At 33.6% G+C, this 103555-nt stretch overlaps 11 protein-coding genes, 1 long non-coding RNA gene and 2 pseudogenes across 15 annotated transcripts; 6 read left to right on the top strand and 8 right to left on the bottom strand.

Annotated features, from left to right (window-relative positions):
* Nucleotides 1-15145: 15145 nt before the first annotated feature.
* Nucleotides 15146-19479, bottom strand: LOC140826754 (uncharacterized). Of its 2 annotated transcripts, XR_012116866.1 has the most exons (5): nucleotides 18864-19479; nucleotides 16179-16418; nucleotides 15767-15943; nucleotides 15402-15670; nucleotides 15146-15280 (listed from the first exon to the last, which is right to left on the bottom strand). It is a non-coding gene; the product is annotated as an uncharacterized lncRNA (long non-coding RNA). The 2 variants fall into 2 exon arrangements; XR_012116865.1 differs by having other exon boundaries at nucleotides 15767-16418.
* LOC140826753 (cytokinin dehydrogenase 9-like) lies at nucleotides 15278-17627 on the top strand. Its single transcript, XM_073189251.1, has 5 exons — nucleotides 15278-15959; nucleotides 16135-16262; nucleotides 16352-16612; nucleotides 16743-17005; nucleotides 17097-17627. The coding sequence occupies exons 1-5, from the start codon at nucleotides 15356-15358 to the stop codon at nucleotides 17416-17418; spliced, it is 1578 nt and encodes a 525-aa protein (XP_073045352.1). The 5' UTR covers nucleotides 15278-15355; the 3' UTR covers nucleotides 17419-17627.
* Nucleotides 19480-21553: 2074 nt separating the features above from the next.
* Nucleotides 21554-24571, bottom strand: LOC140826752 (probable calcium-transporting ATPase 6, plasma membrane-type; annotated as a pseudogene).
* A 1862-nt stretch (nucleotides 24572-26433) lies between these two features.
* Nucleotides 26434-30579, bottom strand: LOC140826751 (zinc finger CCCH domain-containing protein 23-like; annotated as a pseudogene).
* A 10257-nt stretch (nucleotides 30580-40836) lies between these two features.
* Nucleotides 40837-41912, top strand: LOC140826848 (uncharacterized). Its single transcript, XM_073189365.1, has 2 exons — nucleotides 40837-41046; nucleotides 41214-41912. The coding sequence occupies exons 1-2, from the start codon at nucleotides 40837-40839 to the stop codon at nucleotides 41910-41912; spliced, it is 909 nt and encodes a 302-aa protein (XP_073045466.1).
* A 3596-nt stretch (nucleotides 41913-45508) lies between these two features.
* Nucleotides 45509-47322, bottom strand: LOC140826749 (serine/threonine-protein kinase-like protein At3g51990). The gene has a single exon (XM_073189248.1). The coding sequence runs from the start codon at nucleotides 47164-47166 to the stop codon at nucleotides 45823-45825; it is 1344 nt and encodes a 447-aa protein (XP_073045349.1). The 5' UTR covers nucleotides 47167-47322; the 3' UTR covers nucleotides 45509-45822.
* Nucleotides 47323-54983: 7661 nt separating this feature from the next.
* On the top strand, nucleotides 54984-61817 carry LOC140826745 (agamous-like MADS-box protein AGL15). 2 transcript variants are annotated; one of them, XM_073189243.1, is made up of 8 exons: nucleotides 54986-55423; nucleotides 59089-59164; nucleotides 59500-59564; nucleotides 59651-59750; nucleotides 60000-60041; nucleotides 60334-60375; nucleotides 60489-60661; nucleotides 61550-61817. In XM_073189243.1, the coding sequence occupies exons 1-8, from the start codon at nucleotides 55242-55244 to the stop codon at nucleotides 61614-61616; spliced, it is 747 nt and encodes a 248-aa protein (XP_073045344.1). In that variant the 5' UTR covers nucleotides 54986-55241; the 3' UTR covers nucleotides 61617-61817. The 2 variants fall into 2 exon arrangements, with proteins under 2 accessions (XP_073045345.1, XP_073045344.1); XM_073189244.1 differs by lacking the exon at nucleotides 60000-60041 and having other exon boundaries at nucleotides 54984-55423.
* Nucleotides 61818-65290: 3473 nt separating this feature from the next.
* On the top strand, nucleotides 65291-67182 carry LOC140826744 (N-terminal acetyltransferase A complex catalytic subunit NAA10-like). The gene is made up of 2 exons (XM_073189242.1): nucleotides 65291-65679; nucleotides 66736-67182. The coding sequence occupies exons 1-2, from the start codon at nucleotides 65380-65382 to the stop codon at nucleotides 67009-67011; spliced, it is 576 nt and encodes a 191-aa protein (XP_073045343.1). The 5' UTR covers nucleotides 65291-65379; the 3' UTR covers nucleotides 67012-67182.
* A 1048-nt stretch (nucleotides 67183-68230) lies between these two features.
* On the top strand, nucleotides 68231-76725 carry LOC140826743 (glutamine--fructose-6-phosphate aminotransferase [isomerizing] 1-like). Its single transcript, XM_073189241.1, has 11 exons — nucleotides 68231-68602; nucleotides 69473-69645; nucleotides 70564-70672; nucleotides 71347-71492; nucleotides 71753-71917; nucleotides 73915-74275; nucleotides 74654-74904; nucleotides 75071-75185; nucleotides 75267-75522; nucleotides 75598-75766; nucleotides 76163-76725. The coding sequence occupies exons 1-11, from the start codon at nucleotides 68392-68394 to the stop codon at nucleotides 76244-76246; spliced, it is 2040 nt and encodes a 679-aa protein (XP_073045342.1). The 5' UTR covers nucleotides 68231-68391; the 3' UTR covers nucleotides 76247-76725.
* Nucleotides 76726-77140: 415 nt separating this feature from the next.
* Nucleotides 77141-81048, bottom strand: LOC140826741 (protein RETICULATA-RELATED 4, chloroplastic-like). The gene is made up of 8 exons (XM_073189239.1): nucleotides 80373-81048; nucleotides 79706-79774; nucleotides 79299-79430; nucleotides 79169-79222; nucleotides 79026-79070; nucleotides 77961-78100; nucleotides 77739-77864; nucleotides 77141-77651 (listed from the first exon to the last, which is right to left on the bottom strand). Exons 1-8 carry the CDS (start codon nucleotides 80862-80864, stop codon nucleotides 77603-77605), a joined length of 1107 nt encoding a protein of 368 aa, XP_073045340.1. The 5' UTR covers nucleotides 80865-81048; the 3' UTR covers nucleotides 77141-77602.
* A 1226-nt stretch (nucleotides 81049-82274) lies between these two features.
* On the bottom strand, nucleotides 82275-82586 carry LOC140826845 (uncharacterized). Its single transcript, XM_073189363.1, has one exon. The coding sequence runs from the start codon at nucleotides 82584-82586 to the stop codon at nucleotides 82275-82277; it is 312 nt and encodes a 103-aa protein (XP_073045464.1).
* A 941-nt stretch (nucleotides 82587-83527) lies between these two features.
* LOC140826740 (phenylacetaldehyde reductase-like) lies at nucleotides 83528-92655 on the top strand. Of its 2 annotated transcripts, XM_073189236.1 has the most exons (7): nucleotides 83528-83556; nucleotides 85883-86010; nucleotides 86081-86250; nucleotides 86400-86591; nucleotides 86727-86889; nucleotides 92016-92202; nucleotides 92301-92653. In XM_073189236.1, exons 2-7 carry the CDS (start codon nucleotides 85893-85895, stop codon nucleotides 92452-92454), a joined length of 984 nt encoding a protein of 327 aa, XP_073045337.1. In that variant the 5' UTR covers nucleotides 83528-83556; nucleotides 85883-85892; the 3' UTR covers nucleotides 92455-92653. The 2 variants fall into 2 exon arrangements, with proteins under 2 accessions (XP_073045337.1, XP_073045339.1); XM_073189238.1 differs by lacking the exon at nucleotides 86400-86591 and having other exon boundaries at nucleotides 92301-92655.
* A 392-nt stretch (nucleotides 92656-93047) lies between these two features.
* LOC140828306 (mitogen-activated protein kinase kinase kinase 20-like) lies at nucleotides 93048-94357 on the bottom strand. The gene has a single exon (XM_073191294.1). It carries the CDS (start codon nucleotides 94299-94301, stop codon nucleotides 93300-93302), a length of 1002 nt encoding a protein of 333 aa, XP_073047395.1. The 5' UTR covers nucleotides 94302-94357; the 3' UTR covers nucleotides 93048-93299.
* A 2458-nt stretch (nucleotides 94358-96815) lies between these two features.
* On the bottom strand, nucleotides 96816-99224 carry LOC140826736 (protein TEEBE-like). Its single transcript, XM_073189233.1, has 3 exons — nucleotides 99064-99224; nucleotides 97985-98482; nucleotides 96816-97533 (listed from the first exon to the last, which is right to left on the bottom strand). Exons 1-3 carry the CDS (start codon nucleotides 99140-99142, stop codon nucleotides 97007-97009), a joined length of 1104 nt encoding a protein of 367 aa, XP_073045334.1. The 5' UTR covers nucleotides 99143-99224; the 3' UTR covers nucleotides 96816-97006.
* Nucleotides 99225-103555: the final 4331 nt, after the last annotated feature.

The following is a 103555-nucleotide window of genomic DNA, read 5'->3' as shown; positions in this document are numbered from 1 at the left end:
AAAAACTGAATGATTGTCATATTATTTATGAGTGAGTCTTGCGTAAAATCGTCTCACAGATCTTAATCTGTGAGACGAGTCAATCCTACCCATATTCACAATAAAAAGTAGAGTGACTCTCATGTGAAACCGTCTCACGGATCATAATATGTGAGACGGGTCAACCCTATTCATATTCACAATAAAAGTAAGACAATAAGTTGTGTGAGACGGTCTCACGGGTCGTATTTGTGAGACGAATCTCTTATTTGGGTCACTCATGTAAAAGTATTACTTTTTATGCTAAGGCTATGTTTGGTGTGAGTGATAAGTGTAGGATAGATTGTTAATCTCATGTTTGTCTCATTTTTTATAAGCCCAATTAATCAAGAAGTCCAAGATAAAAAAAACCCTATTTGATGGAAAAGAAACCCCACAGTTTTGAAAGGATTGACAATCTGATGCTTAAAATATCATATAAATTATTATTTTACCCAAAATTTGAAGAAAAATTTGTCGTTTATATATATATATATATATATATATATATATATATATATATATATATATATATATATTTGGTTTGTGGAGGTGAATCGATTTCGTCATCATTAATTTTTATAATAACACTAGAATTAATATAGAAAACTACAAATATCATTTTATATATTAAATTGTTATCAATGTTAGTTTAAGGGTATTTTTGTCTCAACAACAAAAAATATAAAATTTATCATACTCATTAAAATCTTACCAAACAAAACATAGTTTAACACAACACATTACATATCCTTACCTTGAGTTTTGTCATCAATCCAATTATTTATCGTGTCCTATACACCAAACATAGCCTAAGAATATTACTTTTTATTGTGAATATGGGTAGGGTTGACTCGTCTCACAGATTATGATATGTGAGACAGTCTCACATGAGACTCACTCTAAAAGTAATACTCTTAGCATAAAAAGTAATATTTTTCATGGGTGACCCAAATAAGAAATTTGTCTCACAAATATAATCCGTGAGACCATCTCACACAATTTTTTGACTAAAATTAATAATCTTAACATAAAAAATAATATTTTTTCGTGGATGACCCAAATAAGAGATCCGTCTCACAAATAAGACCTGTGAGACCGTCTCACACAAGTTTTTGTCATTATTTATAATAGGTTTTTTGTGAGACGGGTTAACTCTACTCATATTTATAATAAAAAGTAATACTTTTGACATAAAAAATAATCTTTTTTAATATATGAATCATATAAAATATTCATCTCACAAAATGACTTATATGAAAATTTCATATAAATTTTTGTAATTCTTTCATGTGTCGCTTTTTTTAAAAAATTTATCCGCTGTGACGGAGTTAGGTTAGGCATTTTCTGGAGCCTCAGTCCAATCATACGAAAACAAATTTGGTTTGCTCTACGAAATCTTTCTTTTATTTTTGAAATAAAACGGTCCAAAGGAAATTTATATATATAGGACAATATGGCGTGACAACTATTGGTCACACCTAAGTCACTTTCTTTCTTTTAAGTTCTTTAAGTGAATTTATGATAAACATAATATCTCTGTTTATAGTTATGGATTTTAGAAAAAATTGCATTTTGATTGTATATATTTACTTAAATATGATTTGATATTTTTATATTGTTAATTTTTAATTTTAATACGTTATTTTTGTTTTTTATTTTAATTATTTTTTGACGTTGAGGCGATGTGACCTTAATGTGGGGTAAACAAGGTTTCGACGTGTGCAGTGTCACATCTCACTTCTAATAAAAAAAAACAAAAATTTGTGTGAGACGGTCTCACGGGTCGTATTTTGTGAGACATATCTTTTATTTGGGTCATCCATGAAAAATATTACTCTTTATTGTGAATATCAGTAGGACTGATCCGTCTCATAGATAAAGATTCGTGAGACCGTCTCACAAGAGACCTACTCAACAAAAGTTATGAAAAAATAAAAGATAAAGTCTTAAGAGTGAAATTTGACAATATATATAAATGACTAAAATCGCCATTTCTCCTTAATTTATGGAGTATGTCTCTTGTGAGACGGTCTCACGAATCTTTATCTGTGAGACGGGTCAACCCTATCGATATTTACAATAAAAAGTAATATTCTTGACATTAAAAGTAATATTTTTTCATGGATGACCCAAATAAGAGATATGTCTCATAATATATGACTCGTGAGACCGTCTCACACAAATTTTTATCTAATTTATGAGTAAAAAGCTTTTTAGGAACTTAGATGCCATAAAGTTTGAGCCCAAAAATGAAAAGGAAAAAACTTCCTTGTAATCTCTGTGGATTATATATGGAAGAAATTTGAAACAATCGACCATCATCGAAAATAATCAAGTGTGACTTGTTCGGATTTCTTAAATCCAGGCGAGTTTCAATTCCAATTCCAATACATCAAATATAGACCTCGTTTGAAATTCACTTATCAAATCTTTTAAATAAAATTGCTTATCAAAATCAAATCATTTCATTCAAACGCTACCTTAATCATATAACCCGTATTAAAAAAGCCCCATGTTACCGATGTGGGTATATGTCGTTTAGTCATTTGTCGGGCTGCGGCTTGTTTGGTTAGCAGCATGTGCAAATGCTGTGGGATCGTGTAGCAAGGAGTTTACACTGGACCCTTTAATTTTGTTCCTTCTCCACTTTTAGGTGGGTCATTTTTACAGATCACGGATCTGCTTTCTCATGGTATAATCTCTTCTTCTTCTCTTTCCCCTTGTCATCTTTTGCCTAGCTTGACTAAAACATTTTGCAAAGAAATGAGGTTCATGTGATTCTCATACCTAACCTATGAATTTGATATACTTTGTATGATTTCAATTAAGGCATAGTTTAGTACATGTGATAAGGGAGGGATTGATAAATAATCCTCTTTATCTAATGTTTGGTACCTTTTTTTAAAAGCTCATGATAATATCATGACCCCTTGATAAATAATTTTTTAGAAGGATAAAATGTCCTTCTTTTAGGTGTGATAATTTGAATTTAATGATAAAATACACTATAAATGACTTCATTACTCTCAATTTATAAATGATTTTTATAAATCTATGCTAGTAAGTAAAAATTAAAAATCAAATAAATATTTTTATTTCCTTTTATATATTATATAAATGAATTCGAGATAATTATATAAATACTTTTTATAAATCTCAATAAAATTATTAATATCATTCAATTAATCTTAAAATTTGATATTTGACTTGACTCACAAAATCAAAGGCTCAATTATCATATTATATAATATATAAAATTAGGCTCAATTATCACATTATCGGCGCATGAATATATAAAAAATATGAACTCAATCAACAACTTTAAAATTATAAATTTATTATGATAATGTTAATTTTGTCATTACAATCTAATATATAAATTTAATCACTCTTATTAAAATCATACCAAATATTAAATATAATATCATACATCTTATTTATCCTGAACGTATCCTTATATTATATATCACATATTTATCCTATCAAGTGTACCAAACTGTGTCTAAATGTACTAAAACAATCATATTTGCTGATAAATAGATATATTCGCAGATTTTGAGCCAATTTTGGGATGAATGATCCCTGATAAGTTTTTTAGGGTACGTATGAGTGAAGTTATATGCACGCTGGAAATATTCGTCTTGATAAATTAAATCTGGGACGTTATACGTAAACTAAGTTAATATAGATAGTCTTCTTCAATTTCTTGCATAATGTTCTTTTGTTTATAATAATAAATTATTTAGGTGTATCCGAGTTGCTGAAAGTGAGTAAAATAATATGAAACGGCATAAAAATGTGGGCACGATACTTTTATACCGTTGCGGTGAATTTGATATACTTTGTATGATTTTAATTAAGGCAAAAACTTGTGTGAGACGGTCTCACGAGTCGTATTTGTGAGACGAATCTCTTATTTAGGTCACTCATGAAAAATTATTACTTTTTATGGTGAATATGTGTAGAGTTGACCCGTCTCACAGATTATGATCCGTGAGACGGTCTCATATGAAACTCACTCTTTAACAGGGGTGGATCTAGGATTTCGACACTGGGGGCCGCTTACAGGGCCGACTCTAGGGGTAGGCGCCCTAGGCAGCCGCCTAGGGCCTCTCTTTTTGTTAGGACCTCTAATATAATTAGGGCTTTAGTTTTGGGCTTTTAATTATCAGTTTTTATGTGATATTTGTATATTTAATTTTAAAAAAAATTATATAAAACATTCACCTAAAAAAATAGCCTAAGGCCTCCAAATTTCTGAAGACGGCCCTGGCCGCTTAGTTTATTTTGTGACGGTTTTCTCAACAACCGTCGCTATATGGCGACGGTTATAAGAAACCGTCGCGGATTTTGCGACGGTTTCCGTCACAACCGTCGCTAAGCCAAAAAAAAAAAGAGGGATCATGTTTCGAAATCGGGTGGAGCAAACGTTATAATTGGCTTTAGCCACTGAGATACATGGACGTATCATTCATTTTGGGGGGCCATGTATATATATCTGTTTATATATTTAGTTTAAAAAAAATTAATATATACTAAAAATTTTTTTAAAATTTTTTGGGGGGGCCGTGGCCCCCGTTTGCCCTACTCTAAATCCGCCCCTGCTCTTTAATTAAATGTATTAAAACAGTCATATTTGCTGATAAATAGATATATTCGCAGATTTTGAGCCAATTTTGGGATAAATGATCCTTGATAAGTTTTTTTAGGATACGTATGAGTGAAGTTAATAGTTATAAGCACACTGAAAAGATTCGTCTTGATACATTAGTACAATCGTTGAATTTGAGACAGTATACGTAAACTAAGTTAATATATAGTTTTTTGTATTTCGTGCATAAATGTTCTTTTGTTTATAATAATAAATTATTTAGGTGTATCCGAGTTGCTAAAAGTGAGTAAAATAATATGAAACGGCATAAAAATGTGGACACGATACATTTATACCGTTGCGGTGTTTTAGTTTTTTAGTTCCAATCGCTTTGAAATTTCATTTCAAATTTTTTTTCCCGTCGAAAAAGTATCACTATTTTTAAATATTATACGTGGCTAGCCAAAAACTGCTGATGCAGCAAAGTTTTCACTTCCAAAATGCCAAGCGTTTGTGTATCATTATTTTTAAAGATTATATTTGAAAATGACATAATTCATTTTTATTTTTTACTAGTAAAATTTATATTTATAATTACAAATTTTCTAGTACGTAAGTTTGAAGTATAGAATATACTTGCTTGTAAGGGGACGTGGTTAATAAACAATGAAGGCGTTCTCTTCGTCATGAATCACGCGCGTCCATATTTGTATAAATACTATTTAAAAAGGGTATGATTATATGATATGTGAATAGAGACTAATCATCGGTTTGTTCGATGCATTCTAATGGTATTTGTGTCGATGACAGTTTGTTAATTGTTACGTGCATTGAATCACATGAAAAAATAATGCGATTTTCGTTATAGTTTTAAGATATCCCAAGGATTAAATCTTACTAACCTTAATCGTCTTTGTGTCAATTATGAATTTTACGCCCCAAAAAAAAAAACGTGTACATTAAAAATGAGGTTCGTCTTTTTTATTATTAAAAGAAAAAAATGAGCATTTATAAAATACCATCATAAAAGACTCGGTGGTGTTCATAAATGTGTTGGGCGGAGCCCACCTCCTAACCTGTCCGGTTTGGCCCAATATCACAAAACCTTTTGAGAAGAATAAACAACAAAACAAACAAATATATATACTAACTATTTATTAATTAAAGTTAAACCATTTGATGGTGTTTTGACGAAGTTTCTTTTTCAAATTTCATTAATACACTTATATAGGAAACGAAAAGGGTTGTAAATCAATCAAGCCTTCAAATAAAAAAACATATTTAAAATTAGAGTAGTGTCTTGTGAGACGGTCTCACGAATCTTTTATCTGTGAGATTGGTCAACCCTGCCGACATTCATAATAAAAAATAATACTCTTAGTATAAAAAATAATAATTTTTCATTGATGATTCAAATAAGAGATTCGAGCATGTGAAATTGATCCATGAGACCGTCTCATAAGAGTTTTTGTTTTGAAATTATTCCAAGATTCTCCACCGTTTTTCGAATCATAAATAGAATGCTTAATAATTGGAATTAGACTAAAATGAACTTTAAGAAACATTTGGTTTCTATGATTATAGACTAGCGTTAAAATAAATGGAATTAATATGGCCCAAAAAGTTGATTTCTAATTTGGTAATCGACATAAGCCCAAGTCCACGTAACGTTATTTTTTGTTTCTTCTAAATTTCAAACAAAAACCTAAAATGACATCCGGACTAACACACTAATCTGAAAATCATGTTAGTTCGATAAATCGGACTAGACAAGTCATGTGTAACAAACTCGTTCGAGAAAGTGTTGGTAGAGATCATCAACTCCAACCATTGGTCAAAATTTCACTTGTTTCAACAACTCGGACACCATTTTGAAAACAAATTAGGCGTATTTTAGTAATACATGTGCAAAAAATCATCAACAGGAATAAGATGTCCAATATCTGAAATATCTAAGTAACCATCACGATTATTATGGGCCATTGAGCCAGATTGTAATTATCACATGTGATTAGTTAAAATCTTCAATCTTAGTGATGTTAAGCTCAACGGAATATATATTAATTAAGGAAGAACTTTGATGGATTAAGATCAATTAAAAATATCTAATCTCTAACTAGTTATTTATGTAATGCTTCTTAGTTCTTACGTTACAAATTTAAATAAAATGTTTTATTTATTTCAACTATTCCTAAACTGATAATCCAACCCTAACATAAGTCTTAATCGTATAAAATTATACACGTGATTTCAAATAATTAGCCATGTTAGTAGTTTTAAATATGAGTAGGTCTCTTATCAGACGGTTTCACGAATTTTTATCTGTGAGACGGGTCGGGTCAATCTTGCTGATATTCACAATAAAAAGTAATATTTTCTCATGGATGACCCAAATAAGACCTGTGAGACCATTTTATACAAGTTTTTACCTTTAAATATGATAAAAAAAGTACTCAAATTTTCAGCTTTCTTGCAAAATCAAAGGTTTCGAAAGCAAATTATATAATCTTTACTTTTATTTTAAATGCTCGTCACATCTAAGAACATTTTATTTTAAATTATATATAAACATTGTTTCGACACTTACTAAAATATTTGTCGAAATTAAAGTCTAAATCTTGGACAAGATTACGTCTCAATTTGTAATTTAATAAGTTGATTTAGGTGCTTATGGCGCCGATTAGGCACGCAACTTTATTATTGCACATTTCTAAAATGCCGTCAACGGTACTGAAATAGACAAATCAAAACTCTCACGACTATTATTTATTTCATTTTTATATATTATTATGATAGATGAGATATTCATTTTTTAATACATTAAATATTTATGATTTTACGTAGGTTATATATGTCTAAATACATATATAAATTCTAAATATATATATAGCTCCAATATGAAACGCCGGGATTGTGTTTATTCACGCATCTTAGTTTGTTATTGAATAAAGGGGCGTACACCAAAAAAGTTAGTTCATGTGATTTTTTGAGCAAGTCTCTTGTGAGACGGTCTCACGAATCTTTATCTGTAATACTTTTTCGTAGATGACCCAAATAAGATCATATATGTCTCAAAAAAATACGACTCGTGAGACATTCTCACACAAATTTTTGCCTGATTTTTTGTTGTTACGTATTAATTTAAATTTATATATCATGCACTTAGTTAAATAATGAATATATGATTATTCAAGAAAACTTGATTCTTTAAATTAAAATAATAACTCATTGGACAAGGGTGTAACAAGTTTGATGAAAAAACTTAATGTAACCTTTGAATTGAAGATTTTGAATTTAAGGAAGTATTAGAAAGAAAGATTTGAAATGATTTCATGTTAATATGCATTTGAAATTTACTCTCGATAACTCAAAAGATAACTATTTTGGATTTGAAATTTGTTGGCACGTGCATTTTTCCAAAAAAAACCCATTGGATTTGGTATTACGGATTTGAAATTCTTGCTTTTAAATTCATCCATCCAAATACAACCTAAAAAAAATATAAGGATTGAAGGATTTGTATTTGAGTGAAAGATTCGAAATCACTTCATATTGTGATGAATTTGAAATTCATAGAGCAATAACTCAAAACATAATTATTTGAGATTTGAAATCTATTGTCAAGTAGATTAATTTGTCCAAACAAAACGTAAGATGTGCTTGTATTGTAAAAGAAAAAGTTCACCTTTAAGAAAATTTTAAAATTATATTTTTATATATATAATCAATTTAATACAAAAAACCAAAATCAAGCGTGCGATTCACTGAGTTGACAATCTCTAATCACAATTGAAATTGGAGCATGATCGAAGTTTAGGTAATCAATAGGTGGTCCATTGTTTGAACACAAAGAATTTTAATTTGCTAAATTATTATAAGCAAAATTATAAAATTTGAAAGGGAAAATTGATTGAGAAATTTTGAATCCAAACATTGATCAATTTACCTAAAAGAGAAAACAATTAGAGGTTCAATCGGTTATTTATTTATTTTTTTTGTGAGTACATGTTTTCAAGAACACACTTTACACCCACTATAAATTTTTACTCAACAAACTCAAATTACATTTTATAAGTTATTTATCTACAAAGTATATAGTAATAACAAGATAAATTATTTTATTTGATTATCGAAAGCGAACATGTCTTTCGACCATATGGATGCATGTAATAATCAAAATGGTAATTTTATTGAATAATACATAAATATAAGCAATCACTGTCTTGCACGTGAATCTTTTCTTAGAATTATACGCAACAAATTTGTCACAAAGTCACACACAAAATCTACAAAATATAATCTTGACAGTGTTATTAATAAGGACAGATCGATGATTGCATGGCCACTTTTACGTGGAGACATTACCAACTCGAGATATCGATCGATTGAAAACAATTTAGTCGTCTTTTGAATAAATATAAATCGAATCTGATTTGATTGTTATTACGTATCGATAGGATTTATCGTGCGATATTAAAAAAAAATTCATGTTTATTTGATCTTATATATTTGTTATTTCTCACAATTTTGGTCATTTATATTTTTAAGTTTCAATCATAGTTCACAATAGATAACGGGTCCTCGAGCTTAAGCCTTAGCTGCCCACATTCACGCACTCCTACATATGTATATACACACACACATACTGATTTATAAAGTTCTTCTACAATATTTTTAAAATTCTCTAAATTAAAATTTTGTGTCACAACTTTGAATTCCAGGCTCGTCAGTCACATATTCTCTAAATTAAATATGAGGACTGTAATTTTACGACCTCGTAAAATGATGAATCTACGTAATCTAATGGTATTAGAGGAGGTTAGCATAATCATGCTTGGGAAGAAAGCATACGTATTTGGGTAGCGTCACCACATGATCTCCAGATTCATTTACGATAAAATGACAGTATGATATTTATTACTTATGATAGCCACTAAGAAATTAAAGCCTCAAACGTGACCCAAAAACATACAAGTTAATGGAAGAGAATGTTCTTGGAATCATGATGATCAATTGAAAGAATCTGGCGATGGACAAACACTAGCTTGACGGCTGATATTCATGAGCCTCTATCCTTGACCACTTTCTAACACAAAAACCACACAGTTACTCAATTGTCTCTCACTTTTGTATCGTCGTATAATATAATATATTATAATATAATATAAATGAGTTTGTTTATATTGTTAGTTGTCACACTTCGGTTGGATAAAATACTTGAAGTTGTATATATATATGGTCTTAGATAATCCTCTCTCCTTGAGCTACCTTTTGGGGTTGATTTAGGTCCAAGTTTCAATCTTAACATATATAACATAAAAAGATGTAGTAGAAAGAAGTCTTCAAATTTTGACCCCCTCACTAATAATTTGTGTATTATTATTACATTATGGTTTTTCATTTCTTAATCTTTTATATATATATATATATATATATATATATATATATATATAAGTGTGTATATATATATATATATATATATATATATATTATATAAGTGTGTATATATATATATATATATTATATAAGTGTGTGTGTGTGAGAACCCGACCATGGTGGCTACACCACAATACTTGTTTTTGGTTGACTTGAGAGTCAAAAACTAATCAAATTTGATCCATCTAGAAGGCCGCGGTAACCTAACAATTTTGTGTCATAATCTATTATTTACACTAAATATTACATGATTTATAATATAATAGTTAATTTATGATATTGGATTTTTATTTATTTATTAATCAATTAATAATAGTAATAATAGATGAGTGAATGCATTGTATTGGGATTTTTTTTTCACTTGAAAAGGCATTTTTGAGTTGGAATGCATTGTACGTGAGAGTCGTGGCACACGAGACCCCCTATAATTAAAAATGAGGAGTATGTCTCAACACGTGTCATTTGTGTGCACGTGTGAATTTCCGCCTCATTTAATTTCTTGTTTGCCAACTAAAAATCATAAAAGATTTTGACATTTTATTGCAATCCATGAATATTTCTTGTCGAGTTATTTTACTAGTACATTATTATAATTCTCGCGATATTTTAATTATTAATAATCTTGTAAATGGTTCGATTTATTAATAAATATGGACCTAACCCTTTTTTATGTAGTGACCATAGGTCCATGATTAAATATGTCAAAATAAATTAATTCCGCTCGTCATATAAATTAAGTTAGTTGAATCGATAATTTCTCAACCTGACAAAATGACGGGCCAACTAACGGTGGTTTGCGCATCTTCCAATACCAACCCCATCAAATTAAACATGAACTTCGCTAAATCTATCGAGCCGGAACATCACATGATTTAAGTAGGTTGAGTTGAAAAAAAAAAACCTATGGTATAATTGTTTGATCCACGACATCCTCAAACCACCACATGAATTAATTAATAATATTAACCCGACTCGCCCATTGTGTCACTCCATAGAACGGTGGTTTTTACTCACAGGCCTTTTGTAAAAGTGAGGCATTTTACATGCCACGCTACATTAATTTATGGGATCTAAAGTTTGAATCTTCTTTAAAACCAATAATACATACATATATTATATATATTTTTTGTTTTTAATTATTTAATATTTTTAAATAGAAAAAATACTACATTTGTTGGTCGAACTCATATTTGATAGAAAGGGATTTCAATGTCTGATCAAATTCAATTAAAATCAGTTGTAAAAGTTTACAAAAAAATAAATAAATATAACAAATCTGCCTAATTGGGGTTCAATTAATCCTCCTGCATTAAATCCCAAAAATGCCTTTAATTATGATTACAATTACTTTGCTTGTGGTATGTCTCCTTTCCAGATAGCATGCAATTAAGATAATTATGTGTTCCCCCACAAATGAGATGGGACTAGGTTTAGTTTACTAGTACTCATCAATATATAATATTTTAAGCCACTCAGGTGCAAAATCTATTCCAAATCATTCCAACTTTTTTGATATTGGAAAGCACAAGTTCATGTAGGATCTATATATCCTTCTCTTCTAATTTTATTTTTAAAAAATTATAGTATTTTAAAAAATATGAATTTTATTTTATAGAATACACAAAATGGCCTACCAAATTTGTATCTATCTACATAAAATTATTCAAAAAATAAAAAATAAAAATCAATTGAGACATCGATGGGAATGTCTATCAAGTCACCATAATCTATTGTCTATTAGAATTGGTTTTTGGTATAGTCTGAAAACACCTGTGATGCTTTTTTTTTTTATTGTGCTTTATATGTGCTAAAAGCTTAAATCAGGAAGATTTTGAATCGTTTGTGATCTTTCATTGGGCGATTTGACGTGAAATATGTATTCGAAACAAGATGATGAGGGTAAGTGCGTGAAATTTAGAGTGGATTGTGTTTATATATTTCTAGATTTGGTTCGTTATTCTAGAGTAAAACATGCTATCTCAAATTGTTCTTCACAAATCTCAGCTGATCAATTATGGAAATTGCATGTCCATAACTTATTTCGATTAGATGTTGTTGCAGAGTTTGATATCAAGCATAATAAATTCAGTGTTGGAATGATAATTAGAGATTCACAGGGTATGACTAAAGTTGCTCATTCTCTTATCATCCGTAATCCGGGTAGTGTCCTTCAATATTCTCAGACTCCAAGAAGGCGGTTTGTGCAGTTCTCAACTCAGATATGGAAGCTTGTTCTTTGGGTGTATTGGCTCTTGAAGCTAATTCTATGTTTCTAGTGAATCATTTTGTGTTGATCAAGCATATGCATCGCTTGACCAATACCGTGACACACTTTCTTGCTTATAGGACATTCAATAGCTACTCAAGTTTATATTGGTTAGATGAAAATATTCCGTCTTGGCTGTCTTGTATTGTGTCCTCGAGATTTACAGATTTGATATAATGAATGTTTAATTTTTTTTTAAAAAAAAAGTATTGCCTTTTGCTTTTTTCTAAATTTGTGGTCCCAAAAAATGTGATTGGTTCCCTTAAAAAAATTATTATAAAAATTAAGGCTGTCACGAATCGGGAGGAGATTTTATAAATGATATAATTTGAGGATACAATTATTTTCCCATAGAAACAAGAGAAAAAAAAAGGGAAAGAAATAGTATAATTGATTATTGTCAACATTTCCACCTGAACTCCACTAGAGGACATGCATGCACAACTTTTCCTAACCAAAATATTACAGCATCATTTTTATTGTTTGTTTCCTTCTTGGATTCTACCAATTTGATTGTTTTTTTAAACTTAAATTGTTGACAACATGATTAACACCACATTAAGCAGTATAATATGTATTATTAAAGTTAAAAAAAATAATAAATCACCCCCGAATTAACAAATAATAAAACCAAATCCAAATTCGAGTCATATTAACAAAAGAATATTGCCCAACACAATAACTTTAGAAGCAAATTGTGGAGTGTATCCCTATTCCCAAAGCAAAATGGAGACAAACTTTGTACGACTAATGAAAGATGGACTATTTTCAAACATTATGTTTATGTTTCCTTTTTACAACACAAGGTTTAATAAGAAACTAATTTAAGGTGTCTAAAGTCTGATATCCATATTGCCCATCTTTTATTGGTCAATTACATGTATGTTAGATATGCAATCTAATTTTCTAAAAATATACCCAATTTGCAATTATATAGAAAGTTCGAAGCCTGGCCAACGGATCGAGGACACGTAGGTTATTTAGCCACCACTACGAATTTTTTAAGGGAACTTAGTATTAGCTTTTTAGGAAAGATGAACATACTTATGATTTTTTTTTTTTGAAGAAATGCTAGTCTAATATTAAACATACTTTTACAAGAGAGGGAACATTTTCATCCAAAGTTCAAAGATTTTGATAAACTTTTATTACTTTCATTAGCTACGTCTTTTCGTCAAAACATGGATGCTCGACTTCATGATAACCGTGGCTAGGGTTGTCGGCGATCTAAATTGAGCTGGGTATGAACTCATTGAGATTAACCGTTTGGTCTACACATCTTTGTTTTATCCGATGTTTGACTCGAATTCTGCCATTATGTTATCTATTTATTCACGTATATATTGATTCATCATCTTTGTATTATAGACTGGTTGATTTGGTTGAGTCTTGTTTGTAAACATCAATGTGACCCAACTGTCTTCATGAAATGAGTAATAATATTATAAAACGTTGCTGACAATTGGGGGTCCAATGTTGCTCTTTCGAGAACAGAATAATATCTCTGATATAATCCCCAACCTCATGAATGAATCCAACTCAACCACTGTCCCAACTTCACAAGATATATTTCTACATGGACAAACAACCCAAGCAAGCAAAACAAAAAAAACAGAGGATTTGTGAGTATGGACAAGATTATTTTAGGGCATACTTAATCGTGGTCCAATTTATGTAATTTCTTTTATAATTGGGAAAGTTGTTGATAACTTGAGTCTCAAACTCAAAACATCAGTCAATTTGTCAGAAAGTTGGTTTCCCTATACCACTCTCATAGGCAACATCTTCTATAACGAGCTTGTCATACATGACTTAGTCCAGTATAATTGACTCAACTAACGTGGTTTGCAAGTATTACGTTAGTCCGAAATTACCCATTACACACTGAACAGTAGCGGTTGCGGGTTCTCAAGTCATAAAAAAAAGGATTAAAAGCATGTGAGTTGTGGGGCAACAATTGAATAGTTCCGCTTCTTTTGATTTGGTTCTATTAACATTTGTTTCGTTTTTTAAATTACTCAAGTGAGACGTTTTTGAAATATTTCAAACCAATATCAACTCAAACTATTTTGTTAAAAAATTAGAAGTGTGTTTTTTAAAATGTCGAGCCAATCTCGATAAAGCTAGAAAAAAATTGAATCTCGAATTTGAAATATAATGATTAGTAAACAATTTATGGACGATATAATATTGTGACTATATAGCAGAGTTGCTTGTTTTCAGCCATAGAACAAACAAAAGAATTATATGCTTATGGTCCATATGTTGCCTTAAACCTTGCCAACATTAATGGAAAGAGCAGAGTTTTCTCAGTTGTCTTTACCTACAATTTTCCTCATTAAGCCAGAGGTCCCAACTCAACATACGGCAACAGCAAATCTCTAGTCCAAGAAAACGAAATGGGCATTTCACCGAACTTCACTTGTCCGTATCGACCCATTGTGAGAGAATCCAGCTATAACAAATACAAGGATGAGCCATCAGTCCCTCTCACAAAATCTCAAGTTTAAGATTTGCTATTATTCTCTTAAAGAGACGAAAACACAACAGTAAGTCAATAAGCCACCATTCAAGCCATAAAATTTTTGACACATTCCACAAATGGCAAAGGTCATCCTTAACATGGTAAATGAGGAATGAGATTATAGATGGTTTTGTCTTTGATCGGGAAAAGGTGAAAATTTGGTGGGAACTGTGTTAAAAAAGTAAAGAAGATCTCTACCAAATCTTCCTTTTTCTGTGATTTTTTATATTCAACTTGGCATGAGTGATTGTGTTTCTTATTTGTACACAAAAGAGCCCAAAAAGAACTAAAAAAGAAACTTGAGAACCATCCATTCGAGTAGGCAGTCTTCATACGGATTCTTCATACTGAAGATAGGTTGACTCTGCATCACGAAATTTCTCTTTAAATTCCCTCTACTCTTCACCCTTTTGTTCGTCTATACTCTACTCTCAACCTCTGCCTTTCCAAGTTCAAAAACACAAAATTTAGAAGTTATTCTTTCTTCCTTTCTTTAGACATCCTGAAGCAAAGAAACATGAAAAAGAATAGCAGTAGTATTTCATTAACTAGAAATCTAGTACCTTTGATAGTATGCTGCTGCATGGCTATCAAACTAAGCCTCTGTTTTTCTAGCCTCGAATCATCATTAAGGGCACTACATATCCAGGGGAGTTTTAGTTTCGATGGGAATGAATTTGCAGCAAAAGATTTTGGAAACCAAATTCATTTCCTTCCTTTTGCTGTTCTTCACCCGAAAAAAGTGTCCGATATCGCCACAACTATACAGCATGTTTGGCAAATGGGTTCGGGTTCTGGGCTTACTGTTGCGGCGAGAGGACATGGCCATTCGCTGCAAGGTCAAGCACAAGCACCACATGGAATCGTAATCAACATGGAATCACTAACTGGGAAAGAAATGACTGTTCATGAAGGAAAATTCACTTACGTCGATGTCTCGGCTGGCGAGCTGTGGATCAATATCTTGCATGAGTGCTTGAAACAAGGGCTAGCACCAAAATCTTGGACAGATTACCTCCATTTAACAGTAGGTGGTACGTTGTCAAATGCGGGAATCAGTGGACAGGCGTTTCGACATGGGCCGCAAATCAGTAATGTCCACCAGCTCGAGGTCGTCACAGGTTTGTGTAATAAAATATATATTATGGCATGATGGTAGATTTCAACATAGAACACGAGTAAAAGTTCAGAAAGAAAATTGCATTGAGAAAATCTCTGCTATATAATAACTTCAAGTTGCTTGTCAAATAATATCTTTCTTTGATCAATTCTCAAACAAAGATTGATTAAATGTAGGAAAAGGAGAAGTGGTAGTTTGTTCGGAAGAGCAGAATGCTGACCTGTTTCACGGAGTTCTGGGCGGCCTAGGCCAGTTTGGCATAATAACTAGAGCAAGAATCGCTCTCGAGCCAGCACCGAAGATGGTAAAAATGCTGTATGCCTGGTCAATAATTATTTTCAATGTTTTTAATGGTCGAACGGTTCACAAGATTTTAATTCAACTTTGCCACAGGTGAAATGGATTAGAGTTCTTTATTCAGACTTCTCCACTTTTGCAAGAGACCAGGAGCACTTAATATCTGCAGAAAACACCTTTGATTATATAGAAGGTCTTGTGATCATAAACAAGACTGGTCTAGTTAATTACTGGAGATCATCTTTCAATCTCCACGACATAACTCAAGCCAATCAGTTCATATCTGATGGAAAGACATTATTTTGTCTGGAATTGACCAAAAATTTTAATCCGCACCAGGCTGATACAATAGACATGGTGAGATTCATGACGAACCAAATAGTTTAGCATTATTTCCGTTTCTAAAAAAATATTGAAATTTCGGAGAGAGAGAGGAATAAATCAAACGTTATTCTAATATCCAAAACCTTTTTTTTGTCTCATGCAGGAAGTTGATTCCTTGTTGTCTCAATTAAACTACATCCCTTCAACACTCTTTATTACAGAAGTTTCATATGTAGAGTTCTTGGACAGGGTGCACACAGCGGAACTGAAACTACGGTCTAAGGGAATATGGGATCTTCCACACCCGTGGCTCAATCTAATTATTCCAAAAAGCCAGATAAGCAGCTTTGCTGACGTTGTCTTCGGCAACATTTTAACGGACACGAATAACGGCCCGGTCCTCGTCTACCCAGTCAATAAATCAATGTAAAGATCTCGCTTAAAAACTCTCAGACAACCAATGTATAAAGCTCTTTCATGTAGTTTCGCCAATAAATCAACGATAATTTATTTTCAGGTGGGACAACAGAACTTCATTTGTACTTCCAGAGGAAGACATTTTCTACCTGGTGGCATTTCTTCCACACGCAGTTCCCTCGTCCACAGAACATGACGGCTTACAATACATCCTAAGTCTAAACAAAAGGATTTTAGATTTCTGTGAGGTTGCCAACTTAGGAGTAAAGCAATATCTGCCTCATTACACTACACGGGAAGAGTGGCAAGCACATTTTGGTCGGCGGTGGGAAATCTTCATGCAGAGGAAGTTAGCCTACGACCCTCTAGCAATACTTGCCCCGGGACAGAGGATTTTTCAGAAGGCCGTGTCCATTTTATGACAGTCAACTTTGGTCATTTGGACAACTGCCTACAGAATGTGCTCAAAGGTTACAATCAATTCACGGCAATCTAATGTGCAGGCCGAGGGGGTTACCAAATTTTAGAAAAGGTCTAGTTTGCTATATTGATAGGATTATGCAAGTTCCATATTTTTTCCCCAATTCTTGGTATTGTATAAAGGTCTCAGACTCAGCCACCAGTTAAATTCTATTGAATTTAAAGAATTATAATCAATAGTTACATACAATGGTATGCTATCATGTTCAATGATAAAAGCATTTACAGTCATCATATTACAGGAAGACAATTCTTTAAGCATCGAATTCAATAACAAGATTGAAGCATTACTAGACAAATTTTAAACTGGTCATCAGTGTTCAAATTCTGAACCAAGTTGATCATTGAAACACTGCGGGCATTGACAGGGAAGTTTGAATCTCAATGAAGTTTACTCAACCCATTGGCTAAAACTGAAACAACCTAATTTAAACTTCATGTGGATACATATGAGGCTGTATAGTATAAAATATACACTAAAAAAAACAACAATTTTCACTTATTTCAGGGAAAAACTAAAAGTACAATGCGACTCTACGTCTAGCACTAGGTAGACCTCATACAATAGCAGTCCTCACTCTGCCATATCTTTCGTTTCATTTCTTCTGCAGCAAACTTTGTTGATATAAAACTAATTGTGACTGCTATGTTTACCAGAGCACTGTATGCTCAATGACCCAAATACATTGTTTAAATATTTGACTTAAATCACCCCTATAAAAATAGCTTCTTCAGGTATCTTTCAATCGATAATAATACATATCTAATAAAATCAGTGCCTACTTTACACTTCCATTATCCTTTTGGCATCAGGTTATTATGTAATCAATTGAAAGTTCATCTTGGACAAAACAAATGAATAGCCAATTTACACAATTCAGGGATATACATGAGATACTGAGCAGCTAGAAATTTCCTTCATTCAACAAACAATGGAAGTGCGTGATAGACCGACCAGTTGAACCACTAAGCAAGTTGTTTGACATGGATCATTCTATTTAATCACAGTACCTTAACATTATATAATGAAACAATCCCCTTCTCAAGATCTATGGTTCAATTTTAATCTGAGCATAACATATGTTCTTAAAATACTTCAATACTTCAAGTGTTTTTAACAAATGCACAAGGTATATACATATATATATGTACACACACGTGCGTACATGAAGTGCTGGCTAAGTTTTGAGTACCGCGAGATCGCTTCATGAGAATATTTGTCATGGAACTTCATAAATAGAAGACTAAAACATGAACTTTTAAAATGAATGCTCGAGAAATCATTTGATGATAGAGAGCACAGAATCTACACCCACCCACAACATGTTATACGATATCATACAGATAGTGGAACATAAAAAGTGAAAAAGGCATAGATTCTTCATACCATTTTTGGATAGTGGAATGTACAGACTTCAGAATTGAAGGTACATCACCAACATTTCTTTTCAACTTCGATTGGAGGATTGTCTATTTCCTGTTGAATAACACTATCCGTTGCTTTTGTGGTGCCAGAATCAAGCATTGTTGGTGAAATGGGCACCAATGCAAATGCCAGAATCTCAAGACCATGCGACTCGACTCATTTTTATTATTGCCAACTTGAAATAGATGTGAGCAAATTGATGGCACTATATCATGCATTGACTGGATTGCTTCAGGGACAGACCCTATGAAGCCTTTTGCCAAAAACCGCACTTGAAAGGCAGGAGGCGTCTACAAGTAGAGTAGGCATGCTTAATGGGCTGTTCAACCCGGAACAGTTCCGGAACAAACCCATTAAGTCCAGTTCAGATCAGAACCTGGCGGCCATAGGGACAGTTAGACAAAGATAGGAATGGCAACAGTTGGAACCGGTCTGGAATTACGAGTTATGACCCGGACCGGATCGGTTCCATGCATAGAAATCGGAACCAGTAGCCCGGTAAGCTCTACTCGACGCATGCTTACCGGGCTACTGGTTACGATGGAACAACAAAGCTGCTATACAAATTGCTGCAAGATAGAATCGTGCAAACGACAACAGAAATTCGAATGTATCCAGTTAATGTGGTCCAAGGTTGAACAAAATCCGATATTCTAATTAAATTGAATTACTTTTTAAAAAACTTGATTTGGATCCGGTCCGATAATGGGATCCGGTCCGCTTCCATCAGTTTCGGAACCGAATTTTTTTTTAAAAAAAAGTATATTTTGTTGTTTAATAATTGTCAATTGTAGTCTTACATATAACAAATAATATATTTAATTTTTAAATGCATTGCATGATAAATGACATGTTTAAATATATGTTGATTGAAGATAAAAACATTGATTTCAATCCTATCTCAACCCATTCCTGTACCTTTCTACTTTGGTCAACAATTCGATTCCCGTTTCGTTTTGACTCAGATGGATTGAATTATATATATACATATATAATTGGGTAAATCCAGAACTATCAATATTGGATTGATTTGATTCCATTATTTTATAATCTGAAACGCTAATTCCGGTCTGATCCAGTAACATGCCTACTATATTGAGCGAGGGATGAAGGTAAATGCAGTATACAGTGGAACCCTAAAAAAGGAAGAAGCATCCATTCCATAATAAGGCAATGGAACGACACGTGTGTGTGGCGATTCCTTTTTTCCTTATGAAAAGTGGGTAATCTTTATATAACATAATTTTATAGATTTTAAATACTAATATATATATATATGAGAAAAGTGTACGTGCGTTGCGCGTGAATGACTAAATTGTTGGAAATATAAGTACGAATTTCGATAATATTTAAATGAATTAAAATATGGCTAATAACATATTGAACGACACGCAGTGTGTGTGGTGATTCCATTTTTCTTGTGAAAAGTGGTAAGCTTTATATAACATAATTTTATAGATTTTAAATACTGATATATATGAAATATTTTATATCATAACTCATTCTGTGAGGACTTGCTACTACTTTTACATTGCGTGAGGAATTCAAAAAATTTAAAATATGGTTAATTTAGTTATAACAGAATATGTACAAAAAAATAATAATTTTATTTTCGAATAATGGGAGTGAAAATCCGAATCACACGTCATTTAAAATACGCAGCATAATATATATTGGTGGATGATACTCACGGGAAATTTAGGATCCGATTCCAGCAAGTGTCACTAGTCCAGACGCAGGTTTTGAAATTACCCTGAGCCTGAAATCACAAATAAGATCGTTATGAGGGGGCCAGGAGGTGTCCTGGCGTAGCCCCTCCAACTCAAGTCAGAGACTGAAGATATATGGGGGAGCAGCTAATGATGCTGCTGAAAACAATATTGAATGAATGAATTAACACTCAGACCTGATATTTATAAGAGAATACCTGGGTCTTTGATGGGCCTGTCTTTCATTTGGGCTTGGGAAGGGCCAGGGGTAGTGGGCCCATCCATGGGGTATCACTTGGGATGAGCCAGGGATAGTGGGCTCATCCATGTGGTATAACCAGTGGAAATTTAATCAAATTTAGAGTTTGAATAAAAATTATGTCTCATGAATGTGGGTGTGTCTTTTAGCTCTCCACATTCTTGAGTTAGTTGAAGAGTTTTAGCTCTTCATATTTTTTAGTTTATGAGAAGATTAATTGAGTTAATTAATCTTGCATGACTATTGGTATGCATTTTGGGGTTTATAAATAGTATTTCATTTCTCCATTTCAAACATATGAAATTCTTATCTCTTTCAAGTATTCTCTTGCATTTCATATTGTTAGCTTTTCATTTGGCCTCTGTTAAAATCTCGATGATAAAGTAAAGATACGTTTTTAGTTCGCTGTAGTAGTGTCTCGTGCTGAGTCACTACTGGTTGTTCTGTTGTATCCTGGGAAAGAGACGTCTTGGAGAACGAATCTGTTTTAAGTACACTGTACTTCGTACATGCCTCGATTTAGTTTACTTCATTTATAGCGTTTCTCTACTGTTTTATCTTCACTATATTGCTAGTTAGTTTTATTGATCAAAATCTTTATGTACTTTACTATTTGATATATTGTGCAACATATATAGCCAGCTCCATCAGCATCAGCTCAAACGACATCGTTGGCTCGAGTAGCCTTTACATGACCAGCTCTTACGCTTTCTTCAAAACGAAAAAAACAATAGAATAATTTAACTTTCATTGAAAACAAGAATCCCTTTCCTTTTCAATAAGGATTTGCACTCATAACTTAGATCATCTACCCAAAAGTTAACTCAGATTTCTTTTGAAAATAAAAAGAAAACGTTTTTCTTCAAGCTCGATCAGGTCCAGTTGGTAACGGTTCGTAACCGAAACAGGGATGCATTTTAGAACAATGGCAACAAGCAAACTTCCTGCTCCTAACACAATGCTCACAATCCATAGTTCTCGGCCCGGCAGTATGGTATCTGCGTACGTAACCAAGAATTCGACTTTTATAACTTGGAACGTCACTGTGGACACCAAAATAAACATGAACAACCCGCTGCTGAGCATGCCACTGAGTATGTTTATCTTCTCCATGTTGCGGCTGTCGATTTAATTGAATATCTAGCATCATGAATCATCAAATGAGAATCTTGAAAAATAATATAAACATAAATCAAGAGTTCAGAAACTCACAGCAAATTTTGGTTGTGTGAGACTTGCATTTACTCTACTTTTCACTGTTGTGTCCGAGTCAGATTCTTGGTCAATGGTTTAAAAGTGTCTCGTAGTGTAGAGGTTATATACCTGGCAAAAGACAAAGGTGTTGAAGATCAGAGTGTTGAGAGTAGCATCTGAATCTTTATCATTGAGTTTGAAGATCCTTTTTCTTTTTCCCATTGAACGACCAATTATATGTTATCAAATCCACATTCCTTCCAACAGGTACTGATCGTGTCAGCATCCGTCATGTGGAGGTTCTCTGGCAAGCGCTAATGCAACAACTGTTTCCATTATCATGTTTACCCATAGCAACTGCACAGTAGTAAGTGGCGCAGAACCTGCAGTTAATACAAGGTCTCTTCCGATATTTGGATGCCATATATGATTGAGAGATCAAATAAGTCCATTCCAATAATGATTGCTGAATGAATTCTACCTGTGATACATGCTTAAAAAAATTTTGTCACGAGAGCCAACTGGATAAATTTTTGGATGTTGATGTATACTGCTCGACCCCATTTTGCTACATTCAGAATGATGTCATTATCTTCAGAAACCTGAAAGATAATGCAGTAGTTTCCTTTATATCATGAAACGAAAAAAATGAGACCTTGACTGGGCTTGTATTTCAGAGTATGTAAAGGACTCGAGTTTTTACAAATGTTGAGGTTCGATTTTATATTCGATTCTTGAGTTTGAGATTGAGTATAAATATATTATCGAGATTCAGTTCCTACGGAATCACAAACCTCAGTTACTGCTATACCCATGGCCAGTTCAATATCTGCCTCATGAAGAGCAGGAGCATCATTAGTTCCATCACCTGTCACGGCAACAGCATCTTTAAATTCTTTCCTCAAGAGGGTAACGAGTTTGTGTTTATCTGATGGTAATGACCGTGCCATACATAACCTGCAAAATAAGTTTTTTTCAAAGATTTATACCGATAATCCTACATTGTCACACCGAATTAGTATTCTAGACTAATGTCAAACCTGTAGTTTTGGTATTATCTCCAGCATTTCCTGCGTACTTTTATCCCGAAAATAAAGGCCTTCTATGGCTATGCCATCCATCACTCAATATACCACATTCTCTAGCTATGGCCTTGGCTGTATTGATGTTATCTCCAGTCACCATTCGCACGGTAATTCCAGCATTCAAACAAGTCTTTACGGCTTCTTTTACACCAGGACGCACTGGATCCTTAATCCCAGTTACTGCTAAAAGCAGGGACGATCCAGGAATAAGAGTTGGGGTGGGTTTGAACTCAATATGATAAATTATATATTATTAAAAAAAAAGTATATTATATCGTTCAACGAAGTTGTGTCTTACGGGATTTTAAAACAGAAAATTCATCAATAATAGAATTTACATCAATATGTTTAGCTAAATCTCTTTCAATATAGAGGGTCAAACAATCGGCAAGAAAGTCATCCTCCATTTTATTGCGAAGTGCCGTCTTCACATGCTTCATTGCTGAAAAAGCCCGTTCAATAGTGGCAGTAGACACAGATAATGTCAAAACAAGATGAATCAATCTAGTCAACATAACATAAACACTTGACCGTCCACTCTCGGTCAATTGCTGACACAACTCAACAAGTGTAGAAATCTTTAAATTCTGCATCACATCGAGTTTATAAATGTATCAATGCATACTTCAAAACAACAATTTCTTGATCTGTGAAATCTCCATGATAAAACTTCTTCGCAAGCTTGCAAATATCATCATTGTTAAATGAGTCAAATGAATTTTTAGGATCTAAAGCTATACTAAGAGAAAGAAGTTTCATCGATAACTCATTGAACCGAGTATTTAACTCCATCAAAATGAAATTTATTGCTGCATTAAAAACATCAAAGTGGTAATGATGTTCTATTGAATAAACCGTCGCTAATTAAAACCGCCGATCTACTTTTTTTTTATTTTTTAATAATTTAGCGACGGTTTTAGCAATAACCGTCGCTAATATTTGCGACGGTGTTTGATAAAACTGTCGCCGATCCACATCGGCGACGGGTTTACTAAAACCGTCGCAAAGGTAGCGACGGTTATCAAAAAACCGTCGCTAAAACCGTCGCTAAATAGGGCTGGGCTACAGTCCAGTATAGCCCTAGCGTAGATCCGTCTATGGCTAAAAGTGTGCAGTTATCATCAGGGATTGATTCATCAGATGACTTGTACATATCCTTAAAAGCTATGCAAAGTGTTCTAAGAGCTTCAGTGGCAAAACCATTAATAACATTTGTGATGTCCTTTTTCTGTTCATGAGATAAAGGCACTAATTCCCCCTTCTTTCTTACAATCTTCTCACCCATTTCAAGAACGTACAATTTCCGATGCGCCTTTAAGGAATGCCTGACTCCCACCACCGAGATTTCCCAGCAGAACCGACATTTTCTTCTTGACTGAATTAAAAGGGTGATTTTCAAGATTTTGAATTCTCGTTTTCATGCATCAAAGTCCCTTTCAAGTAGCAGCCCAAACCAAAGTAATGCTGTATTCAGAAATAAAAACTATAGAAGTCAAATGATAAAAGTACATCACTATTTATTTCTTAATTAATCCACATTTTGTTTTTATTTTTTGTTACAATATGAATTATCGATAATAATTCATTACAGCTAAATTAATCTTATTATGTGTAGTTTACCCGTAAAGCATGGATCCATTGGGACGAGAAGAAATCTACACGTCCACTTCCGACCTGGGCTTTCCAGCCATAGAATGAAAATATAATCACTAGGCCCAGCCCACATTGGCGAATAATGAATTGACAAGCACCTTATCTTCCGTAATTCTCATAAAGTTGGAGGGGCGAAGAGAAATTTTAGTAAAGCAATGTCACCAAGGCACTCTCTCCCAGATATTCTCGGGTCCTTTTGCTTCCCACATGTGCACGGGTAACTCTTTCCCAATTTGATTCTCAAAACACCTTATCACAATGCATAAACAATAGACCTTGTTCATCTCTCTTATCTCACACACAAATCCAAAAGCAGGTGACTTCTTGGATTTGAGTTTTATAACTAAAAATTCATTCTCATATTAAATAGTAAGTTTACCATATATTTTAACTACTTACTTTTTCACAAAAAATATTAAGAAAACCTCCATCAAGTGATGTCATGGGTGCTAGTACTTAGGTCGAGCACTCTCGGCCAAGACGCTACTCGAGTTTGATCGATTACTCGATCATTTTGAGTGTCCAAATAAAAAAAAACTATTATTCGGCTTCAAGTGACTTTATAATCAATTCAAAGTTCTGTAACAATCTCAGTTTTAATATTGAGTTTCTATTTGTTGCATTAGTTTGAGAGGACTATAATAATAAAGGTAAAAATTTGTATGAGACGGTCTCACGAGTCGTATTTTGTGAGACATATCTCTTATTTGGGTCATCCATGAAAAAATATTACTTTTTATTGTGAATATTGGTAGGATTTACCCTGTCTCACAGATAAAGATTTGTGAGACCGTCTGACAAAAGACATACTCAATAATAAAATAGTGAAGAGGGACTGGTCACATGGCCATTTGGTGGAATGGACCCAATCAACATTGGATGTAATTTTAGAGAACATATGCAAAGTCATCTCCCATGTGGATGAGGTACTTTTTGTGACCCTTCTTGGAGGATTAGTATTTTCCCTAAAGTATCATAATTTTTAATAAATTTATACGTTCTATTTAAAATTTTTATTCGAAAGCCTCACTCTTCCTCCATTCATCCTCACCATCTCATTATTATTATTATTTTTAAAAAAATAAAACAATCCGAATTTATATTAAAAAAATCAGCAGGAATGAAATTTTTTGCCACACAAATTTATGTGAATCTTATACTTTTTTATAAAAAATAAAACAAATAGTTTCAATTAAAAAAAATGTGTCATATCATGCAAAATGAGACATCAACGGCTAAGTGACAAAACTCTTGGACAATATAAAAATATTAAAAGCTATCTTATGCTAATGCCGTAATCATACTCAGAAAAGGACAGTAATCATTACCAATTATTTAAGGAAAAAAGTAGAAAGACTATTTCCCTGACTTTTTCTTTCATAATCACAATAATAATTAATGTCACATTTTTACTTCGTTCGTTGAGATATAAAAAAATTAATTATTTGTTCATATATCAGAAAAATTACTCATCTCGGGCATAGAGGAACTCGACCAAAACCAGCATCTATATCAGAGAGGGACCAAACACAAGTAAAAATATTCCAATTTTGCAGAATAATTCGACATACAAATATTCATGAGTTTTTGGTTTATTTAGTAGCAGAGATGTAAGATTAAACACGAGAATATAAATCTATAAATTTCTTGTAATAGTATATTTATTATATTGATCAGCCGCATAAAATATCCGCATCAGCTATACATCGACTTCGTTTATATATAGGAAATCTTGATTTTCTGGAATTATACAGTGGGAGATCGAAGCCATCAATGGCGACGAAAGAGAAAAATTACAGCTCCAAGATAAAGTGTTAATCCTTTGGTCTTTGAGTAAGATGGTGACTATCTTTTTATACCTGTGATCCAACGAGATTTCAGCTAAGATGTGAAAGGAGACCGAAACATACAGTACTGCAGCATATATTTATATTTATATATATATATATAACGAGAGCGAGCAGAGGAAAAAGATGATGTCCCACTTCCTTTGCTGCCTTTATATATGCATATTTTGTTTTGTAATAAGTAGTATATATAGTATTTATTAGTTATGTAATGGTGGTGGTTCCAACGGCTGTTGAGGTGGTGACAAGGGCGGCAACCGTGGTGATGGTATCGTGCTTTACATGTAAGAATCTTTATCCTGTCCAAAAAAGAAAAACAACCATGATCACTTATTTCGCATTCCCCCCCTCGAAAGAGACGCGGGATATGGTTCTTGAATTAGGTGAAGGAATGAATACGAGTTTTGATGAAGACTTGAATAATTGCTGGGTCTTACCTTGAATAAGGTGGTTGGAGAGCAACAAGTTATTTAAGCCTACATTCCAATGGTCTCATGACCAGAAGCAAACCTACATCAAAGTCATGTGTGATTTTTCTAGTAATAATTAATGCTGCTGCGCAATAATAGTTCAACAAAATGATTAGAGTAATGTAATATACCTAGGAACATGGAAGTAACATGATTTGAATGGAGTAATTTCAAGTGAAGTAGAGGGGAACAAAGTTGGACAGGTGATCAAACTGTCATCCTTCAAAGCTGGTGTAGGATTGAATCCATTCTCGTCTGCAGTCTCCACCACGCTGTTAGAGAACGTTGTACAGTCACCGGCAGCAATAGATGTAGCGAAGGGGCTATCCGGGAGGTTGTGATCCGAGCTGTATTTTTTGATAGTTTTAATTAGTTTTAGTACATGGATGCACAATATAATGATACGGACTATCAGATCTACATCATTTGACTAGAGAGAGCTAAAACCTTTCTTGTAGTAAATCACATTCTTTAGAGGGGATTTCCTTCCCGTTGTCGCTTTCACTTTTGAGAAAAGAATCTTTATTCTCAACCGTGCTTTCGGTAGGATTATCGGTCTCGTTGGCATAAACATTTACCGGATATGGAATTGTCCCATTCGGGCTATTCCCTGCAATAACATAGTTCCACATGTTCAATCTCCATAGATGGATTATGCAATTTCAGAGAAAATGGGATCTAGTAAAATGGGAACCTTCCAATTTGGCTTCCGGGCTGCTTCTATCAGAATGGACCATGCTTTGATTGTAAAAGGCTGGCGAGTATGCGGACGGTGAAAAAATGGCACCGTTGGAGAGGGTACGGTTGTGGTTATTCCTCTTCATATCAAGAAGCTGTAGGCTCATAAGTCTCTTATTCTGTAGTTCAATGGCTTGTTCCAAGTCGGCTTGCTCCTCTAATTTTCTTCTCCATAATATATCCTGAGTATTGTACAGCATTCTTGCACCTAATGTGCAGCCAAAGATTACAATATATGTATGAGAAATTGCCAAATTGCCATTTTTGGAAATCCAAACAGTGATAGTCAAGCGTATAAAGATATATTGTGTGTTGGACCACCCACTAGGATCACGAGCTTCTGGAAAGATTGATCAACAAAATTGTACTAAAAGTGCCCTGCGATTGCAGCTTCAAAATCCTTTATGCAATCCCGTTGGCTCACATAGCGCAATCGAATATAATTAGTTATCGGATTATATTTCCCAATGATGGGGAGCGGGCAAGCATAAAGCAATTGTTTGATCATCCATAATTGGTTTGAACCTTACCAAGGTGAAGATCGAAATGATCTCTAGATTCAAGACCGATAGGGCTACCACATGCATTGAATTCGCCCCTTTCCATTTGTAGTCTCCTGCAACAACATAACATTAGCAAGAATTCAAGAATCTTGCACCCTATACTACATAACGAGAAACAAATAGGAATAAAAAGGTCAACAAATCAAATCACCTATGCTTATCTGGGATTTTGCCCTTCTCTTTGTACGGCTTCACGAGAACTCGAGCATCGCATACGAAATGAGGATTACCCTTAGCAAGAATGAGCTTCACCGTTTCTGGATAATCGAATGTGACAAAACCAAACATCCTCTTCAGCTGATATGGAATCCTTACATCTTGGACATGGCCCGAAAATACTTCAAGGTCAAAGAAAAATACATAAAAAAAACAAATCCCAAAAGCTGGATTAGCTTAGAAATGCAAGAATTCAACTTCATTTATTTCAAGAAAATATAATGCACCTAAAGTAAGTGGAAACGTCTTCTTCTTTGAAAGTGCTGTCAGCATGGAAATGTTAGGTAAATTTGCCTTGAACCAGGATTCACTATTCCAAGGTCACCTCTTTCAAGTCTGTTTCTGCTAGACTTGTAGATACCTTCGGCCATCATCAATGCTCTAAAAAAAAGACGTAAGAAGGAAGTGATATAAGATCTATAAGGTAAAACATTGTTAATTTTTTTTTTATAAACCTCGGACTGTCGGCAGGAAATTGCTGCTGCAGAAGAAAATTCATGCATTTGTTTGTGAGCTGCGGAGAAAAAGAAGCCTGCCGCTGCAGTTGAGTTGACTTTGACCGGAGGAAATCTTGACACTGCTGCTCCATCATCTCAAACTTACTAGGCTGAACCCACGGCCACAGCTCCACCTTCCGCCGCCACAGAACCGCCACCGTCGCCGCCGTGATGAAAGGGCAGCTGGCACCATTCTTGCAGTACCCTCTAGCGTAGTACAAACAAGGCTTCCACCCAAACCCTCCTCCACCCAGATCATCGGACCCCATGCAGATGTCATTCACAGAGCAGCTCCTCCGGTGGACCGCAGCGGCACCACCCCAGCTGCCGTCATAAGGACGCAAGTAAACGGGGTCGGTTCCATCATTCAGGAAAGACAACTGTTCTTGAAGCTGAAGCTCGTCGATCAAATCCACCTCTCCATTTGTACAAAAAGGAGCAGCAGAAGAGTTCATAGTAGATGGCGAGCTGCCATTAATGTAACCACCAGGACTGATTAAATCATCTGAGCTCTGAAAATCCGAGAAGCTGGAGCTTATACTAAGTGGAGAAGGAAGATTCAAACCACCAAGAACCCTAGATGAAGCAGAAGAGCAAGAATTCTGCCTTGAAAGAGTTGACAAAGGGTTGCTAAGAGTTGAAGGAGACGGAGGAGTTGATGGGAAGTTCGATGACACTAAACCAAATTCTTTTCTTGCTTTAAGAATCACAGAGTGTAGCAAAGATTCAGGGCCAAACGCTAAGCGGATCATTTCTTTCTCCCCATGATCTTGTATCAGCAAGACCCCCATGATTTTAGAAGCATTTTCAGGGTCTAAACTTTGGATTCTCTGAAAGACGATCTTTGTTGCTTCATATGGTTCCATGCTTACTCTTAGGGTTGGTAGCAGATTTCACTCCAACCCTTCCCAAATTTTGTACCTTTATGTGAGCAAAGATTGCAGAAAGTAAACGGGTGAAAAAAAAATTCTTTCTTTTCTTGCTTCCACGATCACACCCACCAGCTGTAAATTAGAGTACCATCAGTTGTCCACTACCTGCAGCAAATCATAAAAAGAAGAAAAGGGAAGTGTTAAATAAAGGAGTATTTCCTTTGAGGAAAGGTAAAGAAAAGGAAAAAACCATTCAAAGTTGCCTCTCCGCACACAAAAAAACACAGTAGTTGAATTTCTTAATGAAGAAATACAATTAATGACAGTTTCATCATCAAACACAGGATAATGATGATGATGAAAGATCTCAAGATTCAAGAAAAACCTTCCGAGTCAAACAAACATAAACACGAGAGCTTGCTCCGAAAACCAAGTATCACATCTAAAAGATTTCATCTTTCTTCCTACTATATTTCTTTTTTTTCCTCTCTTCGTTCAAGTTTTCAAATGTCTGTTATCAATGGAAGTAACTAACAAAAGCCAAACCACCGTCTTCTCTCCTGTGCCGCTGTGCCTTCAAGATTCAGAAGCGGTTTGACAGTAACGACAGCATCATGCAAGGGACAGAACAATTAATTCAGTATATGGAAAAAGAACCCACCCAAGATTCACCCTCGTGTTAAATGGGCAGTTGATTAAAATAAAAACAGTGAAATAATTCAAAAGCTGTAAATTTTTAATTATCGTGAATTGACTGCACTTAAATTACACCATCCCTTTCTCCTTTTTTTTTAAAAAAAAAATCTTTGAAAGAGAGAATTGATGAGGCGCTTGGAGAGTCGTAGAGTCGTCCTTTTTAGATCTGTGTACCATATAGTGCACGTTCTCTCTCTGACACACAAACACTCACTATTTTCCATTTTTTCTCTTCTTTTTGAGCTGCTTTGGGCGGTGAACCCTTACATGCAGACTCGGGAGCGTCGCGTGCACGCGTTAATGGTGCTTATTTGGGGCAAGTCATACGCGGGTCCGGGTTTGGGTACCAAATTAGTGGCGATTCGGGTATTCGTTAATGACAATTAACATTCTCTTGTATGATAATAATATTACACTTTTATTTTTTGTTTTTTTTAAATTTCAACACATACTTTTATTTTTATTTTTTTATTTCAACAATTCAAATATCAAGTTAATTTTTTCATAATTTGTCAAATTTCACTTTAGTCAATCGATAATGATAAAAAAAGACGGTACACACACGCATCATGTGTGTAAAATAACTAGTATATATTATACCTGCTATATTACATCTAACATGAGTTTAAAGAACAATAATAAATTACATGTAATCTATATTAAATTTGAAGTACATATACTAATTGATTCGATCTGTAAATATGATATCAACAACAAATTACAAAATTAACCTAGAAAGTATACATTTATTTCCCATGTTGAAAGAAAAATCTGTCAAAATAAAAAATACATTATGTTCCACTATCTGATTAAGTCACTCCCAATTTAAAAATAATAAATTTTTTTTATCAATTTCTTCCACTTCATTATATTCATGTTTCTTTATTCCTTATCTTCTTTTTTAAAAAAAAAACATTATTTTCTCAAATTTCGGAACCAACAAATCTGTAATTCTGGCTCATTTTTGTGAATATATGCCTCAAAACACTTATATTTAATGTATGTTTTTTTAAAAAAAAAGTCAAAACTAATACTTGATGGGTTTTTAGTGTTTTACATTATTATTTTTTATAATTAAATTTCTGTTTATGTTATTCATATTGTTCGAATATGTGGTTTTGTGTAAAAAAAAATATGATTATTAAAATTAAAATTTTATATGATTATTTGATTGTGACATTTATTATTGTTGTGTGTGAAATTGTTATTTTTTTTGTTTGAAATATCAAGAATTAGTCTTGCTTTCAATTTATTTTACAAAAGAATTTGCATTTCACAACGTGGCGGGTTGAGTTATTTCCAACCCGTACGAATTGGGGGCCCGGCCTTGTTTGATCGGGGACCAGGGCGGGCAATCCCATTTGAATATTTGATAGCCTTACAACTCATATATAATATGACAAAAAAGTTTTTTAAAATAGATTTCTGATTGAAAAATATTATTTTTTATTATTAAAATATATTTTTTACCACATGACGTTTTTTTTAAATTGTGTTATTAATAAATAATGTGTGATATATATCGATTTGAGTTAAATATATTATTTTTTATGTCAAATTATTGTTTTTCACTACATATATAAACTGGATTGATATGTCTCACGAATATAGATACGTAAGACAATTACACATTAGACGTGCTCATAACATTAATATACCTTGTGGCTAGTATTGTGTCATCTACCAAAATGTTAAATACTTATATCTGAGAGCTAGGAATGGAATAACTCAACTGGCAATCAACTTTTTTTTAAGTTTATATTCGTATGCTCTCTTAGGTTTTGATATAAAATTCAATATCATTCATAATTAATTTTGCAGTATTTGATATTTCTTATGTAATAGTCCAATAAACAATCATTAATTCTTATGCTACAAATTAAAGTATTTTAACTTATTTTGTCACGTACATTAAAAAGGATTGTTAATGAGAATTTAATCAATTAAAGCCATTTTGTATTATTTTGTATATTGATGAATCCACGTTTACTCAAATAGAATTAAATATCGATGTTTTATAATCGAATCGGTGATCGAACATGTCTATCTAAAAAAGTGGTTCAACCGGTCAGAACAATTCAATCCGACGGTCAAAAAAAAAACTATTATTTTATATAAAACAATAATATAATATAAAAATAACATATTTTAAATTCTTAATATCTTAAATATGTATTTAAATAATTAAAAAATATTTATGAAAGTTTAAAATCTAAAAAAATACATATAATTAAATATAATTATATCTATATATTTTAGACAAAAAATAAATCAATAAGCTATAATACTAATAAATAATATTTTTTACAAATTTCAAAATCCAAATATATATATATATATATATATATATATATATATATATAAAATTAAAAATAAATTTAAAACTCATTTATTGTTCTGTCTTTTGTTACATTATTGAATTTATTTATAGAAATGTCCTACGTGATTTAGATGTTTCGCGTAAAAATGCATTATGTTTGGGAAACTCGAAAATAGTAAGATTTTTATATGTATTAAATAAAATAACCTTTTCTTTCTCATTATTCTATATATTGGAATTGATATTCGAAAAAGATTAAAGTTCTATTAAAAAAAAACTTTGTATTAATTATTTCAAGATAGAAGTTATAATAGATTACAGTGAACACTTGCCTTGTTGACGATTTTGTAATGCTAACAAAATCGAGTAAAAAATAAATATATTTCGTGCATCCGTTATCGTATTACACTGTATATTTAATAGTCTTTTATATATTCGATTTTATAAAAAATCGAATATATCTTTTATAAAAAATATGAGAATAAGCTCTTGTAATCGTTCAATATTGAGTAACCTCCCTCTCTTGTAAAAAAACTCTAAAACTCTTATATTTGTTTAGATTCGGAAAAAACTCATTAAAACTCAATGTTGCAAGATTTGGAATTCATAAATTTGAAGAAAAACGGATATAAGTCAATATTAAAAATTGACTACAAAAAGAACCACAAATCTGAAAAAGAAAATATATATTACCAAAGTTACCTTCTTTTTTTATCTTATTTTATAGGATAATTAATTTTTCAAATTTTTATCATACTCGAATAATTTACCTTTGTAATCTCTTTCTTATGGTTATTATATAATAAAACTTTCAATTGTTAAACATAATTAAGATGTAATTATAATAGTGGTTATAATTATAATTATTATAATAATGATTACAATGATTAGTGTTATGAGTCCAAAACATTAAGTGGTGAGACAAAGTAGAGTTGGTATACTTTTAGTAGAATATAATACTAATTTCAAAATAAATAAATAAATAAAAATAATATAATACTCCAAAAAGGTGAGGCGATTAATTCAAACGGGGGACATAATCTATTTGTTACATCTCTTGTCGTTGTCTCTCTAATATGTCCCCACAAGCAAAATAAATTATTATTGAATCTCTGTCCCTAGATTATTGCTATTTACTAACACTACAATTTAAATTTAATTTATGAACGAGACGATTTAACAAATCTATTTTCGTAAAACACATCAACTCGATCTATATTTAAAGTAAAAAAAATATAATATAAACAAATATTATTTTTCATTAATTTGATCGTGTTGGAGATCTGTTTCACAAAATTAATAATCGTGTTAATTTATTTACTATTTCTCAATAGTTTTTAGTTATTGATTATCTCATTATAACTTTCTAATGATTTAAAATATTCGATTAGATTTGTATAATATAATTTATCTTTTCGAAAGTATAATTACATGGTTTTAAAAATTTGGACCCTCAACTTTTTTTCCCATTCTTTTATTTATTGTCAAAGTAAATGCTAAAGTATATTGTATTTATTAGACTTTTTAGTCCGCTTTAGTTCCTATTTTATGTCAGCTATTTCAAATCTCATTATTGCTTACAGCACATACCTCAATCACAGCTACCTTTTTCGTATGAAAATGGGGTTTGTAATTGGACAATGTTTTATGTACGTATTCATGGGTTAGCATATACAAAAATTTAAGACAAAAAAATGCTTATTTGTTTTGCATGTATACGGCCTTATTATAAACTTGGATTAATTCATACATTCTGAAAAAGGATTGAAAGGTAGCTAGTTGACTGCTTGGAATATATAACAGAAACAAAAAACGATCGGAAAATCGATCATGTCGATAAAATATGTTTTTTACTTGATGGATATATGCTGAAAAATTATGTATGTAATTAAACTATTCGATACGAAAGAAACAAAATAATGATGTCACATCAAAAATTTTGAATGATCAAAATTTAATCATTTGTATGTATATAGAAATTATCGTGGAAGATTTTTGTTTGTTTTTTTTTTAAAAAAATTAATTATCTATTTTATTGAAAACAATGAAGAGAAACTATGGAAAGATGAAAATTTAAAAATAAAGAGAACATTTGTATTGCATTCAAATTTATTGGAGGCAAAAACTTGTGTGAGACGGTCTCATTGGTCGTATTTGTGAGACGAGTCTCTTATTTGGATCACCCATGAAAAAGTATTACTTTTTATGCTAAGAGTATTACTTTTTATTGTCAATATGGGTCGGATTGACGCGTCTCACGGATTATAATCCGTGAGACGGTCTCACATGAGACCCACTTTTTATTGGAAGGTATTTTTAATTTTCGGATATGTGTATTTATTTACAAACAAATGTATATAACAGACGTATTATATTTATAGCTTGTCCTTATTTTTTTGATAAATAATATGTTTTGTGTCGGTGTTGTATTTGCATACGGCCTGGTCATTCGGAAATTTCATCATTGTTTTGTTTAGTAGGTGCAAATGATGCAATCATTTAATTAATTATTTTTTAAAGTCATGTGAGACCGTCTCACGGATCTTAATATATGAGACGGGTCAATCCTACCCATATTCACAATAAAAAGTAATACTCTTAGCATAAAAAGTAGTATTTTTTCATGGATAACCCAAATAAGAGACCCGTCTCACAAATACGATCCGTGAGACCGTCTCACATAAGTTTTGACCTTAAAAGTTTGGGGGTTCATAATCTAGTTGGAATTTCTTTTTACTATTAGTCTACACTAAAAATTAAATTCAAGTAATTAACTTTTGATATGTTGTAAAATTTTAATTTCAACAATATATTCGATGACACAATCTTTTAAATCGTACAGTAGCTCAAGTATTTTGGTTCGCTCGTTTTTTCACCAGAGACAATTATTGAACTCAACAAAAAGAATGTTTAACTCATAGTCAGATTGGAGATATTGATAGATATTTTAGTGACAATAATAAAATAATGAGAAAATAAACATTTGGTAATTGACAAAAACTTGTGTGAGACGGTCTAACGAGTCGTATTTGTGAGACGAGTCTCTTATTTGGGTAATCCATGAAAAAGTATTACTTTTTATGCTAAGAGTATTACTTTTTATTGTGAATATCCATAGGGTTGACTCGTCTTACAAATTAAGATCCGTGAGACGGTCTCATATGAGACACACTCTTGGTAATTTAATGGACGTGGAATTAGAAAAATAAACAAAAACAATTTTAAAATTTTTGATTCATCTAATGATATTGATGATACAAAATGATTCGAGGTCTTTTTATCAAAAACTAGATAAAAGAAGATATTGTTAATTTTATAAAGATGTTTAACATGAAAATATGAATTAAGATAATCAGTTTGCCATTAAATGTCTATAGCACATAATCGTGGAAAAATTGATTAAGAATATCAGGATATATAGTAAGATGTAATAATTTGAACTTCTGAATTTCAAAACAATTTGATTGACTTGATGAATTTATGTTGAAAGAATTTTCAGATTTTTTCTCTTGATAATTTATTTAAATACAATGATAATTATGATGAATTTGAAATACACACAAATGAGTATCATTTCAAAATATATCATTAAAATTCATTATCAAATCAAATCCTCTAATCGAAACACAACGTTAGATAATTTTTAATTAAAAATGATCTAAATACAGATGATGATGTTATGTTTTGAAAGACTCTGTTCAATAAAAAACGGTGACCTAATAAATATGAGGGGTTACTCATATATCGAAATCTCAGGTACGACACTGTTTATATATGATATGTGTTAAGATTAGGATTTCCACATAACTCAATCTAAAAAACTAGTTCAATGATGAAAATTTTCAAATCCATATATGTAATTCCCGGATATTTTATCCAACCGATGTGAGATGACTAATACACTTCTCATGCCCATGGAACGTGAAGATTATAAATAACTCAACTGTGGACAGAACATGTGGGTATTATAAGCACTCAAACACGTAATGGTGAAATCTGAGTTCTGATACCATATTAGGATTAGGACTTGAATTAACTCAACCTCAAAAAATAATTTAAGAGGAGATGATTGTCCAAGTACATATATACAATTTTCATGTATTTTATCTAATAGACAACTAACTTGTTCTCCATATAAAAAAAAATGCAACCGTACATGTTTATATTAATCAACATCCGAAAAACACTAAAAACTTTCCCAAAATCATTTTAAACCTTCGGATGGGGATATCTGATATTTGGATAGCATGCAATGGCATATCTTTTTCATATCCAACGAGAATCCCCCGATCGAGCCCACGCCATCTTCTGTGTGTCGAGCACGTGCCTCGCATGCACGTGGGTTAACATAACCTCTATTAGACTTGTCGGATCAAATATCAAATATTATTATTGTTGTTCTGTAGCGCGTGGCCCGGTGCCGGGAATGGAGCTCTAATTGATTTCAGTCAAATTCTTTATTAATAATTTCACAAAGGTTATCATTTATTTATCAACGTCTGTATAAATTGATATAAAGAATATCTCATAACGATTTCATAAATCTTTATCTATTAGATTGGTCAATATTATTGATATTCACAATAAGAAGTAATACTCTTAGCATAAAAAGTAATATTTTTTCATGGATGACCTAAATAAGAAATTTGTCTCACAGAATACGACTCGTGAGATCGTCTCATACAAGTTTTATCTTGATATAATTGGTGAATTTTCGTGGAAAAATAAATCATGTAAAGTTATTTTTTTCTTATAATTTATTTTATTATCGTGGTTTGTAACTTGTGGTTTGTAACTTATCTCATTAGCATAAAATTACTGTGCATGAAGATTAACGATTGAAATCCATTGTCCTAAAAAGTTGACGGTTCAGTTTAAATAATTAAAAAAGAACACCTTTCTAACCATCAAAACAGAAATAGCAAAAAAAAAAAAATTAAAGTTAATTCAATTGAATTGATACGGGATCGTTCTTATTACACTCGAAATACTAAAATTATAATAAAGTATAAACTAGATTGTGTATGAGAAGTTTTTTTTAGGTATATAAATACACGATTATCTGATTGTGTATGAGAAGTTTTTTTTAGGTATATAAATACACGATTATCTGATACTATATTTCTAACAATAATGGGCCGTAGCAAATCTAACACGAGCTTCAACTCATATTTATGTATCACATTATTAGTTATGGACCGTAGATTGATCCAACATGAATCGTAGCTCATGTTTATGAGACGTCACTCATAGAATATCTTATATCTGGAAAGTGATTTATTTCGTCTACCTCAATACTTGAACCCATAATCAATAATAGTGCATGCATATATGTCGAGACTCATATTGAATCAACCTATGACCATGGTCATTAGGCCATCTCCAACCCATTGCACTATCTTAGCGTAACACTAACTTCAAAATAATGTAATTTGTACACCAAATATAAAATTCATCTCCAACCCATCAACTCTAAATTCAACACTAAAAAGAATATTCCCGGAATATTCTCTAATATTTTATTTACTATAACTAATATTCATTCCACAAAATAAATGTAACATATTAATTAAAAATACATTAATATTAAATTTCATTTGTTACTGAATTATTAATAGTAGTTATTCATTTATATAGATAATAATATGTGATTATAAAATTTAAATAAAAATTTGAAATTTGAAATTTATTATTTTAAATAGTGAAATATATTAAATACAATTGAAAAATTAAAAAATATATAACTATAATTGGTCTTTTAAATATATGTATAACATCCATCGAATCAATTAATTGAAATTATAATATTATAATCGAATAATGAAATGCACCACCGAGTTTTATAACGAATTATAAGACATACCACTTGCTTTCAACTAAATTATACATTAAATCACAACCATAACAAGAAGCATTAAAAATACTAAAATAAAGCTTATGAAATAGAAATGAAACACAAATATCGAACTTCTAACTAACTGAATGACTATATAAATCCCACAAATGGTCGATTAGTGCATCACGTAGTGAGAAATGAGCCTCTTTATCTTTAATTTTTTTAAATCGAGCAAGAAATTGTTGAAATCTTATGTTTTGATTTGTAACAATTTCCACATTCAGAGGCGGTGATTCCATCACATCTTGGATTGGTGTATCCAAGTCTCGTTCATCCTCGATAATCATATTATGCATTATAATACATGCGGTCATTATGTCTTGTAGGTGTCTCTTCTGCCAAGCACGTGCCGGAGATGCTACAATCGCAAATCGTGATTGAAGAACTCCAAACGCCCGTTCAACATCTTTTCTACAAGACTCTTGTTTCATTGCAAAATATTTTTTTTTCGGACCGCGTGGATCATGAATTGTTTGCACAAGAGTTGACCATTTCGGATATATGCCATCGGCTAAGTAATATCCTTGATGATACTCTTTTCCACCAATAAAGTAATGTGCCGGAGGAGCTATACCTTGTGCAAGATTTGAAAATAGATTTGATGCCTCAAGAACATTAATGTCATTATTAGATCCTGGCATGCCAAAAAATGCATGCCATATCCAAAGATCATAATCAGCGACTGCTTCCAAGATAATTGTCGGAGATCCACTACGGCCTGCATACTGTCCTGCCCATGCTGTGGGGCAATTTTTCCATTTCCAATGCATGCAATCGAGGCTTCCCAGCATTCCAGGAAATCCACGTTTTTCACCGATACGTAGTAGTCTATCAATATCGGAAGGGGTAGGTGACCTTAGGTATCGTTCCGCAAACACCTCTACAACAGATCGACAAAAACGTTGAAGGCATTGAATTGTGGTAGATTCTCCAATCTTTATATATTCATCAGCAGCATCAGCAGGTGTACCATATGCCAACATCCGCATTGCAGCTGTAATTTTCTGATTAGTTGAAAGTCCGACTCGCCCGAGACCATCTACTCGTTGTGTGAAGTAATGGTCGTGATTCTTCACAGCATCAGCGATACGAAGAAAAAGTCCTCGTGACATCCGAAAACGTCTCCGAAACATTATTTCATTATATCTTGGATGCTCAGCAAAATAATCGTTGAATAGATTACGATCGGCCATTTCACGATCACGTTGAATAACGATATGACCGGGAATCGATCCGCCATGTCTAACTTCGGATTCATTTTGCTCAACATATGTGGCCGCTAAAACAGTGTTATTAGCAGCTAGAATCCCTAATAAGTTCTCTGTTTCATTAAGAGACTCAAATTGAGTTTCAAGATGTGAATCGAATTCATCATCCGAAGTAGAGGACGATGAATGATAGAAATGAAAATTTTGATAATTCATTATGTAGATTGATTGAATTCATTACCTTATCATAGCGATATTATATAATAACACTAAGAAGTCACATGCATTGTAATATTTTATCCAAGAAATCTAATCCAACTTACACACCGTTGGATTAGATTTCATTCAATCACAACCGTACGATCTTTATCTTTTATCCAAGAAATCTAATCCAACTTACACACCGTTCGATTAGATTTCATTCAATCACAACCGTACGATCTTTATCTTTTATCTAAGAAATCTAATCCAACTTACACACCGTTCGATTAGATTACATTCAATCACAACCGTACGATCTTTATCTTTTATCCAAGAAATCTAATCCAACTTACACACCGTTCGATTAGATTACATTGAATCACAACCGTACAATTTTTATCTTCTAATATTATTCATTCTATAAATATATATCACATCATTCATTAACATTCACCACTACAATTTTCTATCTAAGATATATCACTTATCACCAACCATATTTCCACTACAATGGCTTCCAGTGCACGAAGTGCTTCTTATTCCTATCAAGAAGATATGCATCTCTGTCATGTTTATCTTGATATTTCCCAAGATCCTATCAAAGGCATAAATCAATCTCGAAACCAATTTTGGACTCGTGTCGAGGAAAGCTACAACAATTCCAGGACATCCGATATGACTGAAGTACGTAACAAAAGATCAGTGCAATCTCGTATGCAGGTAATATTGACGGCAATTAGTAAATTAAAAGCATGCATCCAACAAATCGAACAACTCAATCCTAGCGGTGCCTCTGAAATGGATATTGTGAGTTTTATTAAATAGAATATGTTAACATTCTTTCATTACTTTTTATTATTTACAATTAATTTAACATCTTTATACAGATGATCCGTGCGAAAGAGTTAATGAAACAAGATGATAATTTCAAGAAAGGATTTAAGTTTGATCATGTATGGTCAATTATGAAAGATATGGAGAAATTTACAGCTTCCTCAAACCCGTCAAGGAATCCAATTCAAAGGAGTGTTGAACTTTTCGATTCTCCACAATCAGACACACAAGCAACAGATTCTCCCAAATCAGCGTCTCCTAGCTTATCTCAAGTTGAACTTAATCTCAGTGATGAAAATATTGGTGGTAGTTCATCGCAGAGACCACTTGGAGTGAAGAAAGCAAAGCTAAAAAAGAAGAAAGATGAATTTTTTTCACAGACAATTGAATCAATGAGAGCAGGACAAGAAAAAATTATTGAAATGATACAACATGGAACTGTTTGTCGTGAACAAATCAATGAAATGCAAATGCAACGCATGCAACAAACTCAACGAAAACTGGAACAAAATGAAACAAAAATAGAACAAAATCGACAACTATTGGAACTAACGAGGTTTCAAGAAGAAAACAAAATTTTGCTAATCGATCTCAACTCTATTCAAGAGCCTTTATTGCGTGAAAATTTTCGCGCCGAACAGTTGAGAATTCTGAATGAAAAGGATGAAAGGAAACGTGCACATGAAAATCCCAACTATGGAAAATACTTCGGAGATATTGGAGGGTCTGGATCCGACTTACCGGAGTTTTAATCTTTTCGTGCTTATCATCCCGTTTTAATTTCTGTTGTATTGTGTTGTGATATTTGATAATTTATTTTTGCTAATCATGTTTAATTTCATATTTCATTGGCTTTTATTCGGACGATTTTAGTGTTTGTCAGTTATTGTACTATCTAAATGTTCAACCGTGATCTGGTTTTAATAAAGTGTTTTTCAATACTTCAGTTTCTATTCAATTGTGTTGTTATTTTTTTTAAATTTTTTAATTAATATTATTTAGACAAAATACAAGTTTATCATTATCAAGTATGATAATATAAAATCAATATGTACAATACTTTACAAATTTACAACAAACACATAAATTTACAAATTTTAAAAATCAATAACATCAAAAACAAAATATAAACAAATTATCAAAAAAAAAAAGAAGGAAAAGTAATGCAGAAAACAAATACAAAAAATTAAAAAAAAAATAAAAAACTTTAACGCTATCGCTACAGTGTTGCACCAAATTTGGTGCAACACTGTAGCTCTATCTTCAAAATAGCGTTAACTTTGGTGTTGGTTGGAGAGCTTTTCTCAACGTCAATTTAGCGTAATACACCAAATTGATGTCCGATTGGAGATGCTCTTACGATATTAGAAATAATTTTCACCAATAGCTCGAACACTTATATAAAAAAAATTGAGTAATAGTATCAGTAATTTTGTATATTGATTTAATTTAATATTAAAAATTATAACAACGAAAATTATTGGGCGTGTCCCTAAAAATTACAAATTCCAGTTTTGATGTCAAAAATAAAAAAAACTGTAGTCGTGTTAATTATATTTCAATCGGATATGTGAGCCTAATTAAAATGAGATGGCCCAAAACCGATCCTACTCGTTCTTAGTTGGGCCAATACCTAGCAAGAATTCTAGTGGGTTGGACTAAATTGATGGAGTCTCGTTTCCAACCCCTCCTAATTGCATTTCGGAATTCTCTATTTTACTTTTTTAAAAAAAATAATAAAATAAAAAACAGCCGACGCACACAAAATAATTATATTGTATCCAAACGTGCATTGCCAAATTTATTTCGTAATGATACACTAATTCTTTTGAAAGCAAAATATATTAAGCTATCCTCGGAGCGAAATTAAATATTTTCTTGTTTCCAAGAAAATCCTCATAATTTTAAAATCTCCTAATTTAAATTGAATTTTTTCAGTTATTTACTTATCATTAATTTAAATTAAGAACTTATATACAAATGACAAGCTGTTTTTCATTTTCATTAAATAATTAATTGAAGAGAATCAAATTAAGGTGAAACATTGATGTGAGTGGAGCCTTCACTTTTGCAAGTGTTCACTCCTGTGAGAGACACACACACACACACACACACACACAGATATATCAATATATATATATATATATATATATATATATATATATATATATATATATATATATATATATATATATATATCCTCAAAGTCACATGCAAATGGAAATACACTTGACCTGTAAAGGTGAGAAGAATGGCATTTCCATGCATGCTGCTCTTCGCTAAATGACACTGTTACTTCCCAAAACATCATGTTTTTTTGCTGAAAATGGTATTTTCAAGTAATAAATGTATAAATTTCATGGTTTTATTTCTTATATATGTATATGATAGTTGGCTGGAATGATAGGTCTCTATAACTGTAAATGAAGATGCTTGGACTTTGTGCAGTCCTTATCTATGCAGCTGTCAATAAGAAAACTTGTATTTTGGTTTGCATGTATTGGATCTGTTAAACCACCCACAATCAAACCTGGAAATCATTTCATTTTAACCAAGAAAAGGTGGGACAACACACCCGGTGGAACACAGAATAATCCGGAGACATGCACTCAAATACGATGCATGGTTCAGGCAATACAGACACAATGAAAAATGTATAAAACCTCTTGGTTGTATCCATGTTAGAGATTAATTAGCACAAATAATTTTGTTCTTCTGAAGTATCTTTGTGTCATAAGTTGTAAACGAGTCTCGACTCTCGACTATATTTGTAAAGATCCTCCAAATTTCTGCAAGCGTGGAAACAAACTAATTATCAAATAATGGGAAAAACCCAAAAAACTAAACGCAATTTCAAAGTTGATTCTAGCCCATAAAAACCACCAGTGATCACAAAATAAAATGCAAAATAATTTCATTTCATTTAATTTGATAAAATAATTATCTTTATTTTTCAAAGGAGGACTAGGAGTTCACAAATAGGACAATGGTTAGGTAATGTTTTGAAGTTGACCTATTAGCGAACAAGTAACATGGCTCATTCCCCTATACAACAGTCAGAAAAATAGCATGCAGAGTAAGTGAAAGGTTAACTGTAAACAAAGTTAAAATAAGTGTTAAAATGAGAATTTGAAGTAAAATGTTTAATTGAAATGGTCCCTCGAATCCAAAGCAAAAGAGAATTCTTTGCAGCTAAGGTGTAAAAAGACATGACAGCATTCAGTGAGGACCATTTACAGAAGAGAGGGACACCAGCTAGAGTTCAAAAAGAAATTGAAGAAGAAAATTACAAAACACACGGCAGGAAAAATAGTAGACAAAATGGCACCAAATGTAGCTTTAAGCAGTGTTTTTATAACCGAACCGTTAATCGAACCGGTCAAGCCTTAAAAAATGGTTCAACCGGTTCAACCGGTTTGACCGGACGGTCGAACCGGATCAATAAAATTAATATTTTATTTATTTTATATAATAAATAAAATAGTAAAATATTGATTATTTATGTTTTTATAGTTTTTATTTAATTTTTAAAATGAAAATTACAACAAATATCAAAATAAACATTACTTTTCAAATTTAAAAATCCAAATTACATATAACATGTAACCAAATAGTGATGACCAAGTTTAAGTGCTCAAGTAAACATCAAGATTAATTATAAAAAAAGTAGCAAACATCAAGTTTCGTATAAACCGTCGCTATATAGCGACGGTTTTTGAAATAACCGTCGCCGATCTCTGGGCAATTTTTTTTATAATTTCACAGACCCGGCCGGTTCCTGAAGACCGGCCGGTTTCCGGTTTTTCCGGTTGAACCGGGTTTTAACCGGTTTTGTCCGGTTAAACCTGTTTTCCGGGTTTTTATTTATGTCCGGACCGGTCTGGAGGCCGGTTCGCGGTTGAACCGGTCCAACCGGCCGGTCCGGTCCGATTTTGAAAACATTGGCTTTAAGTATACATTTTTTTTATAGACTGGATTTGATTAAGATATCGTGAATGTGACTCAAATATTTTAAACAATTCATTAGATGCTACCAACATTATTTTACAAAGTATTTCCAACAACCTTTAGGCTTAGAGATGTGCTGATATGGATAAGACAAAATTTTTCAACAAAGTAGGGTTCGTCATCAATCATGGAATCTAAGTTAATCAGTAATATATACAGGAAACTTTAAGATAGACAAGTTGTCAAACTATTTACTTTCTGAAATGAAGACCAACAAATCACATTGTGATTATTATAGTGGATAAGGATGCTAACCAGATACGAATTTGGCTCGATTTATTGAAGAAAAGTGAATCTTCAAATGAATATCATGATTCATGTCATGGAAAGCTTTGGAATAATGAACTCATGATGGTATCGAAATATGTTTTAACTGTCAATATTATCAAGTGATCCTAGAATATCTGAATACAAAGTGAACTGGATAAATTATCCTCAGTATCAATGTAAGTTATTACAACTGAAACACAAGTAGCAATCGACTAGCCCGAAACAACGAGTTTAACAAGTGACTGATCGACGCGCTGCAGCAACGAAACAATAACTACAGCTGATAAAGCACAAATACAGTCCAATCAAATACCATATCGAATCAAGAACAAAGGTGTATTCAGCCAATGCATAACTAACTAGTTCCCATTTAAGGAAGAGTCTTCATTCATCTCTATTATCCCCAAGAACCATGGTCCTAACAGTAGTCCTGCCAACGAACCGTTTACTATCAAATCTAAAACTAGGAAGATGCTTAGTTGATTCCATCTTAGGTCCTAAACCATCATCCTCATTGTGAAAACTAGATTCGCCTTTAGGACCAGCCATCAACTCCATCAAATTGCTCCTAAACCCCAGGTCGGAGTACACTCTCCCAGGAATATTGAAGGGTGTTGCATCTCTAGCATCCTTCTTATTAACACCACCATTTTCACCACCCATCCTTCTTGAATTCACTTGAACGCCTCTCGATTGATCGGGTCGCCTCACGGACTCCACCATCAAACAAGGATTAACAAATCCATTCCAAGAATGATCTGGGACCAATTTACTCAGCCCACTCAAACATTGCACAACGTCCTTCATAGAGGGCCTCCTCTCCCTACAAGGCCTCACACATTTTGTAGCCACAACTGCCAATAGCTTCCTCACCGAAGGATCCTTAGGAGGTGAAATTTTAGGATCATATATACTCAACAATTTACCTCTCCTTATCAAAGGAATAGCCCAATCAACAATACAAGGCGGCGAATGGCTCACATCAATGGCTTTCCTACCACTAATAATCTCTAAAAGCAAGATACCAAAACTAAAAACATCAGTTTTAGTACTCAAGTTATCAGGGGTCACATAACATGGATCCAAATATCCCATTGTCCCCGCCGGTGGAGTCGACCTCATCTTAAAATCATCAACACACCTCAATGCCAGCCCAAAATCCCCCAATCTTGCACTGAAATTCCTGTCAATCAAAACATTAGCAGACTTGATGTCCCTGTGAATCACAGGGGGTTTCAAAGAATGAAGCGTATCAATGGCTTTTGCCGTTTGCAGAGCCAACTTTATCCTTCTACCCCACGAAAGAGGCCGAGAATGTGAATGCAAAACATCATAGAGAGTGCCATTGCTCATGAATTCCACCACCAAAAGGCGGTCCTGGGAGTCATTATTAGTGAAACCAACAATGTTAACCAATCTTGGGCTCTGGAGCTTCGACAAAATCTCAATTTCATTCTCAACCTCATTCGGGTTCTCAAAATGTCGCTCTGCTTGCGCGGTTCTTGACGGTTTCTTCACTGCAACAAGGCGGCCGCCGCGGAGGACGCCTTTGTACACCAGCCCGTGGCTGCCTCTGCCCAAAAGTTTAGTGTCTGAGAAATTGTTTGTGGCCAACTCAAGGTCTTTGTAATTAAATTCTTGAACTTTGATAGACGAAGAAGTTGATGTCGAGGCAAACGAATCGGCGGTACAGATTGCTGACTCTGCGTTGCAAGAGATATAACCCATCGTCAAAATCCAGAATTTCTAATAACTGAGCCAAGATTGCATGAGTAATCTCGTGTATGCGTTCGAAATGTGGAAATTGGAGTTGGGATAAAAAAGGTAGAAATGGAGGATGAAGCAGTACGCCAAGTCGAGCAGAGAGAGATGATGAATTTGTGGTGGACTGCTAATAATAATATATACAAGCATTTTGGGTTTGATGATGCACTTAATATTCAATAATCGGTCATTTTATTTCGGAGATTTTAAGATATATGTTTGTTCTAAATATATTATAATGACATAATAATCTACTGTCGGAATCGTAAATATAAAAACATATTTATTTAATGTGCTGAAATGAATAAGAAGTTGATCGAAATGGAAAGAAAGCTTTTGTGAAGAGATAGATAATGAATAAGACGGCTCATTTTCTTGAAGGACATAAAGTTGGGACAATGGGTCCGATTCCTCGAGTTCATGCGTGACAAACATTATATGCAAGTAAATACTTATTCATTAAATTTCGAGTGTGACAGTCTCACAAATATTTATTTGTGAGATAAATCAATCTTATCGATATTCACAATAAAAAATAATACTCTTATCTTAACATATATGCATACATGGATCATATGTACGAGACAAGATGGAAACCGTTGCATTAAAGCAGAAAATGCATGGAAAATCAGATGTGGCTCATACCACACCGTTGCATTAAAGCAGAAAATGCTGATTTTTCAATCACTTTAATTTCGGCCTCGGATTCCATTTGAAGCTGCTAACAACAAAATCTGCGGGCCATTATTTGTGAAATGACTACGAAAACTCTTCTTTTTTAACCAACAAGTCTATGGAAACTTTTCAACTTTGCAATCTGTTTCTTTCACACATCATCTTAATATCTATATAAATAAATAATTCAGAGTGGCATCTCATATAATTCTTTGAAGTTGGATGTTTGTTAAAAATAAATTTTATTTTAATATATCATAAAGTTCGCTCACTCGTTTTTTCACTAATCTATGTATGAATTTCTGAGTTGTGATCAAAATTAAGGTGCACATTAGCTATTATATAATAATTAATAAAAAAACTAAATCTTACTTATTAAAAATAATAATTTTTAATTTTAATTTACGAGTCAATAAAATATTATAATATTTTTGTTATGTAGTATAATAAATTTTTACTTTATATTATTTTTAATAGAAATGAAAGTGAATATGTGAATTTAAGATATTTCCAAATTAAATAAACATCCAAATATTTAGACACAGTCAAAAACATTTTTTTTGACATTTTATAGTTGTGTATTAGATTTTAATTCTCGTGATTAATAAAATTTCACGGAGTCATTAAAAGTCTATTGATATTTTGAATACATCTAGACTTTGTAAAATTTTTAAAAGTCAAATTTGAATATCATACGAGTTTATAAAACTTGACAAAAGTTTACAATGAATACCACTAAATTATTATAAAATATATAAAATTATATATTGAATACCTCTATATTTTTAAACTCTAAAAAATTTATTAAAAATCTATAATCAATACACACTAAGGTTCATTTGCTATCGAGCAAATCGATACATAATTCACAAATATAGTATGGGAAAATGGAATGATACTTGAAGAAACCAAAACCATCATACATTAGAGAACCAAATTTCTTCTTATTCCAAGAGATTTTCTCTTAATACTAGTAAAAGATGCACATGCATTGCATGTGTTATTATTATTTTTAATTTGATTAAATAATACTAAATAATTAAAACGAAATTATTTTCGATTTAGAAAAGTTGTTCGATTTAAAAGGGAAGTTTTGTTTTGATTTTTTATATTTAAAATATGGAATGACTTGAAAAGGTTTTTAGTAGAGTAAGAAGGGTAATTATGGAATTAAGTATTTTGGTGTCCTCAAAGGTAGTTATTCTAAGGCCCTCACACTTAATATAATAGTATAGAAGTATAGATGTAGAATATATTAAAAACAAGATTAGGTTTCTTGTGAGATGATATAACAAATCTTTATCTGTGAGACGGACCAACCCTACCAATATTCACTATAAAAAGTAATATTTTTAGCATAAAAAATAATATTTTTAATGAATGACCCAAATAAGAGATCCGTCTCACAAAATACGATATGTGAGACCGTCTCACACAAGTTTTTGTTTAAAAATAAATGTTTTGATTAAGAATTTTTTGTGTCTGCATAAACTATGGATTTGGGAAAAAAAATCATATTCAAATTATCAATCATCCAACGTTTTCAAAAGTAAGATAAATTAATACCACAAAAGTAGTACTACTTTCATTTTTCTACTCGATTGTGTAACTTAATTTTACTAAAGTAACAAAATTTATTTTATAACAAAAATAATATAATAATTTATCATGGTATGTTTACTATAGCAAATATGAAATTCCAAAATTACCGTCAATTTATATAATTTATTTTGTTCAATTATTTATTTGTAATTTGTAATCATTTAGATTGTAGATGAACAAGTGGGATACGCAACCAAGACAAAAGGTTAAAGACATCGGACAAATGTTGATAAACAAATAGTAATACCTAAAAAGTAATATTTTTAATATAAAAAAGAAAAAAAAAAAAAGAAAAGTAGTAGTACCCGTGTTTTTGGGCCTATTCGGATCTCACCCAACCCAATTTGTGCCCCAAGCTAATGATTCACGTCCATCGAACTCGACCTCGGGTCAAGCCCGACCTCTGGATCAGTTTATCGAATTCTCAGATTGTAGTAATCTAAAAAAATGTTTATTTTTGTGAAAACACCCGAATTTGGCCAAAATGGAAACAATAAATAACCCATTTAAGCACAACAGAATATTCAGTTCAAATCTCATTGTAATATAAATTTTTTTAGAGTCAGTGATTACTTTCCAATAACTTAATGTCTTTTTTGCCGATGGCCTTTGGCATCTTTTCAATTGCACCAAACTTCACATTCTCAACCCAAAATCCTACATAACCTCGACTTGGTTCCAACCTCCAAGACTTAAATACTTTGAACCCATTTATTTCCGTAGTTTTTGCGTAGAAGGAATTTTCGTGGGGCGAAAACCAATACCCCTTGGAGGAACCATCTCTCCAAGAGTCTCCCACATTTGGAACACTCAACCATGTCTATGTTCTTTTTTGTTCCATTATTTCTCAGCGTTATTCTCGACAAAATCGCGCCTGAGGCTCAACATGGGCTAGTCTATTTGCTCCAAGCCATTGCATTCAGCCAACAAGTACTAATTATCCATCTCCATTCAACCGATCACATGGGACTTGAAGGGCGATACCATTGGCGACTTCAAATTGTCACATTTCTGTCCCTAATCACTACCCTTTTGGCCATTGGGCAGCCTAAAAGTTTCTTGAATGCATTTACAAGAGTACAAAGTGTTATTCTCCAAGGCATTTGGCTCGTGGTAATAGGCATAATGCTGTGGACACCACAACTGATTCCTAAAGGTTGCTACTTGAAGTCCTCGGACATAGGTCGAGACATCGTTTTGTGCCATGGGGATCATGCCCTAGAGCGAGCCAAATTTTTATTGAACATTTGGTTTGATCGGTATATGATGGGATTAACGATCTTTTCGACGTCGTTTTATTTGATAATGAGTAGATTATATCACCCTCAACAAAGGATTGAATATCAACCATTGTGTTCTATGTGTGGAGAGCAAGATGGAGGGAAGCATAACGGTGAGAATGCACACAGAAAACTAAAATTGCCTCTCAGTTAGTAGTTGTCTCCCTATGCGAAACAAACATTTGATTGAGTGAGTCTCATGTGTGACCGTCTCACGGATCTTAATTTGTAAGACTGGTCAACCCTACCCATATTCACAATAAAAAGTAATACTCTTAGCATAAAAAATAATATTTTTTTATGGACGACCTAAATAAGAGATCCGTCTAATACGACCCGTGAGACCGTCTTACACAAGATTTTGCCCATTTGATTTATGCTTTCTTTTTATGTTTCCCAATTCCTTTTTCTCTTGCTATTTTCCCGTAACTCTACTTCAATCAGCCGTGGTTAACTATTTTGGAAACATAATTAGAATATTTTATTTGGCAAAAACTTGTGTGAGACGGTCTCACGGGTCGTATTTGTGAGACGGATCTTTAATTTGGATGATCCATAAAAAAATATTATTTTTTATGAGAATATTATTTTTTATTGTGAATATGGGTAGGGTTGACCCGTCTCACAGATTAAGATCCGTGAGACGGTCTCACATGAGACCCACTCATTTTATTTTAGTTTCTATCTCTACTTATCCTTCTCTTAGGAATTAATTTTTCTTACGAATTTATATGACAAAATATATATATATATATAGTTTTGTTCATATAGAAATATCTCTATAATTTATAGAAATCCAAACTATACATTATAGCCGCTATCGAAAATTTTCCTAGCAAAATATATTTTCAAAACAGCTCTTGAATGGACCCAATCAGCATAATGCAAACCCATTTATTAATAACAGAAGGATTGAAATAATCGTGTATTTATTTAGATACCGTTTGGTTTATGTGATATGATAAGTAAATGATATATAATAAGAGTGATTATAAAATGAAATGTAAGGATAAATAACATATATTGATAAATTATATGATGTTTGATATGATTTTAAATTGCTTAATTATTTTTGTTAATTATATTATAATTACTAAAATGTAATAATCAAATATATTATTAGTAATATATTCTTAAAATGTTTGAATAAGTAATTAAAATTTTAGAACTAATTTATTTAAAAATTATAAATAAAATTGAAATATTATATTCATTATTAAAATTTCACTAATTAAAAAATCAATCAATATTAATAGAAAATAATTAAAATTAAATAAAAACATAAATATGCATTTATTGTGATAATTAAAATAGTAATACAAATTTGAATATTAAATAATGTTTAATAATAATAATAATAATAAAAATTAAAATATGATTAATAATAATTAAACTAGTGTATTAGTCCAATTATAAATTATATTTAAATATTACTAAATTTATAAATATTTTAAACTTTCAGATATTAAAAGAAAATTTAAATTACTCAAACATCATATCTTCTCCCCTAACTGATAATATAACTAACAACAAGAAGAATATAAATAATGCTTATATTGCTGGCCGAGTGCGAGTTGTACGAGACTATCAAAATCTTAATCATACATACCAAACAAGTGATAAACAAATTATTAAAAACTAATCTTCTCTTATCATGTACAACAGACAAACTTTATTTATTTATTTTGAAATATACATTTTTAGATCACAATTTGAGATAACAAGATAAACTGATATTTTTGTTTCAAAACTTCTTTTGAAAATCTTTATATCATTTAATCTATAAATATCGAAATCAAAGTACCTGATTAATTGGGAATTTGGTTATTTTAAGTCGATGTTACCTAAGGATGCACTGCCTCCATATGAATTGGATAAACAAGATTCACACACATATGTGATTTTAAAAAAATTAGTGAACCCCGTGTATGTGTGTCTAAATTTGGACCCTTGATTTTATTATGTGGGTAGTGCCCATGCATGTAGGATGAAATCAACCATTTTTTAATTTCAAATAAGAGAAACAATCAAAACTTTCCTTTATATATATTAAATGATCTTGCACTTATTGCGTTTCCATTTCACTGCCAAATAATAATTCAGAAGATCTCTTTCACCCTTCCCAAATTGATATCAACAATCAAGAAAATTTAACTTCTTTCCTCTTATAATAATTAAAGGCAAATCTCTTTAAATTAAAATTATTCCAACCACCCACTATAAATTTATTTATATATGTCTCATTTACACACACACACACACACATCCTATATATTTTAATTAATATTTTCTAGCATCATGGAATCAAAGATTTTGGGATGTGTCATCCTTTGTATTCTCGTACTGAATCCTAGCCTGGCAAATGCTGATTTATCCATGAAGAAGCAAGAGCATCACGATCTTGATTGGCCATATTGCACAGATAAAAAGTGCTTAGATTATTGCATAGCAGCTTGCTCCAGCCTTCATGTCAACTCAAGTTGTGTCGATCAGAAATTGTGTAAATGTACATGTCTGGGCTAGGAATCAATTTTCTTGTTTTTAGTTTGATAATGAATAAAGAGATTGGATAATGCCAGACACACATACTTCTTTATGATTTAAAAAATTAGAATTGCATCGTTATCATTGGTTGATAACAAATTTTTTTACCAACTGGAAAAAGTTTAATAATCATTCGTCAGCACCGATTATAATTCGTGACAAAATCTTGTGTGAGACGATCTCACGGGTATTCGTGACAAAATCTTGTGTGAGACGATATCACGAGTCGTATTTTATGAGACATATATCTTATGACATGAGACCGTCTCACGGATCTTAATGTGTGAGACGGGTCAAGCTTACCCATATTCACAATAAAAAGTAATACTTTTAGCATAAAAAATAATATTTTTTCATGGATGATCCAAATAAGAGATCCGTCTCACAAATACGACCTATTAGACCGTCTCACACAAGTTTTTGTCATATCTTATTTGGGTCATCCATGAAAAATATTACTTTTTATGCTAGAGTATTACTTTTTATTGTAAATATCGGTAGGGTTGACTCGTCTCACAAAAAAAGATTCGTGAGGCCGTCCGTCTCACAAGAAATCTACTCACAAGAAATCTACTCACTATTCTTTTACCAAGTGAAAAACGTTCCGTTGTATGTCATACGTGCACACTAAATAATGAACTAAAATGAGTAAAACATAGTGGTGAGTCGTGGCCGAAACCACTACTCAGAAGATATGGAAATGACAATGACACGCAGCCTGCCATTACCCATTTCTGCAGTTTGTATTTTGCTAATTAGGGGTTTTCCATATGTAGAAATTTTTTGGATACATTTTGTGGAATTGTTCCATTAATATAATAGAAAGTGCTTTTACAATTACTATTATAAATAGTAAATATAATTGCCAATAATACACACACATATATATAAATAGAAAATGATTTGAGCTGGATATTTTTAATAATTAAGATTTGATGAATCAATATAATTTTTTGAAACTTCCATTAAAGATATCGCCAATTATTTATAGCCTGTCCCAAAATTTTCTGTCAAATTTGATAAGATTTCACTAAATCGATTACAATTTAATTAGCAAAAAATACTCTTAACTTTAATAGATAGATAGATAGATAGATATATTCAGTTGAATTTTAATTTTCGAAATAGAAGATGAGATAATGCAGATTAATTTTCGAATCTATATAAAAGATTCACATGTATAAACCTATCCAAAGATAAATTTGAATTTTGTTATCATTATAATGATTAATGGAATGGTAAAAACTTAAAAATTGGAAACTAATAAAGTCAAAATATAGCAGTAAATGAGTAAAACATGAGTGAAAATGAAAAAAATAAAAATAGAAAAAAATAAATAAAAATTAATTCTTCTTTTAAAAACTTTGCCAAATGTGGGAAATTGTTTGCTTCCTTTGCAAGTATCTCATTTGAAATGTGTTATCATCATCTTTATCTTCTATAAATATCTAACAATATATTATTTTAGAATTTTAAATATGAAAGAGAATAAAATATAAGATTTACTCAAATCATTTTCGATTCAAGAAGATATAATTTTATTTAAAATTTAAAATTAAACTAAAAAGTGGAAAGTGGGACCTGCGTGAAAATTCAGAATTTCAATAAAAGGAAAGACCTACCTTAATGAGGGAACAAGTACAATAAAAAGAAATAATAACAGTCATGCATTGAAATGCATACAAGTATAGGCCATGCAGAAAAGAGCTTCCCAATTCGATGCCATTTGTGGACTCACCAAAACCTCTGCCTTCTCTCCCCGTCTCTCTGTATTCTCCTCTTTTTTCTACACTATTTTCTTTTCCATTTCGAGTAAAAAACAACCCCATCTTTGATCAAAGAAAGAAGCTTGTGGGCGAGATCTGGGATTAAGATTGAAAGAGTCGTTCTTTCGAGAGTTTTGGTCTGTGATTTTTGGTGGGTTTTCGGAGAGGGGAGATGGGTCGGGGCAAGATCGAGATAAAGAAGATAGAGAATGCGAATAGCAGGCAAGTGACCTTCTCGAAGAGAAGGGCCGGGCTTTTGAAGAAGGCGCATGAACTGGCGGTTCTGTGCGATGCTGATGTCGCCGTTATCATTTTCTCCAGCACTGGGAGGCTCTTTGAGTTCTCTAGCTCCGAGTATGCATGTCTTTCACTTCTTTTCCATGTTCTTTTTTTTCCCTGGTGGGATTTATTCGTTTGGTTGCATGTGTGTTTTATTGTTTTGATTTATTGATTTTCGTTTTTGCTTCTGAAATGGTCTGCTTCGATTCTGGATTCGCCTTGCTTGGATTTGATTTTAGTTGAGGTGATCTTCAATTCCGAAAACAATAGATTTGAGTTGATTTTTTTCATTTAATATGGGAACGAGGGATATTATCAAATTTAATGATTATATTATAAAATATTGTAAATTTTTTAATTGAAAATAAGATCAGCGTAAATTTAGTTTATATAAATCAAGTTATCTATTTGTACTTTAGGTTTTGAAGTTTAAAGATTGATTTGTACGTCTGTTTATTGTGCCACACGCTTACGGTTTGATTCAATTTTGGCCCGGCATCTAGCTTTGGAGCGGAAATTGCTTGTTCTTTCTTTTCTTTTTAGTTAGGGAAGATTTTGTTACAACGACGTCTCGAACTGAATCATGTTGGACTTTAACTTGATCTTTCATGGTATATGGGATAGGACTTGGTGGCTTGTCTTTTCGTGTTGGTTTCTTTTTAAGACGGAAAAGAACCGGTGAGAATTAGACAAAAGATGTAATTTTTTGCATTGATTTCTATTAATTTTTTTTAATCAACAAACGTGGTAATCGGAATTTCACGACTTATTGGTTGTGTTCATCTGATTCCACTAAAACTCGACTATTGATTATTGTGGTGAGATTTACCCGGAACTCGATCAACCTCTCTCAAGAACACTCAACGTAATTTCAGAAACTTTGAATTGAATGCGTGTGACAAAATGGCAGAAACTCACAGATCAATAATCACACACAACGAGCACTCCAAAAGATGAAATGCAATCTGAGAAAAATAGAAGACGACCGATTTACGTGGTTCGGTTCAATGTGAACCTACATCCACGGCAGCCAACCAAACAAAGTCCCGCTATCACTTTTGAAAGAATGAGAGAGTACAAAATTAGTCTCAGCCTTCTGTCACTTGTCATACATGATATATATATGCTATCCTCCTAATTATTTTCTGTCTAATATCTATCCAAGTGATTCAAGACTTAATCTAACTCCTTTAGATTTCCCCAATTCTTAGTTACAGTGCTCCTTGTATCCATGAACAGGGCCAACCTTTGACATTTCTCCACCTTGGTTCTGTTATGTCTTCAACCTTTGTTTTCTTCTGTTGGCTGCAATAAGACCCTCAACTAAGTTTTCACCACCTTAACCAAGTTTAGGCAATGTGTGAACTTGGTTACTGGTAGGCTTTTAGTTAACATATCAGCTGGGTTGTCTTCAGTAGCCGCCTTCGCAATTTTAATCCCACATTTCACTTTGACATCTCTTATGAAGTGGAGTCCAAGGTCGATGTCCTTTGACCTCTGATGATACATTGGATTTTTCATGAGGGATATGCATGCCACTTTTATTATTGCAGTGCACTACCATATCTTCCTGAACTTCGCCCATGTCCTCAATGAAACCATGAATCCATATCCCTTCCTTTATTTCTTCGGTTGATGACAAAGCTACTACCTTTTGGAGACTAGCTTTCCAACTTATGGCTCCACAAATGCTGTAAATATATATCCCGATAATGACTTCCTTATGTACAAACAACCAGCATTGTCTGAATCCATAAAGCCTTTCACCATTGTTGATGCACTTAAGTTTGCTGTGAATTTGATATCTGTGTTCCAAATTCCATTTATATACCTTAGTATCCACTTCAACACTTGTCAATGCTTCTTTCCTGGGTTGAACATAAACCGGCTTGTCACACTCATTGCATAGGCTAAATCTGGTCTACTGCACACCATACAATACATTATGCTTCCTATTGTATTTGCGTATGGAACCCTGTCATGTACTCTGTCTCTCCATTGTCTTTTGGAGCCTGTGAAACCGAAAGTTTGAAGTGTTGTGCAAGGGGAGTATTTACTGGTAATGACTTGGTCATCCGAAATCTACTCAACACTTTGGATATATATGATTCTTGTGACAAGAACACCGTTCCTTCTGTCCTGTTGCGTCTAAACTAAATCCCAAAATCCTACTTAAAGCAACCATGTCTTTCATTTCAAATTCTGCACTTAACTGTCCTCTGAGTTTATTTATTTCATGTCTGTCTTTGCTTGCCAACAACATATCATCCACATATAGCATCAGACAAACTTGACTTCCTGTTTTACTATTCCTATAGTATACACAAGTGCCATACTTTGATCTAATGAAACTTATCTTTTCCATAAACTAATCGAAGCGCAGGTACCATTACCTCGGGGACTGTGTGAGACCATATAGTGATTTCTTCAACAGGCAGACTTGATTTGGGGTTCCTTGTTCAAAGCCACTTGGTGGCTTCATATAAATCTTCTCATGAAGGTCACCATGCAAGAAGGCTATCTTAACGTCCATTTGGTCCAAGTCCATATCCTGTTGAGTTACCAATGCTAATATGGTTCTTATGGACGTTTGTTTGACCGCCGGGGAAAATATTTCATTGAAATTTGATAGTAAACCCCTTCTCTTTGAGTGAAGGCTTTTGCTACGAGCCCTCTCTGCTTCAATGCTGGGGATCCCTTCCTTTTTCTTAAAAATCCATTTGCAATCTAAGTAAATTTTGGCCTGGTGGTTTGTCCACAATAATCCATGTTTCATTCTTTCTCAAGGATGTCATTTCCTCCTTCATAGCACCGATCCGTTTATGCCTTTCCTCAATCTTGACAGCCTACCGAAAATTTCGTAGGATGTTAAATATTATTTAAATTGAATATTATGAATTATATTTTATTATCAATATTACTATTTCATTAGTTTTGATATTGTTTTGATGAGTTAGTCACAAGTATTTTAAATTGATAATTATTTGTCCTTAATGTGTTCCACTTATTTAAATTATGATTTATGCATTGATAAAATCCATAATTTAGTTAATTTTTAGGGTATTCTGCTTTATACTTTGTGTTTGGATATATAATTTTTTTTTCGAATTTGTTTTAGTTCATTTCGTTTTATATATTATGTTCATTATAATTTATTATATAATATAAAATCAATAGTTTGAATTTTAATCTGGGAAACAATTTTAAAAGTAAGTTATATAATGTCTTAATTAATTTATTTGTCTAATATGACAAGATATTAAACTCAAATAAATAACAAAATGATTCAAAATATTTTTTTAGAAAAACTAATTTTTTAATTTTTATTATATAATAATTGCTTTTTGCGTATATCACACGTACTTCATGTTAGTATTTCCAACATAAAATTTCAGTTGTTTTTCTAATAGCTCAATTATTGTTTCCAAAGAATGCTCCCAATAATCATATCGATTTTGAATTCATGAGAATCAGACATATTATCTTGGCCTGATATACATTGTAGGAACAAGCAACTTTCGTTTTACTAGAAGTTATATAATTGTGGAATTCAAATATTTTAAATTTTACAATAACCCGTGTGCCATGTTTCAATGACTTAGCCTTTAATTGTATATTTTATTTTTGTTAATGTATTTGGTTATGTGTGTGTATGTATACATATAAAGTATTTTGATATTTTCTTTTGAAGAAGAAAGTATCTTGATTATAAAGTGTTAAAGAGTTGCATATGTTTTCAGAATGAAAAGTATACTTTCAAGATATAACAAGTGCCTGGATTCTACTCAGGTTGCTGCACTGGAGTACAAGCTAGAGGTATGCTACTATAACTCTGAAGTATGAAAAGTATACTTTCAAGATATAATTTCTGCCGGATTATCGTAGCCAACAAAAATTCGAAGTTTTGTATTGGACCTACTATAAGTCTGAAGCTTTTTATAACTGATGTTGATTAGTTTAATGAATTTGGAGAAGAGATAGATCTTTGTGGGGTTTTGAATGATTTATGAATAGCCTATGACATGGTTGTAGGTTACACATGATATTTTTCTACGAAGTGTTGTACTATAATTGTGATGTAGTAAAAAAGGATGGCAGTGCACACTTAAAATGGAGTGTTCAAAATGTTTTCCCTTATTTTTTTTAACCAGAAGCAGGAACAGAAGGAAGTGGATGTACTCAAAGAGGAGATATTGAAGCTCAAATCAAAGCAACTGTATGATTTCCTTTAATAAATTATAAAAATAAACATCCAGTAGAAATATTTGGAAAACTAAATCCTGTGTTGGCCGTTATGTGAAGGCAATTGTTGGGTAAAGACCTCACAGGTGCCAGCTTACAAGAACTGCGGGAACTTGAGGAACAACTGAACGAGGGGCTGCTTTGCGTGAAGGAGAGGAAGGTAGGCATATATAGTGAATTCTAAAACTAATTTTAATTTGAGATATCCCATTATACTTCACATCTGTGTTCTGAATATATCATTAGTCCATTGATGTATGCATTGCCGCGAAACATAAAGCAGATGAGTTTTCAAAATTTATTTACTGAATTATTAAACAAAGTAATTTGATATATTTTGCCATCGAGATGTGTTTTTTTTTTGTTTTTTTTTATTTCGAGTCCGATGATGTATGTTCTATAATTCCAGGAGCAAATATTAATGCAGCAACTAGCACAATCTAAGATACAGGTGTGTGAAAGAACTTTAATTACCGTCAGATCAGTTGCTGGGATACAAATGTTTCTTTTTGGAAAAAATAATTGAAGTTCTCATTTGTGGCTTATAGAGGTGCACATGATTTACTCGAGTTTTGAACGAGATGCTCAGGAACTACTTACGAGTAGCTTGACTCACTTACACAATATTGTTGAGTGGATTCGGATTTGGGAGAACATAATTTTATGCACAACAATTTCCCTACAAGGATCCATTCCTTTACTTATTTGAATGGAATTTTTCTATGATTAGCTTTTCTATGCAGGAACGAAATGCCGTATTGGAGAATGAGACCTTACGTAGGCAGGCAAGTATTCATGCATACTATGAATATTTCGATTTGACATTTGACACTGCATATATATCTAAAAACCATTTCTCGGCTTCACAAAAAAAAATTGGGCTTAATATGAAGTGTAGGTTCAAGAGTTTCAAGGTTTTTTCTCGACCACCAATCTTCCATCACCACATTGTGTTCAGTATGAACTAATGGAAAAGAGCAACTCAACAATCAAAGATGGTTCCAGAAGCCCTGAAACTACATGCGACAATGGTCTTGCAGATGAAGACTCTGACACCACCCTTCAATTAGGGTATTGTGTTTCCTTTAAGTTCTTACGTTTTTTTCTTAGTTCCATCTACTCTTCCTTGTCATTGCATATGTTACATGTTGTTTGGGGACAATTTGATCCATGAGGTTTGCACAAAAGTGTGTATGTTCTCATGGATTTTATTGGTGAGGTTGGAATGATTTAATCTGCTGTATCCGTCCCCACCATCTTATGTACATGGAAAGGAGATAGTTGTATTCCAAACTTAATAGTATCTATCCATATCTTGGATGCAGGTTTTGTTGTAGAAAAATGTAAATCATGGGTTTCATCTGTTCTCTTTGCTAGCATTTTGCTATTTGAAATTTAACTTGGATCAGAGTAGGAAGCCATAATCTATTTTTCTTTTCCATCTTGTGCGTCATTTATAATGAATCCATAAACAACCGGTCAACTACTTCTCCATGCACTACTCCATGCGGGGGACAGAAAACTGCTCCGTTCTTGTTCCATGAACAGCGAGCGACTACAAGAACATAACCACACATTTTGGCTATCTACTTCTGGGTCTATGTATGTCAAGTTAGCAGATTAAAGCTCCCATAATTTTGTTCTGCATATGTTATCTCTGTTTCTTTATCCTCTCGTGAGCAAGCTTATGAAGATTGTAACTCCATGTTCTGTCTGATTTTCTGATTTTCTGATTTGGGTACAACACCGTGCAATGATCATGGTTTCATGTTAAATGCTCCAGTTCATATTTTCATGTTTAACTTCATGGAGTGCTTCTGAAATTGAAGACCATACCATATTCAAAACCAAGACAGACCATTAAGTGTTTTAGCCTTTTGATCATCTGTACTGACGATGTAGGTCTTATTAAAGTTCATAAAATTGCCAGTTCTTAAACACACTCACTCTCTTGTCCAGGCCCCCTGTTGGTGTTATTCGTAAAAAGAGGGCAGTTGAGGGTGAAACACATTCCAGCAGTTCTTGAGCTCCAGTCGGCTTGCAATGATCAGTTTCTGGCTGTTATCTCCCGTCATTCTGTAATCTAGTATTAACATTAAACAAATTCAGAGCAAACTTTGTTTAAGCATGATTTCTATCAGATTGCGTTTATTCTCACGTTGTATGTTTCAAGCAATGTCGATTCAAATCTGGTTCTTTCACTGGATTAAAAAGTCCATAACTTTTAGTCTTTTAGCTTATTTCATTACTTCATTTGAATGGTTATTGAGGGAAATGCAAAGAACTTCTCAGGTGGATAACGCTTGTTCATTTGTGGTGCTATTTTGGTTTTCTAGTTTTATTTTTATATTGTGATTTCTATCACTGTTTTTCAAACTTCTGGTAATTCTCCTTGTCGGTTTTGTTTGCCTCATCACAATATCCTACCGTCAGTCTTTTTTATTACACAATGACTGCGATATGTTGTCGCATGAAAATTTATGTAAAATTCGTATTCCAGTAAGTTTAGAGCCATCCCTCGAATCTTTACGCTTTCTTAACTTTGGTTCTGGCAAACTTCTTTGAAAATGACAACGGTGTACTGAAAACAAGGAACTGGAGTTTTCGTATGTATTTAACAGCTAACATCCACTATCGCAAGATTTACATATTCACTGTTCATTTACATATTCTATTACCGATGTAACTGCAAACAATTATCTACACACACCTAATGTATTTAATCCAGGGGATGACTTGATGTATTGTAAAATGACAGATCCATCTTTCCGAGTCTACATGTTCTGTTTTGTGAGCCGAAAATGGTCTAACAGTTGATTTCTGGTCGCCAAGACTTCAGAGAACAGATTGTTTGCTTGTTTCTCTATGTCCTGCACCAGATTTTCCACCACTTCCAATCTCGTCTTTAACTTCTTGATTCCCTCATCCCAGCGTTTACCCGATATTGCCTCAGGGACTCTCTCCAGCATATCATTCAACTCTTCGACCTCTTTTGCAACACACTTCAATCCTATCATCTGACCGAACCTCAAGTCCAGCCCTTTGATCGAGGAGTCTTCGAACCCCCCCGAAATTCTTCTTAGTTCCTTGTAAGGTTTAGCATCACTACACAAACCAGAGAGTATTAAACCAAGTGCCCAGTATCCGATCATTTTTGTCACGGTCAAAGCTTCAAGAACCACATATTCCTTCTCCGAGAATGGCTTCTCCCTCTGTCACAAATAAGCCCATTACCTCTTTCAACTCCAATCCCAGATTTCTTGAAGGGATTCTCTTGAATTTTTGTGCCGCAGAATGTGTTGGATTTTTGAACTGATTCAGGGCATGGAAAACCGAAATCTTGGCTTCATTGACGTATGCAACAGAGGAGGTAATGCAATTTATCAAGTGTAGGAAGTTTAAGGTGAAGTTGAGGTAATTCTCAATGGCTCTGCCACCCCATGTACTCATGGGGTAGTCTATTTCCACCACCAGCTTAGCTAAAGCCTTGCTGGTAACATGTATCAGCTCAAAACATTGGGACATCCCGGCCAACGACAGATGATTCGATCCAGATTCGCTTAGAAACGAGGTTTGGCTCACAAAATTCGATATTTTCGATCGAAAATTGCGTGATGACGTCGACAGGGCCTTCGAATTCAGGTGGTGATCTTCCAGCTTGGAAGGGAATTTGATGGATTGGCAAAGTTTTTGAAGTACCATGGCAAATAAAACTCTTTAACTTGTTTTTTGTGGTTTTAGTTGATTGATGTTTATATATGGTGGAAGCACATTATTTTAAAAAAAACAAGTGGGCATGAAACAACCAATCAAGTTGTGACTTGTGAGTTGCTTTGGATAAACATTTGATTTGAACAAAACCAGCAACATGCATGTGGTTTTCTGTATGGTTTAAGATCTTTGTATTCATTAATTATTTATTATGTTCCTTGCACATATGTAAAGGGTCCCCCAAATTTAAAGAAAAAAGTAAATAATTTGATTGTCAAATATTCTTATCCGTGTCAGTTCGTGTTAATTGTTTATTCGCAACGCGCGTTTGATAAGCATCTGGTACTGCTTCTTTTCCACCCCATTAAAGTCCGAAGGCCGAAAGGTCGGTCAATAAATTCTCTCTCACAAAAATTAATTTTTTTCGGTATCTTAATTTATTAATTAATAACATAAGATTTTGAAACTTGGATAACACTTTATTTTATTGTTTTTGAAATATATATATATAAAGATTACAGGAATATCAGATATGTTTAGATATGTGCAACGCCTTTATATTCTAGATGATGAATTAGAAGATATTGATTACATTAATGGTTAAATTGGAATAAGATATGTTTCTGTTATCATGTACCCAATGAAGATAAAGGAGGACCGATAAGTGAAAGATACTGGAGATTTTTGTGAAATAGAATAGATTCTAGCCAAAAACTTGTGTGAGACGGATTAGGAGATTTGGTTAAATTGGAATAAGATATGTTTATGTTATCATGTACCCAATGAAGATAAACGAGGACTGATACGTGAAAGATAATGGAGATTTTTGTGGAATAGAATAGATTCTAGGCAAAAACTTGTGTGAGATGGGCTCACGAGTCGTATTTTATGAGAGATCTCTTATTTAAGTCATCCATGAAAAAAAATTACTTTTTATGCTAAGAGTATTACTTTTTATTGTGAATATGAGTAAGGTTGACCTGTCTCATAGATAAAGATTCGTAAGACCGTCTCACAAGAGACTTACTCTAGATTCTATCATCACAAACTTGGGAAAAAAAATAGATTTACTTGCTAGTTACATTATAATTATATATAAATAAAAGAAATGAAACGGGCCACTATCTGCACAATATTAGGTATACAAAAATATAGAGCGGAAAAATTGTTTTGGTTTGGAAAAATCTTGATCAATAATTTAAGTAAGTTTAATTTAATTAAAAAACCAAGTGATTACATCGGTCGAGTTTAAATTATCGTACAACCATAACAATTGATATAATGACTTGTGTTTTGTCATATTATGATTATCGATATTAATATTATCTATGTGTGAGTTTTATATTTTGAGTTGGAAGAATTCAAATCTCGTCTCAAATTTAAAATCTTGATGTTAGATGAACTATAAGTTATTTGATGTAAGCCTTTATTTCTTGAATTGACGAACCGCTATATATGTTTTCTGGAAATGATTTGTTGGACCCAACAAAATTATCTGATTAAAGCAATTTATAACGCCGCCTAGTTATCATATAAGAAATTTGTTGGATCCAACAAAGTGACTCTCAAATTCAAATAACAATTCAGAAATCCAAATTAGTCACAAGTAGTGGTGACCATAGCTCGATAATTTGCTTCCACAGAAGATCGAGAAACATTGCTCTGCTTCTTTGTTCCCCAAGAGCTCAAAATACTCTCCAAATTTGATACAAAAACCTGTCAAGCATCTACGGGTCATAGGACAAGGACATGGAGAACTGTACAATAAAATCCCTAAACTAGGATTGTTTTTTTTTAGATATCTGACCACTCTGACTGCTGATTCAATTTTACTATTGAATTTAAATATATAAATCGATAAAATAATTTATTTTCTTACGAAAAAAATATATATAAATAATTTGTCCCAAAAAAAATATAAATAATTAAAGAAGAACCTTCAAAAAATAAAATAAAAATAAATAAATAAATAAATAAATAAAGTAGCTACACTACACAAAAGGTCACCAAAATCTTCATCTTCGCCACCATTCAATCAGTATTCAGTCCCTCCTAAACCCTAGTCCGTGAATTCAACCATGGTGTGCATCAGGAAGGCGACAGTGGATGATTTACTGGCTATGCAGGCCTGCAATTTGTTCTGCCTGCCGGAAAACTACCAGATGAAGTACTACTTCTACCACATCCTGTCATGGCCGCAGCTACTGTACGTGGCGGAGGATTACAACGGGAAGATTGTGGGATACGTTTTGGCGAAAATGGAGGAGGAATCCTCCGAATGCCACGGCCACATCACCTCGCTCGCGGTGCTGAGGACGCACCGCAAACTGGGCCTCGCCACCAAGCTCATGACTGCTGCCCAAAACGCCATGGAACAGGTTTTTGATGAATTTTCATTAGGCTTTCTATTTGTTCAGATGTGCTGGGTGATTTGGCGGATTAAATTTTAAGTTAGTGTAATTGGATTAAGGATGCCGATTTGAAGTTGATGAAAAATATGAAGCTTTAATGAAATTATTTCTAATTTGGATATTACGTCTCCCAGTTTCAATCTCAGACTAATTTCTCTTCTATGCATATTATTGTTTGCTAATGTTATATGTTTAAGGATGGATCTAGCAGGAGAGGCGCGAAATGTTTGCACTTCTAAGATTACAATTCACCCCATCCCCTGCTCTCCCCCAACTACTGATTCAAATCATGAAAATTGATTTCTCACTTCTCTGAATTTTGTTCTCAAGTAATTGTCTTTCAGTTTTCTTAAAATTATTTTGTTTTTGAGATAAATTGTATTTGTAACTAAGCATTCCCAAATGAACACTACCTGTGCGTGTGAATGGGTTGTGAATTCGGACAAGCTATGATAATATTTTTATTCTTTTCCTAGTCCTAGCATTCTCACTTTTTTTAATACCAACATGTTCTTAATTTTTCTGTGGCTATTGGTTTGTATGAGCCAACGGAAAGCAAAATCATATTCTCATGCCAAGTTTATTTTACCTACACGCCATTTGAATCTAGGATATAGTGTGAGAAAATATATTGTAAAAAAGAACTTTATGCACTTTCTTGTTTAGATTTAATTTTTTTGCAAATGCACCATATTGTTTCGAAAATCCGTTATTTTTCTTTGTCTAACACACAATTGAGATTAAATAGGTCTCTAAGTTTTACAGTCATTATGTGGCATCATTCGTGCTTCAGATTTGAAGTTGGAATGTTGTGGCAGAATGAATAAGTTGCTCAATCTGGGCCTTTTTGGTCTTGGTTCGTGATTGTGTTATAATATGTACACTGAAGGTTGGTCAATTTGCTTATTAGTTGTTGCCTTACTCTATTCTGTGTATTATTTCACATGAGTGCCATTGGCAGATAGAAATTGAATTACGTCCACTTCAACAGATAATTAAACCTTGCGTTTGTTTCTTGAACAGGTTTATGGGGCGGAATATGTATCTCTGCACGTAAGGAAAAGCAATAGGGCTGCATTCAATTTGTACACTGAGACTTTGGAATACAAGATTCATGATGTAGAGGCTAAATATTATGCCGATGGTGAGGATGCCTATGATATGAGGAAGCAATTGAAGGGTAAGAAGCAGCAGCCCCACCACCACCACCATCACCACCACCATCATGGTGGCGGTTGTTGTTCTGCAGATATGAAAGCAGAGGAAAAGCATGAGTTAGCAGTAGCCAAAACCGAGTGATGAGATTAATGCAAGGGTCAGAATTTCGTCAGTTTCCATGCTTGATGTATGAAAAAAGCTCTGAACTTTCTTAGCGATGTCCTGAAAGCTTGGATAATTGTTATAGACTTGTTTGTGTGTTGCGCATTTATACATCCTTGGGTTTTATTAATCCTGGCTTCAATAATTTTATACAGAGACTGCTAATTTGTTTCATAATGTTCACCTCGAAGAAACATGACAGCTCTTAGTGGATACCTACGCATGTGCTTCAATATTTACTCCATACTTCTTGTGCAGGGAAAGTAAAAAAATATTCATTTATCGATTAATTACACGTGGATTACGTATCTCTAGTGATTGAATAGGTTATTTATTTATATAGAAAGTCATATGATCTCATATTTTATCTTTAAATTTTTTAGATATTAATATGCTCTGTTCATATAAAAAAGTTTTGATATTTTTTTGAAAGCAAGTTTTGAATTTGTCGGATCAACGACCACTCAGGTCCCAAATACTCAGAGGATATCATCACTGCTTGGATTGCTTCCAGTGAATCAGAAAAGAGCTAAACGTTTATCACTAGGCAATATGATACATGAAATATGCCTATGGACACAGAACAAAAATGTTAAATGATCATTCAACTCATCAAGTATATTACTAACTACACTCTTTTTACATGTTTAGATGATCATCTGCAAATGAAAGTAAGCTAGTTACATTGTACTGAAATGGATAGAAGTTAAGGTGAGACATAAATATCCCAGATGAAAATAATATAAATGATTTTACTTCTATTAAGAATGTCCATGCAGATTGCGGGTTTTGAAAGAACCTCGACATGATATTGAAAATGATAGCCAACTGTCCAAAACACAACCTAAATCAGCAACAACATATGAACACAAATTTACCAATTGTGCCTAAATTAGAGAGAGCATTGTAACACCTCCAATAATACGATATACTCGTCGAGTATTTATTTCAAAAAACTTTTAAATTATTTATAACTATTTTTATGAAATAGTTGAGAAAGTAGAAAATAATATAGAATTAGAGATAGCAGATAGATGAATCCGTAAATTTGGATTTGGAGTAATGCTTTTAAAATTTGTTAAATTTATTATGCAATTTTTTTTTTAAATAAACAATTATTGTAATTACAGAAATTCAAAATTGATAAACTACAATTTCCATTTATATATATAAAAAAAGAAGCCACCATTGGTCAAAGGAAGCTCCAACATCCAAAAAGTCGGTCAATTATTTTCGTCTCTCCTTCTCACCACCCTCAGCTCCTTCTCACTCCATTTTCTGCATATATTTGCAGAAATCGTGCAGATTTGACAACCCCTGAATTTGTAGAGACAAATCAAGCAACAAAAATAATTTAAAATGTGTGGGATTTTCGCATACCTGAATTTCAACGTGAGTAGAGAAAGAAGTTATATTTTACGATTGCTTTTCAATGGACTCCGCCGTTTGGAGTACAGAGGCTATGATTCCGCCGGAATTTCCATAGATTATGCTCACGAAGCTTCCACTGCACCTCTCGTGTTTCGCCAAGAAGGCAACATTGAGACCTTAGTCAAATCTGTCTACCAAGGTGATTCTTTTTTCTCGTTTCCATTTCCATTTTTGTTGGGTTTTAATCTGGATCATGGATTTTCGGCGATGTACTTTGGTTTTTGTTTAGGATGGAGTCATAGTGACGTTGGTTTTGGGTTTATTGATCTTCTATTCGTAATAATCATCGCAAGAATGTTTTTTTCATACTTGAATATGCGACAATTTTTAATGGAATTTATGGTGGTTTTACGCGTGTTTAAGTTTCATATTCAGGGTTTAAGTCATTTTATACAATATACCATCTTCTTTTCTCTTGTAATGGAGCTAAATTAACAGATTAGTATCTTTCGTGATCACATTTTTAACAGTGCTACATTTGTGGGTTTGTTGATGATGTTAAGATCAAGACTTGGGCCTAACTCCATATCAAAGCTAGTTCCGATCGAGAATGTCCAACTTCATATATAAACTCCCAATAACTTAATGCGGACGAGATATCTAACAAATAAGAACACAAGCTAAATTCCATCTTTTGTTTTAAGAAATTGCATGATTCACCTAAAATATGGGAGAAAAAAATACAATCTCACCAATAAATCATTTCAAGTCTATTGCCCTGGTATATGTCCATAATTTGGCAGTTTTTGTTTATTGTGGGATGACTACTTAGTTTTAGTGGCTATGGTTTGAATTTTTGTGCAAATGAAGTTTCTTACTCACTTACATTTTCTCCCACGTTCGAGTGATTATTATCAGTTCGTATTCTCAGAAGTTGGTGCCACAACTTTATTGTGGGATGACTATTTAGTTGCAGTGGCAATGGTTTGGTTTTTTGTGAAAGTGAAGTTTCTTATCCACTTACATTTTCTCCCACATTCGAGTGATTATTATCAGTTCATATTCTCAGAAGTTGGTGCCACAAATTTAAATTTGGAAGAATCATTCGCAACTCATGCTGGAATTGCGCACACACGCTGGGCTACACATGGGGAACCAGCTCCAAGAAATAGTCATCCTCAGACTTCTGATCCAGAGAATGAATTCTTGGTTGTTCACAATGGGGTTATAACCAATTATGAGGTTGGTTTGCCTCTTGTCTTTTTAACTCTTATCACATATCTTCTTTTACAGAAAACATATGATCTGGTTAGCAGATATATTTGTTGTTGGATTGACTATTTGCATTTACAGCCTTCGCCGTTGCTTCATTGTTCTACAAAAGTTTGTTTTATTTCTTTATGACTTTTTCAGCATTATGTCTTGCTTACATACAACTCCAAATGACTTGTTCCAACCGATGTGATATGTAACACACCCCCTCACATCCAGAAATGAAAAACTGGACCGTGAAGTTTACAAGACATTATCGGATGACGCATAGAGCAGTCCAACACATAATAGTAAATGTCTTAGTCCACCCTTAAGCTTTTGGAGTGAAGTTAGGCTAAAATTTTAATCTTAATATGTTATCAGAGCTCAAACTCAACGTTACGTGTTGGACTGGTGGGCCACCCATTAATGTCTTATAAACTTTACGCTCTAGTTATTTATTCCTGACATTGATGGTGTCTTAGATGTCTTAGATCAGCTGTATTAAGTAATTGAGAGTTTTATATATAAATTTGGACAATCTTCCTCCCATGAGCTAGTTTTGAGGTGGATTTAAACTCAAGTCCTATTCTTTAGCACTTTCCTGCTCACGTTGCTGGAAGATATCAAGTGGATAATATGGTGCTATGTGAATAAAAGTTGCTACTGAACTTGTTTTCAGCATCTCCATTGTTGTGGTAATTTGATTTACTTGGTCTTATGGCTTAGAAAATGAATCTCTTCTCATATACATCAAGATGCCATTTTTTTTATATCCTTGGTTTTACCGTATTTCTACATAGACTTAGGATGTCATTGTTCTAAAGCTTGTGTGCATATTCATTTGCATTTCGATAATCTATCCCCAATTTTTCTATTTCTTGTCCATTCTAATATTGTGGTTTTTAGGTATTAAAAGAGACACTGGTTCGGCATGGTTTTACCTTTGAATCTGAAACAGATACGGAAGTAATTCCAAAGCTTGCAAAGTTCATCTTTGATAATGCAAACGAAGAAGGTATTTTACCTCCGTAATTGTGGGACAATAATTGCTAAAAGTCTAGTTCCTCTTGTTTGATGTCTCTTTTCTTCTCTCCATACATAGTTTAATCATAAATCAAGTATTGTGTGCACAAAAGCTGCACTTTTTTCATCAATTCACCGCATTGAAAACAACAGCGATAAAATTAACCATATTAAAACATACAACAAATTTGGTGGTTTAATGCATTGGAATTCATTAATAAATAATCAAATTGTGCGTAAATGCCTTATCTACTGCATAAACAAATACACAAGCTTCATGACCCTGAAGTGCTGTAATGCTGCTTTTAAAAGGGAAAAATACCGTGGAGAGAGAAATTGCAACTTTGGTGAGAAAAACAAATTCTGGCTAATCCTGAAACAGTAGGAAAGTTTCATAAAGTGTGGCTAGCAATTCTACCTGTTTCCTTTGGGTCTATTGATATTTCACGTATCTTGGCTCATGTATGATAATCCTTTATCATCAGTGTGATTGTTTTTGGCATATGTTTCTCCTGTTGTTTATGGTACTTTTTTTTACTGGATTAAGCTGCGAAGCTTCCTATAAGAATTTAACAGGTCACTTGTTTCTCACTTTTTATGTTCTTTCTTATGCTTTTGTATGAGTATTTGTTATGACATGGTCACGAAGTTCCAATTACTCAACAGGTGACAAGAGTATGACGTTTAGTCAAGTCGTGCTTGAAGTAATGAGACATTTGGAAGGAGCATATGCCCTTATTTTCAAAAGCCGGCATTATCCCAATGAACTGATTGCCTGCAAACGTGGCAGTCCATTGCTCCTGGGTGTAAAAGTAAGTACTATTTTACCACCTCTTGTTGATGCAAAACTTTAACATGCAAGTAAGTAGTATGTTGCCTCGTGTTGATGCATTAACATACAATGCAAACGTGGCAGTCCACGAAATTTATATGCATGATGAATGAAACAATTCTTGTAGCTTTTTATATCCACAGAGCTCTGTGCTTGACTGAAGCACAAGCCTGCCGTTTCTAAAAATTCCCATAAACTTTGGCCAAGTCTGTTCTGAAAATGATATTGTCGTTATTTCAGGAGTTAACAGAGCAAACCAGCAATGGTGCATCTTTTAATGATGTGAAATATCTTTCGAGCAACGGGCAACCAAAAGAATTCTTTTTTTCGAGTGATGCAAGTGCTTTAGTGGAGCATACAAAAAAGGTCTTGGTGATTGAGGACAATGAAGTTGTTCATCTCAAGGTACTTTTAACTGTTACTAAATTGTATTCTATAATCACGCTTGTCACAATTGTTCCCTTGACCATTAAATTAACTTCAAACATTTAAGAAGTACCACATGCTCGTTATGTTTTGAATTTTGGACCTGAGAAAATATCATTTCCCAAGTCTCCTGATTAAGTTTCTGTTCTATCCTTCCCTTTGCTCATCATTTTTTCTGTTCTTCAGTAAATGCATGAAACTGAATATTGTACTATTTAGTTTCCAGAGCGTGCAAGCACTTCTGCAGTCTTATTGGTGTAAAAATGTGACTATTTGTTTCAGATCCTTGCAAAAATCTTGAGCTTTGGAGGTTACCAAAAGATCAGATATTCTGTTCTATCTGATGCATGCCTAACTATTGCTACTTAAGGGCTTGTCTAAAACTGACTTAAATTCACATGATCAGTTTTTGGAAATCAAATATCTTTGTTGTGCTATGAAATACGAACAAAATTAAATAAGTTCTCTTTCTTAAGAGTCTTGAATTTCTGTATTTCAGACTTGCCCTCCCTTCAATTTGAATCAAATGAGAAAAGCATTGACCCTATCCTATCATAACTTGAAAATTGGTTATATTACTTTTACGTGAAGACATTCTCTCTGTCTAAGGTCCTAAAATGGTACCAAATGTAGTTAAACAGGGATGGAATGGAACCAAATGATGTAAATGTTTGGGGACATTTCTTTAGTTTGTATTTGTTAGTTCTTTTGACTTTGAGTGTTGATTTTACATAAGTTCAGAGAAGTATATTCTGACTTTTGTACTTGATCTTTGGTGAAGAGGAACTGCTTTACTTGAGAAACCATCATTTGTACAATTACTGGAGGGTTTTGGCGTGTGTTGCACACGTTACTGTTCTATGTTTGTTCTCCCATTGTTTGCATTGACACAATTTCTTAGTCGTCTACCATTCAAAGTGCATTTTTCATTTTTTAAATTCAGTGGAGTCAATTGACCAATGGAGTCCGAAACAGAGGTAAATTTTTTAAACCAACCCCTTGTGCTGATTGAAGGTGTCATTTTATAATATATTTTGTGCATTCAGGAACTTTATGAATCAAGGATGTGTTTGGTTAGTGACATGATTATATGTAATTGGATTTGCTTCAACTTCATTTTAAGTTATGAGTTGCGCACCAGGGTGGGTGATTGATATTCCCAATGGCTGGGATTGCACCTGGAATTTTGATTAATCAGGAAACCATGTTGCCAAAAATGGTTGGTTGCTTATCCCAATGGCTGAGATTTATTGAAAGCATTGCAGTCAACTATCCACTGGCAGTGATTTAAACTTGTGAAGAAGGGGAAGTAGTTCGATTATTTTTTTAGAAGAAACGGATAAGGTGAGAATTGAGTCGAGGATAATGTTTGAAGAAGACTTTGCTATGATCATATTTGACAAGCTAAATACTTTCTTTACAGGATATATGTTCTCAGGTTTTTTGGTAGTGAATCTCGATATGTTTATCAAGCTTTGTCCTATTCATCACCCTCAGAGACATAAAGGAATGACTTACCTTAATATGTTGAACGTCTTCAATTGTGAATTTCATATTTGGTCATTGTATCTTTATCACACAAAATACAAGTCACCTACATTGACTTGCTTCAATCCATTTCTGCAAAGTGCAAATTCTACTTTACAATTTTATAGTTTCATTGAAGATTATTCTGAGTTATGATCCAAAACATTGGAAGTCATTACCGGTTCGTTTACATGCAAATGTTATGTCTTTTGGTCCAATTTCTGCCTGCTGAAATTTGTAATATCTTGATTTTTATCGTTTGAAGGGCGTTATATGACGTGAATGGTACCAACATGAAGCTGATTTATATATTTATGCTCACTGCAAATCTAGTAATTTATTTGCATATATATATATATATATGTATATAATAAAGAAACAAATAGAGTTTGTATTAATTTTTTTACTGAACTTAAGGGATTCACTTCTGTTGAAATTTGTGGCTCCAGGATGGAGGTGCTTCCATTTTCAAGTTCAATCACATTAAAGGTAAACATGGCGGAACTCTTACTAGGCTCCCATCTATTGAACGTGCTCTATCTGTTCTAGAAATGGAGGTTGAACAAATAAATAAAGGGGAGTACGAGCATTATATGCAGAAAGAAATTCATGAGCAACCAGAATCTCTAACAACATCAATGCGAGGAAGGCTTTTACGTGGAGGATCCTGTAAAGCCAAGAGTGTCCTTTTGGGAGGATTAAAGGATCACCTCAAAACCATAAGAAGAAGCAGAAGGATTGTTTTCATTGGTTGTGGTACAAGTTATAATGCAGCTTTAGCTTCAAGGCCCATTTTAGAAGAACTTTCTGGTTAGTCATGCGTCTAAATTTAATATGTAGAATTATATTTTAAACATCAAAATTTAATGTACTACATCATTATTAAAGCAAGACTATTTTATAAAATTTTAAAAAATCAAGTCTCTAACATAACATAAATTTACAGCTTCATACAGTGCTAGTGAGAAATGTTTTAGAAAAAGACATGTCAAAGAGACCAAAATGTGGTCACATCTAGAGAACCTAAAGTACTATATTATAGAGGGGCGTTTTAAGAAACAAAATGCTGAACCAAAGAGACCAGAAGTGCTTACTCTGGGTCGCTCTCTTTCTTAAATATGGAGTATAGATTTCTAATGCAAATGGTGAGAATCCATTCCTAAAATAATTACATTACTGGCACTGCAGGTATTCCCGTGACAATGGAGATTGCTAGTGATCTTTTGGATAGACAGGGCCCCATTTACAGAGAAGATACAACCATTTTTGTTAGTCAATCGGGTGAAACTGCTGATACTTTACTAGCATTAGAATATGCTCTTGAGAATGGTGCATTGTGTGTTGGCATCACAAATACTGTTGGTAGTGCAATCGCCAGGAATACCCACTGTGGTGTTCATCTAAATGCTGGCTGTGAGATTGGTGTAGCCAGCACCAAGGTAAACTAACTGCAAATAAACCCTTATTTGATTTACGTAATAGTACGAAAAGAATACCTAGTTCTAAGTTGTTCAGTAGCAATGATGTTGAGCTTCTCACCTTAGACTTATGATTGAGTCAGCATCCTTTTATGAAGTTAGCTAATTATTTATTTTCATCGAACAGGCATACACAAGCCAAATCATAGTCATGGTTATGTTGGCGCTTGCAATTGGAGGTGACACATCATCTAGTCAAGCAAGAAGGGAAGCTATAATAGATGGTCTATTTGAGTTGCCAAGTATGTATGTGTGAACTTTGGTTGTTTCCCCACACATTTTTTGATGACTTATGTGCGTTCTATGTTTTTAATAAACTGTAGGTAAAGTAAAAGAGGTGCTGAAGCTAGATGAGGAGATGAAAGATCTTGCAAAGTTACTTATGGCCGAACAATCTCTTCTTGTTTTTGGAAGAGGATATAATTACTCTACAGCTCTGGAAGGAGCCTTGAAGGTAAAAGAAGTGTCACTCATGCACAGTGAAGGTATGCTTGCTGGTGAAATGAAACATGGTCCATTAGCTCTAGTCGATGAGAATCTTCCTGTTGTTGTTATTGCCACCCACGATACTTGTTTCAGGTCAGTCTCTTGTATTAAAGAAACACAATTGCTTTCATTAAGAGAATTTCCTTAAAATTTTCTTCTCATGAACAGCAAACAGCAGTCGGTCATTCAGCAACTTCATGCTCGCAAGGGTCGACTAATAGTCATGTGTACTAAAGGAGATGCAGCATCTGTCTGTGTTGGTGGATCTTGCCGCGTGATTGAAGTTCCTCAGGTTGAAGATTGTCTACAGCCTGTAATCAACATAGTTCCATTGCAGGTAAATTGTCTTTGTAACTTATCTGCCACCTTTTTTCTATTAGCGAGTGCATATTTTAAAATTTCATTCTCAGAACATAACTTTGTTCATCTTTCTAATAATTACAAGTTCTAGTTAGACTTTCATTAATCTTATCGTTGGGAACAACAATTACCTTTGTTGTCCCATGGACACCATATGGTATAATGATCGAAATCTGGTGTTTAGACAGTTGCACAATTGAAAAATTTGAGTTATGCGACTACCATTAGTTAAGTTTTTGGTGTAATGACAATAAGCTTGAGATCCTACTTTTATATATCCCTTGGATGTCAACGTAAATCAGGAACTTGCGTTTTATATGAATGGAAATTTTAGCGGCTCCCTTTGATCCCTGTTAGTTTTCTTTGGCTGCAGCTCTTGGCGTATCATCTAACTGTTTTACGGGGATACAACGTTGATCAGCCACGAAATCTTGCAAAGAGTGTTACAACTCAGTGAGGAATACAAAGACTCGACCTGTGGTTGTATGTGCCTTCTGAACCTTGACAATAGCATAAAGCTCTTCTGCAATATTTTGCTATGTTGATTCGGGTTCATCCCATTATCCGCACACATTAATTTCTGGGAAATCGGTAGTTGGTACGCGATGTAACTAAGTGGCTTTGCATTAATCCCCATGTTCACTCCTTGTTACAGCTTGTCATCGAGAAACTGTTCATGGAAGGCTGTCTATTTTGTCCATTTGGACGAGGCCTTGAGCCTCTTCAAATTTGTGCGGGAAGTGGGCTTGTAATGTGACACGAGCCTTTCTTTTTTGTTGAGCTAGTTTGCACGATTAATTCTTAAAAGCCGCAGTCGACTGTTATAAAGAGATTGTACTAAAGTATGATTGGTGAAATCCCATCATTTTTGGTGTCCACTGTTTAGGCATTATGTATTATGTTTGTCCACTTTTATGTAATTCTGTATTTGTTCTACTTTAAACCTGTACAATAAGTATGCATTTGTTACGTAGGGAAGGATTTGGATTCGAGAAATCATTTGAGAAATGATTTAAAATAACTTCATGTTTGAATGTGTATTCCACCACAATATCTCAAAATATAATTATTTAAAAATATTTTCAAGAGGATTTACACAAACAAAATAATAATTCTTCACTTCAAATTCATTGGTTACAAAAATCTGAATTGAAATTGAACCAAATATTATTTGTATATATTTTTAGTTAAACTATAAATTATATAAATTAAATTATTTATACAGATCGAACTCGATCTATTAGGTTTAATTTAATTATTGAGCTGCATCAGATAATGTTTAGCTTTAATTTTGTGCCGTCAAACAAAATAATTTAAATTCAAATTAGAAATGAAACTTAAAATTGTTCAATCGACTTAATTTCAAACTTTAAATTCATTTCACATTAGCAATCACTATCGATTTAATTCATTTGCATCCAAATATATACACTCGTATTAGTAAAAAATTTGCTAAAAAAGGAAAAAAGAATGGGCGACATGTGCATATTGCACACTTACAAGAAGAATATAGCATATACATCCTTCCATTTTCAAACACATTACCGAACTTGTGTAACCACAGGTCTCGATGTCTCTAACCTAAGAAGAACAATGATCTTCACCAACTTCTCCAGCAACGATTCAATAATTCGGGCACGAAACTTGAGAGTCTACGGCATCAAAGATTGGCAAACTTGATATAGGGGCGGTAGGTGATCATTTTCTACAGGTTATGTTAATTTGGTTGCCGAAAGCAGAAATACAAATCAGACAGGTTAAAAACTGCCCAGTTGATTCAGTAAACGCCTGGCCAAAATTGTACAGCATGTTCTCATCCATTTATCGTTTGGATTCCAATCCAATGTGCATAAGCCACCCACCTAATGAATGAGTTTCAGGAATTAGAATCAAGGCAACAATGGATACAAGCAAAAAGGTGCTTCAGTAATAAAGCACGAAAATCTTACATCAGGGATCCCAAAAAGGTATTGCCTGTTCGAATAGCAAAACACATTGTCCCTAGTATGAACTTATGTTCATGGAACAACGGTTCTAAAATACGTTGTTCTATAACTCCAGCGAGTATTTGGTACCTACACAATAAAGAAAACTAGCCAGCGAAGCATGGCAGAAGAAATGCTGCATACTTTCAAAAGTTAAAATTTGGTTATAAGTCGTATAGACTATACCTAAGGTTACTTGAAACTGCCATAAAGACCCCATATGCAACACTTGTTGGTAGAATGGGTAAATCGTTTGTTTCACCATCAAAAGATGCAACAATTGCTATTCGTGCAGCGATTAACAGAACTGTTAAACCAGTGCCAATCTACATAAAAGATCACAAAATGGCTTAATATAAATCGTATGTCCACAATGAACACAGCTTGGAATAAGAATACAAAACATGGTCTGTCACCTTACAATAGAAAGTACAAATAAACACACAAAAGCAAGTTACCCGATAAAGTTTCCAAGTAAAAGAAAAAGAAAGTTGAGAAGTAAACAATAACATTTATGGTGGGTAAAGTAAGAAGCATATTGCAATCTCAATCATCCATGTATGCAGAGAACTCAAAACTTCCTACGAGGCCAACGAGGCCAAGACGGGATGGAGGTCAGCTCTATCACCAAATCCATACATAGGAAAACTGTGATATTGTTAAAATAATTGATCCTCTTTTAATGAAGAACAAGTGGTAGCCTGTAAGATCCGACAAACTATTCTTAAAGGCGCTTCCTATAAGAAATAATGGCTCGTTGGAACAAGTTTTATTCCAAAATGTATTTCACAGAGAAATCAAACTGAACAAAAATGTGTTTTTTCTCCTTAAAAAAACACTTTTAGAATTAATGTGGACAGTAGATTACGTCTTTTTAACTTAAAAACGATTTAAAAACTGTAAATAAAGAAGCCCAAAAATGTAAACATACAGGTTTTGCTTCAATTTATTTGTAATTTTTTTTAAAATGTGCTTTTAAATTTTATATCTAAAAATGCTGCTGCTTATATTTCAAAACTTTTTTAAAAAAAAACATTTGTTGATAAATTGGTCTTTCTGAGCTAAGTACTTTTGTATCCAAATTAGCCACTAACCACTTTAGCATTGAGAGAGAAAGAGAGAAATAAAAGTTCATAACAGACAAAATACTCCACATCTGACAAATGCAATCTATTAAGAGCGCTGAATTCCAGAAATTTTTTGCAATATTAAAATCAAATTTATTATTTCCTAAATGGAATATTGACTTACCAGAGATGCACCTGTCCCTACTACAAATAATTTTCCTCCATTTCTCTGCAAGGCAGAATATATAACTCTAAGTTTCATGATTTCACTCAATCCTTAATACAGAACTGTGGCTTCAATCTATTGTTAAATAAATATCAACTAACCATTATAGCCCCTATCCTTTGTAAAAGTGAATAGGACATACCAGCAAAGGCAACCTGCAACAAGACTAAAAATCATTCAGTAGCGGTACACAAGTTAGTGAAAAATGAGCTTGCACAGTTTGAATGTCACCTGAAAAGCATTATCAGGGCACGCATAAAAGAACTTATTGAGACATCCAGCATTTACAGACAGAGGTGGTTGCAGAGAAACAGTAGGGGCTGGTAGCCAAACAAGCATGAAATCTGCGATGATGGCCATTGCCTGAGACATTGAATATAAAAAATATGATGAAGGAACAAAAGTAAAGTTTCAAAATTTCAATCAGGAAAACAAACTGGTCACTGTACCAAGTAGGTGAAGGACAAGCTGGGGCAAGATGACATACTCATAAGAAATTAAGAATTGCGTGAGTTAAGAAATTGGATTTTGATGCATATCTATAACTATCTCGGTAAGTTCAAGGACATATAAGTGATGTATCAGGTTAATCATTTTCCGGTATAGCTAAAGATACAACAATCTTATATTAGACATACCAGGTCAGCAAATACAAAATCTAGCTCCCTTGTGAAATTTTCTTGACGCCCTGCCAGCTCTGCAGCAGTCTGACACGTAGACGGTACATAGTGAGCTATAATCACATGTCTGATTAACAAACAAGACATTGAGAGATCATATATACCAAAATGAATAAAGTCAGGCGACAAGCAATCAATATGTAACTTCTATAGAGACCATCATCAATTTTTAAGGCCGTTCTATCATGGGTGGCTTCTCATGCACTACAAAGTTACCAACTGGTGTCGCAAAGCAATAGTCCAATTTCCAAAATGCACTTCCTTCCACGATAAACCCGAGTTTGAATGGACCAAAAAGTCCGCAAAGAAAAACCATTTAATGCCTCTATATACCAACAACCTGATCAATTAGGAAAATGGAAAGGAGCTGTAAAACTACGATTCCAGAGAGTCTGACCAGGAATTGCGTTGAGGACTCGATTCAATTAATGTATTTTGAAGGCCACAAACTTTTGAGAAGAATTCCATATGAAATCTGAATTTTTTCCCTCATTTGAGGGCTACTTCCCCCCTTCGGTCGAGCCTCTCTAGCCTTGAGAGAGCCAGATTTTCAGCAATGTCATCCCAGGTTCCAAAACTAAGGGGAAAATTATTAATCTTGAATGATTTAGGCAAAAGGACAAACCTTGGCGAAGATTCCAACACCACACTCGATGGCGACTTTAGTCAAGAAAAGATCATCAGCAAGCAACCTTTCCTTAAACCCTCCAAATCGAAGCAACCAGCCAAGAACCGGAGAGTTCTCGAGGTCAAAATACCGATGAACTACCATCGCCGGAATCTTTCCCGACTCAATGGCAACAGCCAAATCATCGGGGATATTACTCAACGATCTACCCACCTCAGCCAAGGCCCCGAGCGCCTCTCCCCTGTTTAGCTTCTTCTCCACAGTTCCATCACTGTTATCTCCTCCACCAACATCGCTTCCATCAGCACTGGAGAAGATGTCGAAGGAAGGACGAGAGAGGACCTTTGGCGATGAATTGGAGGAGAGAGTAGTTCTCCGCAAATGGGTATTCAAGAATACGTAGGTGACGGATGACGGGAAGTAGTGGTTGCACAGACATGGCGATACAATGAATTGGGACGCAAGGTGCGAAGAAACTGCAGTAATCATACCGGCAGCGGTTGAACGTGTGCGTAAGTGCTTAAACTAAAGAGAGGCGGCGGCTCCGATGCTTGCAGACGGTATAAAAATTCGACGAAAACCGAGGCCGTGGATGCGAAAAAATATCGACCTGGGGTTTTTGGCAGAGAGATATCTAGCCAAGTCTAAGATATGTTACTTTTGTTGTTTTCCGACGACAATTTATTGACGTGGTATGGAAGGGCACGTTCGAAACATGGATAAAAATCTCTTTAGTGATATAATTATAAATTTATGATAAAAAATAAAATTTTCAAACACACAAAATATATTAAATTATATATTTTATAAAATTTTCTCCATTCAATTGTGTTTTTTCCACAAATTGAGTGAAATATTTATAGAATTTCTTTGAAAATAATCCAAAAATAAATAAATTATAAAATTTTCTCCACTAAATTATGTTTTTTCCACAAATTAAGTGAAATATTTATAATTTTTTTTTGAAAATAATCCAAAAATAAATAAATCATCACATACATCATCACACACTAATTTTCAATATTTACAACTTTTATTTTCAACATTCAATCATTCAACTCTTATTTTCAACATTTACAAAAAAATAATGAAATCAGCCATTATAATGCCGTGTGACATTTTAAGTGGCTCAAATCATTTGCAAAAGTTTTACTTTTTTATCCAATTATATTATATTTTTTATTATCGTTTGAAGAGCCTATTTGATCAATTTCATATTTGTATGAATGCAGATTTTAAAAAAAAAGCGATAAGTTTAAAACCTTAAAAATAATATCATATGTGATAAAAAGAATTAAAAATTTATTAATTAGTGGATCCCGTATATGTGTGGTTAAAATTTAGACTCTCAATTCTATCATGTAGATAGTATCTCTACATATAAGATGAAATCAACCTCGTTGAGATCTTTGGAGAGACCATTGGTTAACATCCACCCGCAGTTCCTACCACCGCATAACTCGCTTGTACACAAATATACATAGAAAATCCATATATCATTCGATGATTATAAATATTAAAGTAATCTTCACTTGAGCACATTTACAGAAAGATATATAATCGAGGACAAAGAAGTGGCATAAAATAATTGGGATGAAACTTATTTCTTTCTATTGTTTTCGTTTGCCACTTTCCACTACTTGTCCCCCATGATGTAATTTCAAGAAACACACGAGTCTATCTAGCTAGCACAAAAGCAACAAGACGAAAAATCAAATCTTCTATAGTAATATTGGCCATCAGAATAAATAAACTAAACTAAAGTGTTATTGTACCCTTCAACGAGGTTTAGAAAATTTCACAAAAAAGGTCATTAGGAATCCAAACAATCTCTTCATCCCCCCGAATTCCCCACTCAAGCTCAACATGTTGGCTTCCGGAATACATTCCACGAACAATTCAAAAGACAACACGGAATTGTGGTGCCTCGGCGCCGCTTGCCGGCAGAATCTCCCAATGGCGAGGTTCGAGCTCGTCAGATACGGGGCAAAACCCCGCCAGAGTCACCTTGTCAGCGGTAGCAGCGACAGAACCGAACTCGAACACCGATATTTCAGCGGGAAGCTGGTCGGGTTTACGAACCTCTATATCTCCGTTACTGCCGGGGACCTCTGGCACCGTTTTGGGGTCGGATTTAGGGGCAGGAGTTGGTTCCTCCCGCTGGCTTCCATTACCGTTACCTTTTCCGGTGAACCACGAGAGAATTCCCATTGGGATAGGGCTTTGCTACAATTTACAAAGAAGACGCGAAGCCTGGTTGGAACCAAACAAGGGTTTAGCTGAATCTTAGCTCCAAAGAAAAACAGCTCGGTATATGTGAACCATCCGAACCGGTCACCACATAGGCTTTTTTTAACTCTAGAAATTTTGATCCGAATCAGTCAAATCCGGTCCAATTCTATTTGATTGAATCAAATTAAAACTTAAGACATCCATATAAGAGTTTCTCTTATTTACTGATAGGAGTAATCGGAAAAATAAATTGCTTATTTTCATAGAAAAATTATATTTCATGACATTCACTTTTGATTTTTCAACATCAAAAAATTGAATTAAGGCTAAATTGGAATTTTTTCCATAAAAAATGTTGACTAAAAATATTTTTTTAAAAAAAACCCATTAAAAATAAATATATTATGTAAAAAAAAATTCAACAAAATATATTATTCAATAGGACAATTGTTTAAAAAGCCACACCGATTATTTTTTTAACAAAAATCGGTCGTCTGTTTGTCTGTGAGATGGATCGATTTTATTCATACTATAATAAAAAAAATATTATTTGTACATAAAAAAATAATATTTTTCATGAATACATGTCATAAATTGACTCGTAATACAATCTCAATTTTTTTTTTGATATCTCATATCACCGTGAGTCTATTTTGATAATTTCTTCTTAATAAAATCGAACAGCAGTATCATTTATGCTCTATATTATATTAAATAATGATAGAATGAATATATTTCATCCAACCTCAATTTCAATCATGAATAATGTTTTCTAACGTATCCGCCGTCATAGTACTTGTGGAGAAAATATCTAACACAAAAATCAAAACGTTGATAGCGATGAAGGACAAATATCTAACACAAAAATCAAAAATCAAAACGTTGATAGCGATGGAGAAAATATCTAACACAAATATCCGCCGAATCATTGAGCAGCTTCCAGTTACGGGTCAATAAAAAATATACGATTCATTTAAAATTTAATTAAATAAAAGGATTTTGACTTTTTTAAATCGAGAAAAGGGAGTTGAATAGGTTAGTTAGATAAGATCATTAATTAGCTCGTTAAAAAAAATGAAAAGTGGGCCACTCTTCTACTTCTAATTTATTATATTTTTTTTAAAAAAATAAAAAAATGGAAGAGTGGGTCGCGAAGAGCACGACCCACGCGACCCACTCTTCTACTTCTATTTTTTTAAATAAATTTTTAAAAAAAAAATAAAAAAAATGAAGAGTACTTCTAATTTTTCAATTTTTTTTAAATAAAAAAATGAAGAGTGCTCGACCCTTTCTTTTAATTTTTTTTTTATTTTTTACGTTTTTTAAATAAAAAAATAAAAAGAGTTGGTCGAGTGATAATGTTAGAGGTTTGGTTTAGGGTTTTGTTTAGGGTTTAGGGTTTGGGTCGAGTTTGGGTCGAGATGGGTCGAGTGGGTAGAAATTTTTAATATTTTTGAGTTTTGATCATTTTATAATATATAATTCACTTTATATATGATTAGAATGTAAATATGTATAAAAAAATTTATTTGTGTAAACATTATTTATATGTTAATTTAAGTATGTTAGTTAAAAAATTCATAACAAGTAGAAGAATGTATCTCTTATTTTAACAATGTGGGTTGAATTTATACTCGACTAAAAATCTTAACAAATTTTATAATTCCACTAAAATTCATAACAAATTTTATAATAATAGAACTAAAAAAATTCATAACAAATTTCATTACATATTCACTTTAATGAATGTATATCGAAGCATATGAATAATGAAATTAATGTTTATTGTATATAAACATTAACAAATTTTATAATTCTACTAAAATTCTTAACAAATTTTATAATAATAAAACTAAAAATAATCATAACAAATTTCATTACATATTCACTTTAATGTAATGAATGTATGTCAAAGCATATGAAATTAAATTAATGTTTATTGTATGTAAACATTAACAAATTTTATAATTATACTAAAATTTGTAGCAAATTTATATATATATATATATATATATATATATATATATATATATATATATATATATATATATACCCATCTCTACCCACGCGACCCAACTTTGGTGGGGTGGGTCGCGTGGGTCGAGATTATATATATTTATATATATATATATAATCTCGACCCACGCGACCCTACTTTGGTGGGTCGAGTATAATCTCGACCCAATTTTGTGTCTCGGGTCAGTTTTGATTGAAATTGTTATAATCTTAGCACATAAAATTAAATTACCAAATTGAGTGTACTACACCAAATATTCTATCTCTTTCTCATTTAAAAATGACACAAGCTTCTTACAGATCTCAACGTATCTTGATCCTAAAATTAACTTACATTCAAAAAATTGATTTCTTCCAAATTTAGCAGGAAAGTAAACATATAAGAAACAAAAAGATTATTAGTTATATAAATTTAAAACAAAACAAAGATTATTAATTATAAAAATTTAAAATTAATGGATCGTGTCACGAGCCATGTATCGTGAAATCTTCACGTCACGACTCTCGGGGTCGTGAACTCACGACCCTGGGTCGTGAAGCCCACAACACTGGGTCTTGTGCTTCACGACCCAAAGTTGGGTCGTGAAGCACTTGTGCTTCACTGTGAAGCACAAGTGCTTCACGACCCATGAAGACTTGTGCTTCACGTGAAGCACACACTTGTGCTTCACTGTGAAGCACTGCTTCACGACCCAACAAAGTGTTGGGTCGTGAAGCAGCACTTGTGCTTCACTGTGAAGCACAAGTGCTTCACGACCCATGGGTCGTGAAGCCTTGTGCTTCGCGACCCAGGGTCATGAAGCCGTGAGTCGTGATACATCTTTTGCTTTCACGATTCAGGGTGAATCTTTTCACTCTTGAGTCATGAACACTGGTGAGATCCAATAAATTTTATATCTCAAAATATTTTTTTTTTAATATATGGTTTTTTTTTTTTTTTGAATTTGTTGTTCGTGGTTAATTGTTAGCCAAAAAATGAGAGGATGAAAAATTAAGAAGAAAAATATTTTTTATGAAGATAAAAAATGAAATAAAATTTAAAATTGAGTCGGAAAAGATAGAAAAATTGAATCGAGTGAGTTTTTTTATTTAATTAAATTATAAATTTTATTATATATAAAATTAAAATACACTAATGAAAAAATTAGTTTTTAAAAAAATGTTAAACAAAGGATAAAAAAGTAAATTATATTCACTCCCTTTTTCTTAATAAACTCAAGCGTGACTCCCTTTTTCCTTATTTTCCCTTCCAGTTACAGATCGATCGGAATGGATTGTAGAAGTAGAGTAGTATGTGTAACAGGAGCTTCGGGGTACGTAGCTTCATGGCTGGTTAAGCTTTTGCTGCTAAATGGCTACACCGTCAAAGGCACCGTTCGAGACCTGGGTTAGTAACAACACACTTTTCGTAAGTGATTTTATGTAATGAATGCTGATTTTTATTTTACGATATGCAGGGAAGGCTGGTAAAGTTGCGCACCTAAAAGCACTTGAAGGAGCTCAAGAGAGACTGCTGTTATTTGAAGCCGACTTGATAGAAGAAGGGTCTCTTGATTCAATTTTGCATGATTGTGTTGGACTGTTTCACACTGCATCTCCCGTTTTGTATTCAATTACTGATCCACAGGTTCGTTCCTTGTTTAGGCAGCAAAGATCAGATTTAAGAAGAATGATATATAAATGAATATTGATGTCTAAAGTGATTAATCTGCGTTTTAAAGTTTCAATTTAGACCTTGGTTGGTATTTCAAGTCGTTTATTACACAAATTTATTAGAAACAACTGATTGAACCATCGGTGAACGGAACGCTAAACGTCCTCAAGTCATGCACCAAAGCACCATCTATCAAACGAGTTGTGCTCACATCTTCCATAGCTTCAGTTACACTCAACAGAAATCCCCGTGGCCCGGATACCATAATGGATGAGACCTGGTTTTCGGACCGCGAATTATGCATAGAAACAAAGGTTTTGTATCTGCACTCTATATGGTCTTTAACTGGCACCAAAACGAGATAGGAAGCACAACATAGAGTCTGAACAATCTAATATATTTTGTGTAACGTACATTCTCTCTTTTTATACGAGGCCTGTTTCTTTCAGCAATGGTATTGGCTTGCGAAGACATTAGCAGAGCAAACTGCGGTGAAATATGCAGAACAAAATGGGATTGATTTGGTAGTGATGAATCCCGGGTTCGTGATCGGTCCTCTCCTTCAGCCAACTCTCAATGCTTCGTCTCACTTCATTTTGGACATCATAAAAGGTACTATACATAAGCCTCAGGACTCTTGGGCCTGTTCCAACTTTGATATTGTCGGCAATGCATTAATGGCACATGCATTGTTTGATATTTAGCATTCAACAAATGCTGATTATTATTAGTCAAAATGAGCTGCAGCATATTTGGAAGACGGAAGACGCGTTTTTAACGCGTTTTCACACGGACAAGGGGCTCTATAAATAGAGCTCCCCTTCTTCATTTCAAATTATCCCTTCTTCGAATTTTCTCTCATCTTATAAGCATTTGAGTGCTTAGTTCTATAATATTTGTGAGGTGTTTTGTTCTCCTGTATTAAGAGAGTGTGTGTTCTCTTTGGAAACACAGTGAGTGAGTTGTACACCACAAAATATTATAGTGGAATTCTTTTCATCTTGCCCGTGGTTTTTACCCTAATAATTTTTAGGGGTTTTCCACGTAAATCTCGGTGTCCAGTTTATTCTTTATTTTCGGGCTTTTATTATCTCAAATTCCGCACGTGGGACCAACAAGTGGTATCAGAACCTTGGTTTAAAATTTCTTAAAATTCTGAGTATGCTCTGTGGTTGCAGCCTAGACTGTTCTTCCACATCAGAAAAGATTTTTTGAGATTTTTTATTTAAGGCGGGATTATTTTGTCCGGTCTACTAAAATTGTTGTAGACATAATGGCGGGAAGGTACGAGATAGCAAAGTTCAATGGAAGCAATTTTATGCTGTGGAAAATAAAGATACAAGCAGTTTTAAGAAAGGAGAATTGCTTGGCGGCTATTGGAGACAGACCGGTGGAGATTACGGATGATGGAAAATGGAATGAGATGAATGACAATGCTGTTGGCAATTTACACTTGGCTATAGCAAACGAAGTTTTGTCAAGTATCTCTGAGATAAAAACAGCCAAAGTTATCTGGAATACTCTAACAAAGATGTACGAGGTCAAGTCGCTACACAATATGATTTTCCTAAAGAGAAGGCTTTATACTCTTCGGATGGCGGAATCCTCATCGATGACCGACCATATCAATACACTAAATACTCTATTTGCCCAACTCACTTCCATGGGGCATAAAATAGGGGAAAATGAACGTGCAGAGCTTCTACTTCAAAGTCTACCAGATTCATACGATCAACTTATCATTAATATTACCAACAATATTCTTATAGGCTTTCTAAGATTCGACGATGTCTTAACTGCGGTTCTCGGAGAAGAAAGCCGGCGCAAGAATAAGGAAGACAGGTTGGTAACTTCAAAGCAGGCAGAGGCTTTGCCGATGATAAGAGGAAGATTTATGGACCGTGACTCCAGTGGGAGCCAAAGACGAGGTAGATCAAAGTCCAGAAGTAAGAAGAAAAATATTTACTGCTTCAAATGTGGCGGTAAAGGGCATTTCAAGAGAGAGTGTACGAGTATCGATAAAAGTTCTCAAGGAAATGTGGCCAGTACTTCAGGCAGTGGTGTAATATTATTCAGCGAAGCAGCAACAGTTGCGGAAGGCAGGCACAAATTTTGTGACACATGGATAATGGATTCTGGAGCGACGTGGCATATGACCTCTCGGAGAGAATGGTTTGATCATTATGAACCAGTCTCAGGAGGATCTGTATTCATGGGAAATGATCATGCCTTGGAAATCGCTGGGGTCGGTACTATCAAAATTAAAATGTTTGATGGCACCATTCGCACCATACAGAAGGTACGACATGTGAAAGGACTGACGAAAAATCTTTTGTCCTTGGGGCAATTGGATGACATCGGGTGCAAAACTCGTATCGAGAATGGGATCATGAAAATTGTGAAAGGCGCGCTTGTGGTTATGAAGGCGGAAAAGGTTGCTGCAAATCTGTATGTACTTTTGGGAGAAACACACAAAGAGGCAGAACTAGCTGTTGCATCAATTGGTTCAGGAGAAGAATTAACAGTGTTATGGCATAGAAAGCTCGGACATATGTCAGAACGAGGGTTGAAAATTCTCTCAGAACGGAAGCTGCTGCCGGGACTTACAAAAGTGTCACTACCCTTTTGTGAGCATTGTGTTACCAGTAAACAACACAGATTAAAGTTTGGCACTTCTACTACCAGGAGCAAAATCATTTTGGAGCTGATTCATTCGGATGTTTGGCAAGCACCGGTTGTATCCCTAGGAGGAGCAAGATATTTTGTCTCGTTCATTGATGATTTTTCTAGGAGATGTTGGGTGTATCCAATCAAGAAGAAATCAGATGTTTTCCAAGTCGTCAAAGATTTCAAAGCGCGGGTTGAACTTGATTCTGAAAAGAAAATCAAGTGTTTGAGGACTGACAATGGAGGAGAATATATCAGTGACGAGTTTGATGCATTTTGTCAACATGAGGGCATCAAGAGACAGTTCACGACGGCTTACACACCTCAACAGAATGGAGTGGCGGAGCGGATGAATAGAACCTTGTTGGACAGAAGAAGAGCTATGTTGAGGATTGCGGGTCTAGAAAAGTCATTTTGGGCGGAAGCAGTTAAAACCGCTTGTTATATTATCAATCGTTCTCCTTCAGTGGCGATTGATCTGAAGACTCCGATGGAGATGTGGACCGGGAAGCCGACATATTATTCTCATTTGCATACATTTGGAAGTCCTGTGTACGTTCTGTACAATGAGCAAGAAAGATCAAAGTTGGATTCGAAATCCAGAAAATGTATCTTCTTGGGTTATGCTGATGGAGTAAAGGGGTTTCGCTTGTGGGATCCTACTGTTCACAAGCTTGTCATCAGCAGGGATGTTATCTTCGAGGAAGATAAAGTAAAGGGAGACAAAGGCACACAGAATTCAGAAACTACTATTTTTCAGGTAGAAAATAAGACAGACGAAGGTCAAGTTTCTTGTGAAGCAGTACCAGAGCACGAAGAACAAGAACAAGTTGAGTCTGAGGTTTCCAATGTGAGGCAGTCAACTCGAGACAGAAGACCACCAGGTTGGCTTTCAGATTATGTCACTGAAAGCAACATTGCATATTGTCTATTATCAGAGGATGATGAGCCATCGAGTTTCCACGAGGCTACTCAAAGCTCAGATGTATCCTTATGGATGATAGCAATGCAAGAAGAGTTGGAGGCTTTAGACATGAATAAAACTTGGGATCTTGTTACACTACCACGAGGAAGGAAAGCCATTGGAAACAGATGGGTCTATAAGATCAAGCGTGATGGCAACAACCAAGTGGAGCGGTATCGTGCTAGCTTGGTGGTAAAAGGGTATGATCAGAAAGAAGGCATTGACTTCAATGAGATATTTTCTCCTGTGGTTCGGCTTACAACAGTCAGAGTAATGTTGGCATTGTGTGCGGTGTTTGACCTACATCTAGAACAGCTAGATGTAAAAACGGCGTTTCTTCATGGAGATCTTGAAGAAGAAATCTATATACTCCAGCCAGAAGGTTTTGCGGAAAAAGGCAAAGAGAACTTGGTTTGCAGGTTGAAGAAATCTCTGTACGGTCTCAAACAGGCGCCGAGGTGTTGGTACAAGAGATTTGATTTAAATATCATGAGCCTTGGATACAACAGATTGATTGCAGACCCTTGTACGTATTTCAAGAGGTCTGGTGATGATTATATCATTTTGCTGTTGTATGTGGACGACATGTTGGTAGCAGGCCCCAACAAAGATCATGTCCAAGGATTGAAGGCACAGTTGGCTAGGGAATTTGATATGAAGGACTTGGGACCAGCAAACAAGATTCTAGGGATGCAAGTTCACCGAGACAGAAGTAACAGAAAGATTTGGCTTTCCCAGAAAAATTATTTGAAGAAAATCTTGCAACGCTTCAACATGCAAGATAGTAAGCCAATTTCGACCCCTATTCCTGTTAACTTCAAGTTATCCTCCGAGATGTGTCCTAGCAGTGAAGCAGAGAGGATGGAGATGTCTCGAGTACCATATGCATCAGCAGTGGGAAGTTTGATGTTCGCCATGATATGTACAAGACCGGACATTGCTCAAGCAGTGGGAGCAGTTAGTCGGTATATGGTGAATCCTGGACGAGAGCATTGGAGCACTGTTAAGAGGATCCTTAGATACATTAAGGGTACCTCGAATGCTGCATTATGTTATGGAGGATCGGATTTTACACTCAGGGGCTATGTCGATTCAGATTATGCAGGTGATCCTGATAAGAGGAAATCTACTACTGGTTATGTGTTTACACTTGCAGGAGGAGCAGTAAGCTGGGTTTCAAAACTGCAGACAGTTGTGGCGTTATCTACAACGGAGGCAGAATATATGGCAGCTACTCAAGCTTGCAAGGAGGCAATATGGATTAAAAGGTTATTGGAGGAGATCGGGCACAAACAAGAGAATGTTCCTTTGTTTTGTGACATTCAGAGTGCCTTGCACATTGCAAGGAATCCAGCCTTTCATTCCAGGACGAAACACATTGGAGTCCAATTTCATTTTGTGCGAGAAGTAGTAGAAGAAGGAAGCGTGGATATGCAAAAGATCCATACAAAGGACAACATAGCTGATTTTCTGACCAAACCAGTGAATATTGATAAGTTTGAGTGGTGTAGATCCTCAAGTGGTCTAGCGGAAACGTAAGCAGCAGGGAATGGCAAGATTGAAAGGATGTGTGGAGATGTGTTTGATTCTATCAAATCTCCAAGTGGGAGAAATGTCGGCAATGCATTAATGGCACATGCATTGTTTGATATTTAGCATTCAACAAATGCTGAATATTATTAGTCAAAATGAGCTGCAGCATATTTGGAAGACGGAAGACGCGTTTTTAACGCGTTTTCACACGGACAAGGGGCTCTATAAATAGAGCTCCCCTTCTTCATTTCAAATTATCCCTTCTTCGAGTTTTCTCTCATCTTATAAGCATTTGAGTGCTTAGTTCTATAATATTTGTGAGGTGTTTTGTTCTCCTGTATTAAGAGAGTGTGTGTTCTCTTTGGAAACACAGTGAGTGAGTTGTACACCACAAAATATTATAGTGGAATTCTTTTCATCTTGCCCGTGGTTTTTACCCTAATAATTTTTAGGGGTTTTCCACGTAAATCTCGGTGTCCAGTTTATTCTTTATTTTCGGGCTTTTATTATCTCAAATTCCGCACGTGGGACCAACAGATATAACATAATACTTATTATTTAAATGACATTGCAGGAAAAAATGTATTTCCCGACTATCAATTTGTTGATGTTAGAGACGTTGCGTCTGCTCATGTTATGGCTCTTGAGGATTCATCGGCTAATGGAAGATACATTTTAGTCGAATCGTCGGTGGACCATTACGAAGCTGTGCAGTTTTTACATGAGCTAGTTAGCCCTTCACACAACAATCTTCATCAGAAGTATATTTCTAGAACTTATAGTTGTCATCTTTTAAATACGATAAAGTTTACAACAAGACATGGTGTTATTTACTTGTTAAATTTGATTGTGATTGCAGTGTTACTGGGGATCTAACATTTAAGGTGTCCAAGAAGAAAGCCGAGAGTTTGGGGTTGAATTTTATACCTATGGAGGTGAGCTTTAAGGACATGATCGAGAGTTTGAAGCATAAAAACTTCCTCCACATTTGGAAGAGGCGGGACCAGTGTTAGGCAAGAGCAGTTCTATTCTATGTTGTATTTGATGCGTGCCTAGTTTGAGTCGCCGGACTCCTAGAAAGGGAAAGAAAAAAGAGAATAATTGGGGTTATACAATATTTCTCTCGTGTATCCTACTTCACTAGAACGATGTAATTAACTGTATGTTTTTATTACAATTATAATTGGAATTACTTGTATAAATGTTGCAAATTAATTTGCATCTAGTTTAACTTAATGTTAATTTTTTTAAAGTTACTCTCATATTCATGCATATTAATGAAGGAAAAATTGCAACCTTAGTTATATAAATTGGCTTGTTTAGAATTTTAGTTATATAATTTGTCAAAATTTGATTTTAATCAAATAATTTGATATATATTTTTCGATATTTTTTATCGATAGCTATTAAACTAATCGAATATGGTATATTTGGCACGAATTCTCGGCTCACTTGGCGATAATAAAGCACGTTAAAATCCATGAAATGTTCTCTAATTTGGGGTATTTATTGTTTTATTTTTGTTGCTTTTATCGTATGTATTCATGACTACTTCCGATGCGGCAACCGCTTATTATACACTGGACTGGACTGCTTCCGCCTTGGACAAAAAAGAGTGAATGGGGAAGGCTTGGTGCATGCTTTCGGAAATTTGGAAAATGTTCTATGCTACGCTTCGGGTTTCGCCGTTTCGGGCAATAACTAATGAAATTCTATCTAATTATAAGGTTGCAAATTAAGAAGAAAACATGCGTGGAAGAATCCCATGCTAATATTACTACAGCAACACGTTCAAATGGTGTGTGTTATAAAAATCGATCTATTTACAATTTGATTAATTGTTCTGCCGTCGATTACATTAGATAGGACGGACTGCAGCGGAATCAACGACATGAAAACAGCTGGGGACCAATGAACTGATGCCGTGAGATAATCTTGAGGTGAGATAACGGTGGTGGTGGTGTTGGTGGCGGCTGCTGCATTTTCCGGCACGAGGGGATGCGTTTCTAGCTTTGACAAAGGGATGATCTAGAAGCATGTCGGCAGTAAATCTTGATCTTGGATCCTTAACAAAACACTTCTTGAGAAAATCTACGGCCTCTTTCGAAATCTTCTTAGTACTGGGGATCTCCGGAATCTGATCACTACAGCCGATAGTCATCATCACATCCACGGCAGTCGTCCGGTTGTCGAACTTCCAAGGCGATTTCCCAGTCAACATGAACAAGAGGGTGCATCCCAAAGACCAAACATCTGATTGAGGTACGTATGTTTGATTGGCTATCGACTCCGGTGCCGCATAAAGAACGGTGCCCCTGAATCCCCCGTCATCCTCATCTTCGCCGCCACGCATGTTAATAGCACTTCCGAGATCTGCGAGCTTTGCAGTTTCTTCGCCAAAAGTGTTCACACTCGTTTTCTCGTCACCTCCTTTAACCATTAAGACGTTGTGTGGCTTAATATCGCAGTGCACGTACCCGAGTGCGTGCATATGAGAAAGAGCCATGAGAATCGATCTCGTGTGATTTTTGACAACAGGCTCCGGCAAACCTTTGCCGCCGCAAGATTTGATGACATCTGCCAAACAACCTCCGGATGCGTACTCGAGAAAAATATTGTATAGTTCCTGGCCATCTTCTAGGGTGGTGTCGTCCCCGAAACATCGGATGATGAAGGGACAATGGTTGAACCGATCGAGCAGCTTCTTTTCTTTGAGAAGAGAGTTGGAGTGGGATGATTTAGAAGATTTGACAGCGACTATGGGTGGAATATTACTGAGGCAGCCATCTTGTCGGGTTGTGCCTTTAGAGACAAAGGCAAAACCCCCTCTGCCCAAAGTTTCTCCTCTGATCCAATGCATCTTAATTAATTCTTCGTTTCTTTGCAATCTTGAAAACAATGGAGGCTGCCCATGTATGTAGATTGGCCGAGTATATATACTATTGTTTGAATTCAAGCACGGTTTGGATTCGGTATTTAGAAACACGTACATATCAAATCAAATCATTCAATTTCCATGAGGTTTCTTCAAGTGTATTAGAATCCAACTTATCGTAATCGAGTAATTCGTACGCACTTTTGTCGGGTTGTTTGCTTAAGATTTTCTTCAGTTGGATTTTCTTGGATTGGGTTCTAAAAGCTTCCTTGTTTTACGTTAACTACATCAAACATATGCTTTTACTTTGTAAATAGATTTTGTTTTTAAAAAATCTAGCAGGAGACCAATTTGCCTTCATTTAAAAAACATGAACATACGTAGCTTTTGCAAATTAAAATTAAATTGTTTTAAAAAGCTTTGATATATATAAAAATATTGAGCTACAAATTTACAAGATATTGATTAATTTCATACTTAAAAAAAGAGTAAATCTTCTCTGATACGGTCTCATGGATCTATATCTGTAAGATTATTTGACTCGATCTATATTTACGAATAAAAATAATATTTTTAACATTAAAAATAATATTTTTTATGAACCGAATCGGATTGAAACGTGTCACAACATTGACCCGTGAGACCATCATACGAGTTGTCAAAAAAATAATATTAATATTATGTGAAAAATGTCATAATCTTCCAAATAAAAAAAATCTTTCATAATTTCTTCCAGTATTATGAAATCTAGCTTTTTTTTCCATGTAGGTGTGCACCCTTTATCAACTTTATTTTTTAAAAAAGGAAATCTTTTACTAAATTTATTGCTTAAACATACTCTTTAAACGAATTGTTATCTTAATCTTAAAAAATAAATGCTTACAAATTTATTTGCGATCATGGCTGAAATAGTTTAATTACTTGATATTTAAAATATTTATTTATTATGTGATCATCAAATTAACCAGCCTTAATGGTGTTTGTACGTCAACTGATTTTGTAAAAGTATATTTTTTATTAAAAATTTAAAATACATGCAAATCTGAAACGCCCTTTCTTATATTTCAAAAATATTATAGGATTAAGTTTCGACTAATGGCCTGTGTGGTTTTTTTTCCCAACTGATTAATGGAGTGCTGAAGCAAAAACGACGAAACTGGATGTGCATGCTTTGCGATATCTCTGCAAAGATGATGGCTTCCGGCTCACTTACCTGGGCTATGATTTTCTCGCCATACCAGACGATGTTAATCGTGGAGTATTTGATGCTGTTGGTCGTCAAATCGGTGTGGGGAAGGAGTCTGGTATGTTTGCCTAGCACTCTACTTAAGTTTTACAGTTTCCCTATCTTTAACGCTAACATTTTTTCATTTTCCTTATGTTAAAGATATATTTGAGGTTGCTACAGAAGATGGTACAATTCTTGTAATGAAGTTACACATGCTTGGTAGGACTTCATTCGGGGAAGTCAATTCTAAACGTGATTATTTAAGGCATCGAAGTAGCTATAATTGGCTGTACTTGTCACGATTAGCTGCTCACAAAGAATTTGCCTTCATGAAGCTTTCCTTATGCTTAATTATTATTTTAATTAGTTTCCGTTTAATTCTTTTATTGGAAGAATCAAATAGTGTTCTGCTTCTGCCGTTGACATTGAGTTGGTTTTGGTTACTTTGTACTATTCTCCACAGGATCTGGATGAACGTGGCTTTCCCTTCCACATGCTGTGGATTGCCATCGGCACTGAGATATCATGTCACGCATCCAAGGTTATCCACTGTAAGTGTTATCTTGTATCGGCCATATGATGTGTTGAGAATTTTTTCTCTGGAAATCCACCATGAAAATTCAGGTCTTGATGCCAGATGTTCTAATTTCATCTCGTCTCCAAATCAAGAAGGATGCAAGATAACATTTCTTTTTCTTTCTGGTTATATTACCACCTCAAAAGAACACATAAGTCATATTTTGCCAGTTATAGTTGAAATTTGTGCTCTGGAGAGGTTGACTAAAATATAGCTGAAAGAGTACATAATGCAGCTTTCGGGAAATTTGTGTTGAGTTTGTGGCTATTTGTGGAAAAGACATTAATTTTAGTGGGCGTAAAGAAATAGACCAGAGATACGATGTACTGGACCTGGTGAATGGTGATGTTGTGACTTTGATGCATTGTGGCTGATTACTTTCAGTGAAAGTTGAAGTTGAACTTCTTGATTTAATCCTGAAATCAAATAGTAAAGGCGTAAATGGATTGTGATACAACTTACAACTAAACTCCAGTCTGTAGAAATTTGTTAGGAAACTTTATTGTTGTACTCGGTCAATGAAAACTCGATGTTATTTTGCTTTGTTAAATAGTTATGGGTCTGATAAGCCGAAATGCCATGCAATATGGTATTTCTGTTCTTCTTTTCTAATTATCCAAATTGAAAAGGCTAGCTCACCCAAGTCTTCTTACTTTTTCCAGAAACGTAAAGGATTTGGATTCAGAAATAGATGTGGAAAAAAGATACAAGGCACGGAAAACGGGCATAAAAAGCATGCCACGTAATGGATCATCCTCGGCCTACATCTCTAATATTAATGAAGAACAAAAATCTTCATAGTTTATGCAAATACAGATACGCAATACTATAACTCCATTACATATATATTAACCCACACGTGCCTCAAGTACCTATGCAAAGACATCAGATCTTAGCAGCTGGAAAAACCCGTACTTCATCAAGAACTGGGCCGCAAAGGGTTCCAAAGTCCTTGATTTTCGTATGGTAATACGAGCTGAAAAAAGTCAATCTGGTCCGGTCCAAAATAGCCGTGAACTGGAAACTGTAAGTCTTGAACTTGCCCATTCCTTCAGATTGGAAGGGAGCTTTCATAGTAGATTTGGCAGCAAATGCTTCGACCAACATGGATCCGTGGCACCCATTCTTTGCATCTCCAACAGAAAAGGTAAGAGTGTAGACCTTTTTAGGGACTGTTCTGATGACTTGTGCAATGGCACTCTCTCTTCCTGCAAGAAGTTCTACCGCAGCTTGTCCGAATGGGACGTTGAAATGTTTGGAATCTATGAACTTTACAGCCTTGAGCGACTCAATGATCCAGCCAGGAAGTGGGGAGGTGGCATCTTCTTGTTTGGGCGGAAGGAGGACGCCATTAGTAGAGTTGATCAAAAGATGAGGACCCTCCTCAAATCCATGATTCTTAACCAGGTTAGCTGCAGAAAATTACAAAGGCACACAAATGTAATGGCCATATAAAATTTAACATGTATATCATCAAACAGGTTAGCTTGCTGTTAATTTTATGATCTTTACTAGTGTGTACTTGATAAATTAAGTAAATAGGTAAATAACTCGGGAGTTTGAGTAAAACTCGAGCATTAATTCAACAGAACGAACATCAGACTTGAAAATAAAGATTTACGCTCTAATTTCTGTCAAACTGAAGCAAGAGCATGCTGTTTTTCCCACATCAGGAGCCAACTCGAGTTTGCCTAATAAATTTCGAACTCAAACTTGAATCAAATTGCAAGAGATTTTAGCTTGATCGGATAATTTTGAACCCTACTTGAAATCATTTCAACATCAAATCTATCATGTTAGTCATTCTTATCAGCACATATGAATTTAGAAAAGAAGTAAAATACTAGAATTTGAGATGTAAACCTTTAGTGAACCCTGGAGGGGAAAGCTCTTTAATGGCAACAACATCCAACAAAGGACCACAAGCTGGATTCTCCTGTTTCCCAGGATTCTCGAAAGCCACCTTTGCAAAATTGGAATCAGCCCTGAATCCCCAACCGTAAATATCACCACCATTACTAGCATACAGAGTCTGCAAGGGAAGATCCCCTGTTTGAGGGTACACAGAAACTCTCAACACCTCGTCTTGTGCACAAGTTCTTGATGCACCAAATGTGAGTGCATAAAACGTGCCATTTTTGACAGGGATAGTTTGGGATATCGACGCCTCGTTCCCAAGTCGCACGGCATGGATGCCGTGAGCAACAGCGAAGTACATTCCTCCCGGCTGCGGACCGCCGGCGATGTACTCCACCAGGCCATTAATTTCCCATTTTGGGAGTGAGAATTTGCCTTTGAGGACAGTTTTGTTGATGTCAGTTGGCTTTGGTGTTTCCTCAAAGTTGCCATTAGGAAGGAGTCCTGGAATAACGTCAAAAAAATGGATTTTAAGCTTGAGTAAAATCAAATCTTTACCTATTTCTTAGACCAGATATACAAAAAAGTGAGCATTGGAGAAAAAAAATGAGCTCAAAATAAAGTAGGAGGAGCTTGAGCTGCTGGCTAATCGGCTCAGTTTTATATTCACATTGTCATGAACAGAAGCAAGCTCATATTAGTGACTTTCATGATATTTCTCTATGTGTTTAATGCTACTTACCTACCATACACTTAATATATCATAACACTAATTTTTCATACAATAGAACAATGGAAAATATTTAAAAATTAATTCAAACTAGTGGGCATATTCCCGCACTAAGCTAGAGTTCGAACTCTATTCAACTCAAAAGCATTAAAAAAGGCCAATAATGAAAGATTCGAAACTGTATTCATTTAACAGAGCAAATCTCATGAGATACCGATGAGTGAGATTTTTGCATTTTGAATGAAGATGTGCATTTCAAGAATGGCTCAAGAACGATGCATATCAAAGATATACTACTATACACACACATTGGTCTCAAAACTACAAATCGAAGTACCAAAACCATTAGGCATACCTTCTAAAGGAGGTGGTGGGGCAAGAGCAGAAACTGTGTATAGAAAGTAGAGAGAAAGCAAGAAGTGAAATTTCGCCATTTTTGCCCACAGAAAGCACAATAAAGAAATGCAGGGGAAACAGAACTGGTCTAATACAAATATACAATGCCTCGAGGACTGTTATTATAGAGCCAGCTTCAGAAGATGGTCGAATCCCATTATGTACACGTGTGGCATTTTTATTGTTGGTGTAAAAGGTTGAATGTTTTAATGAATTTTTATTTTTATTTTCTAAATAGTAAATTTTTAAGTCCTGGAAACAATTTTCGTCCATAAACATTTCAACTCAACATTTTTAATCTTTAAACATTAAATAATATAACAAAATTAGTCCCATTTTTAATTTTATGCTTGAATATAATCATAAGGACTACATTATGATATTTATTATATTTTATGGCCCAAAAATTAGAAAATAAAATTTTGACGATGATAAAGAAGCTAAATAATATAAAATGTACAGTATAAATATATATTAATTATATATATGAATAAAAATTTATATTAATTTTGTACACAAGTTATTCGCACAAAGAAAACTTAGATAACAAATGAAAATTAATGAAAAAATTTAGTTAAAAACATATACAATAAATCATTTTTAAATAAAAAATTCAACAAATTTCATTATTATAAACTTTGTTTGTTCACATACTAAATTTTATATTTTTTATAAATATAATTTTGATTTTGCTTAAATATTATTGTAAGAATATTATTATTATTTTAAGATAAAGATTACTATAACTTTTAAACTTATTAAAATTAAGTAATCAAAATTATTTTTAAAATAAATTTTTAATAATTTTTTATATTTTATTTCTATATTAAAATTGAAGAGAAAAAAATTATTTTTATGACTAAAATAAAAAAAGGGATTTTCAGGATTAATTTTGGTCCCTAGAATTTAATAAATATCATAAATTAGTCTTCACAAATATATTTAACCATAAAATAAACGACGTGTTACAAATCTCAAAGTATAAAGGCTAAAAGTATTAGGTGGATATGTTGAGAGACTAAAAATATTGGGCAAAAATTTGTGTGAGACGGTCGCACGTGTCGTATTTTGTGAGACAGATCTTTTATTTCTGTCATTGATTAAAAAATATTACTACATTTTATTGTGAATATCGGTAAGGTTGACCCGTCTCACAGATAAAAATTCGTGAGACCGTCTCACAAAAGACATAGTCAACATATTTTGGTATAGAACTAAAAGTGTAGATTTTATCGATAATTAAATTAATTGTTTAGTTTCCAACAGAAAAAAAAAAACTGATTCTTGTCACCGAATCTGTCCGTTTCGGAGATCAGAGCCAACCTCCCTCCTTAATCAACGCAATATTTTATGGATAATTTCCAAAGAAAAATTCAGACCAAAAGTGTCTTCTTTTTATGATTTTCACATGACCATCGAAGACTGACAAAAGAAAATGATGGCATGCATGTGCATATGATGATTTAATTTTAAATAAAATAGGGGCTCCATAATTATTTAAATTTTTTTCAGAAGTACGTTAGATGAAATATAGATATTAAATGTTGTTGAATCAATGATCTTATATCATAGACGTAATTTTTTTTAATGGAATGTGAGTTATTATTACATTTTAAAACATAATTATTAAATAATTTTTACGTAATATTTTAAGAGAGTGGTGAAAAACTATATTAAATTAGTTATTTAATACCAGAATATGTAAAAGGCATGAGAAGTCTCACCGCCAGCCCATGTGACTCGGGCCCATAATTGAGTTCAGCCCATGTGATAATTATATATATTTTATGGAAATAATTATTAATCATATATATTCGAACTTGAAATTTTTTTAATCTGTTCAAAAAAATTTATGAGACAGTTTCATAAGTTAATTTTGTGAGATATATATTTTATTTGGATCATGAGCCAAAAATATTATTTTTATTGTAAATATAAGAAATGTTGATCTCATTTCACGAATAAATATTTGTGAGAGCATCTCATAGTAGACCTACCAAAAAATCAATGGTGCATGTGATGCTTAAATGAAATGACAATATTAAAGTGGCATAATTGTTAATAAGTTATTTTGTGTGCTCGGCAGCACCACTGAATTGATTTTGCAATCAATGAATTAAAGTTTTGTATTTTATTATTATTAGAAGCCCAAAATAATAATGTGTGTGAAAAAATAGAAGAGGAAATTATAAATGTTCCTCTTTGTGTATATGACCCCAACTCGATTTTTTTGAATTAAGTCAAAAATTTGTGTGAGACGGTCTATAGGTCGTATTTTGTAATACTGATATTTTATTTTGGTCATTCATGAAAAAATATTGTTTTTAATATTAATAATATTACTTTTCATCGTGAATATCGGTAGAGTTATCATTTATCACATATAAAGATTCGTGAGACCATCTCACAAGATACCTACTGTTAAATTAGAATTATGGATCTACTAAATGTGAATGAAACAAAAAACTAGGAAAAGTTTTGGAAAATGGCACCTAAAATCCCATTTGAAACTGCAATTTCTTTGGGTTTAACAAAGTTGTTGGAATCCGAATGATGACTCCGGATCACAATGCTTGATTTACTCTTCGTATTATTGTCCACCTTTTCCCACGCAAACATAATTGAATGTGTTTTTTTGCTATTTAATTGGACGAAAATAATTATTATCATATTAAAATACATTTGAATAGATTCTAATTTGATTTCAATGGATGTTTAGGGGAAAAACGATATGGTGTTTAATTTACTTTCTATGTTATAATGTCTAAATCTCAAAGAAAAAATATGTTCAGTATTTTAACGGATGACCAAATTTACGCTGATCGCTTTTCTTAAATTTTTCTATGAGTAATGTGCTAAAAATAAATTATTCGTACAAAAAATTCTCATATTATGTTTACGTGGAAGCAAATGTCAACAACATTGTACTTAAGGCACTCACAATAGGGTGTTATAACATCTATTTAACACTCCTCTCCATTGTGAGTGGGCGTTATAGGAGAAGATAGAATTGAACGCCCCTGTATCCGTTTATTTTTTTAAAAAAATTGGACAATTAGCGACGGTGTTTCACAAACCGTCGCTAATACGGCTTTGTAGAAATCGTCGCTGATTTGCTGACACGCGGATCCCATGTGTTTTGAATTATTTTAATTATATTTTATATTTTATGAACGCTTATCTGTCCGGTTATTTTTTTAATAAAATTGGACATTTAGCGACGTTCTTGAAAAAACCGTCGCTATGTGCGACAGAGTTTTTACAAACTGTCGCTAAACGTTGTTTCCTTACACCATCCTTGAAGCGGTCGCGTCTCAAGACTTGTGGGTATGTCATGCATTCTTTGGTGTCGCCAGTTCATGTAATGATCTTAACGTGTTGTACGAATCTCCCAAATTCAATAACGTCTTGCAAGGAAATGCACCAGAGATTAATTTCATGGTCAACGAGACTCAATATACGAAGGGGTATTATTTAACATATGAAATATATCCAGAATGGGCCACTTTCGTTAAGGCTTTTCCTTGCCCGGAAGATCCAAAGAGGAGGCTTTTTAAGAAAAGATGTTGAACGAGCATTTGAGGTGCTCCAAGCTCGATGGACAATTGTCAGGGCTCCAGCTCGTTATTGGTATAGAAAAAAGTTAAAATATATTATGTTAGCATGCATTATTTTACATAACATGATTGTCAAAGATGAGGGGGTTCACGTGACAAATTGATACAACGATGAAGGTGACAAATCCGCATAACCCGTATAGGGCTCAAACCGAGGATTTCATGAATATCTCCGAACAAATTCCGAAATACGTGACACGCATGTGCATCACCAACTTCGTGCCGACTTAGTTGAACATATTTGGTCACAATATAACAACCATCCTTGAATTAGTATTTTGCATCTTCTCTTAAGTTTAATTTATTTTCTTTTATTTTTATGCAATTGTTATTTATTATTATATGTTGTACCGTTTTATTTTAAGTTTATAATAAATTTTTAATTTTAAATAAGTGACACTCATAAAATTAAATTATTTTACGTACTAAATATATAAAAACATATTATTATTAATATAAAATAATAATAATTTAAATTTCTTAAAAAATTTGAAATTGAATTTATTTAATTTAAAGTAAGAATAAGATGAATGAGTAGATAACATGACCTCCAAATAATGAGTGTGAATGTTAAAATGAATGTGTGAGAATAGATGTGTTAATGTAATGTGTATATGGCATGTAGACCCTACGATTTTTGATCGGTAATCTAATCAACTGGTTTTAAAAAAAAAAAATAAATTTAAAATAGAGAATCTTTGTTTGGAGTATCTTAAGGATAGGCTGAAACTTTAAATAAGGAAAAATGTAACAAAAGATAGAGAGAGATAAGCAAGAGAGTGGACTCTATTTCAAGTTTCAGTAGTGTTTTTCTTTTCACCAAAATAAGAATAA

Source organism: Primulina eburnea, chromosome 3 (genome assembly GCF_022965805.1).
Source record: "Primulina eburnea isolate SZY01 chromosome 3, ASM2296580v1, whole genome shotgun sequence".
NCBI lineage: Eukaryota > Viridiplantae > Streptophyta > Magnoliopsida > Lamiales > Gesneriaceae > Primulina > Primulina eburnea.
This window is presented reverse-complemented; position numbering and strand designations above follow the sequence as displayed.

Excerpts from the sequence above, each read along its gene's own strand:
- LOC140826845 (XM_073189363.1), bottom strand. The coding sequence starts at position 82,586 with ATGGGAATTCTCTCGTGGTTCACCGGAAAAGGTAACGGTAATGGAAGC.
- LOC140826744 (XM_073189242.1), top strand. The coding sequence starts at position 65,380 with ATGGTGTGCATCAGGAAGGCGACAGTGGATGATTTACTGGCTATGCAG. Across the intron at positions 65,680-66,735 it reads CCCAAAACGCCATGGAACAG|GTTTATGGGGCGGAATATGT; the intron begins GTTTTTGATGAA and ends TTTCTTGAACAG.
- LOC140828306 (XM_073191294.1), bottom strand. The coding sequence starts at position 94,301 with ATGCATTGGATCAGAGGAGAAACTTTGGGCAGAGGGGGTTTTGCCTTT.
- LOC140826749 (XM_073189248.1), bottom strand. The coding sequence starts at position 47,166 with ATGGGTTATATCTCTTGCAACGCAGAGTCAGCAATCTGTACCGCCGAT.
- LOC140826848 (XM_073189365.1), top strand. The coding sequence starts at position 40,837 with ATGGCTTCCAGTGCACGAAGTGCTTCTTATTCCTATCAAGAAGATATG. Across the intron at positions 41,047-41,213 it reads CAGTGCAATCTCGTATGCAG|ATGATCCGTGCGAAAGAGTT; the intron begins GTAATATTGACG and ends ATCTTTATACAG.
- LOC140826743 (XM_073189241.1), top strand. The coding sequence starts at position 68,392 with ATGTGTGGGATTTTCGCATACCTGAATTTCAACGTGAGTAGAGAAAGA. Across the intron at positions 70,673-71,346 it reads TGATAATGCAAACGAAGAAG|GTGACAAGAGTATGACGTTT; the intron begins GTATTTTACCTC and ends ATTACTCAACAG. Across the intron at positions 75,523-75,597 it reads ACCCACGATACTTGTTTCAG|CAAACAGCAGTCGGTCATTC; the intron begins GTCAGTCTCTTG and ends TCTCATGAACAG.
- LOC140826736 (XM_073189233.1), bottom strand. The coding sequence starts at position 99,142 with ATGGCGAAATTTCACTTCTTGCTTTCTCTCTACTTTCTATACACAGTT. Across the intron at positions 98,483-99,063 it reads CCCACCACCTCCTTTAGAAG|GACTCCTTCCTAATGGCAAC; the intron begins GTATGCCTAATG and ends ACGTTATTCCAG. Across the intron at positions 97,534-97,984 it reads CCCTCCAGGGTTCACTAAAG|CTAACCTGGTTAAGAATCAT; the intron begins GTTTACATCTCA and ends AATTTTCTGCAG.
- LOC140826753 (XM_073189251.1), top strand. The coding sequence starts at position 15,356 with ATGAAAAAGAATAGCAGTAGTATTTCATTAACTAGAAATCTAGTACCT. Across the intron at positions 16,263-16,351 it reads TCGAGCCAGCACCGAAGATG|GTGAAATGGATTAGAGTTCT; the intron begins GTAAAAATGCTG and ends ACTTTGCCACAG. Across the intron at positions 16,613-16,742 it reads AGGCTGATACAATAGACATG|GAAGTTGATTCCTTGTTGTC; the intron begins GTGAGATTCATG and ends TGTCTCATGCAG.
- LOC140826741 (XM_073189239.1), bottom strand. The coding sequence starts at position 80,864 with ATGATTACTGCAGTTTCTTCGCACCTTGCGTCCCAATTCATTGTATCG. Across the intron at positions 79,431-79,705 it reads ATTTTGTATTTGCTGACCTG|GCAATGGCCATCATCGCAGA; the intron begins GTATGTCTAATA and ends TCAATGTCTCAG. Across the intron at positions 79,223-79,298 it reads GCCCTGATAATGCTTTTCAG|GTTGCCTTTGCTGGTATGTC; the intron begins GTGACATTCAAA and ends GTCTTGTTGCAG.
- LOC140826740 (XM_073189236.1), top strand. The coding sequence starts at position 85,893 with ATGGATTGTAGAAGTAGAGTAGTATGTGTAACAGGAGCTTCGGGGTAC. Across the intron at positions 86,251-86,399 it reads ATTCAATTACTGATCCACAG|AAACAACTGATTGAACCATC; the intron begins GTTCGTTCCTTG and ends CAAATTTATTAG. Across the intron at positions 92,203-92,300 it reads CACAACAATCTTCATCAGAA|TGTTACTGGGGATCTAACAT; the intron begins GTATATTTCTAG and ends TTGTGATTGCAG.
- LOC140826745 (XM_073189243.1), top strand. The coding sequence starts at position 55,242 with ATGGGTCGGGGCAAGATCGAGATAAAGAAGATAGAGAATGCGAATAGC. Across the intron at positions 59,565-59,650 it reads AAGCTCAAATCAAAGCAACT|GCAATTGTTGGGTAAAGACC; the intron begins GTATGATTTCCT and ends CGTTATGTGAAG. Across the intron at positions 59,751-59,999 it reads TTTGCGTGAAGGAGAGGAAG|GAGCAAATATTAATGCAGCA; the intron begins GTAGGCATATAT and ends CTATAATTCCAG.